The sequence below is a fragment of the Anarhichas minor genome, unplaced genomic scaffold (assembly GCF_050575085.1).
Source record: "Anarhichas minor isolate MPS153535 unplaced genomic scaffold, ASM5057508v1 ptg000058l, whole genome shotgun sequence".
Taxonomy (NCBI): Eukaryota; Metazoa; Chordata; class Actinopteri; order Perciformes; family Anarhichadidae; genus Anarhichas; species Anarhichas minor.
The window spans coordinates 1,623,236-1,749,151 of record NW_027466504.1 but is presented as its reverse complement, the minus strand read 5'-3'; the positions used below and the strand labels follow the sequence as shown (position 1 = coordinate 1,749,151).

General features: G+C 42.2%; 2 protein-coding genes across 15 annotated transcripts in view; both read right to left on the bottom strand.

The window, feature by feature from the left end:
- Positions 1 to 7,239: 7,239 nt before the first annotated feature.
- ttc27 (tetratricopeptide repeat domain 27) lies at positions 7,240 to 81,047 on the bottom strand. Of its 4 annotated transcripts, XM_076076680.1 has the most exons (21): positions 80,769 to 81,047; positions 65,573 to 65,744; positions 62,387 to 62,510; positions 57,928 to 58,068; positions 54,807 to 54,909; positions 51,013 to 51,171; positions 50,534 to 50,673; positions 44,887 to 44,999; positions 40,944 to 41,010; positions 29,718 to 29,831; positions 28,127 to 28,228; positions 27,063 to 27,158; positions 25,274 to 25,396; positions 19,566 to 19,793; positions 18,756 to 18,854; positions 18,314 to 18,366; positions 17,510 to 17,675; positions 11,820 to 12,017; positions 11,520 to 11,631; positions 8,847 to 8,947; positions 7,240 to 7,595 (listed from the first exon to the last, which is right to left on the bottom strand). In XM_076076680.1, the coding sequence occupies exons 1-21, from the start codon at positions 80,857 to 80,859 to the stop codon at positions 7,470 to 7,472; spliced, it is 2,628 nt and encodes an 875-aa protein (XP_075932795.1). In that variant the 5' UTR covers positions 80,860 to 81,047; the 3' UTR covers positions 7,240 to 7,469. The 4 variants fall into 4 exon arrangements, with proteins under 4 accessions (XP_075932795.1, XP_075932796.1, XP_075932798.1 ...); XM_076076681.1 differs by lacking the exon at positions 28,127 to 28,228; XM_076076682.1 differs by lacking the exons at positions 7,240 to 7,595; positions 8,847 to 8,947 and adding an exon at positions 9,587 to 11,172.
- A 12,969-nt stretch (positions 81,048 to 94,016) lies between these two features.
- The window catches only part of birc6 (baculoviral IAP repeat containing 6), a 137,316-nt gene continuing 105,416 nt past the window's right edge, over positions 94,017 to 125,916 (bottom strand). For 10 of the 11 annotated variants that reach the window (XM_076076744.1, XM_076076747.1, XM_076076746.1 and 7 more), the window contains 9 exons: positions 119,081 to 119,303; positions 115,404 to 115,549; positions 112,499 to 112,609; positions 110,015 to 110,232; positions 108,088 to 108,249; positions 106,612 to 106,689; positions 104,796 to 104,984; positions 97,403 to 97,537; positions 94,017 to 95,669 (listed from right to left, as the gene is read on the bottom strand). In XM_076076744.1, coding sequence (XP_075932859.1) covers positions 95,490 to 95,669; positions 97,403 to 97,537; positions 104,796 to 104,984; positions 106,612 to 106,689; positions 108,088 to 108,249; positions 110,015 to 110,232; positions 112,499 to 112,609; positions 115,404 to 115,549; positions 119,081 to 119,303 — 1,442 coding nt within the window. In that variant the 3' untranslated portion in view covers positions 94,017 to 95,489. Of the gene's footprint in view, positions 95,670 to 97,402; positions 97,538 to 102,210; positions 104,139 to 104,795; positions 104,985 to 106,611; positions 106,690 to 108,087; positions 108,250 to 110,014; positions 110,233 to 112,498; positions 112,610 to 115,403; positions 115,550 to 119,080; positions 119,304 to 125,916 lie in introns of those variants that run through there. The other variant, XM_076076752.1, reaches the window with a different exon arrangement.

Here is a 125,916-nt window from a genome sequence, read left to right as displayed (position 1 = left end):
ACAGCTACAGACACTTCACTTAATTACCTCCTGCGGGCTGACACACCAGACCCAGATCCCGCTAATGAGATCTGGGCAGTATTTGAACGCTGGTCCTCCAGACCTGTGTTGTCAGTCCGTACGGTCTTCATGCAGGCTTTCATTCCCAAACGATCGATCCACGGGACATCACACCGTCGATCTGCCTGTAACCCTGTGTCGATCCACGGGATATCACACCGTCGATCTGCCTGTAACCCTGTGTCTGACCAAGGGATCCACACAGTAATCCTGCCTGTCTTCCGGTATCGGTCCACGGAGAACCACACCATCGATCCTGCATGCTCTACCGTATAAAATAAAGTATTTTCTTTCCCTCAATTTCTGTCTCGTGGTCTTGTTATTGGGTCCTGTCCAGAACTCCCTTGACAGTTAGTTTGAAAAGAAGGTCGACTGGTGAACTCAGTACCAGCACTGGACCTTTAATTAATTAAGTACAGTTTAATGACTTTACTCGTGGTGGCAGATTAAAACACAACACAATTTAGCAGCTTGGAACAGCTGTTCTCTTTTTTTGCATATCTGGATGTTTACATCCGCTTTCCCAAACCTGGTCCAAATCTGCTTCCCCACTTCAGGGGGAAGCCTCCACTCATCTGGTTGGGCTCTGCCCTCAACATGAGGTCAGTACCCTTGTTTTCCAGTTCTAAAATATGGAAGGCCTTCAGAGACAACAGGTGCTCTGAGGCCCACAACCACAGGTTCTCGGTCATTTTAAACAGGGCAGCTGACCGAACTCCACCTTGCCTTTTGATCAAGACCACGTGGTGCGGTTGTCGGTCTTCACCGTAAGTGCCTCCCCTGTATCAGGGTCAGAAGTACTGGAGGACCAAAAACCATACCTGTAGCTCGAGGAGGTTGATATGTTGGTTCCTTCTGCAGGAGGCTACACACCACCAACCGCTCCCCAGCAGGTCCCCCCCAACCAATCGGAGTTGCATCCGTGAACAATGTGATGCAGGATCGTCCAATGTGACATCTTGCCCACTGCGGCGTTCTCTCCTCCAGATGTTTAACGCGTTGAGTGACAGATGAACTCGATCCTTGACAACAAGGGCTCAAAGAGGATCATCCCGGTCCTTCACGCTGCTGTTGCAACTCTCTGAATCAGAGTATTTATTTGGCTGATGCTATGGTCCAGACAGTCTGACCTTAAAACTACAGCCATTAGCACGAAATTCAGTACCAGTATTTCTTAAAAATTGAGCTTACATGTACTTACACCTACAATAAACTCATATTCAGTTGTTTTTTTCAATGTGGTAAACTCTGGGCACCTACTTCATGGCATACTACTGAGCTCTTATGAGGACACAAAAAACATATTTGTTAAATGTTTTGATGCACATGAAAAACTGCCTAAAAACAGGAAACTATCTGGTGCTCATCCGAAACATTTCATATGTACCAGTTCATCCTTTTCACACATATTTGACTATATTTTCTAGATCTAAGATATGGTGGAGTAATGTCTACCTGAGCAGAGAATGAGGTCGCTCTCCAGCAGCGTCAGTGCTGGGTTTAGTGCATGTTTATGCACCCACCCTCCTAACACTGTTACCTCTACGTTTGCTATAGTTTGCACTTTTAGCGCGGCTGGCACTGTTCATGCTGCGAGCCACCATCCTAGCCGTCGCCGCGTTGAGAGGCAATAGAAATGCTCCAAATCACTTATAGCACCTTGAAAGACAAATTCCAGGAACCATATGCACAATGTTTAGAGCAGTCTGAAGTATGGTAAAGAGCATATATTCCTTATAACCCTTTTATAAAACATTTAATGCATGGATAATGTTGCGTACATGGGTTTTGTGCATACACATTGTTAATACATCTGATCCCTGTGTGTTTTAACAAATAACAGTTGCTTGGCATCTTTTATCCCACCACATACTTCCCCTGTAACCAAAAATTTCAACTTTTTGACAAATATCTGCACCCACCCTGGATGTTTTGCTGTTTTCCTCGACCACATGCCACCATAGGCACAATTGTGGGTAAACAATAAATTGATTCAGCATGCGCCCCATATCCCGACTCGTGTTTATTTCTTTCATCTATTTAATCAGATCAATGAAGTAATACGTGTACTCATTTTGGTTGACAACTTTCACACATTTAACCAAACAACTTTCCCTCACAGAACATGGATGGAAAGTGTTTGCTTTTGTTTGTTAGTGGTTATGTGCTTGTGAGACAGATCTGGGCTGTGGAACCTGCTGCTGCATTTGGGCCCATGAAATGTGATGGTTAGCAGAACCTAGAGACAGACTGTGACAGACAGCTTCCTTGGGAAAGAGGGTGGAGGCATGGAGCCCTTTGCCAAACTTGTGGGGAAAGACATGGCAAGGCTCTGAGGAGGGCTGCAGTCATGATGCGTAATTGCAGATGATGCAACATTTTAAAATCCGGGAAGAGAGTTCATTCATTCAGTCAGCCTGGATCTGAGTCATCCACACAGAGACTGCTTTCATCAAGGACAAACATGTTTGAAACAGGTGTAGGAAGGGTAGTTCAATAGGAGATAAATTATGTATATATATGATGAAATCATGTTCTGTGTTTTTGTTTCTTCTTTACTCAGATCTCATTTGTGGTCACTACTTGTTTGTGTGAATGAGCCCCATAACCAGTCAGCAATATGACCTGTGACTGGATGTTGGCATCATCATTAAGAGCTGAAGGCATATTTGGCTGCAGAGACTAAGCTTCAACTACTTGTTGGGGCCTCTGATGATAAGGTGAGGGTTGGCATGAACCTATCTTAAATCCTCCAAATTAAACAACAATATATGTAATTTGTAGCTGACCCCAGAACAACACATATAAGCGTTTTGTTAATATAAGGTATTGTTATAATTGTTCTTGATGTGCATCTCTCTCGCTCTCTCTCTGTGTGAATGTTGGGTAAATTAAATATTCAGTGCATCAATATAACAGCAAACAACTATTTGCAATGTAAAGATATAGTTGAATAATGTCTATCTGAGCAGAGAATGAAGTTGCTCTCCCTCTGTAATTGTTGTAATTCGAGCCTCTCCGTTCGTGGTTTACATAGCCGGGCCGGCCGCATATGCTTTTAGTGCATGTTGGTGCATGTGAGAGTGCCCCGCTGGCTAGCTTATGGCCACCGCTTTGCACTGCTCTCAAACGGTGGTTACAGCCCCCCCTACCAGCAGTATTGTCGATGTTTGCACTGTTAGCTGTGAGCCACCGGCTCAACCTTGGTATGAGAGTATGGTCTAGAGCTGCTCTATATGAAAAGTGTCTTGAGATAACTTCTGTTGTGTTTTAGTGCTATATAGATAAAACTGACTTGACAAATGTGTCTCGTCTTTCCTCTGTGGTCCTGGTTCAATATTTTAAGACAAACAGACAATTATTACCCGATTCTGCAGTTTCCTTCATTTCTACGGAACTTTTTAGCGTTTTTCAGATCAGTTTAACTGATCTGAAAACTGATCTGAAAACTGAAAACTGATCTGAGTTTATCAGGTTTAACAACTAACAACTTCACTGTTTTGAGTCAATCTCAGCAGCAGCAGGCAGTTGTTTTCAGTGAAAAAGCTCCGATCAACCCACTGTACACTACCGGCCCAGCAGCAAATATTAGCCAGATACAGCTAGAGACTAGCTGGTGAACACAGTGGAGCATTTAGCAGCTAAAGAGACCAAAACAGAGCAAAAATCAATCTGTTAATGTTGATGTGTTTGCTGGATGTTTTTAACAGGCTATTGCTAACATGTTCACCAGAACAACTTAATCAGTTGATAATATGTAGATGTTACAGCTTCCTCCACAGCCCCCAAAAGGTGGCCAAAAATAATTAGATTCATGCTTCTTTATGTCAGATCAGCCTATTAAACACATCCAGCAGGCACATGGACACATGAAATATTTCAGGGGAAAATAATGTAGGCCTACATCCTGACCTGGGTTTGCATCCAAGAGATGTGTTAGACCTCATTATGCAAGGTATTTTGTTTAATAACTCACAAGCTGGTAGGCATTATCTGTGTTGTCTAACAAGACGTGATTGGATAATTTATGGCAGAGACAGGGTCAGAGTTCCATTAAACACTATGGCATGATTAAAGCAGCTATAATCAATATTTTATGATAACAATATAATTCATACCAATGTTGAAACAATGTGACGATGTGAAAGGGGTTGCTCGTTGTGATGAACTTACAGAGAATTGTCATGTGACTTTCCAGCTCCCCTTTACAGAGCTGAGAGCTGAATAGAGAGTTTCAGCTCATGTTTAAACGTCAGGCCCACAACTGTACTGCGCTGGTTCAATGTCACTGCATTCAGTGTCATATTCAGTCACAGCAAGCAGACATAGTGAGCGCCTAGCTGGTGACCATACTGGAGAATCTCAGGAGTTGGTAGAGACCAAAAACAGCTAAAAGAGACAGAATATTGGGCTTACATTTATCAGGTGATTAGAAAAACAACTCCGAATGAATTTGAATTGTTCCATAAATGCTGGATGTGTAAATAAGCAACCATTTTCTAACAAGTTCACCATATTAACATAAAAGCTGATTATATACTGTGTTAATTCTTGCTTTTGGTGCCTCCAAGTGGCAGAAAAAAAATCTTAAATATTTAACATGTAATAAATAATCAGGGTCATTCCACCTCAATACCATTTCACTATTACTGGAAAAACATGAAACAATGATATTTAGCAATGATTGTGCATTTAGGGGTTCATTCAAGTTGTTTTTGCTCAGATAATTGATATTTTTGGTGTCATAGAGTGATTACGGAGCTTATATCGACACGTTTCATTGTAATCATCTCAGATGTCAGTGCTTCAGTCCAATGAGGAAGAATTCTGTGTATTCTGAGTGAGTCTGGGGCAGAACAAACTAACTTGTGTTTGCTTCTATCAAAGCTCTCCTCTGGGTGATGACAACGGCAGCAAATCACTCTTATATGGTTGATCTAGAAATAGCATTCTGGGAAAATGATAGAACATTAGTCACCACTTCTGACTGACCCTGTGATACAATGTGGTGATGAATGAATGATACAGGGCCTGAAATGGGTCATTATTTTGGGCCCTTTTTATTCCATGACTGGTGTGTGTGAGGCTGAGAATGTGGATTTAATGCCCCCCAACCTGAGTGTTACTTCATATAGCATGCTAGGCAGATGTCTGAAGCAATGGGAAACCACTAACCAGTACCTTTAAGTACTACAATATATCCAACATGCAGTACGTTACACATTGCTGTAGCTTTCCAATCCCTCACGATAACAGCCATATCATCCATGAACAGTGGCTTTCATTAAAGCATTTATGTATCCTTATCTTAAACAAGTCCTTTCCATTCTTATCAGTCTGACACAATAGGCTTTCCCTTCAAAGCAGAGGCTCTGTGTGCTGTGATGAAATGGTCCAGAAAAAATAAAACACAAGCTCCATTGTAGTAAAAAAAAACAAGCAAGATAAAAACCCTGAGCAATGCCACGGTCATTTCCTGCTGAGTGAGGAAACAAATTGGAAGGGCAATTGTGGGATCCTCCCTGCACTAACTGCAGGGCAGCAGGATGAGCTGGCCTCTGACTGTGTGTGTGTGTGTACTCACCATCTCTCGGGAAATGAGGAAATGATCTCTCAGAGCATCAGTGTGCACTCTGGTTTTTAATAGCTGAGCACACAAAGTGGAGTTGGTGCAGAGTAGTAAACTCTAAAATGGAGTGTCCAAAAAGGTGACCTCATTGGCAAAATAAGTTGTGTGATTGTTGCCAAAGCTGTGTTTGAATCCTGTTCAGAATTGTATTACAATTCAGGGATAATGTGAATTTGTGATAGTTAAAATATCTCCCATTTAGCAAGAGGAGCTACAGAAGTATCAACAAACTCCTGGCAAAATGGCAACAGACAGAAGGTACAGAAGTAGCATCTTATTGGGCTGACTAGAATTAGGTAAACAAAGCATGGGACTACAACATCCATTTCTTCATATACGTTTACATTCCACTTCCTTTTTTTGTCATTTGTTTTACAGTAAAGACAATCCAAACATCTATTGCAGGTCTAGAGAGAGGGATCCCTCAGTGGCTCTTCCTGAGGTTTTGTCTATTTTATTACTGTTAAGGTTTTTTTCCTTGTCCAAAGCAAAGCCAAAGGACAGAGGTTGTCATATGTTGTACAGATTGTAAAACCCCTTGAGGAAAATTTGTGATATCGGGCTATATAAATAAAAATGACTTGACGGGATTATGCTGCCGTTTCCATGAGTCAGCATTCCAATCATTTTACCATCATTTCCTTAACTTAACCATAGATACAGCAGGTCAGAAAACAGGTCAAAGATTCGGTTTTGTCATATGCATTAAGGAATGCACTGACGAATGTCATCGTGCTGATAAGTTCTCAAATCTTCAGTCAGGTTTAAGAGTAATCTAAAGGCTAACTTTGGAAGATATCCTCTATATTTGACAAACTGACTCTTGAAGCCTCATGTTGGCTTTAGATGAGCTTTGGATTACAGTTTCGCACAAAACAAGGATTTCCATTTGGAAGCCATTTTAGAGGGGATCTTAATATGCTTCCGTTTCAATGGTTTTAAGACAGACTTGAAAAATTGTGAACCTTATCTTTAACATGTGTTTCATTGCCCTCACTGGTTTAAAGTCTCAAGACCGCTGCATCTTTGACAGAAATGCACACTGGTGCACTTGGTAATGGTAAACGGCTTTCTAGTCTTCCGACCGCTCAAAGCGCTTTAACACTACATGTCAACATTCAGCCACTCACACTTATTCATACACTGATGGCAGAGGCTGCCGTACAAAGCGCCACCTGCACATCAGATTCTAATCTAATCCTTCCCACACCAATGGCACAGTGAACAATAGTGATGTCACATTGTACCGAGTCACCTTGGAGTACACTTTACATCACTGCAGCAAGGTAAGAAATCAAACCACGACAGTGAGCAAAACCTACATCTTTAGCTGCTGGTAAGCTACTCTAGAATACTGCACACAAATGCATTCATGGCAACAGAACTTGTAAAATATAACAGACTTTAACTCAGAGGTAGCAGATCAGCCTGCAGAAGTACGGTAAACTAGCCTCAGAGTGAGGAGAGGCAAATGTAAGCAAATGTAACACTTAAACAACTAAATCATTTACTTTATCTAATGCCCCAGAAAAAACAAAAGCAAGCATTCACAATTTTAAATATTTTACTCTTTGATGCCTTACAGTCATTGTTTACATTCCAATGTGGATATAGAGGTATAAAAACATCACAATTACAAAATGAGACCTTTGGCTTTTCATTTCTAATTTGATCTATTGTTATTCTCAGTTGTCACATGAGAAACTCATACAGGCTGATGACTGCAGCCGAGTGTCTGTCTGTGATGAGTCTTTCCTGCTGGCGAGCCTTCAGCTGACGGTCACTGTGATTGGTCACGCAGCTTCCCGCTCAGCTCCTGCAGCTCTGTGATGAGTTGTTCCAGAGCAGCGACACCGTCCTGCAGCTCGGCGTGGATCTGACCCGTCGCCACATCTGTGTGCGTTTGCTGGAACAAAGTAATGCAGAGGACAAAGATAAAATAATAATGTAATGCATTGAAGGGTCAAATTGTCAACATTGTTAATTTTGGACTTATTAACAGTGAATGATTTGGATGTACAGAGAAGCAGATTCCGTGCCTTAATATGCTGTTACCATTCATTCATTCAGAGAGTGGACTTAAGAGTTGGAATCCTTCAGTTATACTTTAAAGCACATCACATCAACATTGAATCACCTTATTTAGGACCTCTGGCACAGTGTGAGCTGAGCAGCAACTCCTCTGCTCAATCAGTGAAACTATATTATTAGCTAATGTAACGTTAGATCAGCAGCCGGAGTGAGACCGATAGCTGTCATCAAGATCAATGTACGGGAGATCTGCTATCCTCAGCTTGGTCAGAGGATACGTACCAGTTTTTTATTGTTACAAAGTATAAGACTACATTCAGCAATAAATACAGTTCCTCTTTTGAATGTAATGATAAAATGTATCAAAGTAATGTAGCTGGTTTATCTAGTTACAAATGAATTATCAAGTTCTTTGAAGTTGACAGCAAAATAATGTTTGAACCTTTTGTCAGTGGCAGTCCTGAGGAGTACTGAATTACCCTCTGTTGAGCCTAAAGATTCTCCTTTGTTTCTCTAAAGTTATGCCTAAAACCAAATGTACAATATCCATTCTCATAACATTGTAACATGATGTTGTAGCACTCATCGGGTGTACAGTTTTCACATCAATACTGGGTTGGGTTCTCATCTTGAGGTTTCAGACCATGAATCACTCAAGATCCCACCCTGGATGACCTGGATGTTGTATGCTTGTAAATCTGCATCTCCACCATTTGTCTTAATGGACCTGTTTAGACCGACAACTTTAATGATGTGGCCCAGTAAAAGTGTTGTGGATGGTCTACGTGAGCTCCCTGGTGCCACTCTATACCTGCTTGTTGTGCAGATAAAGAGCCACGGCTTCATAGAGAAACTATGGACATGATACTTCAATGCCAGCTCCTGCAGTATTATCAAGCAAGAGGCAGCTATAGCTCTATAGATTGCATATGTTCTGCTGTATTTCTGTTGAAGGAAGTCACATCTGTCCTCTACATTTTATAGTTTGTGGTCGACATTTCCTTTATGACACTGACGCAAGAAAACAGGAATAAAAGGCAGTGACGTCTTTGTTGCCATGCGCTCTACCATCAGCCTTGAGTCAAGGGAAGTGTGTGAGTGTGTGTGTGTGTGGGGGAGGCTGTACCTTAGCTTTGGTGGCCAGACTCTTGAGGCTGAGGCGGGTGGAGGAGAGCATCTGAAGAGCTTCTGTTGGATTACTTTTCTTCTTACAGCAACTCATGGTCACTGAGTGTGTGAGAGAGAGAGAGAGAGAGAGAGAGAGAGAGAGAGAGAGAGAGAGAGAGAGAGAGAGAGAGAGAGAGAGAGCGAGAGAGAGAGAGAGAGAGAGAGAGAGCGAGAGAGCGAGAGAGCGAGAGAGCGAGAGAGCGAGAGAGCGAGAGAGAGAATGGATCAAGCTGGTTGGATTTGTTGCTTTTGAGTCTCTGTTGTGTTTTGTCCTGGATTTCACTTCTCTGCGTGTTTAAATGGTACTAGTTCAGTGCACGTTCAAAACTTTCCGGGACGATTGCAACTTGACACTGCGCTGCGCTTCCTTGGTTAATGAGCAGTACACCTGTCATGACATAGTAGCAAATGACGCAGTCATTTGGGTTCAAAAGCTCTCACTAACAATGGCAGGGATCGAGTTGTACCCAGCATGCGGTTTCCCGGTGTAACAGTTAATATTGTAGCTAGTGACGAAGAGCAAACTGTACTCAGCATGCTGTTTGGCCGTGTAACGGTAAATATTGGCCCCCAGCGGTAGTATAAAAAAAATTGAGGTGGAAAATAACCAATTACATTTACCAAAGAAGAGGATTTATGTACAACTCTGAGCTACTTTACTTTGGTATTTCCATTACATGCCACTTCAACTCCACTTCATTTTAGAGGAAAATATTGTACATTTTAATAGTTTCTCTACAGGCAGAGTCAGATTTGACATTTTCAGTTCAATACCCATATTGACATTTGGTACATTGATAATGAAATATAAGCTAACATTAGCATTTCAACAAATGCACAACAAACATTTTAAACAAGGATCCCTTCAATGTGATTATTTAGGAGCTGTGGCTAAGCAATGTATGAAGAGCACATTTTAATGTGTAAAACTAAACTTGTGAGCTCTAATCAGTTTATGAAATATGATGGATTGTTGAAGAAATTCAAAAAATAGTTACAACTTTACAAATCTAAATGATGTTCACACTTTATATCAGTAATAACAAAACATATCTAATAATATAAAGTCACACTGTGAAAGGGACTGCATGAGTTCTGCACAATAGATTAGAGCTGAAACAATCAATTAGTCGATCAACAGTACAATAGTCTGCAATTATGTAAACAATGGATTCATCGCTTAAGTCATTGTTTCTAGTAAAAAACATGAATTGGTTGCAGCTTCTCAACTGTAAGCGTTACAACTTTCTCTTTATTTAACATTTTAAACTAAATAAAAAAACGATACATTTGAAAAAATTGACTTGGCTTTTGTGAATTGTAACGTTGGCATTTGAAAGACAAAACGAATAATCAAAAAAACAGGAAAATAATCTGCAGATTATCAGCTTCAGCCCTATACAGCCCTAATGAACACACCAGTACACTTTGCTGATAGCTTTGTATGTCAGCTGGTTTGGGGCCAGAATAATTCATACTGGTGATACGTTTAACAGGTCTCTCCAAATGAAAAGGAAAACTAGCCGTTTCCTGCCTTCTGGTTCTGTCTCTAAAGGTCAAGCTGTTGGGATTTTTGATGCTCTGCTGCATCTGTCCTTTCTTTGGAGTCTTGTAGTCTGTGTGGATGCAGCACCCACACATACAATGGAGCTAAGTGGAATGTGTATTCCAGGGTGGAGGTGGAGAGTACTGAGAAACGTTTCACTGTCTACTTAATTACACAGTGGCATACTGATGTAATGCTTATACACAGAGTTCAGCTGCTAACGGTCAATATTCCTTTATCTAAAAGTGCCAACCAGTGGACGCCTGCATTACTTTCCTCTGGTAACCAGAAAGAAGAGTCCTACGCTGCACTGCAAAGCCAAAATGCTTAAAATGAGTACTCTACTGATTCAGCATTTAACTACAACATTGTGCAGGTATTATGTAATTTGAATATGAATATCTACTGAAGAGGATTAGGGCCCCGATTGAAAAATGTATTTGAGTTCAGAGTTTAAAGTGGATGAAATGAAGTGAAAGTTAGAATTCTGACTTAAAACTGACTTTTTTCATTTCCCCATGTGGCCCTATTCCTTTAAATATCAGTAGTACACAACAGAAAACACTTCACTTATTACCAATCTGATTGATTGATTCATTTAATGTTCCAGAGGATTTGAAACAACATTTGAACTCTCAACTTTGGTAAAGAAACTAAAATGACCCGTTGGTTTCTCCGGTAGAAACACAGGTAACGTTCTTGAGTTTCTAAAGAGGTCTGTGGTTTACTGGACGAGGTTCTGCAGTAGAAAAAAGGTTTTGGAATATGAACAGTAAAGTGGTAACTTAATGTTGATTACGATTGCTACAAATCCTTATTACAATATTCAAAAAGTTATTGTGGACATTACTGCTTTCAATTTAAGCTTTTGTCAAATCTGCTTTGTCAGTTTTGTCAGCAACACGAGGCAGTACGAAGGACTTCCTGTTAGACAGACGGTACTACTGTTTAGTCAAAAGGTATTCTTAAATGGTTTAGTCATGGCAAAGTGAGACTCAGTAGCAGCGTATCAAACGTACAGGATCCCTGGAAGAAAACAACACGATGGTTTCTGAGTCTGTTTCTACAACTGGATGGTGCTCTCACCTTCACCCATATTGATGGCTCTTTTGATCACCTCCTTGAAGAGACCAGGTTCTTTATCCCAACCACCAGCCTGAACCTTGCAACGATGGGCCTTAGACAGGAACTGGATAGCCTGAAAAGAACCACACCATAACACCAGCATCGTATTAGGTGGCTACACAGAAGTCAAATACAGTCATGTCTGTTTATTTTGATTTTTGCTCGGCCGATTACATTGCAGGCAGCATGTGAAACAATTTTGCTAAAATGAATTCAATCATTGCAGGTCAAAACATTTCAAATATCATCATTAGCACCAACCTTTTCGTTGTCATCCGGGTTGGCGCTGTGCCCGTCTCCGTACAGCAGAGCGTACTGCTGCCATATCTCACAGTTACTACTGTGGCGGGAACTGACCCGCCCCAGGAGCTCCTTCAGTTTGGACCGGAGAGTCTCTGCCTGCACACCCTGCCTGTCCGTCAGGTTTTCAACAACTGCTCTAACCAGGATCTGTAGAATCTGCCAGAAAAAAAAAAAGAAAAAAAAAAGATCAACATCAGGTTTGTGTTCAAAGATAAATCACAAGTCATGAAGTTTCAGGGTTTGAATTCCGCATGGAGTCCTTTAACTACTGATAATTAAAAGCACAGTGCTCAGGACTGCCAAAGAAACCAATGAAGGAGCAGCAGGATGGAAAGCAACTATGTTTATGGGAAATGTGGTTGAACTTTTCCCAAACAATTGCACTCATGATGCCATTGGCACGAGAGACTGCATATAATCACTGCCGTGGTCTCCAATGTTTATCGTAATCATGCCACAGTTATCTAGTAATGATACACAAAAACTCACACTGCTCTCTATAAATTAAGTTTTAATGTTTCTGGTTACAATCATTGAGGTCAAGTCAGGTGTTTTAAATCAGCTATGAAAGATGAAACACCTGTCACGATCAGGCTTTGCCCTGTGTGTTCTGTGTCTGTTTCTTTCTGTAGCTCCTCACTCACCTAATCAGTTCATTCAGTGCACCTGCCAGTCACACTCACCTCATCAGCTCATTACTCTCACCTGTTCACTCTGCCTAGTCACTATTTAAACCCCTGTCTTTCACTCACTCACTGCCAGATCATTGTTTTTGTTTCCTACCTACCCGCCCGTTTTGCTCTTCCTGTTCCCGGTTTCCCAGTCTGTCTGCCCTGTTTTTGCCTGCCTTGTCCTGCCGGATTTACCCCCCTTGTCTCGTCCTTGGATTACCTGTTTTTGTTTCGTGAGTTATTAAAACCTCTTGTTCACTACTCTGACTGTCTGCATTTGAGTCCTCATTATGTCCCGTGACAACACCATTCATTTCAAAAACATTATTTTGTATGGAACTCATTATTATGATACAGAGCAACGTTATATGTAACAATTTCCAATAAAACAATGTATAGGTCATATACACAGCGACAGCACGTACCGCTGTGAAACAATGAGGTTTTATTCTTCAGATTCACAGCTTTGTTCTCACTAACCTACGTCCCCGCGTTCATTCACTCTCTAGACCTCCGCTATGCTCTCTCACTTGCTCGCCTGTTGAGCTGGAGAGGAACAGCAACCAACAATGTGACTACATATGCCTTCAATGGTGAAGACGAGACTAAAACTGAATAAAAAGTACTCATTGAAAATCAGAACTAAAAAGAAATGCATTACACTTTTCATCACAAAATCAAAACTCAACGACAATGTGACAGATGGTCAAATGAACTTATTACTTAGTCCTCCGTGCTGCTTTGGAAGAAACAGATTAATGGACTAAAAACAATCCACTGAGTATTAGATAAGAAGTAGCAACAGAAAAGCTGTGACCAACTAGGAAAACATGCAGGCAGCACGCTGATTTACAAAAAGGTAGGCTAACGTCACCTCATCAAGTGCTGCTGAATTCCAGGATCAATGTCGTTGGTTTACCAACTAGTTTCTCCTCTCAAGCTAAACCCAGACAGTGAGCGGTATATTAGTGAACTGAGTCCAGCTTCTGAATGATTCGCTGATCTGCAGTGGCGTAAATAGGTGGCTGCATTTGTGCTAATGCTAGGTGAGCAGGAGCAACAGAGAGGGAGCGGCTCTGAGGAGGCAGACTCATCCCTATCCCTGGCAGAGGTCGCTGAGGTAGTCAAAAAGCTCCTCAGCGGCAAGGCGGTGAATGAGATTCGCCCTGAGATGCAGAAGAATATGGACATTGTTGGGCTGTCTTGACTTCGGTGTTGCGTGAAAGTGGGGGACAGTGCCTGTGGAGTGGTAGACCTGAGTGGTGGTCACCATTTTAAAAGGGGGGACTAGAGGTTGTGTTTCAATGGTGCTGGAAAGGAGGCTCCAACCGCCTGTCTCACCTCAGATCCAGGAGGAGCAATGCAGATTCCATCCTGTTCGTGGAACAGTAGACCACCTCTTTACCCTTGCAGGTCTGTTGGAGCGGTCATGGGAGGTTTACCCATCCAGTCTACATGTGTTTTGTGGACTTGGAGACGGCTTAAGACGGTGTCCCCCGAGGAGTACTGCAAAAATATGGGGCACCAGGGTCGTTGCTACGAGCCATACAGTCCTTGTATGACCTAAGTGAGACTCTGCACAAAGTCAGACAAGTTTCCAGTGGGTGTTGGCCTGCGCCAGGGTTGTCCCTTGTCACCGGTTCCGTTTGTGATTGGACAGAATCTTAAGGCGCAGCTGGGGAGAGAATTGCATCTTGGCTCTTTGCAGATAATGTGGTTCGATAAGCACGCGACCTTCAGCACGCACTGGGACGGTGCGAAGCGGTCCAGATGAGAGTCTATGGTTCTCTGCCGGTGGATTACGATCTTCGGGTTGGGACTGATTTATTACTCCCAAGCTAGGGAGTTCAAGTATCTTGTGGTCTTGTTCATGAGTGAGGGTAAAATGGAGCACCAGATGGACAGGCTTGGTTCGGTGCAGCGTCAGCAGTGATGCGGGTATAGTACCACACTGCAGACTGAGTTGGAGAGATTTACCAGTCCATCTACGTTCAGACCCTCACTGGGTAGTGACCAAAATAATGAGATTGTCACTGCAGTGACAATTAAGGTAGATCAACTGAAAGGCACACTAACTCTGTAACATCATGTTAGACATCATACAAGACGCCGCAGAGGACGTGGAAGATACAAATGTATCTTCCACATCTTCTCACACCTGAACACAAAGGCTACCAGAAACGGGCCCCTGAAAGACCTTGAGGTTGTCTATATTTTCTCTGACATTAGGGTGAATGGATGACTTATTGAGGTTCCTGCTGGATCCAGTTAAAGTGGGAAAGTAATAATCTCTCTGTTGAGAAAAAAGACAAATAAGACAAATGATGGGCTCAAATTTTGAAGTTGACTTTTTGATGGAACAACGGAAAAGAGGAAAACCTCTACTATTTTCTCTCAAGGGATCCTGTGTGTGACTACGGTTCTTGTGTATCCTATTTAACCCCATGAGGCATAAAGCTGAGCCATGTGACCCTCGGCTCCTTTGAAATCTATCAGCTAGTCAAAGCCCTTCTGTCACCCTCTACAGATTCCATAGAGAGGAATTCATGGTGGTCCCTGTCATTATCTCCCCTTCATGACTGATCCGACTCTCGTGCTCTGGGACCTGGGCTAAAAACAACCACAAGGAGGAAAAATGAAATATAATAAGGCTTTGTTCAAATGGGACTGAGATCTGATTATGTAGTGATAGGAGTGTCGCCACTATTTATGCAAAACACAATTGAAAGGAGTGAGATGGATGTTAGTCAAAATAGAACGGTAAAAATGGAATAGTCAGTTGAAGTGATGAGACTACTCTTATGTAACACTTTGACAGGTTTGTTTCACTGAGAAAGGAAAGTGAGAGGGGGCAGTGGTGGATCTAATTAAAGCTGCACCACAGACAAAAAACATCAACATGAAATAAATATACATTATGCTTTGGTACAATACATCAAACATGGTTCGCACAATCGCAAAGCAGTGTTCTTAGGTACAGAAAGACATTTAAAAACAGTTATGTCATCGGACCGTCAATGTTCACATGAAAATGATTATTGTGTCCCTCATGAGTGCGTCGTTTGCTCAGATCAACACCTTCTTACTGTGGAGAGTAACCAGCTGCTACACCTTCAAGACCTGGCATATCAGAAGTGGCAGAAAGAAGTTCCTCTCTGCGTCTTTGTGAAATAGGTTGTGCTAAAAGCTTGGTGATGTGGGACTGCTGGGAGGTGAACTACTGTAGATATCTATAAATCCAGAGTGTTCTAAAAGCAACCATATGTACTCCCAGCATTCTCTTTTAACCTTTAAGGTTGTGAGTTTGTGTTGTAAAAGGAAATTTAGAGAATGAGGAGGAAAACAGGTCCAGAGCCAAATTCCATTTACTAAGTGATCTACTTAGAACCATATCATGGAGGCTGCTGCTGCTGAGCTTTTCAACTTTTACATCTTGCAGCCTAATTGATGCGACTGATGGTGGCGCAACCAGCATAAATGAACATGCTGAGTGAGAAGTTGTCTAAACATAGATACACCAAAAGGAAGAAACTTCGAAGTAGTTTGGGTCTTAGTTGAACACAGGATGTAATTTCCAAGTCACAGCTGTAATTTCAACCAGTCCCACTGAGCTGAAAGATGATTCCTTTAAATCCAACTGCCCAAAGCTACAAGACTAAAATGAATACAGGGCTGCAGCAGAGAATTAATAACGCCACCTCTGGCTGTGTTGGTTTGTTTATTCAAGGCCGATGGTTCATATTCTACTTAGAATGTGTTGGTGGGTGTGCAATTACTGAGGTGTGCTTTAGCGAGGCTTTTCCTTTAGCTGTTGGAAATGACTCGGCATGTGGCCACGATGAAAAAGATTATGATGCACTACAGGAAAGGAAAAACAGTTTGTCTTTGGGCTGGATTTGACATGCTGGGTGTAAGAATATGTGTACAAAATGAGCTCTGTGTTGAGACAAACTTTGTACATGAATGCCTCACTCACTCACACACAAACACTATTTTTGAACTTTTGTTATTACAATAACAACTAAGTAACACCAAAGTGTGAATTGTCATTTTCAGGAAAATTTGAATTATCCTTTTGGCCTTGTGAAACTGATGTTAGTCGCGTTATAGATTTGATGCAGAGCAGAAAAGGTGCACATACCAGTGTGTGTGTCTTATATTGACGCTGCATGAAATGCTCATCACAACAATCACTCAAGAAAGATTATTTTCTTCAATCAAAGCTTTCCTCACAAAGCTCGAAGACACTCGAAAAAGCATCGTCACCAGTGTTTTGCTTCCAGAGACATGAAGCAGATAATGGCAGAAAGACTTCAGTCATGAGTGTGTAGCAAGACTTCTTGTTGACACTCTTATAACTTAATCAACTTATTATATGATATTTTCCATCCTTTAAAAAAAAAAAAAAAAGATTTCCTTAAGAACATAATAATCTACCCAGTTTCATTCTTTTCAAATTAAAATAAAATCTAAAGCTTTATATACAAAAGTGATTACAAATGACTGTCATCTGCAATGTAGTAGGGCATAAGTTAAAACACTTCTCACACAGTGAATTTACGGAAGCAAGTACAGTATACAGAATGCTGTCACTGTAGAGCCCAGCTGCACTATTTGAATCTGTGAAGGGTGTGCCAAGTGTTCAATTAATTTTCTCTCCAGCAAGTGATTTAACTTGCCCATGTAAAAACAACTTCAGTCTCATTATAGAGAGTATTGTGGGCAGTAGAAAACATTCCCCAGTTCATTTCATTTGACTTTTACCATCTCAGCATTGATTTTGTAAATTTTGACATGTACGTTTCCGCTCCGTTCACTTTCATAACGAACCTCCACTCCTGTGAGGCACTCCTGGTACTGGTGTCAAGAACAATGATTCACTATGACAGCTGTATGATGCATGAATTCCTTCCATTACATTGTGTCAGAGAGAGAAGTATGATGTCGCCCAGGACGACATTAAGTGCAGTCCTTTACCTGGATGTCCTTGTAGTTTTCCCTGAGGTCCATCAGGCGATGGTAGGCCTTTATGGCTTCAGCAAACTCCCCGATGTCAGTGCTTACAACAAGAAAGTTCTCCCAGATCTGCCATTGTTCGTAGTTACACTTCAGTGCTTCCCGCAGCGTACAAAAGGCTTTGTCTCTGCCAAGAAAAGAGACAGACAGGAAATGACAGAGCAAAAGAAGAGACGAGTTAGCAGTGAATAAACTGACAAAACCATGAATATGCAAAATACACTACCATCAGTTATAGTAGTATTCATTTTTAAACATCTGGTGAGCAAACGTTCATTAAGAAGATAGACACGGACACACGGACACACACACACACACACACACACACACACACACACACACACACACACACACACACACACACACACACACACACACACACACACACACACACACACACACACACACACACACACACACACACACACACACACACACACACACACACACACACACACACACACACACACAAAGAGCTCTCCCCTGAGACCCGTTTGCCTTGGGAGACCCTACCAGGAGCTACTGCCCCGGAAAACATAGCTCCCAGGATCACTGAGCCACTCAAACTCCACCACGGTAAGGTGGCGATTCACGGAGGAACAAGTTGTTATAACGCTCTGTTGTGTTTAGGTCCTTTGTGCCAGTAGATAACTCTTGACTAAAAATATGCATGCAAGTTTTAAAGTTAGGGATATTTCCTGATTGATTGTGGGTATGTTATTTACAAACATTTACAACACACACCACATTCATACTCATACTCACTTCTTTTGGAGGCGAATGTGGGCTGTAGAGAGGTTGTTCCATGCTTCTGCATTCTGAAAAGTGGAGGGGGGGTAAAGAAGGAAAAAAGAGGGAAGGAGATAGTAAGGAGAGTTGTAGACAATAATACAAATAATAATACAAAAATTATAATAATAATAACAATAATAGAGCATATAGAGGAATAGTGGAGACAAATCTGTTTTAAGTATCCACTCATTTATGCACAGAGGCTGTGAAAGAGTGGTGTAGCTGATTCTGCTGCATGGTGTGTTTAATATATGTGTGTGTGTGTGTGTTCTAGACAAGGACTGTGAATTAAGGATGAAGAGTGTTACATGTAAAGTGAGAGGTTCATAGGACTGCTATTTTCTCCATGCACAAACTTGTACTTTTCCACATTATGATGTAGTTACTGACATTGTGCGTGTGTGTAGGTACTTACATCTGGCTCGAGTCCCACACACCTCTGGAAAGCCTTGGCAGCTCCCTCATAACCCTCCAGGGCAAAGTAGGCACAACCGAGAGAAAACCACACTCCGAGCTGCCCAAACACGCACACACATACATACAACACATATGGGGTGAAAGCATACAAGTAGATCCATGTATTAGATCTATGCAGAGATATTTAGTTTTTTCATTAATCCAAAAGTTGTTCATCAGCAAAAGTAATGGATTATTTTAATCCTAATAAGACTACAGTTCTGTGAGGCTGTACGTGAGACTACTTTGATAAGATGTCAACATGCTCACAAGATCCTCATGAAAAACAGAGGAGCGTCTTGAGAGAATCAGATAGCTGTCCAATCTAAAAAATAAATAAATAAATGTGTACTGCATCCAACAAGCATTCAAGCTAATTGAAATCCAAATGCTCAAATCATCTGAGAAGGTGGTAAGCAGTCTGTGGAAATAGCATCTGAGAAGGTCTGTCCCTGTGATAACGGAACCTCAGGTTACACTGAATTTATGCTGACAAAAGCAATCCTTCTCTTTTGAGCCCTTTACCCTGGAGCTTTTAGCCATTCAGCCAAGCAGCCTCAGGGGCATTACCAGTATAAGTCTGTCCCCTATTTGCATGCAGAAAAAAACCAAGATGCATTGTCAGATTTGTGATTGGGCCAACAGAGATGCATGTGTGTGGCTCAGTGTAAAGGTAAACTAGGAAGCATGTGAAATGTGTCCACAGAGAAGCGTAGAGTTCATCATATCTGGAATACGTGGTTTCCAGAAAATTTAAAGTATCTTTTACCTGCATGGTGTTGATTTTGAGCGACTGCTCAAAGCAGTCCACACACTGCTGGAACTCCTTGCTGCGGAGGTGCAGCAGGGCTTTGGAGCGCATGGCTCTGGCACTGCGTCGGCCTGACAGCTCCCACGCCCGGTCGTAGTACTGATGGTCCCTCAATATGTCTCCCAGTAGGCAGTACAGACTGGGCTTCTCCTTCTTCTCCAACTCTCTGCGAACAATCTCCTCAGACTGAAGCCAACGGATGCGAAAGGAAACAGAAGAGAGATGGATGAGGAAGAAGACATTCATTGTAAGGGATGAAAGGAAAGATGTAAACACAAATTGTGAGGCAGTGCTGGTGATCTAGCAGCAACAGAACAAACTAAATAAAGTGAAACAGGTAATGAGTAATAAAAGAACATAAGAAAGACAATTTTGTGTAAAACACAAGAGAGGAGATTTGGGAACAAAATTTGTGAGAAAAACAAATTAAGGCAGGGATTATGTTACGAGTTAAGCGACTGTCACATAACCTGTGGACATTTGCACTCGTTGCACCTCACCATGCCACTACATGCTTTGGATTGCTCTTGGACGAGCTGAGGCTCACACTGTTGTGAGGGTGGAACGGATTATTTTCTCCTTTCAAATCTCTGTATCTTGATTTAGATCGTCAAGAGTGGCGGTCTAACTCCTGAAAGGAGCCTTAGTTTCACTGCATTCCTCTGCTATATCCTACTGTCAGACGGCTGACGCTGGGCCAAGAGCCTACCCCTCCTGGAAAAAACTCAGAAAAGGTGCAACAAGATACAACATTCTGGTATTAAAGATAATACACAAAGCTTGTATTACAGCGTGTACACTGAAGATAATTAACCACACGCTGCCATGTTCCTGTTGGCATAGCTGCTAAAATAAAAGTTACAGTAACAAACACCTATTAGGGCCATCACTGTTTGTTTGAAATTCAAACTACCGTTCAAACAAGGAAGAAAACTCTGTATTTAATCTCTCTGAATTCAAAGTTCATTGTGTAGAGGATTTTGCACACTGGTGGCTGGTTTAATGATTTCATGTTGACAGCTTGTGAGTTCTAGCTATATCAAGTTTTTTCTAGTTTTCCTTTGTCATTTAATGGAAAAAGTTCCAATTTTAATAAAGGAATTACGTAGCAAAAAAAGCCGAACAAATAGAAAAACTAGCAAACATAAATCGATGTAGCAGTAATCCCCTTTTTGATTTTGTGTCATGGATGTAAGAATTGTATTGTATTTGCAATGGTTAAGTTCTTACATTATGTCTCAGAATATTTACGAGATGCATTGCATTACTTTAAGATACCGTGTCACTATGATGGAGGAAAAGAGGAGGAGAGTCAGAGTCTAGTCCAAAAAAGAGGAGCAGCATTGGACAGAGAAAAACACACTACAGACAGATGGATTGTCTTGTTATTTTGGATCCTGGTGACTACGTAACATGGACTATTGGCTGGGACTACCACACTACATGATTTAAGAGGGGAGAAAGAGACTTTTTTTATTAGACAAAAGCACCTGGTAATCCAATCGGAGAGACAGGTAATCCAAAATGCTGCCGCCAGATTACTCACTAGGACAAATAGACGGTCTCACATCACCCCCCCCCCCCCCCCCATACTCGCATTTAGGATCCACTTTAAAATTCTCACTCTCACTTAGAGAGCACTACACGGTCAGACTCCTACATATGTGGCTGAACTACTTCACCCTTATTCACCCTCTCAGGTCAAACATGTTAAATTATCTGTCTGTCCCACGCACTCGCCTTAAGACCCGTGGTGACCAAGCTTTTGAGGCAGTAGCACCAAAGCTGTGGAATGCTCTGCCTGCACACCTACATTTTGCTGTTTCTGTGAACTCATTCAAAAATCAGCTCAAGACACACCTGATTAGACTGGCGTTTGAGTAACGACTCATGTCCTAGGCCTGCTTTTAAACCATGTTTTAATGTTGTACTTTCTGTTTTTTGTGCGTTCTTAATGTCAATTATTGGCCCTTATATAGTCACATTGTGTTTTTTATGTTTGTAATTCTGGTCCTGTTAAGCACTTTGTGACTAATGTCTGTGAAAAGCGCTTACTTACAAAGCAGGCTGTAATTGAGTAACGGAGGCCTGACAGCCTGTAGGAGTCCCACTGAGGGTTCTGCACAGTCAGGAGGAGTTAGACATTCAGGTCAGTGATCAGGATCCACAAACCCGATGTCTGCACATCTCTAGGTCATGGAATTTAGAAAACTGTGTTATTTTTTCTACGTCCAACAGCAATCAATAAATAAATGCTCTGACATAAAAATAAATAAATAATAATCCTGAGTCTGTGGCTGTCACAGGACCGTAATAACTTCAATCATTTCATTTGGCCGACTGAAATGATTAGACGGGCTACCTCCCTGTCTGCTAGCTGTGAGCACTAACAATAGCCATGTGCGTTGTTATGTTCATAATAAGAATTTTTCTCCAAAGTTGTCAACCCTAGATTGAATGAGTGTGTTAGTATCCAAATACACGAAGCTGGTAAGCCATTTGTTGTATATGAATACTAATGCATACTAGAGTTCCTCATGGCCACATAATGCATGCATACATACTTAGCATGCTATGCATATCAATGTTAATAAAAATACAATACATAGTACATTAGTGAAACTCCAAGTCTGCACAGTGGGGATGTGGGTAATTAGCCAGAGTTCATGGTGTCCAGTTTCATTGTCTGTTATCTAGCAAGTGCCAATAGACAAAATATGGTTTATAATAGTCATGAGAGAGATAGTCCAAAGATATTATGTGGGATGATCATGTGACAGGTTCACATACAACACATTAGCAAAGTGTGTTTGATTTACACTGCTCGATCCAGCAGTTTTTCCCCTCTGCGATAGAACAATACGGCAGAACAATGTCCCTCGCTGGTTCAAGATCCTCCTCATAATAATGGTAATAATCCATGGTTATCGGAGCCTTCCTGTCAACTACAACCCATCTGGCCATTCACCACTGGCCTCTCTCATTAACAAGACCTTTTCACTTTTTGTTTTTAGCAAAACTCTCTAAACTCTGCTGTATGTAAAAATCCCAGGAGACTGACACTAGCCACACTCAAAGTCACCAAGATCACAATTTCATGTTTGGTGTGAACTTAAACTCTTAACCATGTCTGCATGCCTTTATACACAGAGTTGCTGCTTTTATTCATTAATTGGCTGATTAGGTATTTGCATTATCAAGCAGGTTTAACAGTGACTACCACCAAAAATGAGGCTACTGCAGAGTGTACATTTCAAACAAGATTCAGCAATCATCCCGAGCATCAAACGGGAGTTGAGTCGAAGGGACAGAATACTGCAACAGAACATCTATTGTTCCTGTTGCAGTTGTGTTTACCAGCATTAAATCTGTGCCGTGTGTTTTGACTTTGCTTATTACGGACTGAACTTATTCATATATCATGTTTCTGGTTTTGTACTACTGCTTCATCTTCTCTGCATGCGTTTCAAGTTTCAACTAGGGGTGTGTTAGTCTTGCTCAGCTGTTTTCTTGATCGTGGATAATGCCATCTTTGTACCTTTTCTGTAGTTGTACTGTTTTTGTGGGAACACTTTTGGGCCCTGACTTTTCATGAATACTAACGTTTGACTTGAAAACCATTTTATAAATCCTCCTTTACACCCCACAGCACTCAAATTGGACTCAGAGCTGATGAGGTCGGTAACAGTAAGGACTTTAACCCTGAAAGGGTATGGGTGATTTTTCAAACATTTCTACATACCTCTGGTCTTCTATTGTAAAACGCAGATTGAGCCATGTAGTAAAATCATTTTTTTTTCTTTACATGCGCACTTGGGACATGTAACAGCTTTGCGACCATAGTTCTTTCCCATTTTTTCTTCACTGTCAAGCAGTCAACAAGTGAAGAAGTAAAGAAGATGAAGATTTCTAGCGGTATCCATCTATGTACCTGCTGCCGGATCGGCTACATCCTCCTGTCAGACCTTCAAAAGCTGCCTCGGCGCTGTTCACGACGAGCTGGCACTTAACAGCTGTGGGCTGTTATTTATTATTTTTTAAATAGAATATAAAAAAGCAACTATCGAGTAATGAAAAAGAACGGATAAGAGTATTGACAAAGAACCAAAATGACAAGTAGCATCGAGAAGAGTATTAGAATCGCTAAAATCCTAACGATACTCATCCCTATTCATGTGGTACTTTGACGCACGTGTCAAACGGTGCACCTTTAATCTGATAACAGATTAGTGGGCCGCATTGGGACCATTATGGCACATAATAGATGGTCCATTCTTCTGCACAGGCAGTGCTGTGTGAAGAGAGTGTAACATCACTCATCCCCTTTTTTTCTCCACACAGGGCTAACATGGTGTTAAACGTGGCACTGTCAGTGCTTCCCTACCTTAATCTGCATGGCATATACACTATGTGGAGTGGTGTATGTTGTCTTATTGTAGACCTTAGTGTCACAGTGGGGTACAGTCTACATCAGCTTCCCCTTAACCAGATAGTGAAAGCTCTGAAAGGGCAAATCCTATACGATATAGAATGTTAGTTACGTATTGTGACACTAGATTCTATGAGTATAGGCGTAGCTCTCTAAACTGTGGGGCCCTCTGGCTCCACCTACGCCAGCTGAAGAAATGCTGGTTTAAGTAAACAGATCTATGGTTGACCAACTTTTATACGTCACAAGTGTGGACGTAAAGCAGGCCAGCGCAGTGAACAAGTGCGTGAAAAAAAAAAAATCGATACAACTTTGCATGTGCTGAACCCCATAGCGACAGCTCTAACCCTAACACCTATACTCCACCTATAATCCACAGTAACTTATAAAGACTGGAACCTACCAAACCCAAATTAGTCAGTACAGTAATCACAAATCACGGCCACTTTGTGGTCATTATAACATGGTTGTGCGCAGCACTAGACTGTTTTGCAGTTGAGCATCGATGGACAGATCTCCAGCATTGTTGTAGGTTGCGAGTCCCTTAATTGGTTCCGTTTCTGGAAAACCCAAAGACTTTCAGAGCATCCATCAGCTTTTCTTTTCTCCAGCCACAGCATCTGAAGGCCACGGTTTTTTGCTTGTGAGATTTTCTGGCTTCCAAGCCGCTGAACTGCTGTCCACACAGACAGCATTGGTCACAGTGACCTTGACATTTGACCACTAAATTCTAATCAACTCATCCACAGGTCAAAGTGGACATTCCTCAGATATGCGTGTCTTGGGGAAAGAAATGACTAATGTTCATCGTTTGAGCTCCAGGCAGCATGAGAAGTCACTCAGCTCATAGCTGCGTTTAGTGACAAGCAGATGGGTGGACTAAACCATTTTGGGCCTTTTGTAAGGGGTGGGAGGACTTAAATTGTTCAGTCTCTCAACAGACTCAACAGAACAAACTTTTCATTCTTGGCATTTCACTCTTGGGTGAAACTAAACTTTCCTACAGCTTAACAACGAGGTACCATTATTGTGGAGTCTGTGGTTGGTTCTGAAATGGGCATATTTCTAATTGCCAAATGTTTTATTGTTACTGCTATTGTTAATGCAATCCTGCTGATATGGGGGATGTGCTCACATCAGTGGAGCCATACACAGGAACAGCTAGAACATAAATTGGTTTGGTATGTGTGTGTGTGTGTGTGTGTGTGTGTGTGTGTGTGTGTGTGTGTGTGCGTACCTTGCCATGTTGGCCCAGCCTCTCATAGCAGATAACTACATCTTCCCAGAGCTCTAACTTTTCATAAATGAGCAGAGACGAACTGGTGCAGCCGAGGTCCGTCAGCAGGCTGGCCAGCTGTTTCTGTAGAGCAGGAGAGAACAAGACTAAGAGGCTATGCAGTGTTGTCAACATGCTAACAAGCGCACAGTAAAAATGCTAACATACTGATGTTTAGCAGATATTTTGTTTACCTGGTTCACCATCTTAGTGCGCGTTAGTTAGCATGCGTGTTAAGCATACAGCTTATAATGATGGAAATCATCAGTTTGCAGGTATCTGGTCATAAGTCATTGTTCACCAAATACTGTGATTGTCTGAACCAAATTTCATGGCAATCCTTCCAATAATTGATCAGATATTAATGCTGGTGGCGCTAGAAGAAAAGTCAGGGATCATCAAACCGAGTAGGATACATTATTTAAGAACAATGAAAGTCTATACAAAATGTCATGACAATCCAACCTCGTCTTCCCTGAAGCCACATCACTAGTGTCTAAAAGTAACGACTATGAAACAATGAGCTGTACTGTAGGTTTGAATGTTGTTTTTCACCTGGTCAGCAGTGATGTAACATATACTGTGTGATGTGTAGTTATAGGCCGGAAATGTTCAAAACCAACAGTAGTACGTAACATGTATAAATGCCTTCACTCTAAAGGCATTCAAATGAAATATTTTTTAATAAAAACAAAGAATGGCGCACGCAGAGAAAGAACAGAACCCCAGCCCCAACCATAAATAGGCCTCCAGTGCTTTGTCACATGCAGGCCATGGTTCTCCAGTGTGGAGAAAATGCATCACAGCACCTGCTGCAATCATCCGACTCAACCCGCTCTCAAGTCCTGAGGCGGCAATAGAGACTCTTCAATTCTAGCTTTATTGTTGTTATCAGTTATTACATGCTGTCTGGGTGATGTCTCCTCCCCCACTGATCTCTCCCTATCTTCAACACTCCTTCAACCTTGTGGACAAGGCGATCGTGGCTCACTGGATAAAGAGGGTTGTCTGGGAACCGCAAGGTCAACGGTTCAATCCTCGACTGGGACGTGTCACGTGTCGAAGTGTACCTGAGAGAGACACTGAACCCCAGGCTCCCCGGGCGCCTGTCATTGGCAGCCCACTGCTCCCTATATACAGGGATGGGTCAAATGCAGAGATAAATTTCCCCCTTAAAGGGATCAATATAGTATAATAAATTTTAAAAAAAATTTAAAATTTCTATTACCCCAATCGCTCTGGTGACACCAGCAGGTCAAAGTCAAAGAGGGATTGATTCAAAGTTTGTATCGACATGCATGGTTCCCAAATGATGTATCCTAATGACATTGTTGATCACCTGACTATTCATCTAATGCAACCGTGACATTTGACATTTCAGGTTGTTGGTGTTTTGCAATAGAATTTGGTCCAGACTCACGTCAGTCAGTCAGTCCAATACTTGTTTATGATCAAACACTTACTCAGCTAGTGACATTCCCATCAGCCCCAACACTATTTTGTTTAGTGCCAATTTGCTAAAATTAGCATGCTAACATACTTAACTAAAACCATGGTAACCACATATCTTAAACATGAGCATGTTAACGTTGACAAAACAGGCTGCCAATGTTTGCATTTAGCTTAGCTGCACCCCCTCTTCACAGAAAAGTTAATAGAGTCTTATTCATTTCGGGAATTTTCTCTTGGTTTATAAAAATGAAAAACATTCAAATTTGGAATGTGTTTTTGAAAATAAAGTGTTTCCTACCTGGACATCCCATCTTGGGGGGGCTTGGCAGGAGTAGAACCCCTTGAGCCGCTCGGTTACGGGACAGTTCTTGTCTTCAAAGTGGTCTACTATCGCCTGGAAGAGGAAAACAGAAGATGACATTCGGTCTGTTATCCGTTTGTCAATTTGCCAAACAGATAACAGACCGATCTACAGGCCAGCGCGAGCACTGCTCCTCCAAGACCCGTTTGAGAGGAGAACTTTGGCAGAGAAACTGCAGGTGACAGCGCTGATCCCAGATCAGCCTGACCTCACAATCAAACAGCAGACTAGCAGGAAAGGGAAGCAGTACATGCAAAGCTTCTCTAGTAGCTGTACACCAGACAGGTTTGGATGACGTCATGCTAATAACTTATTTAGCTTTTTAAAACAACGGGGACAGATCCAGCACGGACAGCTACGGGAGTGAGGGATGAGGTGGTAAGGAAACATGAGAACACCAGGGTAGGGAGTGAGGGATGAGGAGGTAAGGAAACATGAGAACACCAGGACACACATGGAGAACTCTGTCAAGCTACATATTAGACAAAGTGAACATCTTTTCTTCTACATAGTTGTCCTCAGTCTCATCTGCTTAACTTGGTCATGGAGGCACCAACATGTAATTGAGATGGTAAATTAACTATAGTGAATATTATTATATGATATATATATTATTATATTATACTGAATTCCCTGTGATGGTGACAAAAATAAGATGATGTGTACAATAGTCCGTCCAGCAGGGAATATCAGGAAATTCTGGAGACAAGTGTCAAGTCTTTACACTAATAACAGTCCTGCGTTAAAACAATGCAAGGGGCTGTGGTGGTGAAGGTGTGTTGCCCCAGGTACAGGTAAGGCATTAAATGAAATCTGATTGAAAGATCCATACGTTTGAAGGCTGATCAGATAAAAGTTTCATGTATATTTTTACATTTAACAAATTGCAATGCAATACATATATATTGGGATTAACCCTTAGTTAAAGCATATTTTATACAGCATTATGTTGATTTATGGTGTATTTTATCATACATGATATTTTCGCACTGTCACCTCACAGCAAGAGGGACCCGGGTTCGACCCCCGATCCCGGGTGGTCCTTCTGTGTGGAGTTTGCCCGTTCTCCCCGTTGCAGCGTGGGTTCCCTCCGGGTTCTCCGGCTTCCTCCCACAGTCCAAAGACATGCAGCTTAGGTTATTTGGAGACTCAAAATTGCCCGTAGGTGTGAATGTGAGTGTGAATGTTTGTCTGTCTCTATATGTGCCCTGCGATGAACTGGCGACCTGTCCAGGGTGTACCCTGCCTTCACCCGATGTCAGCTGGGATCGGCTCCAGCGCGCCGCGACCCTCAACAGGATAAGCGGTTTGGATAATGGATGGATGGATGGATATTTTCTGCTGCTAAAGAGACTAGAAGGATGGAATGCGTTTCATTTGTTGAACCTTCGATTCAATTTATTGCACCTTTTATAGGAAAAGCACTCCAACTACATAAAGTACTTCTAAATTACAGTAAGTGCTCCCAATTTTTTTCTCAGAACATAGCCTCAGGATTGAAACGGTTGCGTTACAAATAGAAGAACAAGCCATGTTATATTTATTTAGTTCAGCGTGAGCAGAGCAACCGTCATCTTCCAACCGGGGGTTTGAGTCTCAGAACTTCTTCACCAGCTTTTCATAATCCCATAACGACGTCTTTCACGGCTGTTATTGATCAACATTCAAAATGTATATTTGCAGCTTTTTGTGCTTAGGGTTGTTTTGAAAGAGAAAACAAGGTTACTCAATAACTCACAGGCGCCGTGAGCCAGGTCGAGCTCGATTTGTCTGCAGTTCAATGTTTTCCTCACTGAGCCGAGTGTCACAGGCTCAAGTTTTAATGGACACGATGAGATTTAGCAAAATATGTGTCTCAGTCACTTTGTAGCTTAGCTAGATTTACGTTTCACTGAGCAGCAAACAAAGTAGAACTAGCTAGCTAACGTACAACAATTAGTGTCGTTACTGTCAAATAAAGGCAAAATACCAACACAAAAATATTTTAAAACACACAAAACTGAGTTGTTGCATGTTGTGCACGAATAAGCTTCTTCCTAAGGGCTGGCAAACACAAATACTTAATGAGACACAGATCCGTTCCAGCCAATATATAATTGCCTTGACCTGTAATCTCTATGTCCAGTAAAAATAACCAGACAGTGGGAGCAGCATATAAAGTCTCTATAATAATGTTTTCACTGGCTGGTTCACAGTAGCTGTCCGACCTCTTCACGGCCGTTCATGTTCCTGCCTGTAGTTGGTTTATAACGGTTATATAGTTAGAACATATAGCATCTCTGGTTTTACTGCTTTTTTGTTTGTACCATTGCACCTGGTGAGAAGCAACTCAAAACCTGATTCCAACATGAAGGTTCCAATTTTCTGGGCACATAGAGAAAATAATTCTCTGTGAGGGAGGCCCATGCAGGTCAAAGCCCTGTCTGTAGTTTGTCTACTTTTACATTTCCATGAGTGGTTAAGTTGAACTGCTTTTATAGAAAAACACTTTAATTCGTCATTAGAAAAGGCAGACTGTGAATCCTAATATGTAAATAATGTTTCCAGTACTAAAGAAAAATAGAAATACAACCCCCCATCAAATCTCCTTACCTGGGTTTGCATCATGGCTCTCTCGACACATCGGGAATTCCCCTTTTCCAGTTTGGTCCTGAGGCAAAGTGCTGTGACTTCTACAGCCCAGAACTTCGGCTGACTGAGGATACACTGCAGACAGACGAGGGAGGGACAAAGTGTAGGATAGTCTTTTAGACGGCATGAGGACATTCAAAATAAATCACAGTCTAGGACTACACTCCAATTCTGATGATTTAACAAAGTCAAGGTTTGTTTGTTCAGACGGGCTGTACCAAATGTATTCTTTTATATATATTTGAAGCTTCTGAGGTTTTAGAATGAAGCTTCAAATGTCTGTTTTGCCAGTGGTGGGCCGTCAGGGCCAGCTAAGCCTTCTCTGCTGGCCTAAACAGAATCACAAAGTTATAACTATTATATAATTTAATCATTTTTTTCCCATTATCTTATTTTTTCATTGCACAGCTCCTGTCTTCCTCTGTTGCTCTGCTTCCAGCACAGCTTGTTTTAAGGAGAGATTCAGCCCGGTGCTGCGTTAACGCCGGCCGGTGCTTCTTTCGCCAGCCGGTGTTACGGCAACGCCGGCCGGTGTTCCGTTCGCCGGACGTATTATTACACCAACAAATAACCGTAACTCAGTAAGACAGCACAGAAGGCCCAGGTATAAAATGCACGGCCCACCACTGCTGTTTTCATATTTTAGACTTCATCACCCTAAAAAACTAAAACGCGAACAAAATCCTCAATTTAAATAAAGTGATTCATCGGACACAATGAGTTAGTATATTTTTTATTAAATCAATACTCTTTAATGAATAAGACTCAGTTGATTGCTTCTAGACCGCAGCCCATTCACACAGCTGCATGTCACTTTGCATTTTTTTTAATAGCTATTAAGGTAGAGTCAATGCAACTTACCACTTAGTGACAATGTTTCATTTTAAACCAGTAAAGTGAGGGTTAATGCACTTTGAGCTGTTCGAAGATGTTTAATGGGAGGAAATGGTTGAGTTTTATTGACAGAAGCAAGACTTAACTAGAAATAAACCTTAATCGGCAAAAGTATTTTGGTGGGAGCTTTGTTCATCTCATTTAAACTTGTGTTCTGCCTGATGCTGTGTTTGGCTCCACTGATGCTCCACTTCATTTCTCTTGTGCTGCCTCACAATATCTACGTGGATCAGGGTTCATTTACTGTCATTCTACAACACAGGGTTGACCAACCAAATGCAGTTGCAGTCTGTTTAAGATAAACAAGAAAAAAAAGAAAAAGAGAATTGTGAACAGGAGTCTTCTCTTGCTCTTGTGTTTCCACAAGTTAATCCAAGACAAGCAATCATTCACTGCTTGATCCGTATACTTAATCATTCTCCCTTTTTGACGTTTTGCTCGTCTATCATTCGACAGTGGTTAGAGTGATGACATATTGTCAAGATACTGTCATAGAAACAAGTTCCATGCAGAGCAGGAGCACTTCTTTAAAGCAGCGCAGGGAAACGCACTCTAATGCATTTTCATTTACAGCGTAGCGGTTTACTGCATACTCTTTATTAGTGACAGCCAGGCTTATAAACTAACTAAGTGCCATCATTATCTTGCTAGTTCACACTACTGCATGAGCAGAGAATCAAAAAATGTACAACCTTAACTTCCATAGCAATAAACAATGTGGCTTAGCATCATTTCTCATCCCTCTTTAGCTGTAAAAGGGAGAAGCTGTACAGATCTTGAATAAAATGATGATACATAAGACCTAACTTCCCCGTTATTCCCCTTCCCCTTATCTAAAAGGGACACAGGGCCCAGGTGTGTGCTGTGCTCTGTAGTGACAAGTCAACCATCCATCTTCAGTCAGAAAACCTAACTATTGAATCATGTAACAGCCAGAAAGTCCTTATCTGTGTGCAGTGGTGATGATCTGCTGTAATATAGCTGGGAGAGCTCAGTGATACAGGTTCAGATGAGCTGATTAAAGGGAACAGGGGCATCCAGCTGATATACTGGCAGCCATGACTAGCATTTTGTATGAGATCAGGTTTTTTGGCTCGATTTATTCAGAACAATTCATACAACAATCAACAACAACCCCCTATCGCTCAGACGATGGATACGCCTCTGGGGGCAAGTAGCTATGTTTCTGGGGTTCCAGTGAGGCCAGCAGATATCTGGGCCAACACTTCCCTCCATGTGCCGCTCATTGTTTACAGTCTGTTTAGCAAGTTGGGATGCGAGACACTGTGTAAAACCAGATTGTTTCACAAGTAGCCAGCTAACAAGCTCATTTTAAACAAATGACCTTCACCATCATTATGGATTCTGAGATTACATTTCAGCAAATACGTTCTAACTCGTTTGTTCTTAATACGGACAGTTTACCTGCATTCAACAAAACTCCTTCAACCAAAACACTTCGGATGCCAAAATCTTGTCCCGTTTGCTGCAGAACCTGTTGATAGTTTCTACTTACACTATGTTGATCACAATGGAAATATACAATGAATGCGATACATGGTTTGAGGCAAGATGAAAACACACCGTTTGTGGATGCTCAGCGAGTCTTGCTGGACTCCTAGTGCAACAGTAAATTGTCCTAATTAGACAGTTCTACTTCTAGCAACATCAATCACTGAGCAATTAAAATCAAATAATAAGGCATGTTCAGCATTTGTCATGTCATTAACACAAACGAGCACTGAGCTAGTCTCAGAAGCAATGATAGGACATTATTTAAAGTAGTGTGATAGTAACTCCAGCTTAAAATGATTATTAATATTTCTAATATTAGGGCTGATTATTTTCTATTGTATTTTAAAGTAGACTGGATAATTAGTTTTTTTAGAATAATTATAAAACACAAAAGTGTCCACATTGCAGTTTTAATGTCTTATGTCTCAAACTTAATGCTCTTTATCTTAGATAGAGAGCATTCTGAATCTACTGCATCCAATGGCGATGACAGTGTTGACTAGTGACGACCTGCACAGAGCTGGACTGCTGCTCCCCCTCTCTCGGTTCTCACTGCCTCCATCTCCGCTCATACACACAGATAGCACTTAACAAGTTCTGACTATATCCCTTTATGACGGTCCATTTTTGAACGATTCCCCTCAAAATCGGAGTCGGATTCAGAGTTTTGCATCGATGTTGCTGTGTCTAAGACTCTTGTAATGATTTTGCCAGGTAACGGCCAATCTTTACAACCCTAAGAAAACGGATGGATGGATCCGTTGGATGGATAGATCCATCCGGATGGATATCATAGCTGCCCTTGATAATATTATGGTATACCTAAAACTGAAGAGTTTGAGTTTCACCGATGGTGAATTAATAGCAATAGAAAAAACAATGTAGAAACCAATTGAAAAAGGTGAATAACAGTATTTATGAGAAAAAAAATTGGAGTGACGTGTATGACATGACCGTGTTTTACTAATAGTCAGTGTTGGAAATGTACATTATGCTGAATTAACCATGTGAGCCATGACATCAGGTTAAAAGCCTTTAAGCAGCTAATACAGCACAATCCCTCACTTCATTTGTTGACTTTTTTGAATTGAAGTACAAGCATAGAAGGTTACGTTTCATTGATCGCTTTGAATTAATTGCAAAAAATGCCAAATTGGAACCAATTGTAAATAATGAAGGAATAAAAGTAGTGTTAATGGTTTTTTTACCTGACCTTTATAAGCAATTAGGCTGAATTTGTTTGCGGTGACCATCTCTATTATTTGTGACTTGGCTATTATTTGAACAAAAGCTTTACCAGTATAATGTGTGACTAAATGTGCAAGTACACTGGCAAAATATTGTCCTAATAAAGTTGAAGCAAAAGGCTGGACTGACCATCGATTTATCGTACGACAGCTACTACAGGCCAATAAATTACCCTTCATAGCGTATTAGACAGTTTTCCTGACTTGGGATTTCCAAAATCAATATCTTTCTGTTAAAGACGACATGTTCCTTCAGCACAGTCCTGATTTATGAGCCAAACATTCTGTGGAAGGGAATCAGACAGACGATCAGACAGGCGAGGGCCGTCATGATGCAGGTTTGCGTTGAAGGGAACACGCTGTTTGGTAATGCCTAATGGTCTTAAGGTGGGAGCTGGACATAAGTGGGGTCACTAAATCCTGATAGAAAGGTTATTTCATATCTCAATAACGATACATATCACAATATAGCATATTTTCTGGTAATTCAAATATTTTCTGGGAAATATTTTTGTATACTCCTGTGTGAATGAAATACTTCACTAATTTAAAGTACTGAGTATGTTCTCATTTTATAAAGAACTTACTATATATCAACAACTATACATTCAATTATTTTGTTTTATAGTTCTGAATAATTATTTTTATAATGCAGTGTGCATGGCTTTTGCATTGAATGTGTTGTAACTCTGTTCATTCTGTACTTATGACATCTATCACACTTCTGTCCATCCTGATAGAGGGATCCCTCCTCTGTTGCTCTCCAAGGTCTCCTCTTTTCTCCCCGTTAAAGGTATTTTTGGGGAGTTTTTCCTGTTCCGATGTGAGGGTTCCTGGACAGAGGATGTCGCATGTGTACAGATTGTAAAGCCCTCTGAGGCAGATTTGTACATTTTGTGTATACAAAATCAATTGAATTGAATTGCCTGTTTTATTCATCCATTAGCCTCTGTATGTAGTACAAGAGAGTTATTGTTCCTACATAAGCAGCTACAAACAAACGTGTTAATGCATTTCTGTGTGCCACCGTCTGTAGTTTGTTTCAGGGGAAGAAGAAAAAAAAAAAAAAAACACGTTGTGCCGATTAATGACAACAGATAGCCTGCAGTGGAGACCGGTGGCAAACTTTGCAAAGACTGTTTTCTGGTCCATGTCAGACTTTCTTACGAGCTCTTCTAGTTTTAGTTGGGCTGAGTCCGAGACCTTTCTGCATGTTGTTCCCCTCTCCATGATAGCAAAACTGTAGTTCACTCCAGCTTTGCTCCTACATGCACGGATCATATAATATGTCTGGTAATAACAGTCATACGAGCTCCACAAGGTCCTCCAGGAAAGTGACAGAAGTAATGTCTCGATGAAGACAGCTAGACATGTGACAACCATCTAACCAGCCTGCAGATTCCTGGATCTACATGTAGGCTGGGAAGATGCCTGCTCACAGAGCCAGCAGCCGCCTGCAGCTTTTCCATCCCAGCTCATCATTTGGATAGCATCATTAGCTGAAATATGAATGATTAGACGAGCCGGACTTAAGCTTGAACTCCTGTAATTGTGACAAATGGTTCACTGATAAAAGCTCTATTTACACATCTAGGGATTATACAAAGAAGGCCAATTCACTTTTAAATGCTTTAGAAACAGGTCTTAAAAATCTTCCTTTGAGTAAATACTTTACAGCTAAATCAAATTGTTTACAGGATATTCAACCTTCTTTTCTTTATAATGAATGCAATATTTGACTTTATTCCTTACAGGGCTTGTACAAAGGCAATAAAGTAACCATGAATATGAGATACGAGTTTACAGGTAATTCCTCCTCGTCATTGTGGAGGTTGGTTTATGCCGTTTTGCCGGTTACACCTACAGTCTACAGCACAGGTGTCAAACTCAAGGCCCGCGGGCCGAATCCGGCCCGCCACGTCATTTTATGTGGCCCGCGAATCCGCCAGCAAAAAAAAAAAAAGTTACAATTTTTTTATTTTGGAAAAGAAATTTAAAGTTAGACTTGGAAATAAAAGTATCCCCATGGTCGAAATTCTGAGATAGAAAGTTGAAATTCTGAGATAGCATGTTGTCTGTGTACCGACATTAAAACTATCACAACAGGTGGACAGGAGAGGGAACAGACCGTAAAGTGGTTTTCCAACAAGTGATTGAGTTGAAAAAGATCGACAAATAATCCCAAAATGTCCACGAAGAGAAAAATTGATGCAGAGGGAAGAAAATGTAATTTAAGATGGGAAAGCGAATACATGTTTGTGCTTCAAGGAGAAAAACGGGTCTGTCTTCTGTGTTATGATGCGTGTCGGTGATGAAGGATACAATTCACGTCGGCATTTTGACACCAAACACGGAGCTAAATTTAGCCTCCAAGAAAAACATCAAATTGTCCAAGAATTTAAAGGCAGACTGCAATCACAGCAGAATATATTTACAAAAGCTACAGCCCAGTGCTGCTAAAGGTGTGTGAGCAGGTGAGCTCCGACCAGATACAGACTTTTACAAATGTCAGTTTGTGAAGAAACACCATCGCAGACCGAGTTCAGGAACTAGCAGCAATCTAACAACACAGCTAGCTAAGAGACGAGCAGGTACTCGTCTTCTTCATTAGCTGTTGATGAAAGCACAGACAACACGGACACAGAGCATCTATCAGTGTTTATAAGACCTGACTCTCAGTGAGGAGCTCTTGGATGTAGTTGCCATGCACGGGATGACGACGGGGACATTAGTGATGCAGAGAGGTGACAAAAATAGCTTTGAACAAATTTAATGTAATAACTTGTTTGATATTTGTCTTTGTTATTTTCTTTAAAAGTTTGATCTTTGATAGAGTAATGTGGGTTTCCTAACCCTAAATTAAAATGATTTATGTTATAATAACAGAAATGTGCTTAAATATCATTTTACATTTATATAACTGCATATACAATATTTTTACACTTGAATAAACAATCAAATGCAGAGAGAGTTATTTAACAATATGTTAGGGAGTAGTTACAGTTATACAGTCTTACAGTTACAACCGGCCCTTTGAGGGAAACCATGATGCTGATGTGGCCCGGAGTGAAAATGAGTTTGAGACCCCTGGTCTACGGGCATATCTATGAGTTACACGTCTTTTTGATTCTTCAGTTCATTTTGTTTGTACGCATAGACTATAAACGCCTCTGTACATACTTGGAGCTCACGCTACGTCGTCAAGCTAGAGTATAAACAAAGCTTTACTGAACAGAATCCAGGACATAGGAATTAGGATACGGCATAGGTTCAGGACAAAGGGGGTTTTCAGCTTAACAGTTATTCTGAGATGAGCTGAACCAGGTGTTCTTTAAAAATGATTAATCATTTTATATGTGCTATTTTTCTAAGTTCTTGCACACCGAAAAGTTGGACTTAATATAGAAAAAATGTCATTCATTGAGTAGAAGTGAGCAAGATTTGTTTTTTCCATATGCCACTTTAATTTCGCTCATGAGGTAAGATCATAAATGCATATTGTTTACTTCAATGTAAATAGAAGTGGACATGGTGGTTAAGGAAACTTTACTTTGAGTTCACACTGTCCAGTTCCAAGCTCAGGTAGGACAAGTTGTATAAGTCACTAGTAGGTCTCAACCCGTGGCTCTGAATTCCCAAGTCAAGTTCAAAACAGTGAATTTAGAAAAAGTCATAATGCATCCGTTGCAAAATCTACCATTTAAAATGATTTAGTAGTACATTTATAGACAATATTTTTTACAGTGTGTGTTTTGTTGCCCACAGCAAAGTCCTTCCATCCAAATGTGATCATTTGCGGAATCATCTGTTGTCTTTGTGCTGATGTGTGCAATGACAAACACCATCAATGCTGCTCCTTTACTCCTGCTGGGGACTGAGGGAACAATTTGCAGTGTCAACTTTGATTGACTTAAATATCATCATTATAAAAATAAGGGAGCATTTCAAACACTTGTGTATTAAACTGTACGATCACTGAACACACTTTCCCAAAAGGCAACAGTTCACAACAGGCTTCAAAACTGAAAAGCATCTCTTATGCTGTGAAATTGAAATATGGGTTGCTTTTCTCTCGTCCCGGTGATCGGCACATCTGGGTGATGTGTGTTCTATTCAATGGTTTTCCGTTCACATAGCTTACAACGATGGAGCAACGCCGATGGAGCAACGCCAACATTCTGTCCTTGTCGTGTACACTACTCTTTATTAAAGACCTGGGTCTTCCAGCTCCAATGTTTTATTTGCGCTCATCATAGTTTGACCGGCTCGCATGGCAATAAACTTGTTGCACTAACCTGTTGCTAACAGCTAAAGGTTTCCAGGCAGAACTCTAGCTCCTAAACTTTGGTTCCACAGTACGTGCATCTATCTACATAAGATATATTCTGGACCCCGGACCATGACCCCTGGACTACTGTGACCCGACTGTGAAGGTTCAGCACAAATACACAATCCCTGATTGCCCTACTACTGACGGAATGAGGTACGTAAGGAAAATGTAAGGAACATTAAGAGTTGAATCGTTACACACTTATAACATCATTTTTTAGCCGTGCTAGCGATATTGCTAGCGACTTTGGTGCAGACCGAAATGTCTCAACAACTTTTGAAGGGATTACAATGGAATTCATGGTTCCCAGAGGATGAATCCTAGTAACTTGGTTCATTCTTTGACTTGTATAGTGCCACCAACAAATTTCAATCAAAAACCACAAGGAAGTCCTCAAATTAATGACTCGAGTCAAAATTTGTATAGCAATGTTTCTAATTCCACAAGCAAGTTATTTGTTTTACTGACATAGTTTTGCTGATTTTTATCCAGTGAAAATAGACGTCTTTGCAGCGTGGCTCACAGAACAAATGAGTTATTGCTGCTACAGACAAAAATGCTAAAAAAATCAAGTGTCAATTAAAAGTGAACTTTTAATGACTTTATCCTCTCTTTGACTTTACCCTAAGAAGACATGCAGCTTAATGACAAGTTTACACAGTTGACTTCAAAATACTTTGTTGTTCAATCAGACGGAGTGAGAGGACAGCCTGCAGCACGGCTCACTTTCTCACCTTTCAATTTGTGTCTTCAGTTCCACTCACTCTTCCACCTTATTCGTCTATAATTAACTGGCTTGTGTCTGCAAAGAGTGGGAGCAGCCAGGCGAGAATTAGACAAAATATTTCCATCAGGAAGACAACAAATAAAACGGCCTAAAGTTGGGGCGCTTCACAATTGACAATGCTCGCCTAATTTCATGGCAATCCATCCAAGTTTCGTCAAAATATTTAGAAGTGGTGGATGAACTGATCAACCCTGCCAAACAGGGCATTATGCAAAATAGTCTGAACTTTTAATCCACCACCATGTGTTTAAACTAGAAAAGTAAAATCGGTAAAGTGCAGATCTCTACCAGGTGTATCTGCAATAACCACTGCTGTAATGATTCGCACGTCTCAGACAACAGATGCGCTCTCATTATAATCTATGCAGCTGTCTGCACCTACCCTGACCCGCCAGATGGTTTGTTATTCAGAACTATCTGAGAAGCCGTCATTAGAAACTGTTTGGAAAAGGGCAGGCACTTTCAAAAAATACTTGGCAGGTGATAACATGAATCATCTGTCAATCAAACTCTGGCCTGAGCCAGTCGGGAGAAGAACAAAAATATATTTTCCATCCCTAAAGCAGTCAGTTCTTTGCTCTCTCGTTCTGATATAACTGATGCCATTGCAGCATCTACGTTAAACTCTTTAGGTTAGCGTAGATGCTGTTTTTAGAACAGTGGTCTCGCTGTATTGTCTCGGACACACCAGAAGTTTGACCAAGGTCTCTTTTCTGGCTGGAGGCTGGTGCCAGCCAGGAGCCTGTTGAGTGGGGTCTGACACCAGATGTTTGTTTGGGACATCCTTTTCCGAAGCAGATTGGGTGGTAAAGTCGGCTGTGTTTTATCTCCAAATTGGTAATATTGACAGCAGACGAGCAGGAGATGGATTGAAGATGTCTTCGTGGATTGCTAGATGAGGAATCTTTGACCTTTTGGAGCAACCTTTGAGTAGGTGCGACTAGTCAGATATGTGGGAGAGTTATATATTCGACCAACCCCCCCCCTTACTCCCAACGCATCAAGTAACGCAGCTTGGTCAGTGCTTCTGAATGCAAAGCACCTACCTGCGGCATTATGGGAGAGCAATTGACACATTTTAAAGAGTGAGATAGTCACTGGTCAGAAGTGTAGGTGGCTGGGTCAAACAAACACAGGACATTCATCCAGGAGACTAAAAGACATTTTTTCAACTAAGTCAATAGTCATGCGAGTTGTTTACGATGGCAGTCACGTGATTCATGTGTGGTAGTAACGTATGTAGCCAAGTTACTCATCCATGCTCTTTTCCTAAAGTGTTTTTCTTGCCTAAATCTAACTTCCTTTGAAGATGGAAGTTTATTTTGAAAACACGCTATTGCATGTAACAAGCATATATTGACACTGACACCAGCAGACCTGACGTTCGAGGGAGAAGGTAAAGCCTCGAGGTTTGGCGCTTAGTGCCACTGACTAAGCTGTGTTATGTGACGCATTGGTGTGAGAATGTGTTGGTTAGATAGGACAGGGAGCCAGGGTGAAAAGTGTTGGGCAAATAGTCCCCGTTATGACTCATGGTGTGTATGGGGTGACCTGGACCAGAAATGCAGTACTGAGGTTCAATGTAGGAGCTCCACATTTTTGAGCCGACAAGCTTACAAAGCAGGTTGTGTCGGGACCTTTACTGCCGTTACTTTCAGATGCTCCTTGAAGGACAGGGTCCAGTCAAGGGTCACTCCCAGATAGGTGACCTTTGACAGGATCCTGGATACAGCTAACATATAAACTTTCATGCCAGGCCTACGTACTACGATGAAATGAGATGATATGATGCAGGATTCAATATGAATAATATACATTTTATCTTGCATTAGGAATGTTTTGCCTCCAGGACTTCACTTTCTCCAGCAGTTTAGAAGCAAGACATGGGAACTTCGTCCTTCAGGAGGTGCAGTGTTAAATCACAGGAACTGAAACCTACACCGTACATCTACTAAAAGATGACAAATTTACTATTCATTTCTTCTTTACTCCGATTGCCAACAGGTGTCTGCTTTGAGCTCATCCACCGCCACACTCTCGCTCGACCACGTACTGAGCTAAGCTACTCTTACTTCAATGTGAAGATGTGAATTTCACTTAAACCCGGCCTTGGCCATTTTCACTCTCTAGGATGAAAGTGGTTTTCTTCATCTTTTGTGATTTGCATATGCCACGTGGAGCACCATGTGTGCACGTGAAGCCCACAGGGCCAGGTGTTTCCAACCCAGTGAAAAAATGTCAAAGTTTGTTTGCATTTGATTAATTGTTCAGCCCTAGTTAAGATTCATATATTGTTGAAAGTATAAGGGCTTTGGGATTTCAATAACAGTGAGGGATGTTCAATGCAAAAGCAATAGGACAAAAACAGGGCATCTGTAACTACGGTGTCACAAAAACAATGAACAATTACTTACAGATGTAAAGGCCAGGAGTTCCTCTTCAGTCAGTTTGTGGACGGGGTTATTCTTCTGGAAGTCAGTGCTGCAATACAACACTCTTGGTCAACAGTATATACATTATGAAACAATACTAAGTCTACAGCTATGTTAGCAGCTCTGTGAAGCTGTGGTTTAAGCTAAAGCTAAATGCTAAAGTCAGCATGCTAACATAATCAAAACGCTATACTGATGTTTAGCAGGTATATTGTTTGCTATGTTCACAGTTTAGCACATTAGCATGCTAACATTTGCTAATTGCCAATAAACACAAAGCTGAGGCCAAAGGGGATGTCATTAGAATTGCAGGTAGACTATTTGTTCCTTATCAAAGTATTCGGCCAATGGAATGTTGACCCGAAGGTGGTCCTAGCTTAGGGAATCAAAGTTATTACAATTCATTACCGGGAGCATAGGGAATGTGTACCAAATCCCATGGCAATGCATCTAATAGTTCCGTTTGGAATGCAGTGGAATCACCCATTCTTGGACATTCCTATGGACGATTCAGTGGACTGCATGCTGTACAAAACTGTTAATCAGAAGCAGGGTTATGATCAGGATTATATCAAGCCTGGCAGTACTTGCTAAAAAGCCTACTCGGATACACAGGAAAGGTGGAAAATAAGGAGACGTGCGAGGGTTACAGCAATCAAATGACCACTCATTGAGGAAAAAGGTTGCTGAACTGCAGGATAACGTACATCACCTTCGTGAATACAGAATGCCTGTTTGATGGCATGAAGGGAAACCTGGCTCAGCTTCTTGGATTTGGATTATTCATTGAATATCAATAGGTTTGTGTCCCCTCCACACTTGGATCGGGAGTGTGGTATTATGGGGCAATTGCAAGGTGGAGGTTTATGTTTGTACAGCAGACAGATTGTGTACCAATATCGCTGTACGGAAACTGTTGCGCCCTCCCAATGTTGAACTGCTTTCCGTTTCATCAAGGCTCTTACCTCCGAGGGAATTTCCACAGATGTGCGTCACCATTTTATATATTCATCCCAAAGCGCGCCAATTAGTGACCCCTGCTCTAGCTAACTGTACCTGGCTTTGAGGGAGTAGGTGTAAGCCGACAGTATGCTTCATCAGTAGTGCTTGTCGTATGGTCAAAAAGCTTCAGACAACAATATCTGTACCGTCAATCCAACATTCACACTCAACTCACGATGTGATACGCCAGCTGTGCGGACGTCAGACAGTAAGCAGGGTTTGAACTTCTCTCTCAGATCTCTTAATTCATTCTTGACACAACTACTTGTCACTTTTAATTTGAGTGAAACCGAGTGCAACACTAAACATGCATTCCAGAACAGACTCTGAAAATGTGTACTGTTCTCTCCATATTGAAACGAAGTTACGTGTCCTTGGTCTGACGGACTTTTTCCACCCGTGTGGCCGTTTTAATCAGGTGTAAATACTTTTAGTTTTCGACAAGGTTGGACAAAATGTCATACGAACTAGTTCTGTTCGAGCACAGTAGAAAGCCTTTGTCATTGTAGAAAAAAACAACAAAATTGGGAGCATTTCTTCTGATCAGAGCAGTTAAAAGAGACAGAGTGAAAATATGATTAAACACCACGAAAACAAATAAACTTCCTAACTTGCCTGAGGTTACCATCTAGTGAGTCAAAATGTTTACTTCGATGAAAAAATCTCAACTTAAAGTCCCCTTACAACCCCTGTCCACAGCTTTCTATAATAATATATATAATAATAATTAACTGTCAAGGTAAACTACTTATGAATCAAATGAAACAAGAGATTATGACATTTCACATTGCATTAATCGATAATGCATTGACAATTTAAGAACCTTTAATTTCATGTCTCAAGTATAGAATCCAAATTGTGCCGTTTAATGTACCTTACCCAAAAGGTAAAGTAAGAGCTGCTAAGAACGCAGCACATCCACAGAGGGAGAAAAATAGATTCAGACACGGTCACATTCCAAGAGGAACATGGCTAAAATGTAATAAAAAGTAATCACATCCTGCGATGTGCTCCGATTAATACAGGCACCGACAATAAAGAGGTAATTCAAATTCTTGATCGCACTGTGTCCGGTCAAACTTACAATTTACACACTAGATTACATCAACACCCCTGCAACACCTTCAGTCACCAATCGGAATTATTCTCCCATTTTAAACTGTTGGTGTTGTGTAATGGCTCGAAGTTCATTGATGCTCCATGTATACAAGTTCTCTCCAGTGTCTTCATGTTTTTTGCACTTAAATATGCAAGTAGCTGATTATGTATTTGAATCAAACTGTGTAAGACAGAACTGTGGCTGAATGGACCCAGTAATAGTAATTTACCTTGCAATGTGTTTACCCTGTTACAATAACTTCACCTTTGCTCGGACAAAAATGCAATTATCAGTTTATGAGCGTATGTCTCCGATCAACCCCACAGTTGCATATAAGCCTAACTTTTGTATCCACAAATAAGTAACTAGTAATTCCCTAATAAGAATAGAGTGCTTATTTTTTGCATTAATCTGTCGTTTTCACTCTCTGGAAGACTCAAGAGTCTTGTGAATGTCTTGCGAAGCAAGCAGGTTTGCGGATCCACCACAACTTTAGACAGACCTGCTGCTCATCCATCATCTCCAAGCAATCTCACTGACTGCTCCATTGACCTTCACTGGACCTTTTAAGTCCCAGCAGCAGCATGGGGATTAATCACTGACTGTTATGTATAATCTGTGGAATTCTTCAGGTTTCTGGGATCCACCATCTCCCAGGACCTAAAGTGGACATCCAACATAGACACCATCCGGGAAAAAGGCCCTGCAAAGGAGGTACTAGTTCAGCCTGCCTCAGGAGCTGCTGATTCAATTCTACGCTGCAATCCTCCGGTCTGTTCTCTGCACACCCATCACTGCGGGATTTTGAACAGCCACCAAAAAGGACAGGAACAGACTACAACAGACATTCAGGACTGCAGATGACATTATTGGCACCAGCCTGCCCTCTACCCAGGAGTTATACACCTACAGGGTCAGGAGATGTGCAGGTAACATCACTGCAGACCCTTCAAACCATGTTACACCTTCACCTCTTTGGTAGAAGGTACCGAACACCGGACGCCAAAAACAACCAGACACAATAACAGTTTCTTCCTGAAGGCCGTCACTCTGATGACACCACTGCTAAAGCTGCTACTGCTACAGCTGCTTCATCAAAGGTTGCCATGGTGATGTCAACTTTAAAGTGACAACTCGGCCAAATATGTCTTTCCAAAGACTTTAAGCTGAGTTGCTTGGAGTTCCTCTCCCTTTCAGGCTGTTATGGCCACATTTTTAAGTCTGTTGTCTGCAACCAGCACAAGATTTGCCATATTTTGACCACAAAGAGTAAAAATTGTCAGAACCGGAGGTTGCCGCCTGGTTCTAATAACATGTGAAACCCATAACCCAATAATTATGCAGTGAATGGCTATGTGTTATGACCATGTAAAAAGGATTAACATCCTTTTCAAGATGTTAGTCAAGTCAGTGTGAGGGAGTGAATAACCTCAAGTTCTGTTTTTGATTTTGGAGATTTAAAAAAAATATATATTCTTGTGGTAATTTCTGCTTTATTGATAATGAAAGCTTGGTGAGGGACAGGAAAGGCAGGGGAGAGAGAGCAGGGATGACATGCAGCGAAGGGCGCCAAGCTGGAGTCAAACCAGAGCTGCTGCGGTAAGGTCTGGAGCCTTGATACATGGTGCCCTGACACCCACGTTATTTTCAGTATTTTCTGTAGTTCAGGTTCCACAACTGGTAGATTAGCATGATATATGAGTTTCCTTGTGAAGAACTGAACACATACAGCCATTACTTTCAAAATGTCTTTTTAAACAACTACGTTTTAAGCCGAGATCAAGAGATTAAACGGAATGCTGCAGAAAGACGTAGAAGACTTACCAGATCCCCAGAATGACGGCCTGCTCCTCAGCACGGAGGTCAGGCAGCTCATACTGATCTGGAGCCGCTAAATTGATCTTATCCAGCCGGGTCTCATCACCCAGAGCGTAGTCCTGTAAGCACATGGAGACACACACAGTCAGATGTAAACATATGCTGCAGCCATAAACCACTCCACAAGAAAACAAATAAGAGCGGCAAAGTGAGCCGGAATGCTGTGTTAGATCAAGAATTACATATTTTGAATAATTGCTTGCAGCCACAACCCTTAAAAGGAAAACTACAACTGTGAGACATGAAGCTGTAAGACTTAATTCCCAATACATAGTGGCATGCTTAGTGGGCACTTTCTTGAAAATGGGTGATGTCCATTTCACTCATCTCTTTGTCTCAGGAAGACATGTACTTTAAGAAAAAACTAGAATTAGGACCAGAGCTGGGCCATAAGGTTAATCTGAGTCACCTCCCTCTCATGTTGGGGTCCACCACATGCTTAAGTAATTGTAGCTGAAGATAAAATATTTAAGGAATCTTGATGTGTCCTTGGGCAAGACACTTAACCCCAAAATTGCTCCCATAGCTGTGCCTACAGTGTGTTCCTACAGTTCCTACAGTGTGTGCCTACAGGGTAGAGTGTATGTTAGTCCTGATGCATGGTAGCCCCTGCCATCAGTGTATGAATGGGTGCGAACGGGTGAATGATAAGTGTCAAAGCGCTTTGAGTGGTCGGAAAGGCTAGAAAAGTGCTATACAAGTACAGTCCATTCACCATGTATTTATATTTTAGGCAATCTCACTCGTACATTTCTTTTAAACTGTCTTTCCATGCATTGGAAAGGCAGTGTTTAATGATATCTTGGGGTATAGCATTTGAGTTTTTAGTACAGAATGCATGTTTTAGTACGAGTTCCAGTATTCAGTATTCTCATGTTGGCTGTGCCCCAGAAGCTAGAGCGGGTCATCTACCAAGTGGAAGATGGGCAATTGATCCCAATCATGTGGACTGGAGGAGTGTCCTTGGGCAAGACTCTGAACCCCAAATTGCTCAATGTTAATGCAATCTAATTTCGACTACTTTTTATTGGAACATAACTTCGCAAGTGTTTATTTCCCTCAGAAACCTTTGGAAGTCTTACTACTACAAAGTGACACTGGAAAAAGACAGGTGGACCAGACAAAAGCTGTGTGCTGATATTGATGAACCAATGTTGGTTTGTCTTGGTAAATGGACCATATCAATCACACTATCCCATTAGCAAAGGCATCACCTGAATGTATCCATTACAGGGCTTGATATTATGTAGTGTTTTGGAGTAAAATGGGGCATTACTGACATATTGTCAGCATCCAAAGTTTGACTGTCATTAAAAATGTTCTTGATTTAAAATGTGCCTCTTTGTTCCTAGAGATATGTTCACCTACAAAAGGACTGTAATATGTTAAATAGTAGACTGCACTTGTGCATCACCGTTAACCTGAGAGTAGGGCCAAGCACTTGGCAATGTCTCACATTTATCGATGTACACAAACCTTCTGCAGACAAAGTTCGGGGTTCAGCGTCTTGCAGAAACACATCAAGATATAACCAGAGGGGCCAGGGATCACATTAAGAACTTCAGGATTGAACAATGCATGACTGTCAATGACAGTCGAGTGCATTCCTCTAATCTATTCTTGGCAAGTATTGATGCAAAAAGAGCAAACTCATTCCAAACCCTATGCTCCGACAATGTGTTTTGGCACCTGCAACAAAAACTCAGGATCGGACTTACTTTCATTAGAATAACACAAGAGTGCCAAATTAGGTCAGAACCACAGTGACAGGAATGGTCCAATGTCCCTGCTGGCATTGCTTTTGACTTGCCAGTGATGAAGTGAGTTGTACCTCTCTGCTTTCCTTCGATCCATTCTAGATAGGAAGTCAGTAAGCTCTAGTTAATGACAGCCTTGATCGAGGTGATTTACTCCTCCTCCAGTAATGAGGGCCTTAGTGGTCTGAGCACAGCACAAGGAACCGGAGCTGGACCACAGCCACGAGATAGAGAGCTCCATGGACACAGTCCAGCAAGGGTTTGGGTGATTTCAGAAAATATACAAAAGAGGAAACCAATGTCTCCTTGAGTTCTTTAACAGTAACTCAGCAGTGTCTTAGACATTGTATGGCTTGAGTTTCTCCATCATTACTAAGAAGGTTGTTTTTTTTAAATCCAAATACATATATAATTACATGTCTAAAAAAAACGACGGACTGAACTGACAGAAAGAAGAACCGATAACGAATTTGGTGCAGAAAGTTCCAACATGTGATTATATATTTTAAATCATTTTTTTAAAGATTAAGCAAGTCAGTCCAGACACCCTCTTCCAGCTCATCCTGGGCCTAATGGGCGACTGTGGCTCAGTGGTAGAGCTGGGTCGTCCTTCAATCAGAGGATCGCCAATTTGATCCCCGCTAGTCCATATCGATGTGTCCTTGGGCAAGACACTTAACCCCCAAAAAACCCTGTGGCTGTGCCTACGCGGTGTTAATGTTGTATGAATGTTAGTTGTGTATGAATGGCAGTTTAATAAATCACTGATCTTTTTTCAACCAAAAATGCTTTGCGCTGGTTCGGGGGTACATCACTGAAAAAAGGTTGAGAACTACTGCTCTAGTGCACAATGGCCGAACTACAAAAGACATTTTGCTCCTGAATTTATTATTATTTAGTATTATATGACTTCCTTTCTGCCTGTACAGGAGCGTTTATGAATATCAACTCATCCATTTCAAAATGCTTTGAGTTTCGTGTACATGATAATCAATTATTCTGTTGATATACTGTATTGATAAAGTATATGTGCATCAGTGTGTCTGAATACTGTTTACAGGTATGTTTGCATACGAGCACTTCTGCATGTATGAATAATGTACCTGTATCTATCTGTGTATGCATGACTTCTGTTTAAATGGAATGTTTGAACTGTGAAGCTGGATTATACTGTAGGTGTAAAGTTTGGCTTGTAGATGTAGTAAATTCTTTGATTGATTCATTATGTTGAGGAACTTCCGTTTTCAGTTTTTATGATTTATCCATTTGAACTTTACAGAAATTTGTTTCATCATTCAAATAATGAAATGTATTATTCATACATTAGTGCATGCATTTCTTTTTTTACACCATAACATTTTTTTTCCAAAGCAACAAAAAAATGTTCTTAAAGCACAGTTGTCTTGTTCTATGAGCTACATGTCAGTAAAACGTACTTTGACTTTATTTCTTAGAATTAGACAAAAAATAGGTTGCTGAACCTCAATAACACGAGACTTAACTTGATCACTGGACCAGATGTACATCACTGATATTCTGTTCCCAATCCTAAAACAACAACAGGATGGAGAGTGGAGAGTGCAGTGCTGGGAATTCCATTGGGTAACTGTAGCAACAGACTTCAGATGCTATTAAGGCTCCAGAGGTGGACGTCTCCCTCTGCTGATGATGCTGGGTAATACAAATTATTGCCCCTGTTGTACATTCTGGGCAGCAGAAAAGGCCAAAGTGATCTCAAACACCTTGATCTGTGCAAGATCCTCTCCAACAAACCGAAGAAGCAGTCAGCTGCCAAGTCAGTCAGTCAGAGAGCACTTAGGAGCTCCATCTTTAGAGATCTTCTTTTTCATATTATGACGGTTAGACGGTTACTTTATAAAGTAACAGTGAAAACTGAATATATTGTGACCACTGTACAGTATTTGGAAGGTCCTCATACCTGCCAATAGAACACATTCTCTAGAGCAGGGATTCCTAAAGTGTGGTGCGCGCCCCCCCGGGGGTGCACGAGAGAAAAAATGTAATGGTGGTCTAATGGTGTAATAATTAATATTAAATATAATTTTAAAAAATGTAAGTGGGATTTTTCACAAAATAAAAACATGAATTATAAAAATTCCCTTTGTAAGATTTAAATTTAAAAACTTATAATTTAATAAATAAATGCACTTCAGCTCCTGCCGCCAGACTGTCTTTTACGTACACACTAGCTAGCCTAGCTTGTGCAGCTAACATCAGCTAACTTCATCCATTCAGCAACATTCATGCAAATATGCTAAACTGGCTGAAATCGGGGAAACTGTCAGGTGGGACATCTGAAGCTATCAGTCATATATATATATGAGAGAGCGAGAGCGAGAGCGGAATCGGAGGCGAGAGAAACGGAGATGTGTGTTGGGGAGGGACCGGGAGAAGAAATTGAACGGGAGTCAGAGAAAGATGAGACGGAGGAGACCGAAAAGGAGGAAGGGATAGCATAGACAAATGGGGAGTACATAGGCCCATCGCGGAGTCAAGGTGAAAAAAGAGGAAACGAGAGTGAGCATCAGACTGGAAAAAGAAAAAGAGGAAATATGATGAAAGGTATCTGGGCCTGGGCTTCACTTGGATTGGCAATGCAGATTGCCCAAAGCCACAGTGCGTGGTGTGCAGTGAGTTTCTGGCTAACAGCTGTCTGAAGCCCTCTTATTTACATCGCCACCTGAACACCAAGCATGCCAGTGCAAGTCAAAAGCCTGTTACATTTTATATATCGAAATTGGAGGAGTTACAAAACAGCCCAAAACAACTGCAGTCTCATTCATGTGTTGGGTCTACAAAAAACGCACTGCGGGCTTCATATCTGGTCAGTTACAGAATAGCAAGAAAGGGGCTACCTCACACAATCGCCGAAGACGTGTGCTTGCCAGCTGCCAAAGAGATGGTGGAATGTATGATTGGAGAGAGAGAAGCAAACAAGTTGGACATGATCCCGGTGTCCAACAACACTGTGACGCGCCGCATCGATGCTTTGTCCGAAGACATCCTGGCTACATTAGTCGGTCGTGTGAAGAAGAGTGAGTTTTACTCTCTGCAAGTAGACGAGCCTACAGATGTGGTTAATCTGGCCAATCTTCTGGTGTACGTCCGTTACCTTTTCGAAGGCACGGTGCAGGAAGTTTATTTGTCTTTTTTGTGTTTTTTATCTGGTAAACAAACGCCACACGCGAGCAAACTGTTTTTATGCGGCTATAAATAGGCTCTGTTGCGTTTTTTTTTTTAAGGTGTGGGGGATTGGGGGTGCGTGAACCCGATGGGGATGTAGAAGGGGGTGCGTGGCCTAAAAAGTTTGGGAACCGCTGCTCTAGAGTGTTCATATACTTACATAAGAGAAATCCTTCACCCTCTTGATAAACTAATGTGTCTTCAGGTGGTAACTGTGCAACAATGTTCAAATACCTTTAGAAACAGGGATGGTTCGTGAATGTTTACAGTGGAATATGTGACTGTCACTTTTGAAAGAATGAATGAATACTATTGCTCAATTCAATAGACTCAAGGTTTCTGATGCTACAGCCTTGCTGGTTTGGTTTCATTTTAGCAATTATTTATCAGTGATTTGTTAATTTAAAAACGGGAGGTTCGTTTCCTTCACCTTACTACTAGCAAACGGCCCCATGAATGACAGCACCATTTATCACTGCACAACACAGCAGGACACCTTTCCACTGAAATGACCTACTGTGTATGAATGAAGGTTTGTTGAAACAGTCAGTCATCTGAACAACAGAAGGTTCAAAGTGGTAAATGAAATATCAAAAATCACCAAGTTGAAAGAAGACAACAGAAGCACATACCTTGGGCAGGCTGGCCTGAGGAGTGGGGGTGGGACTGAGCTCATCATCCACCCAGCCAGGCTGGTCCTGCTCTCTCTTGACCTCAAGAATGAGCTGAGCCAAGTACTTTTGCTGGAAATGGGTCCGCTTGCCAAGAGCCCCTTGATTGACCAGAGACAGTAAGTGTTTACTTTCAATCAAGGTATCACTAAGGCCACTAATATTGATATGGGCTCACGCCGGGTTCCGCTGGATGCAGAAGGGCCCGATCTATCATGGAAGATGGGGATCTGGCCACAGAGCTCCGCGCCGCCACGTCCTGCATGAACTACCCAACTGGTTAACATGGGTGCCGAAAGGACGGGGGCAGCGCCTCTCCGAAAATCACGGCGCGTCTGCGTCCAGTGTGAACCCGGCGTTAGGAGGATCATTAGCCGGTATGACAACAACCTCTTATGCAAGTCATTCCCTTCGACCAGATGATGCTGTACTTTACGTACCAGTCGTGTTGATATTCAGCCCTGAGAGCTCCTGGGCCTTCTTGATGTGTTCCTTGGCTGGCTGGTACTCATAGTAGGTCAGAAAGGTGTAGACACACTCCAGGTGGAAATGGATAGCCAGGTTTCTCTGCTCCGACAACAGAGACTGACATTTCAGCACTGTGAAAGAAGACGGAGAATAATTCACTTTTTTTTCATCATCATGGGCAAAAATCCTAATTGCATCATTGTTTTCTTTCCTTGACAAATAGTTCTAGCACCTACCTTTTCCTTTTAGTAAGCACCAAGAATAGCTTTATATCTAAACGGTGTCTATGTCACACAGTGTGGTCCTGGACTTTGTTTTCACACCGGACTAGAATGGAAACTGTAAAGCTTGCATGCAGGTTCCTGAAACCCATAGCAACTGGAACATTGGGCCTTATGCAAGAACCACTCATACAAACATGACTTGAATTTTCTCTTTAAAATTTGTACTCCAAATATAATATTGACATCAGTTTAACTTCATATCAAACCATACAGAGCACATTTAAACAATGTGTTTGCTCTCAGAGAGGTTATCCTTCGCTGAGACCGGAGGGAGAAAAGAAGCAGAGAGGAGGTGTATAATTAATGATCAGAAATCATACACGTTCATTCCCATTCAACATTAATGAAGCGACACCAAAGTGGATGGTGCCCAGAGTGAGTAAGGAGAGAGAAACCGATTTACATGCAAGACATCCGTGTCACCTTTAGCACCGGTGATTTCATGTCACAGGAAAATGACTTTCTGGTTGGTTGTGCGAGTTGTCGAGTGGAACGGAAGAGAAACAATGAAAGCCAGATTATAGAATTATTCAGCCTCTTAAAAGACAAGTTTGGCTTTTAGGTAATCGTGATGTTTTACCTATTTATCCAGACACATGTAGAGAGGCTTCCTTTATCTCTCCGTTAGCAGTGTGCAACATTTTCAGCCATGATAGCGTGGTTCTAGGGGTACTAAGTTTGTAGACAGTCATGTTCCCCAGAGGATGAATCCTCATGACCTGGGTGATCCTCTGATTTCTCCTGTCGCGCCATCATGAGGTTGATATTTATATTTTTGAGTGAAATGTCAACAATTATCGGACGGATTGCCATGAAATTTGGTAGACAAATTCATATTCCCCTCGGGACGAATTGTAATGGCTTTGGGGATCCAGTAATGAGGAACTCCATCAGTTTAACACATCAAAGTGTGTCGACAGGTCTTCAGGAGTGCTACTGCAGATTTGTAAAAAGTTGTATAGGTACTTTAGTCTTCTCAGAGGGAGCTGTGTGTAGTCTGATTAAAGTCCTAAGGTGATGCATCTCATCCGCATCGGTTGGGGCAAGTTTGAAAATGTAATAAATCTGGAGGTGTGGAGTTAAGCTATGCTAGGTGTGGATAAACTGCTTCTTTCAGAACCTTCCAACAGCATCCAGACATGTGCAGAAGGCATTCATGAGTTGGTCCCACTCTGGGTAATTAAACTATTCTTGAAAGCTGACAGTTAAAAATAGAAATTAAGTTGGTGAGTGTTGTTGTAGCCATGCATTGCCAGACCTTTCTCCACAGTGCTGAGGAGAAAGGTCTGGCTATGCCAACACCATTGGCTAAGGCAGCGCTAAGCCCAAGATGCAGCGACGGTGCCCTTGCAAAATAGAATGACGGCTGAAATTGGCGGCCAATGACAGGCTTACAACCACACATCCGGTGAGTCAGACTAGTGTTGTTCTGACCGTCCATGTTACTTATAGCAGTCAAACTAACTGTGAGCAGTGTGAGTAAAAAGAGCACCATCTCACACCAAAACAAGAGCAGACATCATGCAGCCCCTCCACAGAGCTGCACGCCTTGTACAGCAGCCCACCTCTCCTCTCTCTAAAGGGCTGTGTGACCAACTGCTCATCTGGAATATGGATTGAGCTGCATTTAATCAATACACTCAAGCAAGCAACGCTCCAGAGATGAAAAAACACTATTATAAAAAGTACTGTCTAGACCTGGTCTATATAAAAAGTGCCCTGAGAAGATTTCTCTTGTATAAATAAATAAAATGTAATTATTATTTGAATTATAATAAACAATAGCCTCAGCACCCATTTAATTTCTTCACTGCATTCTGGCCCGATTCCACAATTTCAACAAGCATCACATCTCTCAAAACAAAGTGCTACCTGTATGAAACTAATGTCTACTAACTGCTGTAGTGGGATCTGTGTAAACACTCAATCAAATGACACCCCTTGGGCTACATCGATCCTTCCAACCAAAATATTTAGCCCACAATGAAGAAAGGTTGCTTTTTTCATAGTTTTCAAAACTCAACAGGAACCAAATTGACTGTAGGCAACATCATTAAAAAAAGACCTAAAAAACGAATAAGACCTATCATCTAGCCTAAGAATAATCCATGCCTCATGTAGGTCATTTAGGTCATTCAGTGGATAGCGCATGATGCTGAAATGAAGTCGAATAAACTTACTAGATGAGGGCTGCAGCCATCGATTATTTTAGTAATCCAGTTTTATACAGCATCGATTAATCGCATAAGAAATACTTAAAACATTTTAATTTCTTTCCTCTATATCACACTGCTGACTGAGTGCTGAGCACTCGCACTGCAATCTGGGGCAGCACGAGTCATCCAGTCTGATCAAATCATATGGGCACAAAACCCACTAGGCGACCTAAGGCAGTGACCAATTTCAGCTCAGTTCCTTATTCATTCGAATGGTGCCAGTCAGGTGACAGTGAAGGAGTGCAAACGTAGAGGCAGAAAAACAAAGGGTCACCCTGCAAATTAGTTCAACCTGATTCTACTTTAGTCGCAGAACAAGGCATCGTCTCAACAATATCAGACGCTACATACCTGCACCAACAGAGAACTCCATCCCAACGTCCCTGTTCACACATGGACCCAAACCCTAAAGCTGCAATGTACTGTGAATGGAACCCCCAAATAGCATGTATTGAAGCCCATTCTCACAGTAGACAGTCCCCAACTAAGAATTCATCCAATCATGTTTTTTATCTGTTGTAGCTTTATGCATCTGTAGAAAAATAGTAAAAACAACAAAATCATTGCAGAGATGCATGTGATGTTTAACTGTTGATTCAGAATAATGGACAGCGCTGTCCATTATTCTGAATCAACAGTATGTATGTAGTTGCGGCAGTGTCCGTATAACAGAAACGGCACACAGATCAATAGGCAGAGATACGATTTCTGAGCCTGCTTTCTTTTTGTGATTGTTGAACTTTTGGTCACAATTCTATTTTCTCCATTATATCAATATAAAAACAGAAAGAAGGGAACCGACAGGGAAGTGAAGGGACAGTCAACAAGAGAGTGAATGGAAACACATCAAGCATGCGAGATGTGGGACGAGAAAAAAGCCAACCGGAGTAAAACTCATTCTCAAAGCAGGATAAAACAAATACTGACGCAATTGGCATTTACATGGGTATATTGCCACGGTGAGACTAATTGCAACACTAAACAGACAAGTTGCCTTTTGGTTTAGTGTAATACACAAGTGTTTGAAATGTTCCTTATTTTTATAGTGGAAATAGTTTGCTACGGCTGTGAGTTGGCAAAATGCTGCTTCAGTCCTCAGCAGAATGACAGTGTCTGTCTTTGACCACTGTGTTCAGAATAACTGGGTTTTCTGCTGTATTGAACTTGCACCGAACCACGTCTCCAAATCTGGGTACGAAGTGGGTACGATTCTGTGTACCATTACACTCCTAGTGCATTGATGTCCACATTATAGTGTTCACAGACCTTTGTCAATGCTGCTTTGGGCCAAGTCTAGGAGCTGTGGAGAACGGGACTCCAGGATCTGCTGGTGCAGGCTGACGTAGCGCAGAGTCCACCACGGCAGCAGCTAAACGGACACATGAACAAAAACAAGAGAAGAAACTAATTAGAACATGTGAGAATAAATGACACAAATGTTCAGTTTTTAAATTGAACTAAATGAGACTTCATGAAGAAAGAAATGGGAGGAGTAAGGAAAGGCTCTGATGATCAGTCTGATGCCTCAATAGCTAACTTGTTTTGCATTAGCTGAAAACTATGATCCTATAAAGATGAGGAAATAATGGAAAATGTTTTATCCAACTAAAATCATAAAATGGAAATTTGTTATCTTTCATTTCTCTGTGATTTAAATAATACACCATACCTTTAGCTGAGAAAGAACAGACTTTTGTTAAAAAATAAATAAATGGCCCCTTTAGCACAAATAAAACTAACATCCAAAGTGCTGCATGCTGGAGCAAAATGCTGACCACACAAACAGCCAACTCCATTGCTTTTTTTGGGTCTGACCAGAACACAAAGCGGCAGGGAGAAAATGTATGACTTGCAGCCATATAAGTGCTCTATTTCCTCTTACATCAAACCCCCCGTACCCCATGTTACCCTCCTGTTCCTGTTCTGCTCCGGTAAAGTGGAAGTGAACCATGTAAAAATGGTATGCGTGTGTCAGGGAGGATATCTCCCGCCTCATTCCAATGCAAGATGACCCCATCCTCTGCTGGGTGGTTACATGGAGGTTTAATTGTCTGTCTCACTGAATCAATATCGTCCAGCACACACACTAACTGAGCATGTTCACACACAGACATATTCGTCATGTCAGCAGCACACACATGTTCATCTGTCTCCTGACCGGCAACGCTTCTGTTTCTCCCTCCATAGTTACTGTGGTAACATGGGCTAAGAGCGGGGGAGTGGGTTGGAATATGGATGAACAGAGTTGGGTGCGGGAGGGGAGCGGTGGTGGGGTCATACATTTAAAAGCCTGGCAGCCCAAACAGAATGGTGCTGCTAATGAATTCTCATATCCCTGATTGGTATGTTAAGCGTTAAGTAACTAAATCACCTATAGCAGGAAAGCATTGTTGCACTTGTGTCCACATCATCACTGGTGATTTCAGATCAGGCATTCGATAGCTGATGCTAAGCACGTCTTCTGACGTCAGACTCTGGCCTACGCGACTTCACGTTAATGTGCTCTTTAGAGCCTCGGACTTATGGAGAGCTGAGTGACAGCCTGTGTTTACCCTCTTTGACATTTAGCTTTTGGATATTTACATATGGTACTGTATGCAAATGTGCAAGAGGAGCCCAGAAACTGAGCTTGTTAAGGTGGCCCTTCTTTAATAACCAGTCTGCTGGAAACTCTGAGGGACCATGAGCCTCTATGGTGACAGAGGTACTGCCAAATGGTTAGTTTAAATTAAACAAGTCTTTTTAGTAAATGTACAAAGCTAGATGTGTTCAAGAATTCAAATCAATTATATACATAGTCATTCAAGTAATGCATCATTTCAATGACCAGTAACGTTTTAATATCACCACGCATCACCAGGTAAAGACCAGCCTGGTGTTTGGCCACCGTTAGATCGATAATGTTCCCTGTGATACAGTGACAAAAAAATGGATCTGTTTTTTTAAAGGAAAAGGTGACTCAACTCTACCGACGCAGCACATCTAGCTGCAAGTCAGGCTGTGTTGTCACTGCAAAGATGACCAACCACTTTGAACTTACCAATGGCTCTTCAGAAACCTATGGGAGACTATGTCCATATTTGATACAGTCTGTGGAGACAGCAAAAGCTCCAAAGCACATGTTATGACCCTAAATACATTCAATTTGGATTCATTATGGCTGGGAGTGATGCGCGAGGGTAAGCAGAGTATTTATTTTGGTCATTAAAGGTCCTCAGAAATTTCTTCACAAGAAAGTGGGCCTTAAGTTACAAGAAATTGAGAAGCCCTGATTTATTGTACCTTTAACCACCAACAACTGATGTCACAAGGTGAAAAGCCAAAGTCAGTCAGACTCAAACTGCTACAATTTATTTTAAATCTGCAGTTAATTCATGAAAAATAAAGCCTTCTTGAAGATTAGCTGCAACGTTTCTGGAAATGTGAGGAGCTCAGCCACATAAGTAGTGATGGTTCCTTCCGTGTCGAGGCTTCCAAGCGTGTCGCGTAATCAGGAGGATTTTTGTGAAGCGCGTATCGAGGCTTGTGTTGATGACGTATGTGGTGACGTTCGAAGCCTCGCGAGCCGGCCGTACCACGTGACTATTCAGGAAATGGTTCACGAGTTTGGCGTGCGATTCGAAATATAAGGGGCAGCGAAACGCAATGGATCCCCCCTCACATTGGGTGGACTTGGGACTTTATTGCGCGTTTGTTTGCAATCTATTCGTGCATCACAAACATCATTCATTCATTTATTCAATTCAAAGCTTCACACACACCAAAGCCATGGTGTCATTATAATCACTGCCTATTTTACATTTATTGTCCACTTGATGGCGCAGTAGAGCAGATGAAGCACCATGAAGCTTCGGCCCATGAGGGAACCAATTGGATGGAAAGCTTCAATGCTTCATGAAGCTTCATCTCGCCATCACTACACATAAGACAACATACACGATCATCCTGAAAGAAGCTCTATGATCATTTACTGACCGATGTCTCTGTAGTGTTTTAAAGATCCGTTCCAGTTAAGATAACAGGTGACTGCAAGCTCAGAAAAACCTTCGAGTTGGGATTATATTTTCACAGTGTTAAACCAGTACCAGCAAATTACCTTATTTTTAATTTCTATGGTGCTGCCATTCTGTGGAGTTCTGAGTCTTGAGTTTAACTTACCAAGTTTGAACTAGGAGGCCATAAACTATTCCATATTCAGCCTTGCTTACGGCCATTAATACACAATCGTCCTCAGGCTGGGCTTGCCTGATGAAACACCATTTAGAAGCACATGCACGAATAGATATTATAACATAAAAAAAGCTCAAATGTTCTTTTATCATTAAGCAAACTCTCCTACAAAACAATTCATCAGGAATGGTTGGTTGTGACAGAAGGACAGTCTTACCTGGAGGCTGTCCATCTTCGAGGAGCACTTGGTGAGAATAACCCTGGCCAGCAGGAGGAGGAAGGGGTTAGCCACCAGGCTGTACACAGACTCCCCATCCAGGAGCAGGCTGGAGTGAATGGCCTCAACCACGGTCTGGGGCTGCCAGTCAAAGATATGCAAATGAGTTTAGTCATTTCTATTGAAAGGTCTGCTACTACAGCTGTTGAAGTGATTTATGGAAATTCAGGTAAAAATAAATTGACAAATTGATTTTTTATTTTTTTAACAATTACGACCAAGATACATACTACGAAGGATATTTTGAAGTTGAAAAATCAGCTCTCTGTAATGGTGACACTGTTTATGAATGACCTCAACCCTAGCTTGGCATTTATGTACTGCAATTTCTTGCACACAGATATAGCTGCAATAAGCTAATATCGGCCAATAATTCTGCCTTGCCGATGTATCGCTCTACCTCTAGCTTTAAGTTAGTTTGGATGAAGAACAGAAGCCTCTGCCAGGGAAGGATCATTGCAGTGGCTTAGAGACACAAGCCATTCAAGTCCCCTTCAGTGAAGAGTATGTATTGAAAGCGCTGCTTATTAATACACACCTTTGCACACTCAAACTGTTAAACCCAGAAGCAATTAAACACTCTTTTTGAATACAGACTTGTGCACTATAGTTATTCATCCATTGTCAGCCGTTTATCCAGATCTGAGTCATAAAGCAGAGTAGCATGATTTCCAGAGGAGGCTCTGTTCCCCGTTCACATCCTCCAGCTCCCACTGGAGGATTCAAAGGTGTTCTGAGATAAGATGGGATATATGATCCCTCCAGCATGTTCAAAGGTCTGACCCAAGTTCTCCACTCAGATGACCAAGCCAAGTATATCTGCATACGGCGGCGTCGTGTCCCTTACTGTGATGCCAGACACATACTGAGGAAAACTAGTTTCAGCTGCTTGTATTCATAACTTTATCCTTTCTGTCACCAGCGAAATACAAACATTCATAGATGAGGGTTGGAAGGCAGGTCGACCGGCAAATCAAAAACTATGTCTCTAGGCGTAGCTTCGTCTTTACCACAACAACAGCTCTTCTTTCACAGATTCAGACTCGTTAGAGTACTCATGTTAACAGCTGCTCTATTAAAACCTGTAGCTGACAAAACAATGTTGGTGTTAATCATTTGTATGCTCTTCTCTACGAGCAGTGCGTCTCACAATTTGATTCATTGTGAATCAAAAAATACTGATGAGTGCAGCTTTAAAAACACAAGCTGTGATGAGGAGTTTGTGGGCCAGAAAACCAAAACAGCTTGAAACACATGTAAGACCCTTTAGCTAACCGCTAGTTGTGTCTGTCTGCCGTTTGTTGCTTGGCAGGTATTGTACAGTTCATTAGAGCTTCCGTTTCAACCATCAATTAATCAACAGCCATTTGATTCACTGAACAGATCAAGACGTGGTCATTTCAGTATTAGTGCAGCTTTATAATGGATGTTTAAAGTAAAACAATCCACTTAACCAAATTTCCCCCTTGATGGTTTGTTCATTCTAACGTCCAGCATCTATCCACTGAGGGCACCCTAACCTGAGCCTCCTTCCATGTGTCCTCATCTACCTCTGAGCCTCCTTCCATGTGTCCTCATCTACCTCTGAGCCTCCTTCCATGTGTCCTCATCTACCTCTGAGCCTCCTTCCATGTGTCCTCATCTACCTCTGAGCCTCCTTCCATGTGTCCTCATCTACCTCCCTATCCAGTTGTCTTGTTGTAGTAACATTGCAGTCTGTCCAAAGCATGAATGCTGAGAACGTCCTGCATGACCGTTCAGGTGAATGACCTAACACTTTCCAATTGTGTGTATATTGTCTCCAGCTATAGAAAAAAATTAGTAAATATGTAATCATTACATAGCGATAGATCTAATGTACACATACTTATCTCACATGTTCATATCATTTACACAGAATAAATCATGTGCGTATCGTTTCATACTTATCTATAGATTGCTCTCCAACATCAAATGCTGATTCAACATGTTTATGACCACATTTGCCACATTATATTATTTTTTAGCTGTAAATAACGATGAGCCAGTTTCCCCATGGTGATCATCACACTCAGCATGGTACACTTTTAAGATCCTTGTGAATTAGATTCTGAAGTGCAATAACGTCTTCTCATATTCCTAGATGAATTAAATCCATACAACACTGGCTGTTCCGTGTTTGTCCACCACTTCCCCTGAGCGATCACGCATGTAATTAAGACCTGTCTAAAAACACAGGATCCTTGGTGTGACAGCACAGATAAATTATTGATGCCAAAGGAATTACTTTGATCAAATAAATGGCCGTCTCTTTAAGTGTAATGGTATTGTAAAAAACACTATTCAGCCTTCAGCAATCTCCACAACTCGGTGTAATTAGGACCCCAGAGACGCTTCATTACTGGAAACCTCTCCTGCAGCATGCAGCTCTCTGGTTCTACTCTGCTCTAATCTTCAAATACAAATACACAGCCCATCAGTAAACATAGAAACAACATGCACATCACCATTACAAAATATCATCAAGTGAATTACGTATCTCAGCAAGTCATTATGTGGTTGAGAGGATGTCATGTAGATTGAGATTACTTCCTTGTTACAACAGAATAAAAGCACAAGAAAGCATCAGCCAAAGAATGTTCAATATATTTTTATATTAGGGACGGAAAATACATGATATACAAGATTACATTGTAGTCAATGGAGCAATCAGTTGAGGAAGTGTTATATCCCACAACCAGTGCCACAAGGACAGGTTTGATAGTTTAGTTTCCATATAGTAATCAGGGATGGACTAATATCTTAAGGCACTGGCCTCATGGGCCGTCAAGTCCCAAAGTACGTATTTGATGGTCCAAATGTAAACTTCCTCAACAACACTTCAATAAATGAATAGACATTACCAGAAAGAATATACATAATTATTTATAATTGAAAACTCAAGTTCTTTGTTTAATTTTGAACTAGAGGTTGGAGATGGTGCGTGAAACTTCACAAAAATAGAACGTTAACGTGAAGAGGCCATAACAATCATTTTTGTGTCAGTTCAATATAGGCTTCTGAATATTGGTGATCGTATCATATGTCACCAACAATTTGCTTTTCCTGCACCGATAAAGAATTTGACCTAGCTTATGTCAGAACTAACATTTTTCAACATAATTGCATTGCTAGGCAACATCTTGGGCCGATGCTTACTTCCAACCAGCCGATGCCCTTCACATACACTGCACCAGAAAACTAGAAAGACTTTTGACTGCCAGATCTAATCGCTTCCTCCTTGAGTCCAAGTGGATCTTTGTGCCAAATATAAAGAAATGTCCTCCAGACGTTCCTGAGATATCGCATTCAGGAGAATAGGATGGCTCGACGGACGTCCAGATGTTTGTGGTGGAGCGGCACGTCCACGAGAGTAGTTGACGATATGGATATTTGGATTGTGATATTAAAGATGAGATAATAATCCTCAACAGAACACGATGCTATGATATGGTCGCACCATGCACACACACACACTTTTGCAATTTGTTTGAATAGGAGACATTGCTATTAAATATTTTTTTATTAATGTTTTAATATTTTAAATACAATGTTCACACTCTTTTATAAATGTGTATTCATGTAACTAACTGTGTTGCATCATAAGTTGCTGAGCCACGCCATCGCCCTCTGGCGACCCGATTGCATATTGCCAACCTTGAGTAACCCCGATTGGACCATATGAAAATAGAGATGATTTAAAATAAAATTACAGACTGAAAGGTACGAGTTTGGAAAGACTGTAAGGTGTCAGATATGCTAGGATTTCATTATCAATATTTTGTGCAAGTTAAAAATCAATCCTGGTACGTACAATTGGATAATGTTTTACATTTGGCCGCTTACAAAAAATTGTGCCAGAGTAAAAATAACAGAACATCAATGTCTTCATGAGGTCTTACAATTTGCATTTTGTGACTTAAAAAATATTTAGTTAATCACCATGATTTCAGTTGATGAATTTTAATGTATTTGTAAATTTGGCCTTGACACAAACGTATCAACACGTCAAGATGGTAAATAGACTTGTACAGCGCTTTTCTAGTCTTTCCGACCACTCAAAGCGCTTTCACACAACTTGTCATTATTCACCCATTCATACACTGATGGCAGGCTACTATGCCCACCATCAGGACTAACTAACATTCACACACCGTAGGCACAGCTATGGGAGCAATTTTGGGGTTAAGTGTCTTGCCCAAAGACACATTGACATGCAGAGCCGGGGATTGAACCGCCGATCCTTTTGATTGAAGGACGACCCTGCTCTCCACTAAGCCACAGTCGCCCCCAAGAGTGAGTTTAACTTTTCAGTAAACCGGCCATTATAAAAATCAGTGCTGCAGGACACAAAAGCAGGAGAGTAATGATGGCGTCATACCTGAGATGAGAGCAGGGCCTGGGGCAGCACGTCAGAGATATGGATGGAGAGAGGAGGACCAGTCCAGTTACTCTGGGCAAACATGTGGAGGCAAGAGACAGCCAGGGCCATCACCGCCAGCTCCCTGCAGCAGGAGAGACAGGACGCACACTGGACTTAGTGGACAGAAACACTGGAGAGAAGAAATGATATCTAAAAGATCCTTAAAGGTTTCAGAATTCAGATGCTCACACATCTGAATTCTCACACAATTGATAGATGCTCACACAATTGTATAGAAAAGCCCAGGGACAACAGTCCTTTTCACTCTCCAGGCAATTAGAGGGATTTAAAAACAGGCAACCAATAGCGACATGCTTTGCTGCTTTTCTATTAGGCTGAGGAAGTGATGGAAGGTGATAGAAGAGAGGAAACAGATCCAAAGGGAGGAGGAGTAATATGTGCTGCATTCAACATTTACTCACGGGCAGTTCTCCCCTGAGAGCCGGTAGGGAGATGTTAAGCTGTCCTTATTAAAAATGAATAACTCACAAATAAAAGAATAGAGGCGTGAGAGGAGAACAAACAAGCACTCTTGAGAACAGCTTTGCTACTTTCACAGGCAAACCCGCATCATCAGTTCCACATAGACACCCTTATTTACATATTTATTGTCATCATCATTAACAGAATATTACTGGAATCACAATTAGCCATCCATTTTTGCAGTCAAAAATCATGTCAAAGTTCACATCTTTTTTATGTTAGCCGTAGCTCTTCTACTCTCCACGCCTCTGAGTGGGGGTGCCTGTGCTGGGACCGCCAACACGACCACAACGTAAACCAGCTGGCCCAAGTAACTCTCCTACAAGCCAAGGGAAGATATCGCTTTGTGGCAACGTTATTGAAAAGATAACCGCCGCATCATTTGCATCAACAGCTAATTTGACAGGAATGACATTAGGTCATTGTTGAAGCTGCACAATAAACATCAAACTTTTGTAATTGCTTTTTTATGCATTTCCTGTTTTAGCTGTTATATTTATAGTTGTTTCACTCTTAGGGACTTGTAGCATTACTATTGTTTAAGAGTTAATGCAGGTGTATAAACCAATACACCCTGAACAAACAAGCCCAGGCTGACTATTACATTCTCATTCTCTTTTGTCGTTTGTCATGTATTGATATTGTCATCATATTTCTTGTAAAAACATCTTGTCAATAATATTTGACAGTCATTTCTTATGCATATTCATTTTATGTTCTTTGTAATATTATATAGGTGGAGGCTTCAAATAAGCCCAGTTGGCTTTTTGCCTCTTCCTGTACTGTGATATGTATTTATGTTTGTGCAGTCAATGCAGAGGCATCTGCATAGTCCTGTAGATTACTTTGTAGCGTGAACAGCATTACCGTTTACCTCAAGACCATCCCAACGAAAGATAAATAACTGCTGCTGGGATAACTTTCCAGTTGTAGAATCCTTCCCATGCATCATAATCCACTGTGTGGTGCTTTAAGGTGTGTGATAAGCCTCAAAGTGAACCTCCTGGATCCGATCCCAATATTTCACTGGTACCTGAAGCCACACGCTCCCACACCTCTTAAGGTATCTTTTTAAGAAAGCGGATGATAAAAAGAGAACGTATGCTTGACCTGATACTCATACTCTACCTGTGCACGTCATGGGCAACGCAAAATCCTATTTAGTCCATTATACTTCAGCATGATTAGAAAAACAGTTGTGTTACGTGCCATGTTTCTACACAATCCCAACTAGGGAGTGCAGAGGTGACACAGATACACAGATGTGAAATGCTACTGGAAAAAGCTGGTAATGTAAAGTTTTTGTTCAGTTTAAAGTCTGATAGATTTGAAAGGATATCACAAACAGAACCCAAGAGATAACATTATGCTTCATCTTAATTTCACACACGTCATCAAGATGACTAAACTTTCACCACTTTTGCTCTTCCCCCTCTAAAGGACTGGATCCACAGCACCTGATTCTCAGGGTACATCCAAAGTCTCTTAATTGCATCCCCGTTTCCCCTCACTTGCGTCTTTTCCTTGCGTTTAGTCATTTCAGTCCCTCCCACCAGGGATGCATGGAGAGACGCAACCATGCGAGGAGAGAGGAAATATGTTTTAAGAGACATGCGTTGTCCTTTCCTCAGTATCATCACGTGAAGCGACGTCTGTTTCTGATGACGGCGGGTCAGCTGATCACAGCTGGATCAGCCGTCAGTCGGCTTTAACAGCTGGAGAGACTTTTGATAGTTTGTGTCTGCTCACATGATCACTGTACTTATACTAATAAAGACAGTAATCATCACCGTCAGAGTAGAGGTGTGTTCTTTCTGTCGCCAGTTACCTGTTTAACAAACTGCATTGAGTATTTAAACTGTGTTCTGTTTATAAGCGCAGGACCGATTTCTACAGCAGAATGAGTTTGTCATATTTATTTATTAATTGCTTTGAAATTCTGACGTCATTATTAATTAACCCAGAATGTGATTATGGTTTCTCTTGAACACTGGAATTTAATAGGCTCCATGTTTTGGGGAAATTTAAATTATATAAAACTTATCAAACCCGACACTCAGGAACGATCAGCCTCACGTGACTGAATGAAATGATGATAAATGATGTAAAAACGTATTTCATATCTCAGCGCTCTCTGACTTTAATTGTATCAATAATAAAAGTTATTGAGGGAAATATCAGATCAAGAAAAGACAAATCTTTCTAATAAATGAAGAAAGTTGTTTGTGGTTCTTTTGTTGTTCAGTCTACAATAAACACATTGAAACCAGATGGTGAATCAGAAAACTAATCAAATATGAAACTAGAGTTTAACCTGTGATCTGTCTTCAGTCTGGTATGAAAGTGATGTTGAGAACAGTCTGATCAGTCTGATCAGCTGCAGCGTCCAATCACATAACTGATGAAGGGGCGTGTCTTAACGTAAAACACTTCCTGGAAGGCTGATCTCGTGCGTCCTCGCTCATGGCTCCTCAGAGATCCCTCCTCGCTCCTCAGAGCAGCAATAAGAGCTTTGGGACGGCCTTCAATAATGCGGCGCAGAACAACTTCCAGTTCAAGCGAGGAAATGACAAATAAGAGACTTGGGATGTACCCCCAGTGTGAAAAATGGCTTAATTATGTAGTTGATTTGATGGCTGGTGTTCCTCCCTGCTGTATTACCTTTTGGTGTGGTCATCATCAAGGTACTGCAAGACCCGTTTCTCCAGGTAGGCCTCGATGTCCTCCCCCTCGCTGCAGCTGCCATCTCCAGTGAGCAGATCCAACACCTGGGGGCTCAGCAGAACAGCCTCAAAGTCCCCCTCCATCAAGGACTCCAGCAGGGGGCCCGACTCTAGAAGAACACAGCTTAGAGTTCACATTGAGCATGTGCTTACTTGTCAAGTTCAATTCATGTGACCACATGGACACAATGTCATCAAACACAGTGGCCACATATATATATATACAGTATATATGCACAAATATATCCGACACTGTGAATGATGCAGGGTATTGTGTGTACTGTGTATTTAAACTGACGCAGACTGAATGCATTTAAGCCTTTAAATCTGAAGAATGTGAACCTCAATAAAGAGATCACCCCAGTGCTCAACAATTGTACTCTTGGTATTGTGTTTTAAATACTAAATGCTCCGAATGGAACAAGAGTGTATCTAGAGCAAGACATAAATTGGTTAACTCTCCCACACCACCACACACTGCGTTGTGTGTTGAGGAGGGCCAGCCGAAGAGGCTGATGGTGAAAAATATTGATTTATGAAAGGACAGAGGGCGGCTGCTGGGCCGCTGCTTCTCGACCAGAAATAATTGTGGTGTGCTCGGTTCAACATCTCCCAGCCTTTCATTAGCTTTTTATTTGAGGAGGGAGACAGGCTTGGCTCATTAGCATTGATTGCTTTGTTTTCCCCCAGTGGAGAGAACAGAGAGAGAGAGAGGAGGTAAGTAGCTGGTGTTCTGAGCTGCATGACGAGGCCCGGCTAACTTAGGCCATGTCCATACTACTCTGTTTTTACTCCGTATTTGCTACGTTTACACTGAGCGGCCACACTACGCAGGAGTTTTGGAGTACCCTAAACGGAGGAGTCTGAAAACTCCCCCAAGGTTGGAGGTATTTGAAAACTCCGGGGTTTTGGTTGGGTGTGGACGGTCGGAAACGGATGTGTGTTAGAAAAGATGAGCCCACACCCGTGTTCGCTACTGGATTGGTTATTAGCAGCCATGACGTCTCCGTCCCTGATTCGTCACACTCACTATCACGTGACCCGTACCCGGAAGAAAACAAACAGCCAGGGCGACCAGTAATTAAATTCAACATGGATAACTAATTTCAAGCGTTGTAAAGTCTGCATTTCTGTGGAGGAAGCAGCTGTTTGAGTTTACAGAGGAAGATCTTAAGTATCAAATACAACCTTTCATTATTAAAGACTACTTTATTACTCTGTCGTATTTTGTTTAACTAAGCAAGCAATCCACTTCCTGTTTACACCGTCACGCGCATGCCCAGTGTACGTTAATGGTCACGTGCTGTCCGCCTTCGAAGGCTGCCATGTGGATGCAGATCAACTCGAGAATGATGCTGAAACTCCCGTGTGGACGGAGATCGTTTCTATTTGACAACTCTGCATCCAAATAGAAACTGAGTAGTATGGATGTAGCATTAACAGTCCAAATGTCTCCATGACAGACCTTACACATGCACACAGAATAAGACAAGCACTGACAAAACAAACACTTCAACCATCCTCCATGATTGTCTCTGCAAAAAAACACGTCTTTAAATCCAGGAGAACGTTCAGCCAATCTCCAGACAACTCGGCATGCCTCGAATGCTAAATCTAATATGCAATCTCATTTGCTGCTTAGGGAATTCAAACAGTTTCCGTCTGACTGGCGCAGCTTCGTGAACAGCATTTACACTTTTTACAAACACCATCTCTGACCCCAAAATGTGCTAGCTTTCTATGCAGTGGCCATTGGTTGTCGTTTTTAAATCAAGGAAACACTTTTCTACAACTTCCCTGTTGTTGACTTTCAATACATCAAATCAGTTGGGAGGCTCCTGTGCCATAGAGAACAGAGGTGGTTGAATTACAGGTAACGGATTACATCAGCTGCTGTTTTGTTGAAATTAAACAGGCAAAAGCTAAATTAAGCTTTTTTGTTTGAATGCCTTGGATATCCTGAAATTAACTATATAATAGTTTGATATTATTAAAGCTGTAATAATTTCCAGGATGACGTATGACGAAAGTCTGGACACAGAGTCGACAAACGTGACAGCTACAGTGGCTTGGAATGGCAGGGGCACTGAATTTGATGAATTTACTGTTTATCGGGCCACAAATTACAACTTGTGAGAATACTTTGCAAACTGAAAAAATAAAAACAGTGGACTCTGGAGAGAGGTGAGGAATTGACCTTGCAAGATTAGGACTGAATTAAAACCGTAGATGGTGTTTTGAGCCATTTTCAACCATACAATGCGGATTACTATAAATTTGGTAAAAATGTGAACAATAACACCACCAATGATGCATTTCATCAAAGTACAGTTACCGTATTTTCCGCACTATAAGGCGCACTTAAAAGCCTTTCATTTTCTCAAAAAACGACAGTGCGCCTTGTAATCCGGAGCGCCTTATATATGGATCAATTGGTTAATTGGTTGATCCATACTGGTTGTACACGGCGCTCTGTCAAAATGTTTCAGTACGACTGGTAAACTACAAAGCCGCACCGCGGTAAACACCGGTACTGTGCTTACTCCTAGTCCAACACCACTTGTGTGTATAAAGACCCCAAAATGGCACCTTTCAAGAGACACGCTTACGACGCTATTCTATTCTATGCGCCTTATAATCCGGTGCGCCCTATATATAAAAACAGTTCTAAAATAGGCCATTCATTGAAGGTGCGCCTTATAATCCGGTGCGCTTTATAGTGCGGAAAATACGGTATATCCTTTAGTCCTGCTTAAAAAGATGCATTTAAGTGTGCAGTTACTCTTTAAATAAACAACCAAAACAGTGAAGCTAAGCTACGATGGTGGACCAAAATGTTGCTTAATTGCTTGCCCACCCAATCCGTGAAACTCGAAAATCAAATGCTTACATTTAGAGATGAGTGGTGTAAAAAATGCAGACGCAGGAAAAACAATACCAAAGTTAAATGCAATAGAAGAAATCTCAGAAAACAACGAGGACGACGCAGCATGGAAAACTCCTGACCACACTGAGGCAGTGCTAGCTGGACTAGCTAACAATAGCAGAGACATAAGACATCTCAAGAGCTCCGAGACAAGCTAACAATATTCAAAGATGAAGTCAAGCAGAACTGAAGCTTAGGTGGGCAAACCACTTGCAAGTGAAGATAATGAGCCAGACGCTAAATTAAATAACTGAACTTTAAGCGAGGTCACAGAGAAATTATACAATCTCCAGGGATCCAAACGAGGTAGGGCACAATGGACGGAAAAGTTAAGCGCGCCTCTGAGTTGATAAGTCATAGCCGATGCGTTTAATTTATTAGTTAGTTTATGTTTTTTCATGCTGAATGTCTTATTTCTAAGAAAATTATGAGCCCATCTCTGGTAAACACAAGATTTAAAGTGATGCTTTTGCATGATTCTTTGTGAAGAAACTTTTACAAATCTGTCTGTTGGAGCCAAAAATGGTATTATAAATACGACTGTATTTCTTTATGTGTACATTGGGTGGCGCTGTATTCCTGTCCGGGGCTCGGGTATATAGGTCCTGAAATCGCTGTGTTTGTCAGGTGTTTGACCCCGGAAGGGCAAAAGGTTTTGACCGCGATACTATACACATTTTACTGCATCGTGAGAAAGAGTGGCTTTCTGTACATTGTTCCACGACGAAAATAAATGTTCTATCGATCAGCAAACAAAGGTCTCTGTGATGTGTCAAAAGCACCACACCTCACAGATAGTTTAGCATAGCCTACCGCAAGCGCGTCAACCAGGCTACTCCGAGGGAGGAGCACCTCAGGAGCTTACAGCCACACGACTGGGCTTCTTTAACATTAGTCAAAACCTGGTGCCAACGTTGGAACTTTGTGTGGAAAACATCGGCAGCCGTGGAGTATTCCAGCACGACGAGGGCTGCTCGGATCGGTTCGGGTCTCTGGCAAAGGTTGGAGGACGGAGCTAACGCGGCCGTGGAGCATCGGACCACCGGATCATCGCCCGACGCCAAATGCACAGAGAGGTATGCGTAGCGCTACTCTGTTTATGGCCATTTACATTGTGTGCACACATAACTTGGCATAAACCCAATGCATTGGTTGCCGAAGCGTGCGGACAAGAACAATATACTTTGCATTTGACATTTTGACAATTTATCATGGAGAGCCGCGAGGCGGCGTTGGACGAAACTACCGGGACTGGTGTGCTAACTGAGGGTAAACCCAGCACTATGACTGGTGGTGTTGAAACGCAAACCCGTGTAGTTAAGCTCACTACAAAAGCGCTTGCTAACAAATTAGAAACGTTGCAAAATGGTAGAAAAGTTAAACTAAATAAAGCAGCCACCATAAGAAAATCAATACAATATTTATTGTCTGGGGATGATAAAACACAGGTATCAAATGTTCTTGGAGGATTGATTGAGGTGTGTGATGAAGCAAAATGCATGCATGAATCTCTGTTGGGTTTACTACCGTGTGATGAGAGGGAAAAACATGAAACATGGTTTAAAGCAAAAATGCTGTCTAATGGTGAATGTATTGCTGCTACAAAACTGTGGGTTTCATCCAATGAAGGTACTGTGTATGAAAATGGTAATGTTGAGGACGGTATTAATCCAAATGACAGTGTTTCTAATGCTGGTAGTAAACGTTCAAGTCAAAGGAGTAATAAAAGTGGTAACTCCAGTACCACGTCCTCTGCACGGATAAAGGTGGAGGCAAGTAGAGCCGCACTTATCGCCCGCACATCAGCTTTAAAAGAAAGACATGCGTTGGAGGAGCAGGAGCAACAGCTGAGGAGGAAAAGAGAGCAGCTTGATTTGGAAACCGAACTAGCTGCTTTCAATGCTATGTTGGCAGTATATCAGGCCTCTGATCGGAAAAGTTGTTCTCAAGGACCCTCAGATGGTATGGCTTCCTATTTCGAACGGGAGAAAAGGAAAAAGGAATCTGTCAACTGCTTAAACCCTATGGCAAAGGAATACAAACCGGAGGGAAAATCAAAGACACAAAACGACTTGACAGAATGGCTGTTACAACCTGATAACCCACGATCAACGGATGTGCGACCAAAGGAAACTGAGCAATGGGTTAAAGCTGCTCCGCAACATCAATGCAGCCCCAAGGAACAACAGCAGGAAAATAATATACTGGGAACGCATCAGTTTCAGTACCAATTGACGAAGGCTCAGTCAGAGGAAGAAAGGCATTCTACAAACCACCATCAAATCAGTCTAAATCCGCCTGGAGATATACTTGCCATCATGCACAGGCAAAATGACATAACAGCAGCTCTGGTGCACCAGCAGCATTCATCATCACTGCCACCACGACAAATTCCCACATTTGAAGGGGACCCTCTCCAGTACAGAGCCTTTATCAAAGCCTTCGAACAAGGAGTAGAGAAAAAGGCAGGAAGAGCAGATTGTTTATACTATTTGGAACAATTTACAGGAGGACAGCCAAGAGAACTGGTGCGCAGCTGCCAGCATATGGCTCCGGAGCGTGGCTATGCAGTGGCTAAGGGACTTCTCCAGGAACACTTTGGAAATCAGTATAAAATTGCAGCTGCATACATGGAAAAGGCTTTGGCATGGCAAACGATAAAATCTGAGGATGGCAAAGCACTTCAAGCCTATGCTTTATTCTTGCGTGGCTGCTGCAATGTCATGGAGGAGCTCCAGTACATGCAAGAACTGGATATGCCTGTACACATGAGAGCCATTATATCAAAGTTACCATTCAAAATGAGGGAGCAATGGAGGACCATAGCTCATGGCATTATAGAGACAACTGACCACAGAGCTCACTTCATGGATCTAGTCACATTCATTGAGCGTCGTGTCAGAATTCTTTCTGACCCTCTGTTTGGTGACATACAGGACCCATCAACCAGTGTTACTGGGACAAGGACTTATGACAGGTTTAAATCCCAGCCCAGCAACAGAGTGAGGGGAAATATTGTTGCTACTACAGTAACCTCTATGGACTGGCCTGAGGAAGCTAGGGAACCAACATCAGATACAGGGAAAGCCGAAAAGGCTGGATGCCTGTGCTGTGCCCATAATCACCCATTGGAGGAGTGCAAACAGTTCAAAGGAAGGAAGCACAAGGAAAAAATTGACTTTCTGAAGGAACAGGGAGCTTGCTTTGCATGCTTGTGTGTTGGTCACATGAGCCGGGACTGCGAAAGGCGCTTGTCTTGCGAAGTTTGTGGTAAAAATCATCCCACCGTGCTTCATATCAAAAGGCAAATAACAGCTTTGGAACAGTTAAAGGAACCATCTACTGACCAGCCAACTTCACTGAAAACATGTGGACATACAGGGGCTGGTAAGGACCATTGTGTTCTATCGATTCTCCCTGTAAAGGTGAAATCTGCAAAAGGAAATCACATTATCAAAACGTATGCCTTCCTGGATCCTGGTAGTTCAGCTACATTCTGCTCCGAACATCTAATGCAGAAGCTGAATATTACAGGCAAAAGAACCAACTTTTTGCTACAGACAATGGGGCAGGAAGCAGTTGTTCCAGCGTACACCTTGAGTGGTTTGGAGATATCTGGTCTGGACAGTGATGAATTTTATACTTTACCAGATGTTCTAACCCAGAGAAACATGCCAGTCACTGCTGATAACATGGTGACTCCTGAAGAACTCACTAACTGGTCGTATTTGTCAAAAGTACACATCCCAAGCATAAAGGCAAGCGTGGACCTTTTGATTGGAACTGATGCTCCCAAGATATTGGAACCTTGGGAGGTCATCAACAGCCGTGGAAATGGCCCGTACGCTATCAGGACAGTGCTAGGATGGGTTGTTAGTGGTCCGCTGAATGGAAACAGTGGTGCTTTAGGGGCAAAGACTTCCTCTGCTACGGTGAACAGGATAACTGTTTGCAAATTGGAACAAATGCTGACCAATCAGTACAACCATGAATTCAATGAAAAGGCTGAGGAAAAGGAAATGTCCAGAGAAGACCTCAAGTTTCTGGAAACCATGGAGCGCTCATCAGTACTTCAGGATGGGAAATATTGTTTGAAGTTGCCCTTCAGGAACCAAGAGGTCTATCTGCCCAATAACTTTGCTGTGGCTAAACAAAGGATTCAGGGTTTGAGAAAAAGATTTCTTAACAATAAATATTTACACCAGGAGTATGCAGGGTACATGAATACGCTCATCAGTAAGGCCTATGCAGAGCAAGTGCCTCCGCAAGAACTGCATTGCGAGAAAGGGAAGGTGTGGTACATTCCCCATCATGGCGTCCACCATCCAAAGAAGGGATCCCTCCGAGTGGTGTTCGACTGTGGAGCCACGTTCCAAGGAGCATCATTGAATAGCGAACTCTTGCAGGGTCCTAACCTCACCAGCTCACTCCTTGGCGTCCTTACTCGTTTCAGACGGGAACCTGTTGCATTCATGGGTGACATTCAAGCCATGTTCCACCAGGTGAAGGTGGCTGAAGAGGACAGAGATTTTCTTCGTTTTCTCTGGTGGCCAGATGGAGATGTCACGAAGGACCTGGTTGAATATAGAATGACTGTACACCTCTTTGGGGCTGTGTCATCGCCCAGTTGTGCAAGCTATGCATTGAGAAAAACTGCTGAGGATAACCAGTCTGAGTTTGCGACTGAAGTATCACAATCTGTCAAGCAGAATTTCTACGTGGATGACTGTTTGAAGAGCTCAGCTACTGAAGGAGAAGCTATCCGGATGATAAGAGATCTCATTGCTCTGTGTCGAAAGGTGAGCTTGAGGTCAGACAATGGTACCAACTTCATTGGGGCAGAAAGAGAGCTAAAGGAGTCACTCACTGCTTTGAATCATGATCGGATTCAGGGAGTCCTGTCACAAGTTGGAATTCGTTGGAGTTTTAACCCACCAGCAGGTTCACACCATGGTGGGGTGTGGGAACGGTTGATCCGCCTGGTGAGAAGGGTTCTCAGCTCCGTTATACGTCAGCAGAGCTTGGATGATGATGGGCTTCATACAGTGTTCTGTGAAGCGGAGGCTATTTTGAATGATCGTCCAATTACCAAGCTCTCTGATGATCTCAATGACCTGGAACCGCTCACGCCTAATCATCTACTTCTCCTGAAGGGTAAACCAGCTTTGCCACCTGGAGTGTTCGAGCCTCATGACCAATATGGAAGAAGACGATGGAGGCAGGTGCAGTACCTCTCAGATCTTTTCTGGAAGAGATGGGTGAGGGAGTACTTACCCTTGCTCCAAGAAAGACAAAAATGGAACCAGAGGAAAAGGAGTTTGGTCGCTGGAGATATCGTGGTAATCATGGATCCTTCAGCTCCTCGTGGTTCATGGCCACTGGGCAAGGTTCTGGAAGTTTTTTCGGACAAAAAGGGACTAGTGCGTTCGGTGAGATTACAGACCAAATCTAACATTCTTGAAAGGCCAGTCACAAAACTATCTTTGCTACAGGGAGTGTAAATTGATTTGTCTGTAATGCACTTGGTCATAACTTAACATTTTGGCTCCTTTGTTGTATTTTGTTTGAATTGTTATGTCTGTCTGGGTTAACAATTAGGGGCCGGTGTGTTGGAGCCAAAATTGGTATTATAAATACGACTGTATTTCTTTATGTGTACATTGGGTGGCGCTGTATTCCTGTCCGGGGCTCGGGTATATAGGTCCTGAAATCGCTGTGTTTGTCAGGTGTTTGACCCCGGAAGGGCAAAAGGTTTTGACCGCGATACTATACACATTTTACTGCATCGTGAGAAAGAGTGGCTTTCTGTACATTGTTCCACGACGAAAATAAATGTTCTATCGATCAGCAAACAAAGGTCTCTGTGATGTGTCAAAAGCACCACACCTCACAGATAGTTTAGCATAGCCTACCGCAAGCGCGTCAACCAGGCTACTCCGAGGGAGGAGCACCTCAGGAGCTTACAGCCACACGACTGGGCTTCTTTAACACTGTCAATTAAATTTACTAATCTGTCAGTCAAAGAATTTCTTTGGTTGAGCACAGCCCTAGAAAAGTTACAAGAATACCAAAGGAGATCCTAAAGTGAATCATTTGCCAGAAGAGGAAACATGGCTCCAAGACAAGCAGGTTACACTTCAGTGAAAGAGATGCTGGAAAAACTGAAAAAGGAGAAATTGTGTATGTATATTTAAGCTACTCAGCGAAGAGTAAAATCAACTTTAACATGGATCCATTCCTACACATTGGATTAATGGGACGGTGAAATTAAGACCGTGACCCACTGTTGGATTATTTTAATATTTTGTTGATGAACCAGTTACTCTGATAAACATATAAGCACTAGGGCTGTGCAAGAAATATCGATATAGCTTACTATTGCGATATGTTTTTTTAAACGACAGTGTAAAATATGCCCGCGACTATAGATACTTTTTTTTTTTTATCCCGTTTTAAACGGATTAAAATGTCCTTTAAATTGAATCCGTGTGTCTAACAACCTCCTCTTCCTCTCCTGTAACGCTAGATGTAGCTGCTCATTCCCTTCAAAGCTCAGGCCAGTGACCTCCCGGCCTGTCACACGATCCGGCCAAAATCACAACATGGCGCCTCACAAGCAAGCAGCCGTATACTGTAGAGCGGCGGGATGTGATCCCTAATCAGTCCTGCCGACACATGATGGATGTAGCAGTGTGGTGTCCAATATTTACAAAGAGGTGACAAAATGTGGGAAAACATGGCTCCCCCTGCAGAGAAAGTAGCTCTGACGTGCGATATGTGAACGACTAGACCACCGATTCGAATGTTACGATTACATCACCACGGGAGCCGGACAGGCAGTAACATCACAGTTACACTGAAAACTGAATCTTAAGAGAAACAAAATACAGTTAGCACAGTGTGTAAAGCTACCATTAGTCTCAACCCTCTTGAAAGGGACTTCACACAGTCACTCAAGTAGTAAGGTAAATACTGAGTAATAAGTGTAGGATCAGAGGGGCAGATGTATCAGATCACAATGCCTTATTTTATCTAGAAAAATACCGCAGTAACACATCCTGCACAAATGTTTCAAATTAAAAGTCTTTCAGTGACTCAATAAAGGCAGGGTTGGTAGCATTGACCAACCAACAAGAGTATGCTAAAAAGAAAAAAGCAGCTAAATCTAGCAAGAAAGTCACCAACAACTAACATGGCTATTGTTCGTAGTCACAGCTGTTAGGATAGCAGCTCGTGGAAGAATCGGGTGGCGAGAAATGAGTGTACAGTCAAAATACGTGCAAACAGGCAGGTAGGTGGAGAGGCAGGTAGCCTGTCCAATCATTGCATCATATTATATTTTCTTTGTCCAAGTATTTGATTCATTGATTGCCATCTGGATGTAATGAGAACAAAGACATCAAAAATGTTTCCCAGTTGACTTTTACTGTGAAAAATCAGCAGGAAGTTTAGAGTTGCATGATAGCTTCACTGTGAGAAAAACAGCAAAGTGGAAAAGAAATAATCAATGATTGAAAATAGTATCTGTCAAAAAAGAGAGACTCAGAGAAGCAGAGGGGTGATGTGGTTGCATAATGGAACCTTGACAATGTGACACGTGAATACACTTAACCACTGTCATTTTCCTGGCAGAAAGTGCATCAAGGATCATTATCATCTAAACCTACCATGTCAACTTAGAAGCAAAATGGAATTACAAATACGCAGTTTTTTTCAACTCTATAGCCCAATATAAGGAAGGTCATGGACCAGAGCAGATAGAGACAATCATTCACCAGGTCTGTCAGCTGAAGAGGAAAAAAATAAGCTACATTTACCATAAACTGTTCTCTTTAAGCAATACAAGAACTCACAGCTGCAGGCAATCATGAGAACGAGATCTTAAAACTGGAATCACTGATCACCAATGGAAAACAATGATGTTAAATAGCAAAACAATATGTAGTAATTACAAATCCCAAAAAATGGATTTTATTGGAGAGAAATATGCCGAAATCATACTAAGAGGTTTTGCAACCGTGGGATCCAAGTGACTCAGTGAAGGAAGAAAGTCCACAATATTTTGTTTGTCACTGTGTGGTATGTTGCGTGCTGTTCTGTTTGTGAGTGGCATGTCGCACTCCTGTGTAAACTGAAAATAAAAAGATTGAAAGAAAGAAGCAAAATGGAGATTTGCTTTCCGGTTGGTTTTTTTCCACTGGTATTCTTGTCAGAGAGGAAAAGTCTCTAAAACAGCTTGCAGATGATCACAGGACCACTAAACTCTTGATTAAACCCACACTAATGAAATTCATTCAAGTCATCAAGGCTGTGTGCGCCACCCCACCTATTCAGAGGGAGCCACGACTGTGACCATATGCAGTGTTCAGTTGAAAACTTGCTTGTGCTCAGTATAGAAATTGCCTGTCAGATATTCCTCATCGTTGGTCTTGGATCTGTATTGCCGCTCAGCACTGTACACTTTTGCAGATTCTATTCACCGTTGCCTTATGAACTGCAGCTCATTGCTGGAATGTTTGTGAATTATGTACCAATTTGAGGGCCTCTTGTTTTCTTTAATTGCTGCATTGGCAGACCTGAAGAGAAGCTGAAATGTCATTAAGCATGTGGCCGTACCTCAGGCTTTCATTTCCCCCCTCATGAAGCCAGAGCCCTCCCTTCTCACCATGCTGTTATGGCAGCCCCTCAGTTTATTAGATCGCCGCTGAGATGAAAGTCTCCACACCTCCATTACAACACCAGGCACACTGCTATTGCGTATTAAAGCAAAGAATACAGTTAAAGGTTGAGTCTGTGATTCTGGAAAAATACTTAATTTAACTCAAAACCCCAAAAAAACACCCATTCCTCTTCTCAGTGCTCTTTCAGAAGCCCCCTCAGCTCCCAAATTCATGGACGTGCATTGCCATGGCAACTACAGTAGTCCATCTACTACTGAGCAATTTGGTAGAATCCGGAGCGTCCACTGCCTGTGGGTAAGTAGTACACAAACAGTATCCTAAACACAATGGAGTAGACTTTACGGCCCATTATAACGAAACCCTAATAGTCTGAAAACTGTCCCACTGGACTGAAAGTCCATTTGTCCAATGGACCGAAATCCTAAAAACAAACACCCATTGTTCCAAAAATACACATTCTCTGTGCAACAAACAGAAGCACGTGGTTAATTACTATGCAGACGCCATGACCCGTCACTGCCTCCGATTGGCTTCATACTAGAGACGTGGGGGTTGGCGTTATATCTGCGGGCATCACGGATAATCTGCAGTTCGGGTCGTAAATGTTGACATTCTGATTAATAGCGGATGGGTGGATAAAATAATACATCATTAAAGAGGAAACAATAAATTACATTATCTAAAATGTGAACTACTGTGGAGCAGAGCTCTGCATATTTACACATGAGGGACAGCAGCATAACTTCACTGATCACACCAAAAGCTAAAAGTTAAGTGTTATCATATTGTTCTTTTAGATATAACGAGTATCGCTTATAACAGGCTTATAACAGGCCAAGCAGGCCTGTTGCCTGCTTGGCCTGTTGCCACCGCGACCCGACCCCGGATAAGCGGAGGAAAATGGATGGATGGAGTATCGCTTAAACCTGCATATATGCAGACAACGCCAACTAGACTCATTTAAACCCAAATAATAAACATCATATCTAAGGCATATCATGTATGGCTTGCTATGACGTCATCCTGATTTCACCACTTAATCCTCTGCACAGGAAAACAACACCAAGGCTGGGAACTGGCCAATAAATGTTTTTATATTTACGAGTTTTCTCATCTCGGTTATTTCTCACAGGGAGGTTAAAAAGACTGTTTTTGACCACAGTTCTCTCTCCTCTGTCAAGTTCATAACTACAGTCAGTTTTGCTGCTTCAAAGTCCCACAATATTTGCTGCATGCTTGGAAATGTTCACAATTCTGAAACCAGCCTCTTTAATCATTGAAGTAAATTATTAAAGAGAACGCTCATTCATCACTACAATACTTACATTAAAGGGCAACATAGCCAACAGGGATTGGTAGAGGGGGAGTGAAATGTGCATGTCTCTAAACATGTACTAGCTAGTCAGATCCGGAGAAGGGCAGGTCATGCCTTCTGCATAACAATTAGCCATGTGCTTCTGTTCGTTGCAGTGGTCTTGGAGAGTTCAGGGTTAGTGCAGAATTTACCCTTCGACCCGCTACCACTGCCTTTAGCGCAAATTTTTAAGAAACTAGAGCTATCTGAAAGTAGCACAAGTGTCACTTTGAGTTTCCGTCAGAGCAATGAAAGGGTCAATAACTTATGCAATAGTTTTATGACTTTCTGCTTTTGCGTCTAAAAAGCATAAGGAGTTTTGGCTCCGGTTTGTTTTTTCCTTGTCCCGTTGATCGGCACATCTGGGTGATGCCGTTGATAGTGCTTTACGCATGTTGGATGTGTTCCTATTTACATAGCCAACAGTCATGGAGCAGCGTAGACACAGCGTCCTTGTCTTATGCACAACACAATATATATTTATCATTTTTAGTATGCGTGTTTCACTATGTTTACATTTTTTATTTCCTTCATCTGTTAACCCATAGAATCCTGCAAGAACCATTTCATGTTAATTCCTTTGCTCAGACTGCACAAACAGTACAAGACTAATAAATGCAAATGCAGATCCCACTTGTTGTGATTGCATAAAAAGGTTTGTATTTTTACTCAGATTTTCTGTGGTGTGTTCTTTATACTGTGACAGTTTTCCTGAACTTAGAATGAAAACAATGGCAATATATTCCCTTGCTTACAGTATCTTAATATATTTAATCGCAACCCCTGTATAAAGATACGCATCGTATCGGCAGATTCTTGCCAACAGCCTAACTTCAGACATGCAGCTGACGTACCGCACTAAAATCAGTTAGATTAGTTAGCTCGCTCTGACTGGACAGCCACAATAACGAGCCACCGCTCTCATCTACCTCCATGTAGATCCTAAGAATTTGACCTCGTATTAAATTGCGTTTGTGAACGGATCAGCCAAACCACCTCTGAAGGTGGTCAGGGACACATTGGTACCAAATTGAACACAAGTGAAGTTGCGCTTTCGATGTGGAAGCACATGTCAATTGTCGTACAAGCAGTAGCCTTTTCTGTTCACATCGGCTGTTGTTCAATGGTTTTGCTGTCAAACTGGATAGTTCGGCCATAACCTATAACTCCATCTGACCACTGACGGATTGCTCCAGTTCAACTAAATGCACATTTACTGCCCGGTTAGACAATAGAAACACGAGGTCCCGTTACAGCCACTGGGTCCTGCTTGAGAAGAGACGGTCTGACAGCGCACCCTTTAACTCAAGTGACATAATAGACAAACGGGCTGTGAAAACATGTCACACTTGAGACAGAGAGGGCACTAGTTTGACGGCGCATTGTAGAATATAGTGAGGACTACCGCTGTGGTCATTCTGCCAGCCACGCCGAAGCTCCGGCTCACTACCCGGCTCCAGCTCCGCTAGATAATGTTGACTGAGGTGAGTGCGACGCGGCTTGGCAGCAGGTGAAGGGAAAGAAGACGTCACGCCAGACTCCGGCAGTAAGTAAGGTGCCTCGTTTGTCGGCTCACAGTCATGCAAAACGCCGTAACAGGATTGTCCATGCAGCTAGCTAGCTCTCAGGCTAAACATCTGTTAGCAATAGCGCAATCTGAATTTCCCTCTAAACTCCATCTCGGTGTTGAGAAGATTGAGAAAATGGGGCGAACTAAAGTTAAGGTTAGCTAATGTGAATTAAACAAGTTTACATTTTATTTAAATAACCATAAACCCACGAAGGGTGTGCATGACGAATGGAAACGACAATCACAACATTGCACATTGATATTAACACAAAAATGAATGGGGTCTGGCACACACGAGATATCGGCACGTATCGTTGCTGATAGCTCTAGCAGTTATGAAATTCACATGAATTCATTCTAACTGTAGCGAGCTGCGGCCACAGCTTTCCTTACCATGACATTTAAAACACTTAGATTACCAGAAACAGCTAAACCAGTGTCGTGTACACGCATCACCTCTTTACCGCTGCGATTAACGTTAAATGTCACACTTTGCTTAAGCGACTACAACTTGCCAGTATAGCCATTTTAAAGCACCCATCAGATAATAGGATCTGCTCTTGATTGTGTGGTGAAATAATAAAAGGCAGCCTCGTGTCTCACCTGCAGTATTGAAAACATTCTGCTTCCATTCCGTTGCCTCGCTGGGTGTTAAAAAGCCTCGGAGGACGGGGATCTCTACGTCCAGCTGCATCGCTAGCGCCTCTGGTTCCCGCTAAAGTGAAGTGAAAGCTGCTGCCTTCAGTCTGGACGGTCCTAGATCAGAGCCAGCGATTAATCGTTTTCTTAATGAGCCAAGTAGGTGTTTCTCAGTCAGAGATACAATGTTTATTTCCACACATGTGGCGCAAGTGGCATCAGTGAGCAGCCATGACAGATACGCATTGCATTGTGGGAGAATTAATCAAACGAAGATTGCGCAGGCTGTGCTGGGTTTTTTCAAAGTTCAGGCAGGAAGCTCTTGATGTAGATGGGGACGCAATGTTGTATAACCAATACAAGCATGTTAACTGCACTTACTGTTGGCTCTATTTAATGGCATATAATCGCATTTAATAACAGTTAGTGGCCATTATAGTCAAGAACAGATCAATGCAGTTTGTCGGTGTTACTGTACTGATAGTGTTACATCCTGTTTTATTTTGGTGTTTCCTGTTGAGCCCTCTAGGTTGATCGCTTGATTGGCGGGCCTCTGCTGTGCTGTGTCTGTAACGGCAGGCCCTTTTGTACTGCTCCCTCTCTCTCCACCCTGCTGCAGCAGCATCTTGGTATTTGTTTTTTATTTATTAATAAAACTCTGATCAGATGTTCTGGAGTTTTCCATCTCAGGGTTAGTCAACTCAGAGTTCAGGGTTAAGGTCAGAGTTTGTTAAACCTGCTTTCGGAAATGGGGCCCAGGCTTCCAGAGGCTTATTACAGTAGACATAAAAGATGATACATTAAGAATTCTTTAAAATTATAATCCTTGAGATTTTCATGAAATTAAACCCTGTTTTTGATATTATGTAAATGGTTGGCGTTTGCCTGGTTCCAGACCTTTGAATGCAACAACTCCAGTTCGAGTCGATCGATTCCCCCCATGGAAAGTGGAGCCAATGTCAGATTGAGGATGGAAACAGAGTGTAACAAGTTGACATTTCTGTTTGATACCAGGCAAGGTCTGCGTTTTTCCATGATATAAAATCCTGGGTCATGGGTCATGCTTTCAGTCTGTAAGCCTGTCGAACACTTTGGCCCAAGGCAAGATGTTTCAATAACTTCTGCTGATTTCCCTAAAGGTTGGTATATTTGTGCATCCCAGAAGATACTGACTTTGATTACAAAGGGCCTCATGCAAGAACCCTCCTTACAAAGATAAACCTTAAGTGGTTTGTATGAGTGATTTAGGAGAACTTGCTGCACTCATAAATCTTCTTGTCGTACTTTGAATTTTATCTTAAGTGGGAACACAAATTACGAGTGGTCCACACCTGTCCTATAGGAGTCATGTACAATGAGTCTGCTGTTATCCAAGTTTTTCACTAATGGATTGTATATTTCATTGCAATCTTGTGTTAGAAAATCCTACATAAATTAAACTTCATAATTATGTTGATTTTATCCTGTTTGACTCTGCACTTTGAATAATAATATAATTCAAAATTGCCTATTGATTGCTATTTCATAACATCATCAATATGAACATTTCAAAACTTAAATTATGCACTAACTGAAGGTTAAATTTGTCTCTGTATATAAAAAGGTTGGTGAGAAGTGTAAACTGGCGCGTCATGGCTGATTTACTTCTTACATTACATTGCAGTCATTTAGCAGACACTTTTATCCAAAGCGATTTACAATTAAGATTCTATCACACCGTAGGCACAGCTACGGGAGCAATCTGGGGTTAAATGTCTTGCTCAATATCATTGGAGCATTAATTATGAAAATTTAGAGTTCTGATGAACATGCGCTAATGTCCACACAGGTGACATTGATGTTTACGCTGGTCATTTACAGAGTTATCTAGTCAGGAGCGTTTGCTGAATCTAACATGACTCACTTGTACAAGTCCACCATACAGAAAAAAGTAAGAGAAAGTTCAAATACAAATATGAAAATGTTCTTGCATGAACCCAATGTTCTGGCTGTCTCCATGTGGAGGCAATAAATATGCTCTGAATTCTGTATTGAGCACCTTTAACCTGGTTAGGACTTCTCTTCTACTATGTAAAACATCTCTAGAACATTTAATGTACTTCCATTCCTCTTCTTCAAAAACCACCCATGGATGAATTGTTGAGCTTTAGGAGCCTCACCAAGGATGTGTCATCTGCATACTTAACAAAGGTGTGAGTGGAGACAGACATGTTCCACAAGGAGTGGAATAGAGAGCCACGCCCAGACAAACACACACACTGACGGAGAGAGAGAGAGAGATAACTAACAAGAAATACAAGGGAGGGGAAAACTGCAGAAACACAAGGAATGAGGGGGAGGAACAGCTGGGACCATGACATGAAAATCATTTGTATACAGTGTACTGTATACAAAATGGGAGACAAAAAACAGCCCTGTATTTCAATTTAGGAAAGGAGATAGCTGTGTTGAATCTAACCTGCTGGGTACTATTCAGGAGAAAAGGATTCATCCATAGAATGAGCCTTGAATTAACTTGATCCATCAGTTTCCCGACCAGCAGGTGGGCTCCAAGGATCCTAAAATGCTGGGACCACAGTGAGGAGATGTCTTAATCCTATCTTCTCAAAACTCATAGGTACTGAGGTTACGGCAACTGGCTGCAGGTAATCAATCTCTTTGCCAGTGTACATGTCAAGAACAGTTTCTTAACCTCATCCAGGGTAATCCTAATGTCACTAACTGGTAAACTCCGCCTGCTGTGGCGCATTATCAGCAGTGTCAAATCTACAATAAAAACAGTTCAAGTCATTGGCAAAGACAGAATCACTAGCAACATTCATGTTGTGCGTTTTAGGCTTAGAACCTGTGATCATTTGTAGTCCCCGTTACACTTTCTTAGCATCATGGTCAAAAAATGAATTAAAAAATGTCTCCTACTGTTAATAAGTCAAAGTATCCTTGAGCGAGACACTGAACCCCAAGTTGCTACGCGTGTACTTCACAGCAGCCCAGTGCTCCTAAATGCTTAGGATGGGTTAAATGGAGAGATTGAGCCATGCATACGAACTTTTTTGAGACATGGGGAAATTAGCGACGCCGATGGTGAAGTGATGAATTGAAGCCGGATTGTAATGAAATGTCTGAGGCATCATTACAGGTATAATGATGCCTCTCACATTTAATATCACTTCATATCACACGTTACTTTGCACTTGTAAATTCTCTTTATCATTAACAGTCAAACCAGCAGTCTCATTTTAGTGAGCCATAACTATAAGCACATTTCAATTGTTAAAGATATAAACCAGCTAAAACCTCAAATCAAATTTCGCTTTATATTTCATCAGCGCTGTCTGCAACTCGGAGGAGAGACCGAAACTATCGACACTAGTGGTCAGCTGTGGTAAGATAACATCAATTAGCGCTAAAGAAATGCAGAACAGAGCAATAATCTTCTAATACTGTGAATAATGTTATCACCAATTACATATCACAATTATTCTGTGAGTAAAATATCTGCATTAACAATGTGGGGAAATAAAGCCTGTGACAGCTGTCGCACGATCACTCCATATCTTCACTATCAGTCCTTATCATAATGCCATAACATAAGTAAATTAATAAATTGTGTTCACTTATCAAACTTCCTTTTTTTTTTAAATTAGTGGATACCACTGATTGTCGCAATAATTTTGGAATCAATATGTATCATTGAATGATACATACTTCTGTCATTGTATTTATAAATTGCAAATGCTTCATCTTAGTTTGAGTTTATCCTATAGGATTGGATGTTCAAGTTTGAGATAGTATTTTTGTAAAGCCCAGCAGCTTGATGATGCTCATACCATCCTCCTGGCACGCAAGATCACAGGTTGGTTAGATCCCCCTTCTTTTGAATCTGTTCATGCAAAGCCAGTGTAGAAATGTTGTCGCATGCACCTGCTTATAAAGTGTCAAATATACAAATGGAAAGAGAGAGCTCTCTCCTGCAGGGGCACTGAGTCATCTTTTTACAAGCAACTTGTCCTGTTCACTGTCATTTCTGCTTCCAAGGGTGAAGCAGCTCCTGGCTGCTGCAGCTGAGCCACCAGATGATTCAGGTTTTAACAACTGTGGTGGTGATTGCTGAGGACCCAGAGGTGTTCCTCTGATTAATGGGTTACATTTCACCTTAAGGATATGGAAACTCAGGGATTTCATTGTTATACATTGTCAGTAAAAAAAAAAAATAATAATTGAGAATGAAGGAGCAGGTTCCCCTTTTGTTTGTCTTCTGCACAAGGACTCCCATGCACATGCATGTGATGCAAAGCGCATTGCTGCCAATGTTTCACACTATTCGATCGATCAACAGGTGGCTGTAGGAACATAACAATGCACCAACAACGGCAGGGAATAAGAAGGCTGCTAGCTGGGGAACAATGTTGGAATTAAAATACTAGCTCAAGGCACAGTGCATTTTGGTGAGTAGCACTGAATGTAAACATAACCTTTGTTTGTTTACAAGAAAACTCCTCAGGGCACCTTTAAGTTAAAATGCAAAAGTATAATCCCTCAAACGGGCGACTGTGGCTCAGAAGTTAGCGGGTCGTCTTCCAAAGATCGGCGGTTCGATCCACGGCTCCTCCAGTGCGTGACGGTGTGTCCTTGGGCAAGACCCTTAACACCAAATTACTTCTGAAGGCTGTGCCATCGGTGCATAGATGGGTGTGAATGTGTTTATTCCTGATGGGCAGGTGGCACCTTGCATCGTAGCCCCTGTCATCAGTGCATGAATGAGTGAATTATGACATGTAGTGTTAAAGCTCTTTGAGTGGTCAGAAGATGAGAAAAAGTCTGCAGTGGGACTGTGAGTTTGTGAATCTGTGGCACTGGACCGCATGATAGCCTTTATAATATTAGGAGAATAGCATTATTGATTATATTAGATCATGAAATGAGAGACTTTGACCGTACAACTGTGGTGGAAATGAATGTATTTCCTTGTGAGAAATCAAAAGTATCTTAAGCTCTCTATCTTTAAGTATTCATTACAGGATAAGATATAGAAAAATGATGAAGAGTGTACAAGTCATCAAACATGAGCCAATGAGTACAAACAGTCACTGGAATACTATTCAGCTGAAGAGGGACAGAGTTCCTTCACCCTCCGTGAGGATCAAGGAAGTCTGACCTCTTTCTCGGTGGACAGAGGAGCTTTATTACACGTCTGAGAGACGTGCTTTGTCCCGTCCAGCCGGAGACAGCGTAGCATGTTCATCAATATTTAGTTAGCCAGCCTGATAAACTGGCTAACTAAACAACGAACAAAAGTTTCTATTGGCTAGGTTCGACTTGGCATCTGCCCACTGTACTCAGAAAGTGGGGCTTCATGTCAACATAGCAGCCCCCCATGTCGTTCTTTAAAAAAAGAGACTCCATGACGCTACATTTAAAATAATTTTGACAAAACAGAGCAATATAATGTCAACTTACCTCCATGTCGCTCACCACATCCCGTCATTGTTTACAGTGGAAGCAGATGCCAAGTCGAACCCAACCAATAGAAACTCCTGGCTCATTCAGCAGCGTATGCCCCGCCCACTACATCCATCATCTTTTGAGAGCAAAGCTTTTTGTTTTGAGAGCAAAGTTGTTGTTTTTTGAGAGCAACGGTTTTTGTTTTGCCGCCAAAAATTCTCATTTCATAAGCAAAACTAACAAATCATTTATTCTCAGTTTATATAATTTTACTTACAAACTTGATTTTTGATTGCAATGCGAGAAATTTGCTCTCAAAACATTTTTTGTTTGTTTGCGTAATAAAGACACAAATATACCTTCATACTTACCAGGTGACGTCAGTAAGTCCCTGAGGGTTCAGGGTTTGAGGCTTTAGGGGGGACATTGTGATACCAGTGGCTCTCGTCCAATGAGGCACCAATGTTGTGGTTTGAACAAAATTTCACACATAGGTGAGATTTTAACAACTGATGGTGCGGTTTCACAATAAAGGCTTTCAAAATTACATGTAGGCCTCTCTCTTTGTTTCAACCACTTGTTGAAGTCGCAACAGTACACACACACACACACACACACACACACACACACACACACATAGCCGAATACCACAATGGTATACCAACTGTTATCCAAGTAATTTATTACTTACATGAAGAATTGTCTTTAGCCTGTGTGTCCCTGCTGTTAAGAGATCCCTTTGACTTACTGGAGCCCTCATCAGTTGAAACATGTAGAAAATATACGCTGGCATTAGGAAAAGTATAGAGGCCTATTCAAAACGTTCAGATAGCATTAATAAGCAGTGTCTATAAATCCAACAGCACACAGGTATAAGTCGCTTTAATGATAATGCACAAGATAAACTCACTTGTAAGGAAATCTTTGAAAACCCTACGCATTCCAACTCTTTTCAATGGCAAGGTTGAGAGCCATCACCTGGGAAAATAAATTAAATAATCTTGTAAAGGAACAATAACATTGCTGCCAATTTACACCCATAAAATTCTGCTAAAATAGTTACCCCTAACTATAGTCATTTCATATCAAGGGGAAAGACCACAAACCCTTATGCATATGGAAGACACACTGCTTTGCTATGCAAGTCTTTGTGCTGCAACGGACATCTTTTTGCTTTCTAAAAAACTATTTATATATAAAATATGTCAAGCAGCTTTAACTTGCAGGGACTCTTAAATGGGTCTTGTGTGTCATTCTGCCTAATGACATGAGCAACAACAGGACTGTTGGATATTTTCTCCAACACAAAGGCATCACTGTCATCCTTCAGGAGAGAGCGGGTGACAGCAGTCACGTGTTTTGGCAGATACATCGCAGCCCATCTGTTTTGGGTGCCATGTGGGCCTTTTGTGACGTTCAATCTCAGCCAATCTTTTTCTTACCTAATAAATTGGATTTTTACTGTTCCTCACCAAGTCATTTAGGACCTGCAGGTGATTTTCACATGGGAAGGACGACACCTCGTTCAGTGAACACTTGAAGTGTGCTACACTTTCATGCAAATGCTGCAAACTGTGGACATTGTAAACAGGGAATATTGGTTCATTCCAAGATCCATATCCAAGACTTCACTCTTGTCCATGAAGAGCTTCAGCAGGGTGGCAGCATAACCAAGATATGACTCCCTCTACTGAGCATCAGACTCAAGGAGGATTGACATGCCCACAGTCAATGACAGAAAGTGTTCAAAGAAGTTGTCCAACAAGATGTCCCAGAGAACTGCAGGCCCTGTGTACAACAGGAACTGGTGGAACTCTGTTGCCTTCCAGCGATCCACTTCATGCAAAGAACGAGGTTGCCTTGCAAACCCTAGCCACAGCAGCGCAACCCTCTAGGCCAGCTTCGTCAATCCACCGCCCTTTGCCCATTTCTCTAGCTTCACGTCAGCAAATTCTCTCTGGTAATTACAATGATCTAGCCCAGCTCCTTCAGCCATCCCTTATTATTATCAGCCAGCCCAGGGAACTACAGAGTAGCCAAGGCATAATGCAGCTTAGCCATCCAGTTCATTCCCGATCAAAAAATCTCACTCCAACCGAATTTGCTTTAGCTTTCTCCCTCTACTGCGATACCATCTGTTCTATCTATCCGGATCGAAGGCCAGAGCTAGACAAATACCTCTCTATTATTCTCGACATGGCTTTACGTTTTGGAGGGACAGGCTTTTACAGATACCATGTTCTCTTCATGTCCTCTGCAGAGGAGGCAGCGCCTGAAGATCTAGGGGGAGGCTCACCCATATCCCTGGCAGAGGCCGCTGAGGTAGTCAAAAAGCTCCTCGGTGGCAAGGCGCCGGGGGTGGATGAGATCCGCATGCTGAAAGCGCTGGACATAGTTCGGCTGTCCTGGCTGACACGCCTCTTCAATGTCGCATGAGGGTCGGGATCAGTGCCACGACTGGCAGACCGGGGTGGTGGTTCCCATTTTCAAAAAGGGGGACCAGAGAGTGTGCTCGAATTACCGGGGTATCACACTACTCAGCCTCCCGGGGAAGGCTTATGCCAGGGTGCTGGAAAGGAGACTCCAACCGTTTGTCGAACCTCAGATTCAAGAGGAGCAATGCGGATTCCGTCCCGGCCGTGGAACAGTGGACCAGCTCTTTACCCTCGCAAGACTACTGGAGGGGTTCTGGGAGTTTGCCCAACCAGTCTACATGTGCTTTGTGGACTTGGAGAAGGCTTTCGACCGGGTCCCTCGGGGGTTCTTGTGGGGGGTGCTGCGGGAGTACGGGGTGCCGGACCCATTACAACGGGCGATCCGGTCTCTGTACGATTGCAGTAGGAGCTGTGTCCGCATTCTCGGCAATAAGTCAGACACGTTCCCGGTGGGTGTTGGCCTCCGCCAGGGCTGCCCTTTGTCACCGGTCCTGTTCGTGACTTTCATGGACAGGATATCTAGGCGCAGCCTGGGGGCGGAGAACGTCAGGTTCGGGGGTCTCGGGATCGCCTCTCTGCTGTTTGCAGATGATGTGGTCCTGTTAGCCTCCTCGGATCGTGACCTCCAGCATTCACTGGGGCGGTTTGCAGCCGAGTGTGAAGCGGCGGGGATGAGAGTTAGCACCTCCAAATCTGAGGCCATGGTGCTCTGCCGGAAACCGGTGGATTGCTCCCTCCAGGTGGGGACGGAGTGCCTACCTCAAGCGAAGGAGTTCAAGTATCTCGGGGTCTTGTTCACGAGTGAGGATAAGATGGAGCGGGAGATCGACAGACGGATCGGTGCGGCTGCAGCAGTAAAGCAGGCGCTGCACCGGACCGTCTTGGTAAAGAGGGAGCTGAGCCGGAAGGCAAAGCTCTCAATTTACCAGTCGGTCTACGTTCCTACCCTCACCTATGGTCACGAACTCTGGGTCGTGACCGAAAGGACAAGGTCGTGGCTACAAGCGGCCGAAATTAGTTTCCTCTGTAGGGTGGCCGGACTCAGCCTTAGAGATAGGGTAAGGAGCTCGGTCATCAGGAGGGAGCTTGGAGTCGAGCCGCTACTCCTTCGCGTCGAAAGGACTCAGCTGAGGTGGTTCGGGCATCTAATTAGGATGCCTCCTGGACGCCTCCCACTGGAGGTTTTCCAGGCACGTCCAACTGGGAAGAGACCCCGGGGAAGACCCAGAACACGCTGGAGGGATTACATCTCCCAGCTGGCCTGGGAATGCCTCGGGATCCCCCAGAATGAGCTGGAACATGTTGCCGGTGAGAGGGAAGTCTGGGTCAGCCTGCTTGGCCTGTTGCCACCGCGACCCGACCCCGGATAAGCGGAGGAAAATGGATGGATGTTCTCTTCACTACCAAGGCAGCAGGGCGCTTGCAACAGTTTAATCAGGGGATTTATTAGGGCACCTTTGACTCAGAGCTTTACTGCTGCATTTTCGCAGACCGTACATCTCAGCAATGTGGGGCTCCCTCACATCCAGTCTCAACATGCACTTCCCTTGCTCCTCTCAGCTCACGCACCTCCTCCTTCCATCATCCCTAAGCCCGTCGACATATGTACTTCGTTCAAAGCTCCCATCCCCTAGGGCGTTGACAAACGAGGGCGGCCGATCCTCTATCATGGAGGCAGGATGGTGTGCAAGAACTTTAACCATCTCGGCTGCTCTCTTTCCAACTGCAGACTCCTGCACGTCTGCTCTTTCTGCGGTGGCGCTCACACAAGAAACACCTGGCCCCATAATCCTACCACACAGGCAGACTGACTAGCACGGTACCCCGGCACACCTGCTAAGGTAAAGGCTCTAGCCACTGCGCTACAAAACAACCCCGATAGGGAGTTCGTCGACTTTCTGTTAAACAGGTTCACCCACGGTTTCCACCCGGGCAAAGAAATTATTCCTGACACTTTTCACAGTCTTCAGTCTGCTCTTTCTGAACCTGACACCTTACTAGCCAAAGAGGTCAAAGAGGGGTTCATGATAGGCCCATTTACCAACCCACCTTTCCCAGTAGTCTGCAGCCCCATCAGTATCGCCACTCGGAAATACTCGGGTAAAAAGAGAATCTTCATCGACCTGTCTTCTCCCCACGGCACACACATTCCAAACATCAATAGCATTATCCCAGCTCCAGACTTCTCCATGCAATGAGCAACCAAGGCTTACACAAACACAAACCTATCCTATCTGCTAAACGCTTGCCACTAACATCCGACCTACTCAGCCTCTGCATCCTCTTACTTCGCTCAGGCTACTCATCCCACTCAGTCAACCTAACTTTGGAATCCATGTTTCTGCTGGCTTTTTTCAGCTTCCGCCGGTGCTGAGAATTCGCTCCAGCTTCCTCCATTTATAAGCTATCCCTCCATCCCAGTCTGTCTGACATCACCGTTCACACCCCAGACTCTCTTGTATTAATTCGCCGGAGAAGTAAAACTAACCAGCTAGGAATGTAAATTCCCATCTACATCTTCTGTCTTGACTCCTTCCTCAGCCCATATGAGCTGCTTTCTAAATACATCCACGCCAGGTATGCAGCGCACGCCTCTCCTCAAGTTCCACTCTTTCTCACTGAAAACGGGAAAATGGCCACCCGCTTCTGGTTTAACAAGCGTTTCCGTCAAATTTTGACACCTCCGGCATATCTCCCGAACACTATTCAATACATTCCTTCCGCATTGGAGCAGCTTCCACGGCAGCCAGACTAGGCATCTCCGACCAGACAATTCGAGTCCTAGGTCACTGGTTCTACCGGCAATACCAAACTGACATCTGAAATAGTCTCAGCGACTTCCGTCAAGCCTCACCTCAGCTCAATCTTTTGGGTGTCTGTAGCTGGCTCGGCCTAACATCAAACCCGAGACAGAACCCCCATCCTGAGTCTCCTTCTCCCCTGCCACCTACGTCAGACACCCAGACTACCCTGATCACATGACCTCCACCCTCATCCTCTTTTACTACCATTACTCATTTACATTATTCAGTAGTTGCTCTTATATTAATATCACTTAACTATCCTTATTATGGTGTGTTCCATGCTAGTGAATTTCCTCTTCATTGCAAAAGGCACTGACCTTAGCTCATAGAAGCAGGGTGTGGCATCACTGGCTACCTGTATTTTTGCTGTGAAGTCTTTCATGTCTCGAAAGCACTTCCTATAGAGGGTGTTCTCTGTCCTCTACTATATGTATAGATTGCCAATCTAATTTGAGAGCCTTAATCAGCCTCATCCCACGAGACTTGTCCCTGAACCTTTAACAATCACAACTGCTAACATCTTAGCGATGCCTTTGTGTTCCACTCTTACCCTGGCGGTTCCTAACACGGCAATCTATGGCCACCGTATGTGCTCAGTTTGAAGCAACACTTAGCAAGCCTGTGTACCATGGAATAACTTGTAAAATTCCCTCCTAGACATTATGGTATATCCACAACCGGTGTCTACTTCATATGTTACATTTTGTCCGTTCTCTTTTCGTTCATTTTTTTATAGGCCCTTCTCTGGGATTACCATTTCTTCAGTCTTATTGTACATGCTCATGTCACTAGCATTCATGTGATGTGAAAACCTCATCACTATCCACTTCCTTCTGCTTGCTCTTACCCTGCTTTCCTCTCTCCTCTTTTAAGTGTTTGGTCTGTCTTTTTCCCACTGCTTTCATTCTGCTCCCTTGGGAGGCTGGAGTTCTGCAGTCAGTTTCCCATCTGGTCACAAAATTCTTTCTATCACATGCAGTGTTCTGTCCGACCATTTATAAGTTAAAGTAATGCTTATGTTAGTGAGTCTTTTGCGTGTAAGTAACCTAATTCTAGATGATTAGTTTGATGCAGATACTTCTAATACATATTCTACATCATTCTTTTAGCAAATAAGTATTTAGTATTCATGTTGTTTCCTGTCCCTACCACATTTTAAACTGTACTGAGTGATTGAATTTCTATCACAACTATGAACAGTAAGACAGCAGGTCTTGAGTTATTGAGTCGGTCTGGACTGGATCTTGAAACTGCTCAGACTTGGTTTTGTCATGCGTTACAACTTCTAACACTAATACGTGTATGATTTGGAACATATTAATTACATCTTTTTTTCACATATACTTAAACAAATTGCAAACAGTATTTGGAATTTGACACCAGGGGAGTAAGTAAATTAGATCATATTACACCTGAGCAAACTTTATCCACTCAAGACTGTGATGCTGTTGAAAGCTCCAGTAGAATATAGTCCAGGTGTTCTTAAACAGCTCAGATCACATTCAGTCTTCCCAATTTGGATTTCTTCTGATACTTTTGACGCTAGATGGGCCTTTTTGCTGCAGGCATCCATGTTTTTCCACCTTAGTAGCTGAAATGCACAGAGGTAAGGCATCATGTATACTCAACTTTTAAAGTTTAACTGAAACAGTCAAAATATTACTGATGCATCTAAAAAAAACCTGCATAAGTAATCTAAACGAGACCATCAGTAAGCGCTAAATTATAGTTATTCTTAATGCTGGTCATCGGTGCCGGCGACGACATGCAGGTTCACCTTCAGCTCAGACTCCAGTAGTGACCAGCCCACTGTGGACAGACCCAGATCCGGCAGGAAGAGAACTCCATGCAGCAGCACCTCCTCCTCCGGCCAGGAGCAGAGCTTCACCTCGCTGCTCCTCCAGTCCCCGCTGGGAGCCAACACTGACACCACTCCGCTGGAGGCCCAGGCCATATTACTGGGCCCACTGGAGGGAAGGGCGGCACGGGAGAACCAGACCTGCTGCAGTAAAATGGGCTTTTCTAAGAGGAAACTGGTGCTAAAAAACACTACCGCTTTGGTCCACAGGGACCGCCAAACTCGACACAAAACTAAAGTTGCTTGTAGTAAAATTAACTTCAGTGCTAAATTACAGGTACTCATTTATAGAATGGGATGTTTTACAACTATCATGGCCTTTAAACCCGTCTGCTTTCTATAAATATTTACAAATACAGGTCAAAAAAAATATTTGCAATTCATTTGGAGTGAATTGTTTATTTCTCAGGGATTTGGGTGTGGAAGTGACTCTTTTCTTCAACCTAAACTGCCACCACCCGCATACAATAACAGGCCCTGCAATCCCATTATCTCATGAGCTTTTTGTACCGATGAGTATTAATGTGCCGACATTAACACCCAAGATTTTCGGCCAAAGTTAGCGAGCATGGCTGTCTACATAAATAATACATAAAGATGTTACACGTTTTAACTTCCATGTTGCTTATTTAGATGTGAATGTTTGCGGTTACTAAAAGAAATCTTCACATTTTAAGATTTTATGGCCTTTATCAGCTGAATTCAAGAAGTTGAGGTTGTCAAAGACATTCAGAAAATAAAGTAACCCTGTAAGAGCAGAAAAAGCAGAGTTGAGGGTTCACCTACTTCCAAGATGCATGGAGAAGGAAATAGCAGAAAAGGCAGATGAACACACCCAACAAATTAGTCCCAATACTTTCATAAAAGAAAACTAGAATGCACCGACAATGACATGGATGAAGATTATGCCCCTGCATGTTTTTTCTTTCAACCTCTCAACCAACAGAGTATTCACAAAGTATCCCGTGTGTCACTGACGAGTCATCGATATTGCAACAACTAGTTCTCTGACTGACATCTTTGCTCAGGTGTGGTCCGTCTCTCGTCGAGGTGACGGGGCTGACGTCCTGTCACACGCAGAAAGAAGCATTCGCACAATCAATCCATACTTTCAAGCTCCATTTAATGTCTTCGCAAAAGGAGAATGTGACTGTTCTAAGGAGTGACTAAAATAGAAAGTGCATTTGTTCACTGAAGTTCAAGTTTTTTATAAAAAAAAGAAAAGATCAAAGCAATTTTTATATCAGACGGAGCAGAATTATAAATTTTGTAGAAATAGCAAAGGAATCAGTAAAGGTACTCTGTTGGAGTATTTGGTGGCGTGGTGTAGATCAAAGGCACATCACAGCTTTGTATCTCACTGGGGATTGTTGCACAGGAAACACACATACACATGCACAAGCCTTCAAAACTAATTTCCCATGTGGCTCTGACACTCTTATGATCTACAGTCATGTCGATGGAAAGCGGTCATGGAGAAGTTGTGTGAGGCAACACATGTTTATCCAGAGCATGGTGCTTTTTAATTTGGAGCCTGTAAAAGAGATAACATAGCAATTAAGAACGTCATCTCAGCATTTATTCAAGTGGATATGATCCGAGAGAAATCAAATGAAGCAATGATGACCAGAGGGGCTTTTTATCTCAGGTTCTGTTACGTGTGCGTTTTCTTTTAGTAACTTTAAAGAATGACCAATATCCTTGGTTACAACTGTTCTCAAAAAAAGTCAAAGAAAAGAAAAAAAAGAAAAGGAAATTAACATTCAGTAAACATTCTTCTCTAAAGGTAGTTTCCCTTATATAATCTGATTTCTTTTCTCTGCCATTATGTATACATAAACAAGTTTAATAACATACCAATCAGTGGTTATTTCACAATTGGAAAAAAGCACAAAATGTTTACAGTCTTTTACAGGTAAATAAAAGTTTTCAATAAGGGCGAAGCATACTCCATTGTTCTCGTCATCGTGTTCTGGTTCCCCACATCCCCTGCTATTCTGCTAGTAGATCTTTACATACAAATATTGACAAAGTGGTGGCTTGTGCTCTGAAGCCATCAAGTCTTTTCGAGAGTAATAATCATCATCATGAGGAGGAGGAGGGAGGAGGGGGGAGGGAAGGGAGAGGGCGGGAGGGTGAAGACTCATAGCTGTCCCTCGCCACAGTGGCCGTCCTGACTGCCACCGGGCTTCTCTGCGTCCTGACTGGACAGCTCTTTGAGGAGGAGGGCGGCGCTCCTCTCAGAGAACTCGTTGCTGTCGGGCTCCAGACCGTCGGGGCAGGGCAGCTTCAGAAGTTCCTCTCTGAGCTGAGCTGTGTGTCTCTGCAGGGACAACACACACCAGGGGCGGGCTTAACTTCACAGCAAACATTAAAGGAATAGAACACATTTTTTAGAGATTAACATGTTGTTAAATCTGCTTATTCTATATTTTTCTTATTGTCAACAAATCCCATGAACGTGTCTCTGTGGTTCTCAGCCCCAAAGCCACTTGTTCCCACTAAAGAGTTAAAACTTTAGGAAAATCGCACAAATAAGTTAGTTTTAAAAAAAGGCTCCGATTTCCTAAAACGGCTGCATTTGTTGGGACTATTTTCAGCAGCAGATTAACGCACATTTCAAGGTAGCAGGGGTGTAGGACTGGGGGGGAAGGGGACATGGCCCTCATGTGAGGAGGGACCCTAAAGATACTTGGGGCCAGAAGAGAATGCCTATGTAAGTCCAGACATTTGTGCCCTGCTAGCATTTTGGGCAGCAGCAGGATGATGAATGTGGGATTAAGTAGTAGTTAACTACAGTGTGTGTGTGTGTGTTCATCCAGTGTAAGAGTGAAGTCTATTGACACACATTCACTGTCCCCAAAGTAAAGCTTGTACTGAAAACCTGCAGAACTAATGACAGCCTTGTACTCTGTGCCTCTTTTCATGTTAGCGTGTCATCATGCTAAACTAACATGTTGAACGTGGTTAACCATAAACCTGCTAAACATCAGCATGTTAACCTCGTCATGGTGAGCATGTTAGCATGCTGACACTAGCATACATCTGTAGACCCTTGCACCATTTCAGACAGCAGATGTGTGTATGACGCGGGTCTACTCAACACATGCTATATTTCCTCTCTTCTTTTCATTTTCCATTTATTCACTCAAGGTTCAGCTCATTAAAGCCGGAGGACTCTGACCTGTGTCTCAGTGTCTGTCTGAGGGGGTGTTAGTCTTCATAAGTTTGTGGACAACATTGGGTCTTTAGGTCACAGAGGAATGAGATGTTTCAGGTTTTGATTCACACACCATACAGGTTAGTGTGTGTTGTCATGGGATCCGTTAACTATAAGAAAAATATAAAATCTCAACAGACTTTTCCTCAAAAATGAGATAATACTCATCCAAATATGTATATCAGTTAGCACAGACTGCTGGAGCTGCTTACTGGCTGTCAGCTCAAACTGGTTGTACTGAGCAGCTTCACGTGGGAGTGTGACCAGGACCTCCATACAAGAGACTCAAGTGAAGATCCCACCTCCTGCAAAGTGTGTGTGACCTTGACTGATGTCTAAAAATACATTCAAAATGTCAACTCGCACAAAAAGGCAAAATGCCAAAAAACAATGTCTATAAAAATAGGAAAACATCTCTGCTGACCCGCAGCATAGACTGAAGAACGTGCAGAATGGGGATAAAGCAACATTCCTTTACTCTCAAACAAGGAAGGTAAATGAGAAGAGGCAGTTGTGGGACAGCAGCTAGCTGTTATCAGTGGAGCCGGATTATTTACAGTGGGGATTAGTTGAGCTTATTTACTGGCAGAGGGAGAAGAGATGAGAGCTGCCGAAGAGACTGGTTATTGTGTTGGTGTGTGTGTGTGTGTGTGTGTGTGTGTGTGTCATGCGCTCCTGTGTTTGTCAGCTGGGAACATGATACAAGGCGGCCTGTCGAGAGCCCGCTGTCCCTTGCAGACAGTTCGCTGTTAATTAGAGTTGAAATGTGCGCTCCCAGCCCAGAATACCGACGGTGCTTTGTCAATACGTTACGCGGGTACATTTAATGACATTACCTTCAGTGCAGCGGCATGGTGGGACATGGTGCGGCCCACCCTCTTGTCGCTGCTGTACTGCTGGATGTCAGCGATCCACTCCTCGCACTGAGACATGATCTCTGTTCGCTTCAGGTAGAAGTGTTTGTGGATCACCTGCAAACACATGGCACAACAGTGTTCAACCACAGGGACATATATACACTCGTATAGGTATGTAGTGAAGGGTTGTGACAAGCCTTCACAAGTCATTTATAGCAGATTTATTTAAAGCTTGTTTTATGCTCATGGTATATTATCCTCTATTGGTATTGGTTGCTTCTCAAACTGTGTGTTGTTACACAGATAAAGACACATTTGCTCTGGTAGTGTAACATTTTGAAAAAGATGCGTCTGTGCCATTTTCAAATGTTTCAACTTGCGCACATAATTAGTGATTGTCCAAAGGCTTCAAGACTCCAATCAGGTTTTGAGCTGAGTCAGAGTCTGTGGCAGATGAAAACAGACTGCAGAAACATTCCAGTGGTCAAATATTGACATGAATAAAACAAGAAGAACACTCCCTTCATGTCCAAACTGTTGAGCTTCACATGATCATGACCACTAGCGGTGTGGCTCTAGGAATGTCTGTCGGGCGGCTAACCACTGTGGTCCTCAACAGCTATTGGATACGTGGTCCCATTTCTCAACACCTCTTCAGAAAGTAGCCATGTTAGGATGGGCGTGTCTGGCTACGCTGTAATTATTATTTGCTGTAAATAAAGCAAGGAACCAAAACCTACATGTTATCAGTTATTTTAGTTTTGAAATGCTCAAGTTTGGTCTGATGGTGATCCAGATGTTTATCCGTTTACCATAAACGCAATAGTAACTGCTGCGTAGAGCCTTGCTGGTTATTGGGCCATCCTCTGATAGAAAAGGAGGGCTCGTATCTTTTATCAGTGTCTCTCTCATGAATCTGTTCACTCCCTCTACAATGTATGGAATGAAGCACATGCCATGCACAGCATACTGATTCCTCTCAAAGGACAGTGATCAACCTCTCTCCATCCCTGAGCAGCTGTTTATGAAGGGTGCTTTAGTCTTTCTGATGTCATCTACACCCAGGTCCCCTGCCCCTCCAGTCCACTTCCTAGCAACAGTCGCCAGGGCCGGGCCATCAGTATGCAGTGAGTGCTGTAGAGTCGCAGCTCTGCTGGTGGAGGGAGTGGATTAGTTATTATGGTGCCTGCTGATTTGCTGTTTACCAGGGGAGGAGCGTTTGGAGACCACTTTAATCTCTCTCTTCCCTCCTCATCTCCCTCTGCTCTCTCTCTTCATCTTCATTCCATCTTTGCCGCTACTTCCCATCTCTTCCTGTTTAATGTTCCACGCACCCAACCCCCCACTCCCTCTGCTCCCTGAATTACATTCAGTGTGGTGGGTGACGGTCCCCAGCTGAGAGGGAATGTTTCAAGGTCACAGATGTGTGGTAAACATGGTTAGATCAGCGGCCGCTTGACTCTGCTTGAAAACGAGACAAGATCCAGTAATCAAGACACGGTTTCGGCATACAACCCATGATGAGAAACACAATGACAAGAGCCGATGCCTGACCTTATGCCTAGACGTGTTCACACATGTGGTTAAAATGTTTTTTCCTGGGGCTCCATGCAGCGAGGGCCAGCAGCCGTTTACCGTTTGGTCTTTGAACATGGCCATCTATCACAAAATAGAAGGAAGCTCTAAATGCAAATGACCTTTCAGGAAAATACATGTCTTGATGCACATGCACAGGTTCATGGATAGCTGTACATACGAGTACATGCAATCCCCTGTGAGGACAGCTCCCTACCACTTTGTGCTGTGTGTGAGAGAGTTACTATGAGACACCGTACGCAGTGAATGGGAAGGATTTTGTGCGAGACTCAAGGTCTTTCTGCACACATTTCTGTGCAGCCGTGGAAGCTTCATCGAGTGCAGCTCTTGATCCATATGAGCACGGCCTCCAGACGTCAGCTGAAGAATATATAAAAAGTAGACCCACATGGTCTGTGACATTGACCCTCATCCTATGGTACTGAGCCAGTTCTGGTGCTATTTGCCTGACATGATGTGGAGCTAGTTAAGGATGTTAGTGGCTCCAAAGGCCCTTTTACATTCCAGTGCAGATGTAAATAAGATGTCAACGCTGACTTCACACTCACACAGCTTGCTAACACCATACACACAGTTAGGTCATTACTCACCTCAAACATGCACATTTACTAGTGTTCTCTTTCTTTCTTTCTCACACACACACACACACACACACACACACACACACACACACATCCATATTTTAACATGCAACCCATTGTCCTTAACTCCACCTGACAGTCTGCTGCTGCATAATTTAGGCCCGTACTCCATTCTCCAGCGTTCTCTATAAATACCATGTGGTAACATTGGATTCTCACACACAGACACCAAAGATAAAATCGTATCTATGCAGTTGGATCCCACTAATATAATGTTCATAAGAGCTAAAGAACAGTAGCACCATCATCAATATGGACAATAAAAATGTACTTGCCACATACTGCTAAACAATGTACCTTTAACAACAGGCAGTACTTTGTGCACAGACTATTGAGGGCACCTGGTTGAAGGGAATAAGCGAGGAGGCCCAAAATGGATTTTGGTATCACATTACATACATTACATGGTATTGGTTACTTTGCCACTAGGGCTAAAATGGGAATGATTACATCTAGAGCTAGACCAGCAAAGACCATGAACAGCTCATAAAAGTTTCAATAGAACCATTTTGAATTTTGAACTCACCAGAAAAAGGAAATCTTCTTTAAGACTTAAAAAGTGGAAGTCAGGTGGATGAAAGGCGACAAAAAGGAAACAAGACTTACTCTGAACAAGAGAGGTCTCTTCCCTTACAGTCAACACAAACCACGTGAAAGCAATGGTGCACAAAGGTTCACTGACTGGAGTGCTGCTCAGCAACAATGGGCAGCTAGCTACTGTACGTATATACCAGCAGAACTGATGGATAAAACAATACAAAGGAGCTTTTTTTGTTTGGAGTTAATTGAATAGTTTGTTTCTTTGCACCTATCAAAAAAGTGTTTGTCCCACCTTCTAAGTTACAAAGATTTTCTATGAACCATCCAAAGAAAGGGAATCCTAGTTGAACTTTCCGGAGGGCCTTTGGCTCTGACATTAAGCCTGTTCTACTAATGAATCCCATGCTAAGCTCATATGATCATCAAGCTTTATATGGCATGTTCTGAGCAAGATGAGGTCAAGATGATGGAAAAGTGCAACAGCTCTGTGACAGGGTTAGAGAATAGTGAAACTGCCATTGAGTGTCTGCTGTTATTCATCAAAAGTGAAAACAGCTGGAAAGGCAAAGGTTGGTGTGGAGGTTTATGATAAAGCTGTACTACAAGACCACAGAGGCCCACTGGTTGACATGGAGGGCCTCTTTTAGGACTGGCTGAACGACTCCATTGATTTTCAGTCATCGTGGAAGACAGCCTCTAAAGACCTAGAGGGACAATACATACATAGAGTGATGTATTGGGTTTTCAAACAGAAACAGTGCCGTGAGCCCTACAGATGTGGTGCATATCTACACTCCACCATCAAGACGGGTTATTGAAAGGACGCCTCTAACTGCCAATCACAAAACTGCCACATGTTTATGTAAGACGTGGCATGTAAAAAATAACCGTTAAACTGACAAAAACAATTATGAACAATTAATGCCATCAGTTAAACAATTAAAAGAAAAAAAAGGTGAGCAAAACTCAAAGGAGAACAGCTGGTCCACCTGACAGGAGTGAGCCTTGGTCGTGGTTGCCGCTAGCTTCAGGCTAAGCCCCTTCACATTAATCAGCAAGTGGCGAGAAAGACACGGGAACTTGGCTTGCGTGTTGAGTAATTGTAGCATTTATTCTCCGACAAATAAAGTGCACTGCTACGTTCACAGGTGTATCGTCACTGCTAACTTCATACTCATCATCACACACGCTCTCTCTCTCTCTTGACCAACCACTAGCTGACGTTACGCTGGTGGAACCCCCGACAGTGTTCCAGGCAGACACACAGCTGACAACCTTGCAGCTAAACTATTTGATGCAGAGGAGAGTCACAGGGAAAGTGTACGAGACATGTAACATGGTGGCTGCTAACTCTCCCAGACGGGTGACCTGGGGACTCTGCTCATACGCTGGTGATGAATGAAGGATTTAACCTGTGTGTGGATCAGGTTATCGTTGCTGCTGGGTGGCTTGTTAAGCATATCAAGAGTAAAATTTGCATCCCTAGTCAGGAGTGGAAATGCTTAAGATGCTGCCTCATGAAGAGTGACAGGGTGTGCTTAGGCAAGTGAGAGACTTGACAGCATCAGTCTTGAGACGCATCAGCTGAGCAGCGGCGGGGTCCGACGCGTCAGCAGACATTGCTGCATCTTCAGCACCAAGGACAGCAGATGTAAGCCAAAACACGGAATGTTCAACAAGCCGTGTATTCAGTTTTCAGGAACAGTGTAGTGGCTGACTAAATGCCGGCGCAGTTTGATTCCCATACTTTGTGTTTTGCGAATTTTGGATGTCGACTTCTTGGATTTTTGCAACCAGTGAAGGAAAGGGAACGTATTTGGAATTTCAGAGGAGTAACGCAGACACCGTATACGGCTCTGGTAGAAGCAGCGACCTGTCAATCAGAAGGTAGCCCCGCCCTAAAGCATCCCCTGCTTTATAGTCTGTTTGACTCTAAATGGACCATCATTTACAAAATGAACATCATGCTGTATTGAAGAAAACTTGAAACTAGAGATTGAGACCATAAACTCATGTTTATAATGTTTACTGAGGTAATAAATCAAGAGAGAAGTAGAGTCATTTTCTCATAGACTTCTATACAACCAGAGGAGTCGCCCCCGATGGACACTAGAGAGAATGCAGCTTTAGGGCACTTCAGTATTGGCTTCACTTTTCAGAACAGGATGTGGCGCCTGGTATTAAGTACATCGCCAGCTATCTACCAAGCTATATATTTATGAAAAATAGCTTCAGTAAAATAGATACAAAAATGAGGACATGCATGAAGAAGGCGTAGCTGTTCAGGTGGTTGTAAATCGAAGAGAAAAAAACCTTGATTGTCATGAAAAAAGTTGAGTTAACTCCTCCATCATTACTTTCTACTGACTGAAGTGAAGTTAAATGGCAATTCAGTCCGATTACTTATATTATCTTCTCTTGCCTTCCGTAGAGAATTTACCAGAGCACCTAGCACTCCTTGAGGGGATTACAGATGTTAAAATATCTGATATCATTTCCAAAAATGTCATGAGTAGTGTTAATGTAATGATATAACTATCAAAATGACTGCTGAAGTAATAACACTGAGAATTGATTCCAAAAACAAAGGAGACAAAGCTGCGTATCTTGCAGACATACACTTCACTCTGTAAATCATACGATACGACAACATCATGTTAGTCATTTTTTACACTAGCACTCTGACTTGACTAGACATTGCTTCCATAACACGTCCTACACTGCTCTGGATTCATGTCACACTACCAGACTACATGGCCCTCTTAAGAGGGATTCACCTCCTTGTGGTTTCATTTATAGAAACATCAAGCAAAAGCATTTGAGAAAATGTAGGAATGAAATTAGAGCCACAGCCTTGACTTGAATTAAATAGAATTCTACATGTCTAAATGGTTATCTGCAACAACAAGATCCATAGCTCATGGCTGCTTTGTCTTCCTCTCTTAGTCCATGTTTGTCTCAGCTCAGCTCAGACTTAAAAGTGCTAAAAGGCCAGGGGTGAGAAAAGCACATGGAGGTATCTCACCAAGCTTAATTGAATTTCTGTGTGCGTATGTGTGAGATTGCTCAGCCGGGTGGCATTGCCATGTTCCCCTTAATATCCCTCGGTCCAACGGCCCATTTCACAGACTGGCTGGGTGATGTCATGGACCCATTGCCTGCTGTGCAAAGGCCAGATTTATAATATTTCACCTTCAAACCCCACAGAAATACAAACAGCACTGGCTGAAGATACATGAAGAGAATAATGTATCCCACAAATACTCAAAATCGTCCACAATACAACTGTAACTTGCCTCAGAGGGCTTCACAATCTTTACAGACATCATCCGTCCCTGGATAAAGACCCCCCCGCCCCGCCTCATTCGAGAGATTCATTTATAGAAAGCAATTTACATACAGATCAAAAAATAATAAATAACAATTAAATATTTTCCTCAAATCGTTCAGGCCATTTGGATTGGGATTGCTTTAATAACTCTTTTCACAAAAAAAGCAGTAAACCCAAATCCAAGCCTCAAAATGTCCCTTCACAAACGTATGCATATTTCCATGTTTTTTTAAGTCAATGTTTTTCTCATGCAATCCTGTCAGGGAGATTGGATCACTTTTATTTCTCTCCCTCCGTTCACCCCCCTTCCTCTCTCTCATTCTCCTCTTCCTCCGTTCCTCTTACTTGACATTTCTGCTGTGGATGAGCAGGTTGAAAGATTGTTATCTTCCCCGGCACTATCCATCTCACTACAGACCCTTTAAAGGATCCTATTCTATGAAAAAACTGTGAGGAAGAAAGGGGGGAGGAGGGAGGAGGGAAAGGCCAACCTCCAGACGACGTCATCTACCAAGGAATTAATAAGAAGGGAATTTATTGGCAGACAGCGTGGCGCAGCAACCCTCAGGTAGGACAGGTTGCTTTCATTCCTCTTTCGGTTTCTGGACTGAAATAAGTGGAACAATGTTGAGAAAGACATAGGTATTTAGCTAATACATCATGGGAATGATTCTGTATCATACTGGAACTTTGTATTCAGAGTGGAGGTGAAAAGAAAAACCTTGTAAAAACAAAAATGTAACTAAAATGACCGTCTTGCGGTTGAAAGTCACGTTCCAATTACATCTGTCTGTCCGAAATGTCATCACTTCATCATTTTATTCCTATACATTTGAGTGAAATCATCATAATTAGCAAATAAATTCTTGAGTTATGGCTTAAAAAAGTGTTTGGTAAGGTCACAGTGACCTTTGACCACCAAATGTTAACCAGTCCATCCTTTAGTATACGTAGATGTTTGTTCCAAATGTAAAGAAAGTCCCTCAAGAATTCCCTTTCACTATTGGCATTACAACGATACATCGTACGCAATTCATGGAAAATATAACAACTTTTAAGTTACCCGTTTAGGTTTTGGAGGTTCTAATCTTTGAAGATTAAGTCAGTTTATGTAGATTAAAAAATTATTTGCGAACTTGCTTTTCATAATTATTCATTCTTTTATGCCAGTGCAGCACAGAATAATGGCATCTGGAGGGTGTTAATGAGCATCACAACAACCTTTTAAACACAAGAAAACTCTTTGCACCACACTGATTCCTACCTCTTTGAAGCATGGCGAGGGGTTGCGCATCTGCTCCAGCATGGCCCATTTGACGGTGGCCTGCCGGATGTTGCCATCATATTCCCGTGAGCTCTGGGTGCCACTAGGAGTCCCGCGGGAGCGTTCATACCCCGGCTCATTGAAGTAGGGCTCAGTCACCAGAATGAGGGACTGCACCGACACGAGCACCTACAGCAGATTGAGTCAGGGAGAAACAGAATCATGTGAGAAACAGTTTCAAGACCTCTCTACACACTTCACTGATATAAAAGGTAGCTTGGTATGGTTTCAGAGGCGCAGAGATTAAAACCACATTCTAATACAATGAATGTGTCCAACTAGTTAGGTTTAATCCTGATCTATTGGTAAATTACGCCGACATCTCCTTAGTGTCTTGGCCATGCTGGACATTTAGAAGAGAGTCTGACAAAAGCAAGGAATATTGTGGACCGATAGCGATATATCCTTCAATATATCTGGATTAACAGCTGGATTAATGCCTTGGCCTGTCTCAAGGAGACTAAGGACGTCCTCCTGCATCATTCTGTCCCTTCCGAGCCACTACATTACCAACTATAATGATCTCGGGCTTGGAGGCCTGCCTGCTGGCCCCAGCCACACAAAATGCTCCATCAACTGGATACCTTCAACTGTTGCAATCTGTCTGTTTTAAACTGGGTTGCCAGATTTCAGAGCCGATATCCACCTCAGTTGATGACCGCTTGATCCCTGCCTACTCCCGTCTCCTATTTAACCCCCCCCCACATTTTCCATCATTTATCCACAGCATGCTGACCGGAATGATAATCAATGGAGACATCTCTATGCACTCTGCACCCCTGCAACAGAGGGAATTATAAAAAAACAGAGGAGGTATACATTTCTGAGAGCTTTTCCGGCATGCGTGATTGCACAGGGCAACCAACCCAATAATGCTGTGGGGGTGTGTCATCATGTGTGTGTTTACCCACAAGTCTGTGCACCGCTTTGGATTCCCAGTAGTCCCTTAATGCTATACGTTATCTATTGCACAAATGAGAAGACCAGACCCTCGAGGCCTTAGACTGAGAAAAAAAAGATCATCTATCTTGACAAATAGCTTGGGAAGTAAACATATTTCATCACCCATAAATAACATTAGAAACATTGCATTCTTATTGAAAGCTGTAGCTCTACTACAGCTCAGCTTATACACAGCAGGAATGCAGGTGATAGAGCAGGCAGAAATATTGGCTTCTGGTGTCAAACCACAAATATCTCACAGCAAGTGCACAAAGGTTTTAAAGGCAGAGCATCACATCCTTCTTTTGCCAAGACGGCCTTAAAATGTCTCCAGTCATTCAAAGCTCAACAGTTTTACCACTACGGATCTCAGTGAAGCATCTTTTTAACTGTGTATCCTACGATACATTTCAAAGACAAAATTGAATATTTGTCTTCCAAATAAACAATCTAAAGAAAAGTAATAACACAAATAAAACGTGAAAACAGATGGGCTAAACATGCTATTGAAGCTATCTGATTTGGACTTCAAGATGAGTAATGTGTGTCAGCAGGCATATCTTCAAGGTTTGAATGATACCACTTTGTGTTTGGTTTGATTAATACCCACACACTGTCACCAAAGCAAAGTAATAACGTGGCTTTAAAAGGGATCCTTCATGTCAGCTGATGAAACACCAAGCCCATTAATACAGAGCCCCTGGCGGCGTAATGACAGGGCAGAGATAAACTACAGCCTGTGACACAAAGACTCACACAACAGCCCTGTTGATCCATTCAGACAGGAGACTGCCATGATGGATCATCACCTCACCTGTAGAAAGCTTGAGGTCTGTGGGTTCCATTTCTCCTCTGGTCTCCCATGCCATGTGTTAAGGATACTTAAACATACCTGATTAACACACAGAAAAAAAACAGTTGATTTGACTTAAAGATTCAACAATGAGTATAAATAATGAGGCTTGGGGATGGCTCCATTCATTGTTGGACTGGACTCGATAGCAAGCTTTCAAATTATGCAATTTCTTTATGGTTCTGTTCAACTTCAATTGATACTCCTTTGTCTGCTAATGAGAAATGTTGCCATCGTGTTAATTACCTTGAAGCTGCTTAAAATCACTGAACGGACACAATTCTAAGCTATTGTTGAGCTCCAGTTGACAAGCTTCTTATATGCATCTACCTTCTCTTTCCTCCATTTAATATCCTCATCAGTGAGCTGAACTCTAGCCCCATGTATTTATCACAGCAGCCTTCTGGGCCCTTACTTAAACATGTGGACTGTCAGCGGCTGCCTAATGAGGTTGAGCTTAGGCACCTTGACCCCAAGTCCTGGATGGTAGGTAAGCCAGGACCACAGAGGGAGAGCTATACATATTCTAACATGTGTGGAGAAAACCTCCAGGATGTCCACGACCAAATGTCAAGTTGAATTAAAAACTGGACATCTGACAGGGAAGGTCTTCAGCTACACTGTTAGTTTGATATGTCCACGCCATATTGGGTTCTTGATGGACGACCAGGCAGGTTATTTTCCTGAACCTCCCACTACAGTCAGTGGAGAGCTACTCTCTCAGTCCTGGGCAGAATGTGGTCATTCTTCACTCCCTTTATGGTGACTACATGTTTTAGCTATACATGTCATAATGTTATTTTCAGGACACTCTAGGCTACTTGGAAATGCTATACTTTAAAACACTACGATACGTGTTCCAAGGTGCTTTTTATGATACAATTTGAAAAAAGGCATTAGAAAGACTATCCTGGCAAACATGTTTTTTCCACCTGTTCTTAAGTCAAACAATTCAGATCAGACTTAGACATTGGATCACCAGAATCTCCTTTTCTCACTTGCTTCTCAGGTCTTCCGTAAAAAAACACTTTCAACTATGAAAATTGAGATAATTATGAAAAATGTAAATCTTAATTTTTTAATCCTACATAATAAAATACTTGGGTTTGATATAGATAATTTAAAATGATTATTAAATCAACACCATAATGCTGCTAAAATAAAACTGTTGATAAAGCATTAGCTGCCATCACTGAAGGGAGTAGGTGGTGCAGATTTATGCATATGAACAGTATGTATTCATTCTCCTGTCAGTGACAAATGGTCAAAATGGCACCCCTCATTTACAGAGTTAGAAGAAGACCGTGTGCTTTTTGACTTAATTTGCGTCACTTGTTCACTCGGGTTTAAAAAGGTTAAAAAAGATCAAATCCTCCATTATGTTTACATTTACTTGATTTAAAGAACATTAACACACTTGAAGCCTTTTCAACTCACTTTGCCATCATTGTAGAGGTTAGGGTTAAAGCGCACACTGTGTCCACCGGTGGTCTCCAGGTTGACCAGAGGAGGGGAGTTCGGATAGTCTTGCGGAAAATACACATCAAACTCAAAGCAGCCGTTGGCATATGGGGTGTCTGCTGGGCCTGTGATGAGAACCTGTAAACACAAAGAAGGCTTCGATAAAAAACAGGCCAAGAAAGGGTTATTCATCACACGCACTGAAAGAGGGTTAATTAAAAAAAGGTGGATGCACCGCTAACAGTAAATATGGATTAAACAAAGGGCAGACGGCAAAATACCATGGTGAAAAGGTGCTGACTCTCTTTCAGGCTTTGCCACAACAATGTAATTACCAACAAGGCTAAAGGGTGAAATTAGCAGAGAACAGTTCTATCCACAATTTATTTCCTGAATAAAGGAGATTAGCTCATTAATCAAAGAAACAAGCACTTAAAGCTGTTAAAGGACCTGAATACATATATACATATAAATAAATAATCTAAATCACCGGTAATATCTCTGTGTCTATTTCTGCGTCCTTTGCAAGTGCAACAAAGCTAACAAGAGTCAGGGAGATGTCAAAACAGTCTGTACACACTCACACAGATCTGAGAAGATGATTTATCTGCCAAAATAAGTGAAATCAACTGTGTGGGTAAACAATAGGTGTGCAGGGCTCAGAAAACTCAACCGACAGCCACGTGGAATAACAACCCTACAGTAGTGCTACCTGGGGCTCCTCTGGGTGGGTTCAGTCAGAACTGAATGAGCCTATCAGATTATAGACCTTCAAGAAAAATACATAAAGTCAAGTTGCCTTGCTGGAAGCTGAATGCTACTCAGCTGCAGCCTGGAGCGCCTGCAGGACCTGATTACGTTTGAGGATGCAGTGTGGATGTGTTTTTCCTACAGAGACATTTTTGAAACTTTGACATGAACATTCAGACCCAACACTTCTGTTGCACTTCCGACCACAGTCTGGTTGGAAGACCTTGATATTTTTTATGATGAAGACTTCATCTATAATAGAGGTGAAAGCATTTCAAGACTGACACAAACTGTCCCTATGTGACAGGCTTGAATAAATGCAACAATGCTGTTGTGGTACTAATGTAAGGACTCAGGGGTGAGGTACAGTGATGCACTGACACCTCACAGATCATGAGATTTCCACCTCATCAGCCACAGTCCCTTTCTGCTGATGCTCTGTAGGCCATGCTATTCTCAGGGAGAACGTTCATTTTGGTAGGTTTCTATGAACATTATGCACTAAACAGTGCACTGCTGTGACAGGACTTTTATGTCACACTTTGTGACCACAGCTAGTCTAAAATACGTTATGATAGTTCTGCTTTGTGGTGAGAGGATTACCTTTGGTGCTTTGGTCTTTGTTGACAGTTCAAAAAAGGATGATTTTGTCTACATTTTATGGCCAATCAATCAGTAGATGTTTTTGTCATATATAAATGTTTATGTTTAAATTTCAGTTACTTCCACACCTGCAACAGGACTAACACTATAGAAGTGCTGTTATTTTCTTACACTGATGTTTGTATGCAGTGATGTGTTCATCTGTTTTGTTCCTGACTGTGTTGTTGGTATGCTGCTGCCTTTCTTTAGAGTGTTCTTTTTCCGGAACGGAGCCAAACAGATGAGGATTTTGACATTTAGCAAAGGAGACTTTGCCATTAATCAACTAGTGGGGTGAGAGCCATTTATTAAATGTCACTGGGGTAGTGAGTAAGAGCTGTCATGACAAGTCGTATGGTAGAAACACCCTGACGCAGTAACACAGTGTTCTATCAGTCTTACTCAGTTCTCAAACTAGTGGTCTCTTTGAATCACAGGGTACAACCCCATACACATTAAACAATACTATGACACTTTCATAATATCATAATAAGTTGAGGTGGTACTTTACCTTCATGATGTCCAGTCTCTCCTCATCACAGCGGACGAAGACACTGGAAGAGGATGACAGGGGCAAAGAGGTGGACAGGGTGACGGCCTCCTGGGCGAGGCGGCGGGATCGGGCTGCGCTGTTTGTATCGCTGGCGTTCTTCACCTGAGACATGTAGTGGTAGTTGACCTTAAACATCACTTTTCCATCCTCGTCCTCCGTGACCATTTCAAAGGTGTCTGGAAAGAGAGGAGACCAGATTGAGGACGTTGTCAGAGTGGAACGTACCCATCATTACTGCCTGTAAACACTTTCTCATATTGGCCATGTTCAAATGGAAACATTGTAATTCAATTAAGGTAATAATGCAAGAAAGAAAGGTCAGATGAAACTATCATCAAGTTGACTGGGTGTTCATGTGCACAAGCATGTTATATTTAAAGAAATCCTCCACCTTTTCTTTTTATTGAATTCTAGAATTATCTAGGGGCGACTGTGGCTAAGTGGAGAGCGGGGACGTCCTTCAATCAGAGGATCGGCGGTTCGATCCCCAACTCCAGCTCCGCTAGTCGCATGTCCATGTGTCCTTGAGCAAGACACTTAACCCCCAAAAACATTGCTCCCGTAGCTGTGCCTACGGTGAATGAATGTGATAGAATCTGAATTGTAAGTCGCTTTGGATAAAAGCGTCTGCTAAATGACTGTAATCTAGAGGTCAAGCTGAATTTTGTTTCAATGTGTTTCTTAAAGGAGAGTTTCATTATGTTTTCTCAGTCATTGGACAACATGTTCTTCCTTCATTAATAATAATGGAGGAACATGAAGCATGCTGGAGCTAGCCATCGTGCAGCTTGCTAAAACAAGGTAAGATTTCTGAAATACCTTTTACAATGTTTACATTTATTATTATTTGGGGGGGGCGTATGCAAGACTTGACTTGCATTACAAAAGGATTAGTTTTGGATGACCTCAATACCAAATAGCCCAAGCAAATAAAGACAAGCGAAGAGAAACATGCAAAAGTGTTGCCATTATTTTGTATGTAAAGCAGAAAGAAGGGACCGACATTGTACAGTGTAGGTTCTGCGTTCCAGCTTTGCAATTTCTGTCATCGTCCCAGGACTCAAATCATTTGACACATTAGTGTTAAAGGATTTGAACTCGGAGCAGCAGAAGCTTTGTAAAACAAAGATACAAAATGTATCTTTGTTTTACACATAAAGCTTCTGTTGAGGTTTTTGAATGAAGCTTCAAATGTCTGTTGTCATATTTTATGATGTCATCAACGTAAAAGAAATTGGAAAAATATGATTTTGTGTTATTGTGGTTGTATAAATGTAATTTGGTGCTGTTAGATTGCTGCTAGACCAGGTGTGGGCATCCCTATGTGTTTTTAATCAGAGTGGAACTGTTGCTAAACGCAAACAACTCTGGATAGAAGCAGAATATTTTGTTTGATAAAAACATGAATTTTAGAAATGATTACATAGATCATTTTTAATACATTTGAACTTTTTGGACTGAGAAATAACAAATCGTAGGTCACTGTGTGTTTGTGAGAGAGACAGACAGGAGGGGAAGAGAAGGTGGAAGGTAATGTTTCTTTGAGTTATTAACAATAGTATAAATGTCAATATTATGAAAGAAGCTTGGAACTATTCGGTGCAGCCCTACAAATGACCCAGTTTGTCCTGTACTTCCTATGAAATGGTGTCCACACGGACAGCCTTGCTGCTGCGGTGTGTGAAACTCGTGTCCTGAAATGTTGTAGTGTGTGCATCGGCATAGTTCTTTTCAAATGTATTCTACCGTTGCAATCCCCATTTTACTAAATGTATTGGTAATGTTTTATTCTTATTCTTCTTTTTAATAATTTTACTGTAACGGAATTTACAGTGCCCTTTTTTGTATCCTAATTCCGTTATACCTATCCATGTAATACATTACTGCCCGAGCCCGTATCCCCAGTAGTGTAAATGATACAATCCCAAGTCTATGATACAATCCCAAGTCTTGTCACAGCCCAGTCCAGCCCTCACTCTGTCTTCAGCTTTCTATTCTGCCTGCACACTCAAACATCAGTGTTTACAGTCACTTCCAATTACTTCAGACATCAAGCTGCTTACAAAATCAATTGCAAAACTGTTGTAATAAGTCATGACATGACTGAGTGGAGAGTGATGGACAAGACAAAAGTTTAGATCAGGATGGAATCCTAGTCCTTTATGAGTTCTGGCATGAGGGCATTATGGATCATATCAGACAGGAGACGGAGACAGAACAGTGTGTGTGCGTGTGTGTGTACTTGGGGAAAGGAGGAAGTCTTTAGGGAATGGTGGTTTATGGCGTTGTTATTGCTGACATGTGTGCACAAAGTGAAACCAACAGGCATTGATGCTACACAGCATTAAGAGCACCCATGTGCAATGTGTTAAGAAAAAAAAACCTACAAAACGCATGTGCATGCACACATACATACATCCCAAAGCAAACATGTAAACTCACCAAACTGCAGCTTCTTCATGGCAGCTACGTATTTTTCCTCTAGAGAGCGTAGAATGGACAGGGGCTTAGGTCGACATGACACCTTCCTTGAAGACTCCACCAGCTTCCTCTCTGGTGAGGAGGTGGGAACAAAAATCATGAAGACAAGAGTGAAAAAGAGAGTAACTATGGAAGCGAAGCATCAGCTTCAAAATGTTTTCCCTTGAGAAAATCCTGCAAAGCCAGCCTGCCACAGGGCTATTTATCAGAAGGTCATCTCAGCAAGCAACTGGCTGCAATCTCAAACACAAACAGATACAGTGTATCTTTAAGGCTGTAAACACACTCAGGGATTAGCCAAATTTATCTGAGAGACAAAAAAAACGAAGACGATCTGGAAATTCAAAGCCAAGCTATTCGTTGTGAACAACAATCACAGTTTAAAGATTGCTGTCCATACTTAACTTTGACCTCCTGACTCACTGGTTGGTGAAGCGGTCAGGATCAGGCTAAGAACAACCCACCTGACTGCTCCTGTTTACAGCGGTTACAGCTGCGTCTGCCCTCTGTGGTTGTGTTCTGTATTTTGAATGGGCAGCAGAGGGGCACAACTCTGCCACCGCAGGTACCAGCTGCATCTGAACCCACTGACAACCTGGACCATATAATACAGGCTGCTGCAGTCCACCAAATATAATCTCATCACAAGCATTCAATGCATTAACATTTGCATTAAAAATGGGCATTACGCCACACTGCCTGCGTGAGCAGCGCGTGCATCGCAGAACCTCTAGTTTTTTTAATGTTAACAAGTTGGAGCGGCCACACTGCCTTACTGTCAGCTGCGTCTCTTCTAGATTTGAGGTCCCGCCCTGTATTTTGTGTGCAGTTCACAGTAAAAATACAATGAAAATGATCTTTTGACAGTATATTGACATAAAACAAGCAAGATTACTACAGTTTTGAGATCTATCTATCGAACATGTCACAGTCATGAAAAAAGACATGAAGCAGTTTTATTTCTAACTCAATACTTTCCTGTTTCAGTTTCAAAATAAAAGCCCTCTAGTGTCTTTGAGAAAATACTCTTAACTAAAGGTCCAATAAGTAGTTTATTCAGAAGCTCGTTCAGTTAGCACAGGAACGTCGATACTTCCTCTACTCAGTCTGATCATGGCTTCGCTCAGAGATATTTCTTAAAGCCTCTGTACTAATTAAATGAGTATAGATATGTCAAGGCCCTCATGCTTCACACCGCACAACTCTGTGTGACTCCAAAGGCCTTTATCATATGGATTTCTTCGTGTGAATCGACATGACACTCGGCTTTATCCGTTTCCCCACATGCACACTTGCAGCACATCTAATGGCATCCCCCTACATACCGAACATAAAAATGGTCTGGAGGGAGCAGGGAGAAATGGGCGGGTGGGGGTAATTAGTATAATGTACTGTGTATCAACAAGGTAATGGGGGAGGTGTGATGCTTCATCATGCGGTGCACATTTTATTAATGGAGCTGCTTTATTAAGGTGGGGGCATCCAGTCAGAAATCCATTACTTTCTGACACACCCCTTGCTATTTGAACACATTTTTTCCAACAAGTTAACTTATATGAGAGAGTGTGAATGTCTCATAGAAAAACAACCATTCAGCAGATAAGGGTCGTTTCTTTCACCTTAAGTCTTTATTTGCAAAAAACACAAACTACAAAGAAGTGTCGAAATGGAAAAGAGTGAGGTTGATTTCTGAAGGACTTCCCCTGTGAATAATGGCTAGCTAGGATCTCCTTTCTTTCGTTATTTTGTACAAAACAAGTTAAGATATGTTCTTTGCCCTTTAAAACGAATGCAGCTTGAAGAGACTGTGCATCTTCTCCTCAGTAGGAGATGTGGAGCATTTTTAGAGACCAGACCTCAGGAGTGCACAGTCCATTATGGACATCAAGAGCCTCAGACGTCACACTAGGAGTTTTAGGCCACATCAAGGGTAAGTCTGACCTGTAGCTTTTGACTGTTTGGTCAAATTAAACTTTCAAAAACAGGCCGTCCTTGATTAAGTGTAAATAAAACAGGGAATTCAGATGTTTCAGTAAAAACTTAAAGTAACCTGTCCCGCCAGATGGTTTTTTGCACAGCACCATCTGAGAAGCCCTCATTGGAAATGGTCTGATAAAGGACAGGCACTTTCAAAAAGTACTTGGCAGGTGATTGGCTTCAATAAGAGTTTGATTGACAGATGCTTCATCCAGTTGGTAGAAGAGCAAAAACATCTTTTCCATCAAGAAGATCCTCCAGTATCGTTCTTTGCTCTTCTTTCAATGAAGAAATATCCCCACTTCTGATATAACTGATGCCATTGCTGTATCTACGCTAACCTCTTTAGGAGTCGCCATTGTTGTCTATAACAAACAGTCGGCTCTCCATCCACGGCTGTAGCTGCCAGTAGCTCCTCACAGGACCCAGATTGGTCCGTGCTTTGGCTTACCGGACACAAACACTTGAAGTCTAAAGAGATGAATGTTCGTGTGATATGTTATACCGCAATTCTTGCCTGATCTTGTGACATCACCAGAATCCAGCTGCCGTGCCAAATAAAACTACAAACCTATTTTCCTGTCCTTTCACCAAGAGGACAGGAAACAGAGACAACAGATAAGGACGTGAGACAAAAATGGGATACAGGAGAGCTGGGAATTGATTAAATAATACAGATAAAAAAATAAGTAAGTTCAAATACCAAACTGAAAACACCTTTGTGGTTTTGGGTTCGTGTTGGCCATGAGCTCAAATGTATGGACGTTAATATGTTTTGCTGCTACCCAGGAGTTTTCAGGCTGTGATTTAAATCAAACGGTACAGAGAACGTGAAATCAGCTGCCACAGTGTCGGACAATAAAGTCACATGCGTGTGTTTCATACATACCCTGGTTGGCCTGCCGTAGGCTGGTGGTAGCAGCGTAGACTATCTCAGCTGTCCTCTGGATGTCGGGCACCAGCAGAGTCAAACCCTCAGGCTCTGGATCGGAGCTATCTGGCTTCACCACACCTTTGCTTTTATCTTTCTTTGACCTGAAACACACACACAAATATACCATCAGCCAAAATATAATAGGGTGATGTTTGATAACTTGGATTTCAGAGATCCAATTTAGTGGGAGTTATTTAAAAAGTAAAGCTAATTATTTCCCCTCAGTTCTCTAAAAACAAAGTATTCTTTGGCGATTACATGGCATGTTCATTTGGTATAATGCTCCCGACACAAGGGTGAGAGTCAAAGTGGTTCCAGGTCCACTGAATTAAAAACACATAACATAATTCCTCTTTTGCATCGCCATATGTTCAGTTGCTCCTGTGGGTCAACATCACAGAACTAACTGTGAAAGTTATCAATGAGGCAGGAGGAGGCAAAAGATTCACACATGTTTATGACTAATGACACGGCAGATTATTTTTGTCAAGACATCTTCACAGAGTAAGATGAGCTATCAATTATGTTTTTTTTGACACCCCATCTCTGTTGGGGAGGTTGGTATCACACTTAGTGTCTGCCCCTCATCTGGCCCCCACCCTCCTGGTACTGATCTGTCCTGACAGTTTTTTGGATTTGAGTGACAAGCCCAATGATTAGTCTCCCCGATTGACCATTTGCCCTCAGGCTCCTCCTCCATTAAATCTTTTGCGTGTGGTTGTGAGATCGAGTACAACTGTGTGTTTAAGGTTTCCTAAACCTCAGCATTCCTCTGTTTGCATATAAACCTGGGATGTGACTGACTATATAACTGAGACACCTGTTGTTACTCCAGTCACCCTATTGCTGTGTTCACACTAAACTAGCGGGAGTTTACTCGCGGTATCATTTGTTTATTCGCGTCATACACGTCTCACATATCCCCAGGAAACTAAAAGCCATCTTGTCTGGTTTATAACATAGTCCGGAGGAGCTCTGTGGATTTCATCGAGGTGTATTGACTGTGTCTAGCAAGCCACATGTCGGCTGTTTACTACAGCTGTATGAACTCAAAATACACTTGATTTAGCTGTGATTTATTTGCAATAAATTGATAAAAGGGTGAGAGGCGCCGGGCGGGAGTGGGGATACTCAGGCGGTGGAAAGAGCACTTTGAGGAACTCCTAAACCCGACCAACATGTCCTCTGCAGAGGAGGCAGCGCCTGAAGATCTAGGGGGAGGCTCACCCATATCCCTGGCAGAGGCCGCTTAGGTAGTTAAAAAGCTCCTTGGTGGCAAGGCGCCGGGGGTGGATGAGATCCGCCCTGAGATGCTGAAAGCGATGGACATGGTTGGGCTGTCCTGGCTGACACACCTCTTCAATGTCGCATGGGGGTCGGGATCAGTACCCATGGACTGGCAGACCGGGGTGGTGGTTCCCATCTTCAAAAAGGGGGACCGGTGAGTGTGCTCGAATTACCGGGGTATCACACTACTCAGCCTCCCGGGGAAGGGTTATGCCAGGGTGCTGGAAAGGAGGCTCCGACCGTTTGTCGAACCTCAGATTCAAGAGGAGCAATGCGGATTCCGTCCCGGCCGTGGAACAGTGGACCAGCTCTTTACCCTCGCAAGACTACTGGAGGGGTTCTGGGAGTTTGCCCAACCAGTCTACATGTGCTTTGTGGACTTGGAGAAGGCTTTCGACCGGGTCCCTCGGGGGTACTTGTGGGGGGTGCTGCAGGAGTACGGGGTGCCGGACCCGTTACAACGGGCGATCCGGTCTCTGTACGACTGCAGTAGGAGCTGTGTCCGCATTCTCGGCAATAAGTCAGACACGTTCCTGGTGGGTGTTGGCCTCCGCCAGGGCTGCCCTTTGTCACCGGTCCTGTTCGTGACTTTCATGGACAGGATATCTAGGCGCAGCCTGGGGGCGGAGAACGTCAGGTTCGGGGGTCTCGGGATCGCCTCTCTGCTGTTTGCAGATGATGTGGTCCTGTTAGCCTCATCGGAACGTGACCTCCAGCATTCACTGGGGCGGTTTGCAGCCGAGTGTGAAGCGGCGGGGATGAGAGTTAGCACCTCCAAATCTGAGGCCATGGTTCTCTGCCGGAAACCGGTGGATTGCTCCCTCCAGGTGGGGACGGAGTGCCTACCTCAAGCGAAGGAGTTCAAGTATCTCGGGGTCTTGTTCACGAGTGAGGGTAAGATGGAGCGGGAGATCGACAGACGGATCGGTGCAGCTGCAGCAGTAAAGCAGGCGCTGCACCGTCTTGGTGAAGAGGGAGCTGAGCCGGAAGGCAAAGCTCTCAATTTACCAGTCGGTCTACGTTCCTACCCTCACCTATGGTCACGAACTCTGGGACGTGACCGAAAGGACACGGTCGCGGCTACAAGCGGCCGAAATGAGCTTCCTCCGTAGGGTGGCTGGGCTCAGCCTTAGAGATAGGGTAAGGAGCTCGGTCATCAGGAGGGAGCTTGGAGTCGAGCCGCTACTCCTTCGCGTCGAAAGGAGTCAGCTGAGGTGGTTCGGGCATCTAATTAGGATGCCTCCTGGACGCCTCCCACTGGAGGTTTTCCAGGCACGTCCAACTGGGAAGAGACCCCGGGGAAGACCCAGAACACTCTCAGCGCTGATAGGCTATCGCAACATAGCGGCACACGAATTTCTTGACGAGTTGACTATGAGGTGAATTTCGCATCCACACATTGCATTGACTTTGTATGTAATCTACTCACGAGAAAAATTTGTGCCGCGTTTGGTGTGAACACAGCATAACCCTTAAAAAGATGAATGCATGTGTTCTACAAATCATTACACATCTCTTTTTTGGCCTTAACAGAGCTAATCATTCTTTACTTGTTAATGGAGCAGATTTAATCATTTTGATGTTTTGATTAAGCTAAGATAATGTATGACTAGTAGCTACAAACAGCTAATCATATAGTAGATTTAGTGCAACAGTTTCAGTAATCCTCTGCTGTCTCATTGACTAATGAGGAACTCCAAGGCCTTCTTCCAGCAGTGCCTTAATGAACCATGCTGCCACATTCATGACAGGCATTTCCTGAAAAGGCCATCAGATACATCATAATAATCAGGCTTTTTTGACATCGTTTGTAAGCCTGAGTACGGCATGTTGCCATGAGGGCTCACCCATCTGAAGATGGTGTGCTCACGTTTCTTAGCTTAGGTATGTAGAATGTGCATAAGGTACAGCAGAGCAAAAGCAATGGTTTTTTTCTTCGGGATATTGGATCGTTAAAGTGAGACTAAAACCTTTTGCTGTTATAATAAAACGCAGAACACATTTCTGGACATTCTCTGACCACCTCCAAAAGAAGCTCAGTGACTGAATATCAATGTGTCCTTGATGCCTCTTGGGGTGCATTCACATCACATCGCATTTTATTGCCAATTGTGACCATGGCTGTAGATGGAAAGATTCCCAGATCGGCAGTATTGCGGAGAGGAGGACAATGAATGATACTAGAGTCTGTTTTTCTGGAGCGGTTGTGTTATGGCTGGATCAAACTATTCAATCAGACATAAGATTAGATTATAGGTGTATACCTGTAAATTATATCAAATTAGAAAATGAGAAAAGGTATTCCATCAACCACCAATAAGTCATGTGGATTTCGACCATCTCACCTGAGGCGATTGGTGTATGTGTCCACACATGTCTTCATCTTGGCCAGCAGCATCCCTACAGAGGTCTGTCCCTCAGAGTGTTCTTCATCCTCATCCTCCTCATCCTGTCCCGGGTCTCCAGAGAGAGGCAGCAGTAGAGGAACCAGGGCCGTGCAGGTAGAAGTGGCCCTAAGCAGCTCCAGCAGCGCCCGATATAAGGGCACATGACGTGCCATATCCAGAACTGCGGAGACAAGAAGGATAGAAAGTGTTAGATACTCAAAGGACAGAGGAACAAAACGGTTCCCTCCTTTTCTAAAACAGATCCCTATTGCAGCATATTACACTGTTGATATTGGTACGTGTACATTGACATACATGATCCAGGACCTTCATAATCAAACATTTCAGTCTGTAGCTCAGAATATTCTAAAAAAGAACATTGAAAATACAAACTGGCCAATGGGTAGGCAATATGCTGAAGAATATGGAAAGGGAAAAAAAAGTAAAGTGCATGACAAGAAACAAAAAATGACTTACTATGGAGTAAGAAAGGTCTTGTTATATGCTTAGTTGTTCCAGTGGCGGCCGTGCATTTTATACCTGGGCCTTCAGTGCTGTCCTACTACAGTTCCACCTCCTAATAACCTCATGACGCCACAGCTACGGTTATTTGTTTCTAGGGGTGCAACAATACACGTATTCGTATTAAACCGTTCGGTACGAGGCTTACGACCCGAACAATACGTTTGAATAATACTGGTGCATTTGGAAAATGCAGAAGCTTAAATTGTGGAAAATATAATGTTTTCGGTGAACTGCGCTCACGTAGGAGACAACGGGCTGTGTGACCTCTAAACCCGGAACAAAAAAAACCAAACCAAAACACAGCTGAGGCACCGCACGTGTGTTCTGGGAGGCTACGCTAAACTAGCTTAATGGGAAAACAACGGCAGCAAACAAGCTACAAACTCTCCCCGCAGCGTTTAGCTGTTCCCTACTGATTCAAACAGGGCTAAAGCAATCACCACACAATCCCCATTTCTCCAGACCATCATACCATCATGCTTGCTTTGTAAAAGAAAACAGCCCAAACAGCTTCAATTGTCCGGGCAATAACTCCGCTGCTACACACTCGAGGGCCATTCAGATATTAGATGTAAAAGAACAAACGCAGTTGACTTAAAGACAAACTCCATCCTCCTTTCTTTGTTGACAAAGAGTTTAATCCCACGGTTAAATCCCAACTCACAAATCCGTTTCTCCTCCTCCTTCAGCCATTGAGTGTTAAAAAAAACTAAGCTAGGTAAAAAAATGTATAATCTACACCAAGCAACATGCAAAAAATGTCATAATTTCTTCCATATCTTTCAATTTGAACTCTTACTACTCTGACTAAGTTTTGTTTCACAATAGTCACGTGCTCGCCCACTAACCAATCACAGCGCACGCTGCACCTCACTGCAGAGCTGCACCTTAAAACTGAGCTGCCCGTTATTGCTAACGTACTTGTAGGCCAGCTAGCAGGCTCTGGCACGTCAAAGAATACGTCAAACTAAAGATCTGATTGGTTTAACACTATGACAATCAACAATATCGTCCCCATTACTGCACATGGATTCACTTGTAGTTCTGAAGGCCTCGGGCCTCTCTTCTTACCTAGAGACACAGAGGTGAAATCTGATTGGATAAAAGCTCTACTTAAAACAAGCTGCACTGGAAGCAGAGCAACTGAGGAAGACAGTAGCTGTGCAGTGAGAAAATAAGATAAATTATAATACATGGTGTATTTAAGAAAAATTATTAAATTATAAAATAGCTATAACTTTGTGATTCTGTTTTGGTCAGCAGAGAAGGCCTTGCTGGCCCTGACGGCCCACCACTGAGTTGTTCAGTGCTGACACAGGTGGCCAGATGCTATGTTACAATATCACAGTCTTCTTTAGGAAGTTTCCAGCCACCAGTGGCAGTACTGAGCAGCATTGTAATCAGTAAGCAAGGAAGAAATCCTGCATAACCTTAGATTTTACAGGGTTTGTATTTACTTTAATGGAGGAAAAGTTTCTTTGTCACAGTGAATACTGTTTGTTGGTTACTATGCACCTGGCGAACATAGTTTTTTTCCCCCCAGCTTATAGGTCACTAAGAAAATCATCAAGTTTGTTATTCTTATCACTCTTCTCGAAACAAATTTCATGAGCCACTGAGTGGCAGAAAGGAGATTTGAGAGATATTGATGCAAGACTGCTATATGGTGGCCTGGGTCCAGACCGTCGAATCTGCCCACTCCACAGAGTTCAAGTGGACTAATGGAAACACAGTGTGATATATAGTATGAAGGTCCTGAATCATGGCTGCCTACTGGAAATGATAGAAAACCCTACATACAGTGGATTATGGCAAAAAGAAAACCCTGTGAAGAATTGTAAAAAACATTGTGATGCCCTCCTTCCAAACCAGGCATGAAATACTGTCAACACAAACACCTAATCTGAGAGCACAAACAATAGAGAAACAATGTTATCTGACCTAACTAATACATTATGGGTTTTATTAGAGAGAGAGTGAGTGTGAGCGAGCGAGAATAAGATTAATTAATTAATTAAATGCTGCAAAAGAGAACTTTGAGCATTTTCTCTCATCTTTCTGACCTCTCATTCCATTGGTACAATAAATTCATCGCATGTATTGTGGAAATAATAATAATAAAATAATATATTTTATATACATTTCTGGAAAATAATGAAGAGAATTAATGAATGCAAACAAAGGCTAAATGTCCTGATCATGAGATGAAGAAGGGACTGTATGGATGGCAGAAATTAAGAGCTGTTAAGAGTATGTGTGTGTGTGTGTGTGTGTGTGTGTGTGTGGCTGTGACAGGCAATGGTCTCCTCAGTTTCTAAATTTACAAACCAAAGCTGACAGTTCCTACTTCTCGCCCACAGGTGAATCCTGAAATAACAGGACGTAGACGGCCCTGCAGCCTGAGTCAGATGGAGACGTATGCTAAACGAAGGTTCATGCTTGGCAGCAAACACTTTGGTCAAAGGAATAATTTAAAAAAAAAAAAACTCTTCAAAATGTATTTTACAACAAACACAAGACTTGAGTTTAGTTTTTGTAGACAAATCTGAAATGTCACTTCAAATGTGATGTCAGAGAAGCAAAGTCGCAGTGTATTATAGAGAGAAAAGGTCAGATTGACAAATGATCTCAACTGTTTTTAATCACCATCAGATGAACAAATTCTGATAAAAGTCAAAGCCCTACTACTAGAGTTCTCAATTTAGAGCCAAACACCAACTTTAACAAGCGCTTATTGAATAGTCTGATCATGCCATGTGGGTGTCTATCTTTGTTGACCAGTTGGAGAGGCCCTGAACTCAAGGCGTAATGGGCTACTCCTGGTTTGTGCTTACAGTGATTTATGTTTCTCACTGTCTGGGGAGGTAGATGTACTCTTTAGACCTTTGTCTTCAAAACATTTCCTTTTGCTGTTCTCAACACCAGGTGTTGGCTGGATGTTTGCTAGGCAATATCATACAGCAGCCAGCAGCAACTCTAAGGTTGCTTGGATGCAAAGGAAGAACTGGGTAGTCAGTAAGGATCATGTGATCTAGACTGTTCATTGACAGATTAAAAAAAACAAAACACTGGGACACCAACAGAAAGTTAAAATTTGTCTGAAAATCCACAACGGTTGTCAGATAAACTCCATAAAGTGAAAAATGTCATAAATTGCCACTTGGCACTTAGGACGGCAGCACAATTTTGGAGAAAAACAATGTATTTTAACAGAGGAAAGGGATGTTTTCAGGAATATGTAAAGTAAGACAAACATAAACCTAAATAATAAATGGTATTTTATCTGTATATATCTGAAGAACAAGACTAGGAGTCTACAGCCATGCTGGCAGCTCTACAAGGTTGATCTTAGGGACAGTGGTGCTTTCAACAAAATTAATTTAGCTAAATTAATGTATTTGTAATGCATTTATGTATTATGCTGTACAGTAGTGATGGTTCCTTCCATGTTGAGGCTTCCAAGTGCGTGTCGCGTAATCAAGAAGATTTTTGTGAAGCGCGTATCGAGGCTTGTGTTGATGATGTATGTGGTGACGTTCGAAGCCTCGCGAGGCGGCCGTACCACGTGACTATTCAGGAAATGGTTCGAAATATAAGGGGCAGCGAAACGCAATGGATCCCCCCTCACATTGGGTGGACTTGGGACTTTATTGCGCGTTTGTTTGCAACCTATTCGTGCATCACAAACATCATTCATTCATTTATTCAATTCAAAGCTTCACACACCAAAGCCATGGTGTCATTATAATCACTCTGCCTGTTTTACATTTATTGTCCACTCGATGGCGCAGTAGAGCAGATGAAGCACCATGAAGCTTCGGCCCATGAGGGAACCAATTGGATGGAAAGCTTCAATGCTTCATTATGTGTGCCATATTTTGTTAGTAGTGTAGTTATGCTGTACCTTCATCACATGCAGATTCACGGCTATTTATACATTTGTGGTTTGGGGGTCACTGTGAAGGCGTTTATCTTTATTGGCATCACATTTTGTGCCTATTGATCTGTAGATCTTGAGCTGGTTCAGTAAAAACTCAGATGAGAAGTCAAAGGATCATTAAAGTCATTAGGATTCTTCCTATCGGGACCACGAATGTCTGTAGAACAATTGATCGCAATCCATCCAACAGTCGGAAATCCCCAAAAATTCCAGTCTGGACAAAAATGTATGTCCCGAAATTTTGTGCCAATATGAAAGTTATGATTTTTAAAGGCTATAATAGAGACAAGCTGTTTGAGGTATGATCTATTCAGCATTTTTATATGGAAGTAATATGACATTGGGCTAACGCTACCAATTGCTATGCGCTAACGTTAGCTGCCGCTACAAGACATGCAAGTCTGGCCTGTATAACATTGCTGTTTTGGTATGATAGTCGAGGGTTTGCAGCTCTATTGCGGGTGTGAAGGGGAAGTCAATCAAATACATGGGTTGATGTTTTTATCCTTTTACAATTCTACCTTTCACCCAGATTCTACCAAAGAGTCTGTGTGTCTTAAATGAGAAACAGATGTGCGAGGCCCCCAAAGTCTTCTTGAGGGACATGTTTTGAAAAGTATCCTATGTCTTACATACACACGTACTTATGAAGAACTGTGTTTTTGTGACTGGTCATAGGCCAAATTTCTACAGGTTGAGATGTGCTAACCAATGAAAATTTATTTCTTTGTTCTCCAAAAAAAACATAAAGGTCAGCTTGCCTACTTGGTGCTCAAACAGTCAAAGTTGATGAACAATGTTTCCCTGTCAAATCTTTTATGTGAAGGTATTGGCCAGAAAACAGTTTTGTTGCTGCTCCTGAATTCCTCCTGAATCAAATTCAAAAAGTCTCTCTTGTTTGTCATGTTTTTACCCGTGTTGCATTGATAAAATAAATGATCCTTGAATCCTAACGTCAAATGGCAACACAGCGGATGCAAGCTTCAATCCAGTCGCTGTATCCCTTTGTTTGGATTTTTTTGGGGATCTCGACAGACTTATCTTCCTACGACTTAAACGTTTCGACACCTAGCTGGAGGACATGAGTCAAACGTTTGGGACCACGTCATCAAAGCTACAGAGCCACCTGACTAGTTCCAGGTTTCCTCCTACCCTGAGCCTGCCATCAGATGACAATGAGCACATATGAATGTGGTGAATGTAACCAGTGTCATCACATCGCACATCCAGCAGAAGATTGCTTTTGTTAACAACTTGGTTAACGAGCCAGGTGACATTTATCTTCAATGTCAAGCCTGCATCATGTTTCAGTCAATACAGGGGACATCAATAATGTGTGACCTGTAGCAAATTACAGCTGCAGTGAAGAAGCGTAACAGCCACCTCACTCATGTTTCAGACTATAATAAGCAGAAAAAACACCACCACCATGTCCTGGACAGACACATTACAAAGACAACGTAATTAATACAGACATTAACAAAACATTAGCAAACGTAAACTAATCAGTCCGGCTATTCACAAACGGCCACGGAGCGTAATCACACAAAAATCCAGTCTGGCTTCGTAAATGCTAGGACAAAATGAGAAAAACATTTTCGCAAATGTTTTCAAAGACTCTGATGGGCTCATTTTTAGCCATGCTTTTAAGGTTGGTATTCAGCAGCAAACACAAGGGTCTGTTGAGACGGTGAAGTAAGCATCAACAGGCTGACCATGTAAGCCGGATCATTTTCTGAGAGGGGCTGTCAGCCGTCCATGTGCTTTTCTTGAAGTGCCTCTAAATAAAACAGCTCTTGTTTGTGGTTCCAGACTGTTTTACATTTATATTGAAATTCCCAGCTCCCTACTGTCCTTATCCCAGCATCTGTAACAACACTGACCTCCAAGGTCTTTAATCTGCTCTCAAATCCTTTAACCGGTGTCTCTGGACGGCACCTAGCATGGAATCCCACTCCCTTCTAGTTACATCTGTGTAATCACTCAGTATTTGTGTGCGACTCATCAGAATTCCTCCTCCTGCTGCTCTGTGTCAATGTCACACTGTTGTTCTACAACACTAAATGCCAAGCAGACTAATGAAAGAGAAAAGAATAAAAAAGAAGGGCACCACATCAGAAATTACTGTTAGATACAGGCCCTTTTTAACAAATGGGTAGTAAACAAAGCTTGATGCAAGATGCTGTGAGTGCCAGGGACAACAGAATGCATTCACAGAGCCTTTATTTCCCCATTTTTCAGACAATAAAAAAAACAACCTAAACTATGCAGCATAAAGAGTTTTGCTTTGCACTATTGAATAATGACATATCTATGAAGGGTGAGATGC

What these genes read in the sequence shown, in the direction of transcription:
- ttc27 (XM_076076680.1), bottom strand. Translation starts at nt 80,859, where the DNA reads ATGCAGCTGGACGTAGAGATCCCCGTCCTCCGAGGCTTTTTAACACCC. An exon ending in AGGCCCTGCTCTCATCTCAG is followed by an intron (nt 58,069 to 62,386) that starts GTATGACGCCAT and finishes TTTGACTGGCAG; the next exon opens with CCCCAGACCGTGGTTGAGGC. An exon ending in GCCGTCATTCTGGGGATCTG is followed by an intron (nt 41,011 to 44,886) that starts GTAAGTCTTCTA and finishes GTTGTATTGCAG; the next exon opens with CACTGACTTCCAGAAGAATA.